The sequence below is a fragment of the Buteo buteo genome, chromosome 6 (assembly GCF_964188355.1).
Source record: "Buteo buteo chromosome 6, bButBut1.hap1.1, whole genome shotgun sequence".
Classification (NCBI taxonomy): Eukaryota; Metazoa; Chordata; class Aves; order Accipitriformes; family Accipitridae; genus Buteo; species Buteo buteo.
Window position 1 is genome coordinate 48155691 of NC_134176.1, and position 135088 is coordinate 48290778.

The following is a 135088-nucleotide window of genomic DNA, read 5'->3' on the forward strand; positions in this document are numbered from 1 at the left end:
ATCCCCAGTGCTGTTGTGCCTGTAGGTAGGGTGCCAAGGGGCGGTGAAGAGCAGCAAGAGCTTTCAGGGCTGGGCCCTTCCTCGTGGGACAAGGATCCGACCGTTCGCCTTTTCAGAAAGAGGCTTGCCGAGACTGAGCCCCGTGAGATGTTCCGTCTCTGGGAAAGCACAGATCCCCAGTGCTGTTGTGCCTGTAGGTAGGGTGCCAAGGGACGGTGAAGAGCAGCAAGAGCTTTCAGGGCTGGGCCCTTCCTCGTGGGACAAGTATCCGACCGTTCGCCTTTTCAGAAAGAGGCTTGCCGAGACTGAGCCCCGTGAGATGTTCCGTCTCTGGGAAAGCACAGATCCCCAGTGCTGTTGTGCCTGTAGGTAGGGTGCCAAGGGGCGGTGAAGAGCAGCAAGAGCTTTCAGGGCTGGGCCCTTCCTCGTGGGAGAAGGATCCGACCGTTCACCTTTTCAGAAAGAGGCTTGCCGAGACTCAGCCCCGTGAGATGTTCTGTCTCTGGGAAAGCACAGATCCCCAGTGCTGTTGTGCCTGTAGGTAGGGTGCCAAGGGACGGTGAAGAGCAGCAAGAGCTTTCAGGGCTGGGCCCTTCCTCTGGGGAGATGGATCGCACCATTCGTCTTTTCAGAAAGAGGCTTGCCGAGACTGAGCGCCGTGAGATATTTCGTCTCTGGGAAAGCACAGATCCCCAGTGCTGTTGTGCCTGTAGGTAGGGTGCCAAGGGACGGTGAAGAGCAGCAAGAGCTTTCAGGGCTGGGCCCTTCCTCGTGGGTAAAGGATCCGACCGTTCGCCTTTCAGAAAGAGGCTTGCCGAGACTGAGCCCCGTGAGATGTTCTGTCTCTGGGAAAGCACAGATCCCCAGTGCTGTTGTGCCTGTAGGTAGGGTGCCAAGGGACGGTGAAGAGCAGCAAGAGCTTTCAGGGCTGGGCCCTTCCTCGTGGGACAAGGATCCGACCGTTCGCCTTTTCAGAAAGAGGCTTGCCGAGACTGAGCCCCGTGAGATGTTCCGTCTCTGGGAAAGCACAGATCCCCAGTGCTGTTGTGCCTGTAGGTAGGGTGCCAAGGGACGGTGAAGAGCAGCAAGAGCTTTCAGGGCTGGGCCCTTCCTCGTGGGACAAGGATCCGACCGTTCGCCTTTTCAGAAAGAGGCTTGCCGAGACTGAGCCCCGTGAGATGTTCCGTCTCTGGGAAAGCACAGATCCCCAGTGCTGTTGTGCCTGTAGGTAGGGTGCCAAGGGACGGTGAAGAGCAGCAAGAGCTTTCAGGGCTGGGCCCTTCCTCGTGTGTAAAGGATCCGACCGTTCGCCTTTCAGAAAGAGGCTTGCCGAGACTGAGCCCCGTGAGATGTTCTGTCTCTGGGAAAGCACAGATCCCCAGTGCTGTTGTGCCTGTAGGTAGGGTGCCAAGGGACGGTGAAGAGCAGCAAGAGCTTTCAGGGCTGGGCCCTTCGTCGTGGGAGAAGGATCCGACCGTTCGCCTTTTCCAAAAAAAAGAGGCTCTGCCGAGGCGTAGCGCCACGAGATGTTCCGTCTCTGCGAAAGCACGGATGCCCAGTGCTGTTGTGCCTGTAGGTAGGGCCACAAGGGACGGTGAAGAGCAGCAAGAGCTTTCAGGGCTGGGCCCTTCCTCGTGGGACAAGGATCCGACCGTTCGCCTTTTCAGAAAGAGGCTTGCCGAGACTGAGCCCCATGAGATGTTCCGTCTCTGGGAAAGCACAGATCCCCAGTGCTGTTGTGCCTGTAGGTAGGGTGCCAAGGGACGGTGAAGAGCAGCAAGAGCTTTCAGGGCTGGGCCCTTCCTCGTGGGAGAAGGGTCCGACCGTTCGCCTTTTCAGAAAGAGGCTTGCCGACACTGAGCCCCGTGAGATATTCCGTCTCTGGGAAAGCACAGATCCCCAGTGCTGTTGTGCCTGTAGGTAGGGCCACAAGGGGCGGTGAAGAGCAGCAAGAGCTTTCAGGGCTGGGCCCTTCCTCGTGGGACAAGGATCCGACCGTTCGCCTTTTCAGAAAGAGGCTTGCCGAGACTGAGCCCCGTGAGATGTTCCGTCTCTGGGAAAGCACAGATCCCCAGTGCTGTTGTGCCTGTAGGTAGGGTGCCAAGGGACGGTGAAGAGCAGCAAGAGCTTTCAGGGCTTGGCCCTTCCTCGTGGGAGAAGGATCCGACCGTTCGCCTTTTCAGAAAGAGGCTTGCCGAGACTGAGCCCCCGTGAGATGTTCCGTCTCTGGGAAAGCACAGATCCCCAGTGCTGTTGTGCCTGTAGGTAGGGTGCCAAGGGACGGTGAAGAGCAGCAAGAGCTTTCAGGGCTGGGCCCTTCCTCGTGGGACAAGTATCCGACCGTTCGCCTTTTCAGAAAGAGGCTTGCCAAGACTGAGCCCCGTGAGATGTTCCGTCTCTGGGAAAGCACAGATCCCCAGTGCTGTTGTGCCTGTAGGTAGGGTGCCAAGGGACGGTGAAGAGCAGCAAGAGCTTTCAGGGCTGGGCCCTTCCTCGGGGGAGATGGATCGCACCATTCGTCTTTTCAGAAAGAGGCTTGCCGAGACTGAGCGCCGTGAGATATTTCGTCTCTGGGAAAGCACAGATCCCCAGTGCTGTTGTGCCTGTAGGTAGGGTGCCAAGGGACGGTGAAGAGCAGCAAGAGCTTTCAGGGCTGGGCCCTTCCTCGTGGGTAAAGGATCCGACCGTTCGCCTTTCAGAAAGAGGCTTGCCGAGACTGAGCCCCGTGAGATGTTCTGTCTCTGGGAAAGCACAGATCCCCAGTGCTGTTGTGCCTGTAGGTAGGGTGCCAAGGGACGGTGAAGAGCAGCAAGAGCTTTCAGGGCTGGGCCCTTCGTCGTGGGAGAAGGATCCGACCGTTCGCGTTTTCCAAAAAAAAGAGGCTCTGCCGAGGCGTAGCGCCACGAGATGTTCCGTCTCTGCGAAAGCACGGATGCCCAGTGCTGTTGTGCCTGTAGGTAGGGCCACAAGGGACGGTGAAGAGCAGCAATAGCTTTCAGGGCTGGGCCCTTCCTCGTGGGACAAGGATCCGACCGTTCGCCTTTTCAGAAAGAGGCTTGCCGAGACTGAGCCCCGTGAGATGTTCCGTCTCTGGGAAAGCACAGATCCCCAGTGCTGTTGTGCCTGTAGGTAGGGTGCCAAGGGACGGTGAAGAGCAGCAAGAGCTTTCAGGGCTGGGCCCTTCCTCGTGGGACAAGGATCCGACCGTTCGCCTTTTCAGAAAGAGGCTTGCCGAGACTGAGCCCCGTGAGATGTTCCGTCTCTGGGAAAGCACAGATCCCCAGTGCTGTTGTGCCTGTAGGTAGGGTGCCAAGGGACGGTGAAGAGCAGCAAGAGCTTTCAGGGCTGGGCCCTTCCTCGTGGGACAAGGATCCGACCGTTCGCCTTTTCAGAAAGAGGCTTGCCGAGACTGAGCCCCGTGAGATGTTCCGTCTCTGGGAAAGCACAGATCCCCAGTGCTGTTGTGCCTGTAGGTAGGGTGCCAAGGGACGGTGAAGAGCAGCAAGAGCTTTCAGGGCTGGGCCCTTCCTCGTGGGAGAAGGATCGCACCATTCGTCTTTTCAGAAAGAGGCTTGCCGAGACTGAGCGCCGTGAGATATTTCGTCTCTGGGAAAGCACAGATCCCCAGTGCTGTTGTGCCTGTAGGTAGGGTGCCAAGGGACGGTGAAGAGCAGCAAGAGCTTTCAGGGCTGGGCCCTTCCTCGTGGGAGAAGGATCCGACCGTTCGCCTTTCAGAAAGAGGCTTGCCGAGACTGAGCCTCGTGAGATGTTCTGTCTCTGGGAAAGCACAGATCCCCAGTGCTGTTGTGCCTGTAGGTAGGGTGCCAAGGGACGGTGAAGAGCAGCAAGAGCTTTCAGGGCTGGGCCCTTCCTCGTGGGACAAGGATCCGACCGTTCGCCTTTCAGAAAGAGGCTTGCCGAGACTGAGCCCCGTGAGATGTTCTGTCTCTGGGAAAGCACAGATCCCCAGTGCTGTTGTGCCTGTAGGTAGGGTGCCAAGGGACGGTGAAGAGCAGCAAGAGCTTTCAGGGCTGGGCCCTTCCTCGTGGGAGAAGGATCCGACCGTTCGCCTTTTTCAAAAAAAAGAGGCTCTGCCGAGGCGTAGCGCCACGAGATGTTCCGTCTCTGCGAAAGCACGGATGCCCAGTGCTGTTGTGCCTGTAGGTAGGGCCACAAGGGACGGTGAAGAGCAGCAAGAGCTTTCAGGGCTGGGCCCTTCCTCGTGGGACAAGGATCCGACCGTTCGCCTTTTCAGAAAGAGGCTTGCCGAGACTGAGCCCCATGAGATGTTCCGTCTCTGGGAAAGCACAGATCCCCAGTGCTGTTGTGCCTGTAGGTAGGGTGCCAAGGGACGGTGAAGAGCAGCAAGAGCTTTCAGGGCTGGGCCCTTCGTCGTGGGAGAAGGATCCGACCGTTCGCCTTTTCAGAAAGAGGCTTGCCGAGACTGAGCCCCCGTGAGATGTTCCGTCTCTGGGAAAGCACAGATCCCCACTGCTGTTGTGCCTGTAGGTAGGGTGCCAAGGGGCGGTGAAGAGCAGCAAGAGCTTTCAGGGCTGGGCCCTTCCTCGTGGGACAAGTATCCGACCGTTCGCCTTTTCAGAAAGAGGCTTGCCAAGACTGAGCCCCGTGAGATGTTCCGTCTCTGGGAAAGCACAGATCCCCAGTGCTGTTGTGCCTGTAGGTAGGGTGCCAAGGGACGGTGAAGAGCAGCAAGAGCTTTCAGGGCTGGGCCCTTCCTCGGGGGAGATGGATCGCACCATTCGTCTTTTCAGAAAGAGGCTTGCCGAGACTGAGCGCCGTGAGATATTTCGTCTCTGGGAAAGCACAGATCCCCAGTGCTGTTGTGCCTGTAGGTAGGGTGCCAAGGGACGGTGAAGAGCAGCAAGAGCTTTCAGGGCTGGGCCCTTCCTCGGGGGAGATGGATCGCACCATTCGTCTTTTCAGAAAGAGGCTTGCCGAGACTGAGCGCCGTGAGATATTTCGTCTCTGGGAAAGCACAGATCCCCAGTGCTGTTGTGCCTGTAGGTAGGGTGCCAAGGGACGGTGAAGAGCAGCAAGAGCTTTCAGGGCTGGGCCCTTCCTCGTGGGTAAAGGATCCGACCGTTCGCCTTTCAGAAAGAGGCTTGCCGAGACTGAGCCCCGTGAGATGTTCTGTCTCTGGGAAAGCACAGATCCCCAGTGCTGTTGTGCCTGTAGGTAGGGTGCCAAGGGACGGTGAAGAGCAGCAAGAGCTTTCAGGGCTGGGCCCTTCCTCGTGGGACAAGGATCCGACCGTTCGCCTTTTCAGAAAGAGGCTTGCCGAGACTGAGCCCCGTGAGATGTTCCGTCTCTGGGAAAGCACAGATCCCCAGTGCTGTTGTGCCTGTAGGTAGGGTGCCAAGGGGCGGTGAAGAGCAGCAAGAGCTTTCAGGGCTGGGCCCTTCCTCGTGGGTAAAGGATCCGACCGTTCGCCTTTCAGAAAGAGGCTTGCCGAGACTGAGCCCCGTGAGATGTTCCGTCTCTGGGAAAGCACAGATCCCCAGTGCTGTTGTGCCTGTAGGTAGGGTGCCAAGGGACGGTGAAGAGCAGCAAGAGCTTTCAGGGCTGGGCCCTTCGTCGTGGGAGAAGGATCCGACCGTTCGCCTTTTCCAAAAAAAAGAGGCTCTGCCGAGGCGTAGCGCCACGAGATGTTCCGTCTCTGCGAAAGCACGGATGCCCAGTGCTGTTGTGCCTGTAGGTAGGGCCACAAGGGACGGTGAAGAGCAGCAAGAGCTTTCAGGGCTGGGCCCTTCCTCGTGGGACAAGGATCCGACCGTTCGCCTTTTCAGAAAGAGGCTTGCCGAGACTGAGCCCCATGAGATGTTCCGTCTCTGGGAAAGCACAGATCCCCAGTGCTGTTGTGCCTGTAGGTAGGGTGCCAAGGGACGGTGAAGAGCAGCAAGAGCTTTCAGGGCTGGGCCCTTCGTCGTGGGAGAAGGATCCGACCATTCGCCTTTTCAGAAAGAGGCTTGCCGAGACTGAGCCCCCGTGAGATGTTCCGTCTCTGGGAAAGCACAGATCCCCACTGCTGTTGTGCCTGTAGGTAGGGTGCCAAGGGGCGGTGAAGAGCAGCAAGAGCTTTCAGGGCTGGGCCCTTCCTCGTGGGACAAGTATCCGACCGTTCGCCTTTTCAGAAAGAGGCTTGCCAAGACTGAGCCCCGTGAGATGTTCCGTCTCTGGGAAAGCACAGATCCCCAGTGCTGTTGTGCCTGTAGGTAGGGTGCCAAGGGACGGTGAAGAGCAGCAAGAGCTTTCAGGGCTGGGCCCTTCCTCGGGGGAGATGGATCGCACCATTCGTCTTTTCAGAAAGAGGCTTGCCGAGACTGAGCGCCGTGAGATATTTCGTCTCTGGGAAAGCACAGATCCCCAGTGCTGTTGTGCCTGTAGGTAGGGCCACAAGGGACGGTGAAGAGCAGCAAGAGCTTTCAGGGCTGGGCCCTTCCTCGTGGGTAAAGGATCCGACCGTTCGCCTTTTCAGAAAGAGGCTTGCCGAGACTGAGCCCCGTGAGATGTTCTGTCTCTGGGAAAGCACAGATCCCCAGTGCTGTTGTGCCTGTAGGTAGGGTGCCAAGGGACGGTGAAGAGCAGCAAGAGCTTTCAGGGCTGGGCCCTTCCTCGTGGGTAAAGGATCCGACCGTTCGCCTTTTCCAAAAAAAAGAGGCTCTGCCGAGGCGTAGCGCCACGAGATGTTCCGTCTCTGCGAAAGCACGGATGCCCAGTGCTGTTGTGCCTGTAGGTAGGGCCACAAGGGACGGTGAAGAGCAGCAAGAGCTTTCAGGGCTGGGCCCTTCCTCGTGGGACAAGGATCCGACCGTTCGCCTTTTCAGAAAGAGGCTTGCCGAGACTGAGCCCCATGAGATGTTCCGTCTCTGGGAAAGCACAGATCCCCAGTGCTGTTGTGCCTGTAGGTAGGGTGCCAAGGGACGGTGAAGAGCAGCAAGAGCTTTCAGGGCTGGGCCCTTCGTCGTGGGAGAAGGATCCGACCGTTCGCCTTTTCAGAAAGAGGCTTGCCGAGACTGAGCCCCCGTGAGATGTTCCGTCTCTGGGAAAGCACAGATCCCCACTGCTGTTGTGCCTGTAGGTAGGGTGCCAAGGGGCGGTGAAGAGCAGCAAGAGCTTTCAGGGCTGGGCCCTTCCTCGTGGGACAAGTATCCGACCGTTCGCCTTTTCAGAAAGAGGCTTGCCAAGACTGAGCCCCGTGAGATGTTCCGTCTCTGGGAAAGCACAGATCCCCAGTGCTGTTGTGCCTGTAGGTAGGGTGCCAAGGGACGGTGAAGAGCAGCAAGAGCTTTCAGGGCTGGGCCCTTCCTCGGGGGAGATGGATCGCACCATTCGTCTTTTCAGAAAGAGGCTTGCCGAGACTGAGCGCCGTGAGATATTTCGTCTCTGGGAAAGCACAGATCCCCAGTGCTGTTGTGCCTGTAGGTAGGGTGCCAAGGGACGGTGAAGAGCAGCAAGAGCTTTCAGGGCTGGGCCCTTCCTCGGGGGAGATGGATCGCACCATTCGTCTTTTCAGAAAGAGGCTTGCCGAGACTGAGCGCCGTGAGATATTTCGTCTCTGGGAAAGCACAGATCCCCAGTGCTGTTGTGCCTGTAGGTAGGGTGCCAAGGGACGGTGAAGAGCAGCAAGAGCTTTCAGGGCTGGGCCCTTCCTCGTGGGTAAAGGATCCGACCGTTCGCCTTTCAGAAAGAGGCTTGCCGAGACTGAGCCCCGTGAGATGTTCTGTCTCTGGGAAAGCACAGATCCCCAGTGCTGTTGTGCCTGTAGGTAGGGTGCCAAGGGACGGTGAAGAGCAGCAAGAGCTTTCAGGGCTGGGCCCTTCCTCGTGGGACAAGGATCCGACCGTTCGCCTTTTCAGAAAGAGGCTTGCCGAGACTGAGCCCCGTGAGATGTTCCGTCTCTGGGAAAGCACAGATCCCCAGTGCTGTTGTGCCTGTAGGTAGGGTGCCAAGGGGCGGTGAAGAGCAGCAAGAGCTTTCAGGGCTGGGCCCTTCCTCGTGGGTAAAGGATCCGACCGTTCGCCTTTCAGAAAGAGGCTTGCCGAGACTGAGCCCCGTGAGATGTTCTGTCTCTGGGAAAGCACAGATCCCCAGTGCTGTTGTGCCTGTAGGTAGGGTGCCAAGGGACGGTGAAGAGCAGCAAGAGCTTTCAGGGCTGGGCCCTTCGTCGTGGGAGAAGGATCCGACCGTTCGCCTTTTCCAAAAAAAAGAGGCTCTGCCGAGGCGTAGCGCCACGAGATGTTCCGTCTCTGCGAAAGCACGGATGCCCAGTGCTGTTGTGCCTGTAGGTAGGGCCACAAGGGACGGTGAAGAGCAGCAAGAGCTTTCAGGGCTGGGCCCTTCCTCGTGGGACAAGGATCCGACCGTTCGCCTTTTCAGAAAGAGGCTTGCCGAGACTGAGCCCCATGAGATGTTCCGTCTCTGGGAAAGCACAGATCCCCAGTGCTGTTGTGCCTGTAGGTAGGGTGCCAAGGGACGGTGAAGAGCAGCAAGAGCTTTCAGGGCTGGGCCCTTCCTCGTGGGACAAGGATCCGACCGTTCGCCTTTTCAGAAAGAGGCTTGCCGAGACTGAGCCCCCGTGAGATGTTCCGTCTCTGGGAAAGCACAGATCCCCACTGCTGTTGTGCCTGTAGGTAGGGTGCCAAGGGGCGGTGAAGAGCAGCAAGAGCTTTCAGGGCTGGGCCCTTCCTCGTGGGACAAGTATCCGACCGTTCGCCTTTTCAGAAAGAGGCTTGCCAAGACTGAGCCCCGTGAGATGTTCCGTCTCTGGGAAAGCACAGATCCCCAGTGCTGTTGTGCCTGTAGGTAGGGTGCCAAGGGACGGTGAAGAGCAGCAAGAGCTTTCAGGGCTGGGCCCTTCCTCGGGGGAGATGGATCGCACCATTCGTCTTTTCAGAAAGAGGCTTGCCGAGACTGAGCGCCGTGAGATATTTCGTCTCTGGGAAAGCACAGATCCCCAGTGCTGTTGTGCCTGTAGGTAGGGCCACAAGGGACGGTGAAGAGCAGCAAGAGCTTTCAGGGCTGGGCCCTTCCTCGTGGGTAAAGGATCCGACCGTTCGCCTTTTCAGAAAGAGGCTTGCCGAGACTGAGCCCCGTGAGATGTTCTGTCTCTGGGAAAGCACAGATCCCCAGTGCTGTTGTGCCTGTAGGTAGGGTGCCAAGGGACGGTGAAGAGCAGCAAGAGCTTTCAGGGCTGGGCCCTTCCTCGTGGGAGAAGGATCCGACCGTTCGCGTTTTCCAAAAAAAAGAGGCTCTGCCGAGGCGTAGCGCCACGAGATGTTCCGTCTCTGCGAAAGCACGGATGCCCAGTGCTGTTGTGCCTGTAGGTAGGGCCACAAGGGACGGTGAAGAGCAGCAAGAGCTTTCAGGGCTGGGCCCTTCCTCGTGGGACAAGGATCCGACCGTTCGCCTTTTCAGAAAGAGGCTTGCCGAGACTGAGCCCCGTGAGATGTTCCGTCTCTGGGAAAGCACAGATCCCCAGTGCTGTTGTGCCTGTAGGTAGGGTGCCAAGGGACGGTGAAGAGCAGCAAGAGCTTTCAGGGCTGGGCCCTTCCTCGTGTGTAAAGGATCCGACCGTTCGCCTTTCAGAAAGAGGCTTGCCGAGACTGAGCCCCGTGAGATGTTCTGTCTCTGGGAAAGCACAGATCCCCAGTGCTGTTGTGCCTGTAGGTAGGGTGCCAAGGGACGGTGAAGAGCAGCAAGAGCTTTCAGGGCTGGGCCCTTCGTCGTGGGAGAAGGATCCGACCGTTCGCCTTTTCCAAAAAAAAGAGGCTCTGCCGAGGCGTAGCGCCACGAGATGTTCCGTCTCTGCGAAAGCACGGATGCCCAGTGCTGTTGTGCCTGTAGGTAGGGCCACAAGGGACGGTGAAGAGCAGCAAGAGCTTTCAGGGCTGGGCCCTTCCTCGTGGGACAAGGATCCGACCGTTCGCCTTTTCAGAAAGAGGCTTGCCGAGACTGAGCCCCATGAGATGTTCCGTCTCTGGGAAAGCACAGATCCCCAGTGCTGTTGTGCCTGTAGGTAGGGTGCCAAGGGACGGTGAAGAGCAGCAAGAGCTTTCAGGGCTGGGCCCTTCCTCGTGGGAGAAGGGTCCGACCGTTCGCCTTTTCAGAAAGAGGCTTGCCGACACTGAGCCCCGTGAGATATTCCGTCTCTGGGAAAGCACAGATCCCCAGTGCTGTTGTGCCTGTAGGTAGGGCCACAAGGGGCGGTGAAGAGCAGCAAGAGCTTTCAGGGCTGGGCCCTTCCTCGTGGGACAAGGATCCGACCGTTCGCCTTTTCAGAAAGAGGCTTGCCGAGACTGAGCCCCGTGAGATGTTCCGTCTCTGGGAAAGCACAGATCCCCAGTGCTGTTGTGCCTGTAGGTAGGGTGCCAAGGGACGGTGAAGAGCAGCAAGAGCTTTCAGGGCTTGGCCCTTCCTCGTGGGAGAAGGATCCGACCGTTCGCCTTTTCAGAAAGAGGCTTGCCGAGACTGAGCCCCCGTGAGATGTTCCGTCTCTGGGAAAGCACAGATCCCCAGTGCTGTTGTGCCTGTAGGTAGGGTGCCAAGGGACGGTGAAGAGCAGCAAGAGCTTTCAGGGCTGGGCCCTTCCTCGTGGGACAAGTATCCGACCGTTCGCCTTTTCAGAAAGAGGCTTGCCAAGACTGAGCCCCGTGAGATGTTCCGTCTCTGGGAAAGCACAGATCCCCAGTGCTGTTGTGCCTGTAGGTAGGGTGCCAAGGGACGGTGAAGAGCAGCAAGAGCTTTCAGGGCTGGGCCCTTCCTCGGGGGAGATGGATCGCACCATTCGTCTTTTCAGAAAGAGGCTTGCCGAGACTGAGCGCCGTGAGATATTTCGTCTCTGGGAAAGCACAGATCCCCAGTGCTGTTGTGCCTGTAGGTAGGGTGCCAAGGGACGGTGAAGAGCAGCAAGAGCTTTCAGGGCTGGGCCCTTCCTCGTGGGTAAAGGATCCGACCGTTCGCCTTTCAGAAAGAGGCTTGCCGAGACTGAGCCCCGTGAGATGTTCTGTCTCTGGGAAAGCACAGATCCCCAGTGCTGTTGTGCCTGTAGGTAGGGTGCCAAGGGACGGTGAAGAGCAGCAAGAGCTTTCAGGGCTGGGCCCTTCGTCGTGGGAGAAGGATCCGACCGTTCGCGTTTTCCAAAAAAAAGAGGCTCTGCCGAGGCGTAGCGCCACGAGATGTTCCGTCTCTGCGAAAGCACGGATGCCCAGTGCTGTTGTGCCTGTAGGTAGGGCCACAAGGGACGGTGAAGAGCAGCAATAGCTTTCAGGGCTGGGCCCTTCCTCGTGGGACAAGGATCCGACCGTTCGCCTTTTCAGAAAGAGGCTTGCCGAGACTGAGCCCCGTGAGATGTTCCGTCTCTGGGAAAGCACAGATCCCCAGTGCTGTTGTGCCTGTAGGTAGGGTGCCAAGGGACGGTGAAGAGCAGCAAGAGCTTTCAGGGCTGGGCCCTTCCTCGTGGGACAAGGATCCGACCGTTCGCCTTTTCAGAAAGAGGCTTGCCGAGACTGAGCCCCGTGAGATGTTCCGTCTCTGGGAAAGCACAGATCCCCAGTGCTGTTGTGCCTGTAGGTAGGGTGCCAAGGGACGGTGAAGAGCAGCAAGAGCTTTCAGGGCTGGGCCCTTCCTCGTGGGACAAGGATCCGACCGTTCGCCTTTTCAGAAAGAGGCTTGCCGAGACTGAGCCCCGTGAGATGTTCCGTCTCTGGGAAAGCACAGATCCCCAGTGCTGTTGTGCCTGTAGGTAGGGTGCCAAGGGACGGTGAAGAGCAGCAAGAGCTTTCAGGGCTGGGCCCTTCCTCGTGGGAGAAGGATCGCACCATTCGTCTTTTCAGAAAGAGGCTTGCCGAGACTGAGCGCCGTGAGATATTTCGTCTCTGGGAAAGCACAGATCCCCAGTGCTGTTGTGCCTGTAGGTAGGGTGCCAAGGGGCGGTGAAGAGCAGCAAGAGCTTTCAGGGCTGGGCCCTTCCTCGTGGGACAAGTATCCGACCGTTCGCCTTTTCAGAAAGAGGCTTGCCAAGACTGAGCCCCGTGAGATGTTCCGTCTCTGGGAAAGCACAGATCCCCAGTGCTGTTGTGCCTGTAGGTAGGGTGCCAAGGGACGGTGAAGAGCAGCAAGAGCTTTCAGGGCTGGGCCCTTCCTCGGGGGAGATGGATCGCACCATTCGTCTTTTCAGAAAGAGGCTTGCCGAGACTGAGCGCCGTGAGATATTTCGTCTCTGGGAAAGCACAGATCCCCAGTGCTGTTGTGCCTGTAGGTAGGGTGCCAAGGGACGGTGAAGAGCAGCAAGAGCTTTCAGGGCTGGGCCCTTCCTCGGGGGAGATGGATCGCACCATTCGTCTTTTCAGAAAGAGGCTTGCCGAGACTGAGCGCCGTGAGATATTTCGTCTCTGGGAAAGCACAGATCCCCAGTGCTGTTGTGCCTGTAGGTAGGGTGCCAAGGGACGGTGAAGAGCAGCAAGAGCTTTCAGGGCTGGGCCCTTCCTCGTGGGTAAAGGATCCGACCGTTCGCCTTTCAGAAAGAGGCTTGCCGAGACTGAGCCCCGTGAGATGTTCTGTCTCTGGGAAAGCACAGATCCCCAGTGCTGTTGTGCCTGTAGGTAGGGTGCCAAGGGACGGTGAAGAGCAGCAAGAGCTTTCAGGGCTGGGCCCTTCCTCGTGGGACAAGGATCCGACCGTTCGCCTTTTCAGAAAGAGGCTTGCCGAGACTGAGCCCCGTGAGATGTTCCGTCTCTGGGAAAGCACAGATCCCCAGTGCTGTTGTGCCTGTAGGTAGGGTGCCAAGGGGCGGTGAAGAGCAGCAAGAGCTTTCAGGGCTGGGCCCTTCCTCGTGGGTAAAGGATCCGACCGTTCGCCTTTCAGAAAGAGGCTTGCCGAGACTGAGCCCCGTGAGATGTTCCGTCTCTGGGAAAGCACAGATCCCCAGTGCTGTTGTGCCTGTAGGTAGGGTGCCAAGGGACGGTGAAGAGCAGCAAGAGCTTTCAGGGCTGGGCCCTTCGTCGTGGGAGAAGGATCCGACCGTTCGCCTTTTCCAAAAAAAAGAGGCTCTGCCGAGGCGTAGCGCCACGAGATGTTCCGTCTCTGCGAAAGCACGGATGCCCAGTGCTGTTGTGCCTGTAGGTAGGGCCACAAGGGACGGTGAAGAGCAGCAAGAGCTTTCAGGGCTGGGCCCTTCCTCGTGGGACAAGGATCCGACCGTTCGCCTTTTCAGAAAGAGGCTTGCCGAGACTGAGCCCCATGAGATGTTCCGTCTCTGGGAAAGCACAGATCCCCAGTGCTGTTGTGCCTGTAGGTAGGGTGCCAAGGGACGGTGAAGAGCAGCAAGAGCTTTCAGGGCTGGGCCCTTCGTCGTGGGAGAAGGATCCGACCATTCGCCTTTTCAGAAAGAGGCTTGCCGAGACTGAGCCCCCGTGAGATGTTCCGTCTCTGGGAAAGCACAGATCCCCACTGCTGTTGTGCCTGTAGGTAGGGTGCCAAGGGGCGGTGAAGAGCAGCAAGAGCTTTCAGGGCTGGGCCCTTCCTCGTGGGACAAGTATCCGACCGTTCGCCTTTTCAGAAAGAGGCTTGCCAAGACTGAGCCCCGTGAGATGTTCCGTCTCTGGGAAAGCACAGATCCCCAGTGCTGTTGTGCCTGTAGGTAGGGTGCCAAGGGACGGTGAAGAGCAGCAAGAGCTTTCAGGGCTGGGCCCTTCCTCGGGGGAGATGGATCGCACCATTCGTCTTTTCAGAAAGAGGCTTGCCGAGACTGAGCGCCGTGAGATATTTCGTCTCTGGGAAAGCACAGATCCCCAGTGCTGTTGTGCCTGTAGGTAGGGCCACAAGGGACGGTGAAGAGCAGCAAGAGCTTTCAGGGCTGGGCCCTTCCTCGTGGGTAAAGGATCCGACCGTTCGCCTTTTCAGAAAGAGGCTTGCCGAGACTGAGCCCCGTGAGATGTTCTGTCTCTGGGAAAGCACAGATCCCCAGTGCTGTTGTGCCTGTAGGTAGGGTGCCAAGGGACGGTGAAGAGCAGCAAGAGCTTTCAGGGCTGGGCCCTTCCTCGTGGGTAAAGGATCCGACCGTTCGCCTTTTCCAAAAAAAAGAGGCTCTGCCGAGGCGTAGCGCCACGAGATGTTCCGTCTCTGCGAAAGCACGGATGCCCAGTGCTGTTGTGCCTGTAGGTAGGGCCACAAGGGACGGTGAAGAGCAGCAAGAGCTTTCAGGGCTGGGCCCTTCCTCGTGGGACAAGGATCCGACCGTTCGCCTTTTCAGAAAGAGGCTTGCCGAGACTGAGCCCCATGAGATGTTCCGTCTCTGGGAAAGCACAGATCCCCAGTGCTGTTGTGCCTGTAGGTAGGGTGCCAAGGGACGGTGAAGAGCAGCAAGAGCTTTCAGGGCTGGGCCCTTCGTCGTGGGAGAAGGATCCGACCGTTCGCCTTTTCAGAAAGAGGCTTGCCGAGACTGAGCCCCCGTGAGATGTTCCGTCTCTGGGAAAGCACAGATCCCCACTGCTGTTGTGCCTGTAGGTAGGGTGCCAAGGGGCGGTGAAGAGCAGCAAGAGCTTTCAGGGCTGGGCCCTTCCTCGTGGGACAAGTATCCGACCGTTCGCCTTTTCAGAAAGAGGCTTGCCAAGACTGAGCCCCGTGAGATGTTCCGTCTCTGGGAAAGCACAGATCCCCAGTGCTGTTGTGCCTGTAGGTAGGGTGCCAAGGGACGGTGAAGAGCAGCAAGAGCTTTCAGGGCTGGGCCCTTCCTCGGGGGAGATGGATCGCACCATTCGTCTTTTCAGAAAGAGGCTTGCCGAGACTGAGCGCCGTGAGATATTTCGTCTCTGGGAAAGCACAGATCCCCAGTGCTGTTGTGCCTGTAGGTAGGGTGCCAAGGGACGGTGAAGAGCAGCAAGAGCTTTCAGGGCTGGGCCCTTCCTCGGGGGAGATGGATCGCACCATTCGTCTTTTCAGAAAGAGGCTTGCCGAGACTGAGCGCCGTGAGATATTTCGTCTCTGGGAAAGCACAGATCCCCAGTGCTGTTGTGCCTGTAGGTAGGGTGCCAAGGGACGGTGAAGAGCAGCAAGAGCTTTCAGGGCTGGGCCCTTCCTCGTGGGTAAAGGATCCGACCGTTCGCCTTTTCAGAAAGAGGCTTGCCGAGACTGAGCCCCGTGAGATGTTCTGTCTCTGGGAAAGCACAGATCCCCAGTGCTGTTGTGCCTGTAGGTAGGGTGCCAAGGGACGGTGAAGAGCAGCAAGAGCTTTCAGGGCTGGGCCCTTCCTCGTGGGAGAAGGATCCGACCGTTCGCGTTTTCCAAAAAAAAGAGGCTCTGCCGAGGCGTAGCGCCACGAGATGTTCCGTCTCTGCGAAAGCACGGATGCCCAGTGCTGTTGTGCCTGTAGGTAGGGCCACAAGGGACGGTGAAGAGCAGCAAGAGCTTTCAGGGCTGGGCCCTTCCTCGTGGGACAAGGATCCGACCGTTCGCCTTTTCAGAAAGAGGCTTGCCGAGACTGAGCCCCGTGAGATGTTCCGTCTCTGGGAAAGCACAGATCCCCAGTGCTGTTGTGCCTGTAGGTAGGGTGCCAAGGGACGGTGAAGAGCAGCAAGAGCTTTCAGGGCTGGGCCCTTCCTCGTGTGTAAAGGATCCGACCGTTCGCCTTTCAGAAAGAGGCTTGCCGAGACTGAGCCCCGTGAGATGTTCTGTCTCTGGGAAAGCACAGATCCCCAGTGCTGTTGTGCCTGTAGGTAGGGTGCCAAGGGACGGTGAAGAGCAGCAAGAGCTTTCAGGGCTGGGCCCTTCGTCGTGGGAGAAGGATCCGACCGTTCGCCTTTTCCAAAAAAAAGAGGCTCTGCCGAGGCGTAGCGCCACGAGATGTTCCGTCTCTGCGAAAGCACGGATGCCCAGTGCTGTTGTGCCTGTAGGTAGGGCCACAAGGGACGGTGAAGAGCAGCAAGAGCTTTCAGGGCTGGGCCCTTCCTCGTGGGACAAGGATCCGACCGTTCGCCTTTTCAGAAAGAGGCTTGCCGAGACTGAGCCCCATGAGATGTTCCGTCTCTGGGAAAGCACAGATCCCCAGTGCTGTTGTGCCTGTAGGTAGGGTGCCAAGGGACGGTGAAGAGCAGCAAGAGCTTTCAGGGCTGGGCCCTTCCTCGTGGGAGAAGGGTCCGACCGTTCGCCTTTTCAGAAAGAGGCTTGCCGACACTGAGCCCCGTGAGATATTCCGTCTCTGGGAAAGCACAGATCCCCAGTGCTGTTGTGCCTGTAGGTAGGGCCACAAGGGGCGGTGAAGAGCAGCAAGAGCTTTCAGGGCTGGGCCCTTCCTCGTGGGACAAGGATCCGACCGTTCGCCTTTTCAGAAAGAGGCTTGCCGAGACTGAGCCCCGTGAGATGTTCCGTCTCTGGGAAAGCACAGATCCCCAGTGCTGTTGTGCCTGTAGGTAGGGTGCCAAGGGACGGTGAAGAGCAGCAAGAGCTTTCAGGGCTTGGCCCTTCCTCGTGGGAGAAGGATCCGACCGTTCGCCTTTTCAGAAAGAGGCTTGCCGAGACTGAGCCCCCGTGAGATGTTCCGTCTCTGGGAAAGCACAGATCCCCAGTGCTGTTGTGCCTGTAGGTAGGGTGCCAAGGGACGGTGAAGAGCAGCAAGAGCTTTCAGGGCTGGGCCCTTCCTCGTGGGACAAGTATCCGACCGTTCGCCTTTTCAGAAAGAGGCTTGCCAAGACTGAGCCCCGTGAGATGTTCCGTCTCTGGGAAAGCACAGATCCCCAGTGCTGTTGTGCCTGTAGGTAGGGTGCCAAGGGACGGTGAAGAGCAGCAAGAGCTTTCAGGGCTGGGCCCTTCCTCGGGGGAGATGGATCGCACCATTCGTCTTTTCAGAAAGAGGCTTGCCGAGACTGAGCGCCGTGAGATATTTCGTCTCTGGGAAAGCACAGATCCCCAGTGCTGTTGTGCCTGTAGGTAGGGTGCCAAGGGACGGTGAAGAGCAGCAAGAGCTTTCAGGGCTGGGCCCTTCCTCGTGGGTAAAGGATCCGACCGTTCGCCTTTCAGAAAGAGGCTTGCCGAGACTGAGCCCCGTGAGATGTTCTGTCTCTGGGAAAGCACAGATCCCCAGTGCTGTTGTGCCTGTAGGTAGGGTGCCAAGGGACGGTGAAGAGCAGCAAGAGCTTTCAGGGCTGGGCCCTTCGTCGTGGGAGAAGGATCCGACCGTTCGCGTTTTCCAAAAAAAAGAGGCTCTGCCGAGGCGTAGCGCCACGAGATGTTCCGTCTCTGCGAAAGCACGGATGCCCAGTGCTGTTGTGCCTGTAGGTAGGGCCACAAGGGACGGTGAAGAGCAGCAATAGCTTTCAGGGCTGGGCCCTTCCTCGTGGGACAAGGATCCGACCGTTCGCCTTTTCAGAAAGAGGCTTGCCGAGACTGAGCCCCGTGAGATGTTCCGTCTCTGGGAAAGCACAGATCCCCAGTGCTGTTGTGCCTGTAGGTAGGGTGCCAAGGGACGGTGAAGAGCAGCAAGAGCTTTCAGGGCTGGGCCCTTCCTCGTGGGACAAGGATCCGACCGTTCGCCTTTTCAGAAAGAGGCTTGCCGAGACTGAGCCCCGTGAGATGTTCCGTCTCTGGGAAAGCACAGATCCCCAGTGCTGTTGTGCCTGTAGGTAGGGTGCCAAGGGACGGTGAAGAGCAGCAAGAGCTTTCAGGGCTGGGCCCTTCCTCGTGGGACAAGGATCCGACCGTTCGCCTTTTCAGAAAGAGGCTTGCCGAGACTGAGCCCCGTGAGATGTTCCGTCTCTGGGAAAGCACAGATCCCCAGTGCTGTTGTGCCTGTAGGTAGGGTGCCAAGGGACGGTGAAGAGCAGCAAGAGCTTTCAGGGCTGGGCCCTTCCTCGTGGGAGAAGGATCGCACCATTCGTCTTTTCAGAAAGAGGCTTGCCGAGACTGAGCGCCGTGAGATATTTCGTCTCTGGGAAAGCACAGATCCCCAGTGCTGTTGTGCCTGTAGGTAGGGTGCCAAGGGGCGGTGAAGAGCAGCAAGAGCTTTCAGGGCTGGGCCCTTCCTCGTGGGACAAGTATCCGACCGTTCGCCTTTTCAGAAAGAGGCTTGCCAAGACTGAGCCCCGTGAGATGTTCCGTCTCTGGGAAAGCACAGATCCCCAGTGCTGTTGTGCCTGTAGGTAGGGTGCCAAGGGACGGTGAAGAGCAGCAAGAGCTTTCAGGGCTGGGCCCTTCCTCGGGGGAGATGGATCGCACCATTCGTCTTTTCAGAAAGAGGCTTGCCGAGACTGAGCGCCGTGAGATATTTCGTCTCTGGGAAAGCACAGATCCCCAGTGCTGTTGTGCCTGTAGGTAGGGTGCCAAGGGACGGTGAAGAGCAGCAAGAGCTTTCAGGGCTGGGCCCTTCCTCGGGGGAGATGGATCGCACCATTCGTCTTTTCAGAAAGAGGCTTGCCGAGACTGAGCGCCGTGAGATATTTCGTCTCTGGGAAAGCACAGATCCCCAGTGCTGTTGTGCCTGTAGGTAGGGTGCCAAGGGACGGTGAAGAGCAGCAAGAGCTTTCAGGGCTGGGCCCTTCCTCGTGGGTAAAGGATCCGACCGTTCGCCTTTCAGAAAGAGGCTTGCCGAGACTGAGCCCCGTGAGATGTTCTGTCTCTGGGAAAGCACAGATCCCCAGTGCTGTTGTGCCTGTAGGTAGGGTGCCAAGGGACGGTGAAGAGCAGCAAGAGCTTTCAGGGCTGGGCCCTTCCTCGTGGGACAAGGATCCGACCGTTCGCCTTTTCAGAAAGAGGCTTGCCGAGACTGAGCCCCGTGAGATGTTCCGTCTCTGGGAAAGCACAGATCCCCAGTGCTGTTGTGCCTGTAGGTAGGGTGCCAAGGGACGGTGAAGAGCAGCAAGAGCTTTCAGGGCTGGGCCCTTCCTCGTGGGTAAAGGATCCGACCGTTCGCCTTTCAGAAAGAGGCTTGCCGAGACTGAGCCCCGTGAGATGTTCCGTCTCTGGGAAAGCACAGATCCCCAGTGCTGTTGTGCCTGTAGGTAGGGTGCCAAGGGACGGTGAAGAGCAGCAAGAGCTTTCAGGGCTGGGCCCTTCGTCGTGGGAGAAGGATCCGACCGTTCGCCTTTTCCAAAAAAAAGAGGCTCTGCCGAGGCGTAGCGCCACGAGATGTTCCGTCTCTGCGAAAGCACGGATGCCCAGTGCTGTTGTGCCTGTAGGTAGGGCCACAAGGGACGGTGAAGAGCAGCAAGAGCTTTCAGGGCTGGGCCCTTCCTCGTGGGACAAGGATCCGACCGTTCGCCTTTTCAGAAAGAGGCTTGCCGAGACTGAGCCCCATGAGATGTTCCGTCTCTGGGAAAGCACAGATCCCCAGTGCTGTTGTGCCTGTAGGTAGGGCCACAAGGGACGGTGAAGAGCAGCAAGAGCTTTCAGGGCTGGGCCCTTCCTCGTGGGTAAAGGATCCGACCGTTCGCCTTTTCAGAAAGAGGCTTGCCGAGACTGAGCCCCGTGAGATGTTCTGTCTCTGGGAAAGCACAGATCCCCAGTGCTGTTGTGCCTGTAGGTAGGGTGCCAAGGGACGGTGAAGAGCAGCAAGAGCTTTCAGGGCTGGGCCCTTCCTCGTGGGTAAAGGATCCGACCGTTCGCCTTTTCCAAAAAAAAGAGGCTCTGCCGAGGCGTAGCGCCACGAGATGTTCCGTCTCTGCGAAAGCACGGATGCCCAGTGCTGTTGTGCCTGTAGGTAGGGCCACAAGGGACGGTGAAGAGCAGCAAGAGCTTTCAGGGCTGGGCCCTTCCTCGTGGGACAAGGATCCGACCGTTCGCCTTTTCAGAAAGAGGCTTGCCGAGACTGAGCCCCATGAGATGTTCCGTCTCTGGGAAAGCACAGATCCCCAGTGCTGTTGTGCCTGTAGGTAGGGTGCCAAGGGACGGTGAAGAGCAGCAAGAGCTTTCAGGGCTGGGCCCTTCGTCGTGGGAGAAGGATCCGACCGTTCGCCTTTTCAGAAAGAGGCTTGCCGAGACTGAGCCCCCGTGAGATGTTCCGTCTCTGGGAAAGCACAGATCCCCACTGCTGTTGTGCCTGTAGGTAGGGTGCCAAGGGGCGGTGAAGAGCAGCAAGAGCTTTCAGGGCTGGGCCCTTCCTCGTGGGACAAGTATCCGACCGTTCGCCTTTTCAGAAAGAGGCTTGCCAAGACTGAGCCCCGTGAGATGTTCCGTCTCTGGGAAAGCACAGATCCCCAGTGCTGTTGTGCCTGTAGGTAGGGTGCCAAGGGACGGTGAAGAGCAGCAAGAGCTTTCAGGGCTGGGCCCTTCCTCGGGGGAGATGGATCGCACCATTCGTCTTTTCAGAAAGAGGCTTGCCGAGACTGAGCGCCGTGAGATATTTCGTCTCTGGGAAAGCACAGATCCCCAGTGCTGTTGTGCCTGTAGGTAGGGTGCCAAGGGACGGTGAAGAGCAGCAAGAGCTTTCAGGGCTGGGCCCTTCCTCGGGGGAGATGGATCGCACCATTCGTCTTTTCAGAAAGAGGCTTGCCGAGACTGAGCGCCGTGAGATATTTCGTCTCTGGGAAAGCACAGATCCCCAGTGCTGTTGTGCCTGTAGGTAGGGTGCCAAGGGACGGTGAAGAGCAGCAAGAGCTTTCAGGGCTGGGCCCTTCCTCGTGGGTAAAGGATCCGACCGTTCGCCTTTCAGAAAGAGGCTTGCCGAGACTGAGCCCCGTGAGATGTTCTGTCTCTGGGAAAGCACAGATCCCCAGTGCTGTTGTGCCTGTAGGTAGGGTGCCAAGGGACGGTGAAGAGCAGCAAGAGCTTTCAGGGCTGGGCCCTTCCTCGTGGGACAAGGATCCGACCGTTCGCCTTTTCAGAAAGAGGCTTGCCGAGACTGAGCCCCGTGAGATGTTCCGTCTCTGGGAAAGCACAGATCCCCAGTGCTGTTGTGCCTGTAGGTAGGGTGCCAAGGGGCGGTGAAGAGCAGCAAGAGCTTTCAGGGCTGGGCCCTTCCTCGTGGGTAAAGGATCCGACCGTTCGCCTTTCAGAAAGAGGCTTGCCGAGACTGAGCCCCGTGAGATGTTCTGTCTCTGGGAAAGCACAGATCCCCAGTGCTGTTGTGCCTGTAGGTAGGGTGCCAAGGGACGGTGAAGAGCAGCAAGAGCTTTCAGGGCTGGGCCCTTCGTCGTGGGAGAAGGATCCGACCGTTCGCCTTTTCCAAAAAAAAGAGGCTCTGCCGAGGCGTAGCGCCACGAGATGTTCCGTCTCTGCGAAAGCACGGATGCCCAGTGCTGTTGTGCCTGTAGGTAGGGCCACAAGGGACGGTGAAGAGCAGCAAGAGCTTTCAGGGCTGGGCCCTTCCTCGTGGGACAAGGATCCGACCGTTCGCCTTTTCAGAAAGAGGCTTGCCGAGACTGAGCCCCATGAGATGTTCCGTCTCTGGGAAAGCACAGATCCCCAGTGCTGTTGTGCCTGTAGGTAGGGTGCCAAGGGACGGTGAAGAGCAGCAAGAGCTTTCAGGGCTGGGCCCTTCGTCGTGGGAGAAGGATCCGACCGTTCGCCTTTTCAGAAAGAGGCTTGCCGAGACTGAGCCCCCGTGAGATGTTCCGTCTCTGGGAAAGCACAGATCCCCACTGCTGTTGTGCCTGTAGGTAGGGTGCCAAGGGGCGGTGAAGAGCAGCAAGAGCTTTCAGGGCTGGGCCCTTCCTCGTGGGACAAGTATCCGACCGTTCGCCTTTTCAGAAAGAGGCTTGCCAAGACTGAGCCCCGTGAGATGTTCCGTCTCTGGGAAAGCACAGATCCCCAGTGCTGTTGTGCCTGTAGGTAGGGTGCCAAGGGACGGTGAAGAGCAGCAAGAGCTTTCAGGGCTGGGCCCTTCCTCGGGGGAGATGGATCGCACCATTCGTCTTTTCAGAAAGAGGCTTGCCGAGACTGAGCGCCGTGAGATATTTCGTCTCTGGGAAAGCACAGATCCCCAGTGCTGTTGTGCCTGTAGGTAGGGCCACAAGGGACGGTGAAGAGCAGCAAGAGCTTTCAGGGCTGGGCCCTTCCTCGTGGGTAAAGGATCCGACCGTTCGCCTTTTCAGAAAGAGGCTTGCCGAGACTGAGCCCCGTGAGATGTTCTGTCTCTGGGAAAGCACAGATCCCCAGTGCTGTTGTGCCTGTAGGTAGGGTGCCAAGGGACGGTGAAGAGCAGCAAGAGCTTTCAGGGCTGGGCCCTTCCTCGTGGGAGAAGGATCCGACCGTTCGCGTTTTCCAAAAAAAAGAGGCTCTGCCGAGGCGTAGCGCCACGAGATGTTCCGTCTCTGCGAAAGCACGGATGCCCAGTGCTGTTGTGCCTGTAGGTAGGGCCACAAGGGACGGTGAAGAGCAGCAAGAGCTTTCAGGGCTGGGCCCTTCCTCGTGGGACAAGGATCCGACCGTTCGCCTTTTCAGAAAGAGGCTTGCCGAGACTGAGCCCCGTGAGATGTTCCGTCTCTGGGAAAGCACAGATCCCCAGTGCTGTTGTGCCTGTAGGTAGGGTGCCAAGGGACGGTGAAGAGCAGCAAGAGCTTTCAGGGCTGGGCCCTTCCTCGTGTGTAAAGGATCCGACCGTTCGCCTTTCAGAAAGAGGCTTGCCGAGACTGAGCCCCGTGAGATGTTCTGTCTCTGGGAAAGCACAGATCCCCAGTGCTGTTGTGCCTGTAGGTAGGGTGCCAAGGGACGGTGAAGAGCAGCAAGAGCTTTCAGGGCTGGGCCCTTCGTCGTGGGAGAAGGATCCGACCGTTCGCCTTTTCCAAAAAAAAGAGGCTCTGCCGAGGCGTAGCGCCACGAGATGTTCCGTCTCTGCGAAAGCACGGATGCCCAGTGCTGTTGTGCCTGTAGGTAGGGCCACAAGGGACGGTGAAGAGCAGCAAGAGCTTTCAGGGCTGGGCCCTTCCTCGTGGGACAAGGATCCGACCGTTCGCCTTTTCAGAAAGAGGCTTGCCGAGACTGAGCCCCATGAGATGTTCCGTCTCTGGGAAAGCACAGATCCCCAGTGCTGTTGTGCCTGTAGGTAGGGTGCCAAGGGACGGTGAAGAGCAGCAAGAGCTTTCAGGGCTGGGCCCTTCCTCGTGGGAGAAGGGTCCGACCGTTCGCCTTTTCAGAAAGAGGCTTGCCGACACTGAGCCCCGTGAGATATTCCGTCTCTGGGAAAGCACAGATCCCCAGTGCTGTTGTGCCTGTAGGTAGGGCCACAAGGGGCGGTGAAGAGCAGCAAGAGCTTTCAGGGCTGGGCCCTTCCTCGTGGGACAAGGATCCGACCGTTCGCCTTTTCAGAAAGAGGCTTGCCGAGACTGAGCCCCGTGAGATGTTCCGTCTCTGGGAAAGCACAGATCCCCAGTGCTGTTGTGCCTGTAGGTAGGGTGCCAAGGGACGGTGAAGAGCAGCAAGAGCTTTCAGGGCTTGGCCCTTCCTCGTGGGAGAAGGATCCGACCGTTCGCCTTTTCAGAAAGAGGCTTGCCGAGACTGAGCCCCCGTGAGATGTTCCGTCTCTGGGAAAGCACAGATCCCCAGTGCTGTTGTGCCTGTAGGTAGGGTGCCAAGGGACGGTGAAGAGCAGCAAGAGCTTTCAGGGCTGGGCCCTTCCTCGTGGGACAAGTATCCGACCGTTCGCCTTTTCAGAAAGAGGCTTGCCAAGACTGAGCCCCGTGAGATGTTCCGTCTCTGGGAAAGCACAGATCCCCAGTGCTGTTGTGCCTGTAGGTAGGGTGCCAAGGGACGGTGAAGAGCAGCAAGAGCTTTCAGGGCTGGGCCCTTCCTCGGGGGAGATGGATCGCACCATTCGTCTTTTCAGAAAGAGGCTTGCCGAGACTGAGCGCCGTGAGATATTTCGTCTCTGGGAAAGCACAGATCCCCAGTGCTGTTGTGCCTGTAGGTAGGGTGCCAAGGGACGGTGAAGAGCAGCAAGAGCTTTCAGGGCTGGGCCCTTCCTCGTGGGTAAAGGATCCGACCGTTCGCCTTTCAGAAAGAGGCTTGCCGAGACTGAGCCCCGTGAGATGTTCTGTCTCTGGGAAAGCACAGATCCCCAGTGCTGTTGTGCCTGTAGGTAGGGTGCCAAGGGACGGTGAAGAGCAGCAAGAGCTTTCAGGGCTGGGCCCTTCGTCGTGGGAGAAGGATCCGACCGTTCGCGTTTTCCAAAAAAAAGAGGCTCTGCCGAGGCGTAGCGCCACGAGATGTTCCGTCTCTGCGAAAGCACGGATGCCCAGTGCTGTTGTGCCTGTAGTTAGGGCCACAAGGGACGGTGAAGAGCAGCAATAGCTTTCAGGGCTGGGCCCTTCCTCGTGGGACAAGGATCCGACCGTTCGCCTTTTCAGAAAGAGGCTTGCCGAGACTGAGCCCCGTGAGATGTTCCGTCTCTGGGAAAGCACAGATCCCCAGTGCTGTTGTGCCTGTAGGTAGGGTGCCAAGGGACGGTGAAGAGCAGCAAGAGCTTTCAGGGCTGGGCCCTTCCTCGTGGGACAAGGATCCGACCGTTCGCCTTTTCAGAAAGAGGCTTGCCGAGACTGAGCCCCGTGAGATGTTCCGTCTCTGGGAAAGCACAGATCCCCAGTGCTGTTGTGCCTGTAGGTAGGGTGCCAAGGGACGGTGAAGAGCAGCAAGAGCTTTCAGGGCTGGGCCCTTCCTCGTGGGACAAGGATCCGACCGTTCGCCTTTTCAGAAAGAGGCTTGCCGAGACTGAGCCCCGTGAGATGTTCCGTCTCTGGGAAAGCACAGATCCCCAGTGCTGTTGTGCCTGTAGGTAGGGTGCCAAGGGACGGTGAAGAGCAGCAAGAGCTTTCAGGGCTGGGCCCTTCCTCGTGGGAGAAGGATCGCACCATTCGTCTTTTCAGAAAGAGGCTTGCCGAGACTGAGCGCCGTGAGATATTTCGTCTCTGGGAAAGCACAGATCCCCAGTGCTGTTGTGCCTGTAGGTAGGGTGCCAAGGGACGGTGAAGAGCAGCAAGAGCTTTCAGGGCTGGGCCCTTCCTCGTGGGAGAAGGATCCGACCGTTCGCCTTTCAGAAAGAGGCTTGCCGAGACTGAGCCTCGTGAGATGTTCTGTCTCTGGGAAAGCACAGATCCCCAGTGCTGTTGTGCCTGTAGGTAGGGTGCCAAGGGACGGTGAAGAGCAGCAAGAGCTTTCAGGGCTGGGCCCTTCCTCGTGGGACAAGGATCCGACCGTTCGCCTTTCAGAAAGAGGCTTGCCGAGACTGAGCCCCGTGAGATGTTCTGTCTCTGGGAAAGCACAGATCCCCAGTGCTGTTGTGCCTGTAGGTAGGGTGCCAAGGGACGGTGAAGAGCAGCAAGAGCTTTCAGGGCTGGGCCCTTCCTCGTGGGAGAAGGATCCGACCGTTCGCCTTTTTCAAAAAAAAGAGGCTCTGCCGAGGCGTAGCGCCACGAGATGTTCCGTCTCTGCGAAAGCACGGATGCCCAGTGCTGTTGTGCCTGTAGGTAGGGCCACAAGGGACGGTGAAGAGCAGCAAGAGCTTTCAGGGCTGGGCCCTTCCTCGTGGGACAAGGATCCGACCGTTCGCCTTTTCAGAAAGAGGCTTGCCGAGACTGAGCCCCATGAGATGTTCCGTCTCTGGGAAAGCACAGATCCCCAGTGCTGTTGTGCCTGTAGGTAGGGTGCCAAGGGACGGTGAAGAGCAGCAAGAGCTTTCAGGGCTGGGCCCTTCGTCGTGGGAGAAGGATCCGACCGTTCGCCTTTTCAGAAAGAGGCTTGCCGAGACTGAGCCCCCGTGAGATGTTCCGTCTCTGGGAAAGCACAGATCCCCACTGCTGTTGTGCCTGTAGGTAGGGTGCCAAGGGGCGGTGAAGAGCAGCAAGAGCTTTCAGGGCTGGGCCCTTCCTCGTGGGACAAGTATCCGACCGTTCGCCTTTTCAGAAAGAGGCTTGCCAAGACTGAGCCCCGTGAGATGTTCCGTCTCTGGGAAAGCACAGATCCCCAGTGCTGTTGTGCCTGTAGGTAGGGTGCCAAGGGACGGTGAAGAGCAGCAAGAGCTTTCAGGGCTGGGCCCTTCCTCGGGGGAGATGGATCGCACCATTCGTCTTTTCAGAAAGAGGCTTGCCGAGACTGAGCGCCGTGAGATATTTCGTCTCTGGGAAAGCACAGATCCCCAGTGCTGTTGTGCCTGTAGGTAGGGTGCCAAGGGACGGTGAAGAGCAGCAAGAGCTTTCAGGGCTGGGCCCTTCCTCGGGGGAGATGGATCGCACCATTCGTCTTTTCAGAAAGAGGCTTGCCGAGACTGAGCGCCGTGAGATATTTCGTCTCTGGGAAAGCACAGATCCCCAGTGCTGTTGTGCCTGTAGGTAGGGTGCCAAGGGACGGTGAAGAGCAGCAAGAGCTTTCAGGGCTGGGCCCTTCCTCGTGGGTAAAGGATCCGACCGTTCGCCTTTCAGAAAGAGGCTTGCCGAGACTGAGCCCCGTGAGATGTTCTGTCTCTGGGAAAGCACAGATCCCCAGTGCTGTTGTGCCTGTAGGTAGGGTGCCAAGGGACGGTGAAGAGCAGCAAGAGCTTTCAGGGCTGGGCCCTTCCTCGTGGGACAAGGATCCGACCGTTCGCCTTTTCAGAAAGAGGCTTGCCGAGACTGAGCCCCGTGAGATGTTCCGTCTCTGGGAAAGCACAGATCCCCAGTGCTGTTGTGCCTGTAGGTAGGGTGCCAAGGGGCGGTGAAGAGCAGCAAGAGCTTTCAGGGCTGGGCCCTTCCTCGTGGGTAAAGGATCCGACCGTTCGCCTTTCAGAAAGAGGCTTGCCGAGACTGAGCCCCGTGAGATGTTCCGTCTCTGGGAAAGCACAGATCCCCAGTGCTGTTGTGCCTGTAGGTAGGGTGCCAAGGGACGGTGAAGAGCAGCAAGAGCTTTCAGGGCTGGGCCCTTCGTCGTGGGAGAAGGATCCGACCGTTCGCCTTTTCCAAAAAAAAGAGGCTCTGCCGAGGCGTAGCGCCACGAGATGTTCCGTCTCTGCGAAAGCACGGATGCCCAGTGCTGTTGTGCCTGTAGGTAGGGCCACAAGGGACGGTGAAGAGCAGCAAGAGCTTTCAGGGCTGGGCCCTTCCTCGTGGGACAAGGATCCGACCGTTCGCCTTTTCAGAAAGAGGCTTGCCGAGACTGAGCCCCATGAGATGTTCCGTCTCTGGGAAAGCACAGATCCCCAGTGCTGTTGTGCCTGTAGGTAGGGTGCCAAGGGACGGTGAAGAGCAGCAAGAGCTTTCAGGGCTGGGCCCTTCGTCGTGGGAGAAGGATCCGACCATTCGCCTTTTCAGAAAGAGGCTTGCCGAGACTGAGCCCCCGTGAGATGTTCCGTCTCTGGGAAAGCACAGATCCCCACTGCTGTTGTGCCTGTAGGTAGGGTGCCAAGGGGCGGTGAAGAGCAGCAAGAGCTTTCAGGGCTGGGCCCTTCCTCGTGGGACAAGTATCCGACCGTTCGCCTTTTCAGAAAGAGGCTTGCCAAGACTGAGCCCCGTGAGATGTTCCGTCTCTGGGAAAGCACAGATCCCCAGTGCTGTTGTGCCTGTAGGTAGGGTGCCAAGGGACGGTGAAGAGCAGCAAGAGCTTTCAGGGCTGGGCCCTTCCTCGGGGGAGATGGATCGCACCATTCGTCTTTTCAGAAAGAGGCTTGCCGAGACTGAGCCCCGTGAGATATTTCGTCTCTGGGAAAGCACAGATCCCCAGTGCTGTTGTGCCTGTAGGTAGGGCCACAAGGGACGGTGAAGAGCAGCAAGAGCTTTCAGGGCTGGGCCCTTCCTCGTGGGTAAAGGATCCGACCGTTCGCCTTTTCAGAAAGAGGCTTGCCGAGACTGAGCCCCGTGAGATGTTCTGTCTCTGGGAAAGCACAGATCCCCAGTGCTGTTGTGCCTGTAGGTAGGGTGCCAAGGGACGGTGAAGAGCAGCAAGAGCTTTCAGGGCTGGGCCCTTCCTCGTGGGTAAAGGATCCGACCGTTCGCCTTTTCCAAAAAAAAGAGGCTCTGCCGAGGCGTAGCGCCACGAGATGTTCCGTCTCTGCGAAAGCACGGATGCCCAGTGCTGTTGTGCCTGTAGGTAGGGCCACAAGGGACGGTGAAGAGCAGCAAGAGCTTTCAGGGCTGGGCCCTTCCTCGTGGGACAAGGATCCGACCGTTCGCCTTTTCAGAAAGAGGCTTGCCGAGACTGAGCCCCATGAGATGTTCCGTCTCTGGGAAAGCACAGATCCCCAGTGCTGTTGTGCCTGTAGGTAGGGTGCCAAGGGACGGTGAAGAGCAGCAAGAGCTTTCAGGGCTGGGCCCTTCGTCGTGGGAGAAGGATCCGACCGTTCGCCTTTTCAGAAAGAGGCTTGCCGAGACTGAGCCCCCGTGAGATGTTCCGTCTCTGGGAAAGCACAGATCCCCACTGCTGTTGTGCCTGTAGGTAGGGTGCCAAGGGGCGGTGAAGAGCAGCAAGAGCTTTCAGGGCTGGGCCCTTCCTCGTGGGACAAGTATCCGACCGTTCGCCTTTTCAGAAAGAGGCTTGCCAAGACTGAGCCCCGTGAGATGTTCCGTCTCTGGGAAAGCACAGATCCCCAGTGCTGTTGTGCCTGTAGGTAGGGTGCCAAGGGACGGTGAAGAGCAGCAAGAGCTTTCAGGGCTGGGCCCTTCCTCGGGGGAGATGGATCGCACCATTCGTCTTTTCAGAAAGAGGCTTGCCGAGACTGAGCGCCGTGAGATATTTCGTCTCTGGGAAAGCACAGATCCCCAGTGCTGTTGTGCCTGTAGGTAGGGTGCCAAGGGACGGTGAAGAGCAGCAAGAGCTTTCAGGGCTGGGCCCTTCCTCGGGGGAGATGGATCGCACCATTCGTCTTTTCAGAAAGAGGCTTGCCGAGACTGAGCGCCGTGAGATATTTCGTCTCTGGGAAAGCACAGATCCCCAGTGCTGTTGTGCCTGTAGGTAGGGTGCCAAGGGACGGTGAAGAGCAGCAAGAGCTTTCAGGGCTGGGCCCTTCCTCGTGGGTAAAGGATCCGACCGTTCGCCTTTCAGAAAGAGGCTTGCCGAGACTGAGCCCCGTGAGATGTTCTGTCTCTGGGAAAGCACAGATCCCCAGTGCTGTTGTGCCTGTAGGTAGGGTGCCAAGGGACGGTGAAGAGCAGCAAGAGCTTTCAGGGCTGGGCCCTTCCTCGTGGGACAAGGATCCGACCGTTCGCCTTTTCAGAAAGAGGCTTGCCGAGACTGAGCCCCGTGAGATGTTCCGTCTCTGGGAAAGCACAGATCCCCAGTGCTGTTGTGCCTGTAGGTAGGGTGCCAAGGGGCGGTGAAGAGCAGCAAGAGCTTTCAGGGCTGGGCCCTTCCTCGTGGGTAAAGGATCCGACCGTTCGCCTTTCAGAAAGAGGCTTGCCGAGACTGAGCCCCGTGAGATGTTCTGTCTCTGGGAAAGCACAGATCCCCAGTGCTGTTGTGCCTGTAGGTAGGGTGCCAAGGGACGGTGAAGAGCAGCAAGAGCTTTCAGGGCTGGGCCCTTCGTCGTGGGAGAAGGATCCGACCGTTCGCCTTTTCCAAAAAAAAGAGGCTCTGCCGAGGCGTAGCGCCACGAGATGTTCCGTCTCTGCGAAAGCACGGATGCCCAGTGCTGTTGTGCCTGTAGGTAGGGCCACAAGGGACGGTGAAGAGCAGCAAGAGCTTTCAGGGCTGGGCCCTTCCTCGTGGGACAAGGATCCGACCGTTCGCCTTTTCAGAAAGAGGCTTGCCGAGACTGAGCCCCATGAGATGTTCCGTCTCTGGGAAAGCACAGATCCCCAGTGCTGTTGTGCCTGTAGGTAGGGTGCCAAGGGACGGTGAAGAGCAGCAAGAGCTTTCAGGGCTGGGCCCTTCGTCGTGGGAGAAGGATCCGACCGTTCGCCTTTTCAGAAAGAGGCTTGCCGAGACTGAGCCCCCGTGAGATGTTCCGTCTCTGGGAAAGCACAGATCCCCACTGCTGTTGTGCCTGTAGGTAGGGTGCCAAGGGGCGGTGAAGAGCAGCAAGAGCTTTCAGGGCTGGGCCCTTCCTCGTGGGACAAGTATCCGACCGTTCGCCTTTTCAGAAAGAGGCTTGCCAAGACTGAGCCCCGTGAGATGTTCCGTCTCTGGGAAAGCACAGATCCCCAGTGCTGTTGTGCCTGTAGGTAGGGTGCCAAGGGACGGTGAAGAGCAGCAAGAGCTTTCAGGGCTGGGCCCTTCCTCGGGGGAGATGGATCGCACCATTCGTCTTTTCAGAAAGAGGCTTGCCGAGACTGAGCGCCGTGAGATATTTCGTCTCTGGGAAAGCACAGATCCCCAGTGCTGTTGTGCCTGTAGGTAGGGCCACAAGGGACGGTGAAGAGCAGCAAGAGCTTTCAGGGCTGGGCCCTTCCTCGTGGGTAAAGGATCCGACCGTTCGCCTTTTCAGAAAGAGGCTTGCCGAGACTGAGCCCCGTGAGATGTTCTGTCTCTGGGAAAGCACAGATCCCCAGTGCTGTTGTGCCTGTAGGTAGGGTGCCAAGGGACGGTGAAGAGCAGCAAGAGCTTTCAGGGCTGGGCCCTTCCTCGTGGGAGAAGGATCCGACCGTTCGCGTTTTCCAAAAAAAAGAGGCTCTGCCGAGGCGTAGCGCCACGAGATGTTCCGTCTCTGCGAAAGCACGGATGCCCAGTGCTGTTGTGCCTGTAGGTAGGGCCACAAGGGACGGTGAAGAGCAGCAATAGCTTTCAGGGCTGGGCCCTTCCTCGTGGGACAAGGATCCGACCGTTCGCCTTTTCAGAAAGAGGCTTGCCGAGACTGAGCCCCATGAGATGTTCCGTCTCTGGGAAAGCACAGATCCCCAGTGCTGTTGTGCCTGTAGGTAGGGTGCCAAGGGGCGGTGAAGAGCAGCAAGAGCTTTCAGGGCTGGGCCCTTCGTCGTGGGAGAAGGATCCGACCGTTCGCCTTTTCAGAAAGAGGCTTGCCGAGACTGAGCCCCCGTGAGATGTTCCGTCTCTGGGAAAGCACAGATCCCCACTGCTGTTGTGCCTGTAGGTAGGGTGCCAAGGGGCGGTGAAGAGCAGCAAGAGCTTTCAGGGCTGGGCCCTTCCTCGTGGGACAAGTATCCGACCGTTCGCCTTTTCAGAAAGAGGCTTGCCAAGACTGAGCCCCGTGAGATGTTCCGTCTCTGGGAAAGCACAGATCCCCAGTGCTGTTGTGCCTGTAGGTAGGGTGCCAAGGGACGGTGAAGAGCAGCAAGAGCTTTCAGGGCTGGGCCCTTCCTCGGGGGAGATGGATCGCACCATTCGTCTTTTCAGAAAGAGGCTTGCCGAGACTGAGCGCCGTGAGATATTTCGTCTCTGGGAAAGCACAGATCCCCAGTGCTGTTGTGCCTGTAGGTAGGGCCACAAGGGACGGTGAAGAGCAGCAAGAGCTTTCAGGGCTGGGCCCTTCCTCGTGGGTAAAGGATCCGACCGTTCGCCTTTTCAGAAAGAGGCTTGCCGAGACTGAGCCCCGTGAGATGTTCTGTCTCTGGGAAAGCACAGATCCCCAGTGCTGTTGTGCCTGTAGGTAGGGTGCCAAGGGACGGTGAAGAGCAGCAAGAGCTTTCAGGGCTGGGCCCTTCGTCGTGGGAGAAGGATCCGACCGTTCGCGTTTTCCAAAAAAAAGAGGCTCTGCCGAGGCGTAGCGCCACGAGATGTTCCGTCTCTGCGAAAGCACGGATGCCCAGTGCTGTTGTGCCTGTAGGTAGGGCCACAAGGGACGGTGAAGAGCAGCAATAGCTTTCAGGGCTGGGCCCTTCCTCGTGGGACAAGGATCCGACCGTTCGCCTTTTCAGAAAGAGGCTTGCCGAGACTGAGCCCCATGAGATGTTCCGTCTCTGGGAAAGCACAGATCCCCAGTGCTGTTGTGCCTGTAGGTAGGGTGCCAAGGGGCGGTGAAGAGCAGCAAGAGCTTTCAGGGCTGGGCCCTTCGTCGTGGGAGAAGGATCCGACCGTTCGCCTTTTCAGAAAGAGGCTTGCCGAGACTGAGCGCCGTGAGATGTTCCGTCTCTGGGAAAGCACAGATCCCCAGTGCTGTTGTGCCTGTAGGTAGGGTGCCAAGGGACGGTGAAGAGCAGCAAGAGCTTTCAGGGCTGGGCCCTTCCTCGTGGGACAAGTATCCGACCGTTCGCCTTTTCAGAAAGAGGCTTGCCGAGACTGAGCCCCGTGAGATGTTCCGTCTCTGGGAAAGCACAGATCCCCAGTGCTGTTGTGCCTGTAGGTAGGGTGCCAAGGGGCGGTGAAGAGCAGCAAGAGCTTTCAGGGCTGGGCCCTTCCTCGTGGGAGAAGGATCCGACCGTTCACCTTTTCAGAAAGAGGCTTGCCGAGACTCAGCCCCGTGAGATGTTCTGTCTCTGGGAAAGCACAGATCCCCAGTGCTGTTGTGCCTGTAGGTAGGGTGCCAAGGGACGGTGAAGAGCAGCAAGAGCTTTCAGGGCTTGGCCCTTCGTCGTGGGAGAAGGATCCGACCGTTCGCGTTTTCCAAAAAAAAGAGGCTCTGCCGAGGCGTAGCGCCACGAGATGTTCCGTCTCTGCGAAAGCACGGATGCCCAGTGCTGTTGTGCCTGTAGGTAGGGCCACAAGGGACGGTGAAGAGCAGCAAGAGCTTTCAGGGCTGGGCCCTTCCTCGTGGGACAAGGATCCGACCGTTCGCCTTTTCAGAAAGAGGCTTGCCGAGACTGAGCCCCATGAGATGTTCCGTCTCTGGGAAAGCACAGATCCCCAGTGCTGTTGTGCCTGTAGGTAGGGTGCCAAGGGGCGGTGAAGAGCAGCAAGAGCTTTCAGGGCTGGGCCCTTCCTCGTGGGACAAGGATCCGACCGTTCGCCTTTTCAGAAAGAGGCTTGCCAAGACTGAGCCCCGTGAGATGTTCCGTCTCTGGGAAAGCACAGATCCCCAGTGCTGTTGTGCCTGTAGGTAGGGTGCCAAGGGACGGTGAAGAGCAGCAAGAGCTTTCAGGGCTGGGCCCTTCCTCGGGGGAGATGGATCGCACCATTCGTCTTTTCAGAAAGAGGCTTGCCGAGACTGAGCGCCGTGAGATATTTCGTCTCTGGGAAAGCACAGATCCCCAGTGCTGTTGTGCCTGTAGGTAGGGTGCCAAGGGACGGTGAAGAGCAGCAAGAGCTTTCAGGGCTGGGCCCTTCCTCGTGGGTAAAGGATCCGACCGTTCGCCTTTCAGAAAGAGGCTTGCCGCGACTGAGCCCCGTGAGATGTTCCGTCTCTGGGAAAGCACAGATCCCCAGTGCTGTTGTGCCTGTAGGTAGGGTGCCAAGGGACGGTGAAGAGCAGCAAGAGCTTTCAGGGCTGGGCCCTTCCTCGTGGGACAAGGATCCGACCGTTCGCCTTTTCAGAAAGAGGCTTGCCGAGACTGAGCCCCGTGAGATGTTCCGTCTCTGGGAAAGCACAGATCCCCAGTGCTGTTGTGCCTGTAGGTAGGGTGCCAAGGGACGGTGAAGAGCAGCAAGAGCTTTCAGGGCTGGGCCCTTCCTCGTGGGACAAGTATCCGACCGTTCGCCTTTTCAGAAAGAGGCTTGCCGAGACTGAGCCCCGTGAGATGTTCCGTCTCTGGGAAAGCACAGATCCCCAGTGCTGTTGTGCCTGTAGGTAGGGTGCCAAGGGGCGGTGAAGAGCAGCAAGAGCTTTCAGGGCTGGGCCCTTCCTCGTGGGAGAAGGATCCGACCGTTCGCCTTTCAGAAAGAGGCTTGCCGAGACTGAGCCCCGTGAGATGTTCTGTCTCTGGGAAAGCACAGATCCCCAGTGCTGTTGTGCCTGTAGGTAGGGTGCCAAGGGACGGTGAAGAGCAGCAAGAGCTTTCAGGGCTGGGCCCTTCGTCGTGGGAGAAGGATCCGACCGTTCGCCTTTTCCAAAAAAAGAGGCTCTGCCGAGGCGTAGCGCCACGAGATGTTCCGTCTCTGCGAAAGCACGGATGCCCAGTGCTGTTGTGCCTGTAGGTAGGGCCACAAGGGACGGTGAAGAGCAGCAAGAGCTTTCAGGGCTGGGCCCTTCCTCGTGGGACAAGGATCCGACCGTTCGCCTTTTCAGAAAGAGGCTTGCCGAGACTGAGCCCCATGAGATGTTCCGTCTCTGGGAAAGCACAGATCCCCAGTGCTGTTGTGCCTGTAGGTAGGGTGCCAAGGGACGGTGAAGAGCAGCAAGAGCTTTCAGGGCTGGGCCCTTCCTCGTGGGAGAAGGGTCCGACCGTTCGCCTTTTCAGAAAGAGGCTTGCCGAGACTGAGCGCCGTGAGATATTCCGTCTCTGGGAAAGCACAGATCCCCAGTGCTGTTGTGCCTGTAGGTAGGGTGCCAAGGGGCGGTGAAGAGCAGCAAGAGCTTTCAGGGCTGGGCCCTTCCTCGTGGGACAAGTATCCGACCGTTCGCCTTTTCAGAAAGAGGCTTGCCGAGACTGAGCCCCGTGAGATGTTCCGTCTCTGGGAAAGCACAGATCCCCAGTGCTGTTGTGCCTGTAGGTAGGGTGCCAAGGGACGGTGAAGAGCAGCAAGAGCTTTCAGGGCTGGGCCCTTCCTCGTGGGTAAAGGATCCGACCGTTCGCCTTTCAGAAAGAGGCTTGCCGAGACTGAGCCCCCGTGAGATGTTCCGTCTCTGGGAAAGCACAGATCCCCACTGCTGTTGTGCCTGTAGGTAGGGTGCCAAGGGGCGGTGAAGAGCAGCAAGAGCTTTCAGGGCTGGGCCCTTCCTCGGGGGACAAGGATCCGACCGTTCGCCTTTTCAGAAAGAGGCTTGCCAAGACTGAGCCCCGTGAGATGTTCCGTCTCTGGGAAAGCACAGATCCCCAGTGCTGTTGTGCCTGTAGGTAGGGTGCCAAGGGACGGTGAAGAGCAGCAAGAGCTTTCAGGGCTGGGCCCTTCCTCGGGGGAGATGGATCGCACCATTCGTCTTTTCAGAAAGAGGCTTGCCGAGACTGAGCGCCGTGAGATATTTCGTCTCTGGGAAAGCACAGATCCCCAGTGCTGTTGTGCCTGTAGGTAGGGCCACAAGGGACGGTGAAGAGCAGCAAGAGCTTTCAGGGCTGGGCCCTTCCTCGTGGGTAAAGGATCCGACCGTTCGCCTTTCAGAAAGAGGCTTGCCGAGACTGAGCCCCGTGAGATGTTCTGTCTCTGGGAAAGCACAGATCCCCAGTGCTGTTGTGCCTGTAGGTAGGGTGCCAAGGGACGGTGAAGAGCAGCAAGAGCTTTCAGGGCTGGGCCCTTCCTCGTGGGACAAGGATCCGACCGTTCGCCTTTTCAGAAAGAGGCTTGCCGAGACTGAGCCCCGTGAGATGTTCCGTCTCTGGGAAAGCACAGATCCCCAGTGCTGTTGTGCCTGTAGGTAGGGTGCCAAGGGACGGTGAAGAGCAGCAAGAGCTTTCAGGGCTGGGCCCTTCCTCGTGGGAGAAGGATCCGACCGTTCGCCTTTTCAGAAAGAGGCTTGCCGAGACTGAGCCCCGTGAGATGTTCCGTCTCTGGGAAAGCACAGATCCCCAGTGCTGTTGTGCCTGTAGGTAGGGTGCCAAGGGGCGGTGAAGAGCAGCAAGAGCTTTCAGGGCTGGGCCCTTCCTCGTGGGTAAAGGATCCGACCGTTCGCCTTTCAGAAAGAGGCTTGCCGAGACTGAGCCCCGTGAGATGTTCCGTCTCTGGGAAAGCACAGATCCCCAGTGCTGTTGTGCCTGTAGGTAGGGTGCCAAGGGACGGTGAAGAGCAGCAAGAGCTTTCAGGGCTGGGCCCTTCGTCGTGGGAGAAGGATCCGACCGTTCTCCTTTTCCAAAAAAAAGAGGCTCTGCCGAGGCGTAGCGCCACGAGATGTTCCGTCTCTGCGAAAGCACGGATGCCCAGTGCTGTTGTGCCTGTAGGTAGGGCCACAAGGGACGGTGAAGAGCAGCAAGAGCTTTCAGGGCTGGGCCCTTCCTCGTGGGACAAGGATCCGACCGTTCGCCTTTTCAGAAAGAGGCTTGCCGAGACTGAGCCCCATGAGATGTTCCGTCTCTGGGAAAGCACAGATCCCCAGTGCTGTTGTGCCTGTAGGTAGGGTGCCAAGGGACGGTGAAGAGCAGCAAGAGCTTTCAGGGCTGGGCCCTTCCTCGTGGGAGAAGGGTCCGACCGTTCGCCTTTTCAGAAAGAGGCTTGCCGACACTGAGCCCCGTGAGATATTCCGTCTCTGGGAAAGCACAGATCCCCAGTGCTGTTGTGCCTGTAGGTAGGGTGCCAAGGGGTGGTGAAGAGCAGCAAGAGCTTTCAGGGCTGGGCCCTTCCTCGTGGGACAAGTATCCGACCGTTCGCCTTTTCAGAAAGAGGCTTGCCGAGACTGAGCCCCGTGAGATGTTCCGTCTCTGGGAAAGCACAGATCCCCAGTGCTGTTGTGCCTGTAGGTAGGGTGCCAAGGGACGGTGAAGAGCAGCAAGAGCTTTCAGGGCTTGGCCCTTCCTCGTGGGAGAAGGATCCGACCGTTCGCCTTTTCAGAAAGAGGCTTGCCGAGACTGAGCCCCCGTGAGATGTTCCGTCTCTGGGAAAGCACAGATCCCCAGTGCTGTTGTGCCTGTAGGTAGGGTGCCAAGGGACGGTGAAGAGCAGCAAGAGCTTTCAGGGCTGGGCCCTTCCTCGTGGGACAAGTATCCGACCGTTCGCCTTTTCAGAAAGAGGCTTGCCAAGACTGAGCCCCGTGAGATGTTCCGTCTCTGGGAAAGCACAGATCCCCAGTGCTGTTGTGCCTGTAGGTAGGGTGCCAAGGGACGGTGAAGAGCAGCAAGAGCTTTCAGGGCTGGGCCCTTCCTCGGGGGAGATGGATCGCACCATTCGTCTTTTCAGAAAGAGGCTTGCCGAGACTGAGCGCCGTGAGATATTTCGTCTCTGGGAAAGCACAGATCCCCAGTGCTGTTGTGCCTGTAGGTAGGGTGCCAAGGGACGGTGAAGAGCAGCAAGAGCTTTCAGGGCTGGGCCCTTCCTCGTGGGTAAAGGATCCGACCGTTCGCCTTTTCAGAAAGAGGCTTGCCGAGACTGAGCCCCGTGAGATGTTCTGTCTCTGGGAAAGCACAGATCCCCAGTGCTGTTGTGCCTGTAGGTAGGGTGCCAAGGGACGGTGAAGAGCAGCAAGAGCTTTCAGGGCTGGGCCCTTCCTCGTGGGAGAAGGATCCGACCGTTCGCCTTTTCCAAAAAAAAGAGGCTCTGCCGAGGCGTAGCGCCACGAGATGTTCCGTCTCTGCGAAAGCACGGATGCCCAGTGCTGTTGTGCCTGTAGGTAGGGCCACAAGGGACGGTGAAGAGCAGCAAGAGCTTTCAGGGCTGGGCCCTTCCTCGTGGGACAAGGATCCGACCGTTCGCCTTTTCAGAAAGAGGCTTGCCGAGACTGAGCCCCATGAGATGTTCCGTCTCTGGGAAAGCACAGATCCCCAGTGCTGTTGTGCCTGTAGGTAGGGTGCCAAGGGGCGGTGAAGAGCAGCAAGAGCTTTCAGGGCTGGGCCCTTCCTCGTGGGACAAGGATCCGACCGTTCGCCTTTTCAGAAAGAGGCTTGCCGAGACTGAGCCCCGTGAGATGTTCCGTCTCTGGGAAAGCACAGATCCCCAGTGCTGTTGTGCCTGTAGGTAGGGTGCCAAGGGACGGTGAAGAGCAGCAAGAGCTTTCAGGGCTGGGCCCTTCCTCGTGGGACAAGGATCCGACCGTTCGCCTTTTCAGAAAGAGGCTTGCCGAGACTGAGCCCCGTGAGATGTTCCGTCTCTGGGAAAGCACAGATCCCCACTGCTGTTGTGCCTGTAGGTAGGGTGCCAAGGGGCGGTGAAGAGCAGCAAGAGCTTTCAGGGCTGGGCCCTTCCTCGTGGGACAAGTATCCGACCGTTCTCCTTTTCAGAAAGAGGCTTGCCGAGACTGAGCCCCGTGAGATGTTCCGTCTCTGGGAAAGCACAGATCCCCAGTGCTGTTGTGCCTGTAGGTAGGGTGCCAAGGGACGGTGAAGAGCAGCAAGAGCTTTCAGGGCTGGGCCCTTCCTCGTGGGAGAAGGATCCGACTGTTCGCCTTTTCCAAAAAAAAGAGGCTCTGCCGAGGCGTAGCGCCACGAGATGTTCCGTCTCTGCGAAAGCACGGATGCCCAGTGCTGTTGTGCCTGTAGGTAGGGCCACAAGGGACGGTGAAGAGCAGCAAGAGCTTTCAGGGCTGGGCCCTTCCTCGTGGGACAAGTATCCGACCGTTCGCCTTTTCAGAAAGAGGCTTGCCGAGACTGAGCGCCGTGAGATGTTCCGTCTCTGGGAAAGCACAGATCCCCAGTGCTGTTGTGCCTGTAGGTAGGGTGCCAAGGGACGGTGAAGAGCAGCAAGAGCTTTCAGGGCTGGGCCCTTCCTCGGGGGAGATGGATCGCACCGTTCGCCTTTTAAGAAAGAGGCTTGCCGAGACTGAGCGCCGTGAGGTATTCCGTCTCTGGGAAAGCACAGATCCCAAGTGCTGTTGTGCCTGTAGGTAGGGTGCCAAGGGGCGGTGAAGAGCAGCAAGAGCTTTCAGGGCTGGGCCCTTCCTCGTGGGACAAGGATCCGACCGTTCGCCTTTTCAGAAAGAGGCTTGCCGAGACTGAGCCCCGTGAGATGTTCCGTCTCTGGGAAAGCACAGATCCCCAGTGCTGTTGTGCCTGTAGGTAGGGTGCCAAGGGGCGGTGAAGAGCAGCAAGAGCTTTCAGGGCTGGGCCCTTCCTCGTGGGTAAAGGATCCGACCATTCGCCTTTCAGAAAGAGGCTTGCCGAGACTGAGCCCCGTGAGATGTTCCGTCTCTGGGAAAGCACAGATCCCCAGTGCTGTTGTGCCTGTAGGTAGGGCCACAAGGGACGGTGAAGAGCAGCAAGAGTTTTCAGAGCTGGGCCCTTCCTCGGGGAGATGGATCGCACCGTTCGTCTTTTCAGAAAGAGGCTTGCCGAGACTGAGCCCCGTGAGATATTCCGTCTCTGGGAAAGCACAGATCCCCAGTGCTGTTGTGCCTGTAGGTAGGGTGCCAAGGGACGGTGAAGAGCAGCAAGAGCTTTCAGGGCTGGGCCCTTCCTCAGGTGAGATGGATCGCACCATTCGTCTTTTCAGAAAGAGGCTTGCCGAGACTGAGCCCCGTGAGATGTTCCGTCTCTGGGAAAGCACAGATCCCCAGTGCTGTTGTGCCTGTAGGTAGGGTGCCAAGGGACGGTGAAGAGCAGCAAGAGCTTTCAGGGCTGGGCCCTTCCTCGTGGGTAAAGGATCCGACCGTTCGCCTTTCAGAAAGAGGCTTGCCGAGACTGAGCCCCGTGAGATGTTCTGTCTCTGGGAAAGCACAGATCCCCAGTGCTGTTGTGCCTGTAGGTAGGGTGCCAAGGGACGGTGAAGAGCAGCAAGAGCTTTCAGGGCTGGGCCCTTCGTCGTGGGAGAAGGATCCGACCGTTCGCCTTTTCCAAAAAAAAGAGGCTCTGCCGAGGCGTAGCGCCACGAGATGTTCCGTCTCTGCGAAAGCACGGATGCCCAGTGCTGTTGTGCCTGTAGGTAGGGCCACAAGGGACGGTGAAGAGCAGCAAGAGCTTTCAGGGCTGGGCCCTTCCTCGTGGGACAAGGATCCGACCGTTCGCCTTTTCAGAAAGAGGCTTGCCGAGACTGAGCCCCATGAGATGTTCCGTCTCTGGGAAAGCACAGATCCCCAGTGCTGTTGTGCCTGTAGGTAGGGTGCCAAGGGGCGGTGAAGAGCAGCAAGAGCTTTCAGGGCTGGGCCCTTCCTCGTGGGACAAGGATCCGACCGTTCGCCTTTTCAGAAAGAGGCTTGCCGAGACTGAGCCCCGTGAGATGTTCCGTCTCTGGGAAAGCACAGATGCCCAGTGCTGTTGTGCCTGTAGGTAGGGTGCCAAGGGGCGGTGAAGAGCAGCAAGAGCTTTCAGGGCTGGGCCCTTCCTCGTGGGAGAAGGATCCGACCGTTCGCCTTTTCAGAAAGAGGCTTGCCGAGACTGAGCCCCGTGAGATGTTCCGTCTCTGGGAAAGCACAGATCCCCACTGCTGTTGTGCCTGTAGGTAGGGTGCCAAGGGGCGGTGAAGAGCAGCAAGAGCTTTCAGGGCTGGGCCCTTCCTCGTGGGACAAGTATCCGACCGTTCGCCTTTTCAGAAAGAGGATTGCCAAGACTGAGCCCCGTGAGATGTTCCGTCTCTGTGAAAGCATAGATCCCCAGTGCTGTTGTGCGTGTAGGTAGGGTGCCAAGGGACGGTGAAGAGCAGCAAGAGCTTTCAGGGCTGGGCCCTTCCTCGGGGGAGATGGATCGCACCATTCGTCTTTTCAGAAAGAGGCTTGCCGAGACTGAGCGCCGTGAGATATTTCGTCTCTGGGAAAGCACAGATCCCCAGTGCTGTTGTGCCTGTAGGTAGGGTGCCAAGGGACGGTGAAGAGCAGCAAGAGCTTTCAGGGCTGGGCCCTTCCTCGTGGGACAAGTATCCGACCGTTCGCCTTTTCACAAAGAGGCTTGCCGAGACTGAGCCCCGTGAGATGTTCCGTCTCTGGGAAAGCACAGATCCCCAGTGCTGTTGTGCCTGTAGGTAGGGTGCCAAGGGACGGTGAAGAGCAGCAAGAGCTTTCAGGGCTGGGCCCTTCCTCGTGGGAGAAGGATCCGACCGTTCGCCTTTTCCAAAAAAAAGAGGCTCTGCCGAGGCGTAGCGCCACGAGATGTTCCGTCTCTGGGAAAGCACGGATGCCCAGTGCTGTTGTGCCTGTAGGTAGGGCCACAAGGGACGGTGAAGAGCAGCAAGAGCTTTCAGGGCTGGGCCCTTCCTCGTGGGACAAGTATCCGACCGTTCGCCTTTTCAGAAAGAGGCTTGCCGAGACTGAGCGCCGTGAGGTATTCCGTCTCTGGGAAAGCACAGATCCCCAGTGCTGTTGTGCCTGTAGGTAGGGTGCCAAGGGGCGGTGAAGAGCAGCAAGAGCTTTCAGGGCTGGGCCCTTCCTCGTGGGACAAGGATCCGACCGTTCGCCTTTTCAGAAAGAGGCTTGCCGAGACTGAGCCCCGTGAGATGTTCCGTCTCTGGGAAAGCACAGATCCCCAGTGCTGTTGTGCCTGTAGGTAGGGTGCCAAGGGGCGGTGAAGAGCAGCAAGAGCTTTCAGGGCTGGGCCCTTCCTCGTGGGTAAAGGATCCGACCATTCGCCTTTCAGAAAGAGGCTTGCCGAGACTGAGCCCCGTGAGATGTTCCGTCTCTGGGAAAGCACAGATCCCCAGTGCTGTTGTGCCTGTAGGTAGGGTGCCAAGGGACAGTGAAGAGCAGCAAGAGCTTTCAGGGCTGGGCCCTTCCTCGTGGGAGAAGGATCCAACCGTTCGCCTTTTCCAAAAAAAAGAGGCTCTGCCGAGGCGTAGCGCCACGACATGTTCCGTCTCTGCGAAAGCACGGATGCCCAGTGCTGTTGTGCCTGTAGGTAGGGCCACAAGGGACGGTGAAGAGCAGCAAGAGCTTTCAGGGCTGGGCCCTTCCTCGGGGGAGATGGATCGCACCGTTCGCCTTTTCAGAAAGAGGCTTGCCGAGACTGAGCCCCGTGAGATGTTCCGTCTCTGGGAAAGCACAGATCCCCAGTGCTGTTGTGCCTGTAGGTAGGGTGCCAAGGGACGGTGAAGAGCAGCAAGAGCTTTCAGGGCTGGGCCCTTCCTCGTGGGACAAGTATCCGACCGTTCGCCTTTCAGAAAGAGTCTTGGCGAGACTGAGCCCCGTGAGATGTTCCGTCTCTGGGAAAGCACAGATCCCCAGTGCTGTTGTGCCTGTAGGTAGGGTGCCAAGGGACGGTGAAGAGCAGCAAGAGCTTTCAGGGCTGGGCCCTTCCTCGTGGGTAAAGGATCCGACCGTTCGCCTTTCAGAAAGAGGCTTGCCGAGACTGAGCCCCGTGAGATGTTCTGTCTCTGGGAAAGCACAGATCCCCAGTGCTGTTGTGCCTGTAGGTAGGGTGCCAAGGGACGGTGAAGAGCAGCAAGAGCTTTCAGGGCTGGGCCCTTCCTCGGGGGAGAAGGATCCGACCGTTCGCCTTTTCAGAAAGAGGCTTGCCGAGACTGAGCCCCGTGAGATGTTCCGTCTCTGGGAAAGCACAGATGCCCAGTGCTGTTGTGCCTGTAGGTAGGGTGCCAAGGGGCGGTGAAGAGCAGCAAGAGCTTTCAGGGCTGGGCCCTTCCTCGTGGGAGAAGGATCCGACCGTTCGCCTTTTCAGAAAGAGGCTTGCCGAGACTGAGCCCCGTGAGATGTTCCGTCTCTGGGAAAGCACAGATCCCCACTGCTGTTGTGCCTGTAGGTAGGGTGCCAAGGGGCGGTGAAGAGCAGCAAGAGCTTTCAGGGCTGGGCCCTTCCTCGTGGGACAAGTATCCGACCGTTCGCCTTTTCAGAAAGAGGCTTGCCAAGACTGAGCCCCGTGAGATGTTCCGTCTCTGGGAAAGCATAGATCCCCAGTGCTGTTGTGCGTGTAGGTAGGGTGCCAAGGGACGGTGAAGAGCAGCAAGAGCTTTCAGGGCTGGGCCCTTCCTCGGGGGAGATGGATCGCACCATTCGTCTTTTCAGAAAGAGGCTTGCCGAGACTGAGCGCCGTGAGATATTTCGTCTCTGGGAAAGCACAGATCCCCAGTGCTGTTGTGCCTGTAGGTAGGGTGCCAAGGGACGGTGAAGAGCAGCAAGAGCTTTCAGGGCTGGGCCCTTCCTCGTGGGACAAGTATCCGACCGTTCGCCTTTTCACAAAGAGGCTTGCCGAGACTGAGCCCCGTGAGATGTTCCGTCTCTGGGAAAGCACAGATCCCCAGTGCTGTTGTGCCTGTAGGTAGGGTGCCAAGGGACGGTGAAGAGCAGCAAGAGCTTTCAGGGCTGGGCCCTTCCTCGTGGGAGAAGGATCCGACCGTTCGCCTTTTCCAAAAAAAAGAGGCTCTGCCGAGGCGTAGCGCCACGAGATGTTCCGTCTCTGGGAAAGCACGGATGCCCAGTGCTGTTGTGCCTGTAGGTAGGGCCACAAGGGACGGTGAAGAGCAGCAAGAGCTTTCAGGGCTGGGCCCTTCCTCGTGGGACAAGTATCCGACCGTTCGCCTTTTCAGAAAGAGGCTTGCCGAGACTGAGCGCCGTGAGGTATTCCGTCTCTGGGAAAGCACAGATCCCCAGTGCTGTTGTGCCTGTAGGTAGGGTGCCAAGGGGCGGTGAAGAGCAGCAAGAGCTTTCAGGGCTGGGCCCTTCCTCGTGGGACAAGGATCCGACCGTTCGCCTTTTCAGAAAGAGGCTTGCCGAGACTGAGCCCCGTGAGATGTTCCGTCTCTGGGAAAGCACAGATCCCCAGTGCTGTTGTGCCTGTAGGTAGGGTGCCAAGGGGCGGTGAAGAGCAGCAAGAGCTTTCAGGGCTGGGCCCTTCCTCGTGGGTAAAGGATCCGACCATTCGCCTTTCAGAAAGAGGCTTGCCGAGACTGAGCCCCGTGAGATGTTCCGTCTCTGGGAAAGCACAGATCCCCAGTGCTGTTGTGCCTGTAGGTAGGGTGCCAAGGGACAGTGAAGAGCAGCAAGAGCTTTCAGGGCTGGGCCCTTCCTCGTGGGAGAAGGATCCAACCGTTCGCCTTTTCCAAAAAAAAGAGGCTCTGCCGAGGCGTAGCGCCACGACATGTTCCGTCTCTGCGAAAGCACGGATGCCCAGTGCTGTTGTGCCTGTAGGTAGGGCCACAAGGGACGGTGAAGAGCAGCAAGAGCTTTCAGGGCTGGGCCCTTCCTCGGGGGAGATGGATCGCACCGTTCGCCTTTTCAGAAAGAGGCTTGCCGAGACTGAGCCCCGTGAGATGTTCCGTCTCTGGGAAAGCACAGATCCCCAGTGCTGTTGTGCCTGTAGGTAGGGTGCCAAGGGACGGTGAAGAGCAGCAAGAGCTTTCAGGGCTGGGCCCTTCCTCGTGGGACAAGTATCCGACCGTTCGCCTTTCAGAAAGAGTCTTGGCGAGACTGAGCCCCGTGAGATGTTCCGTCTCTGGGAAAGCACAGATCCCCAGTGCTGTTGTGCCTGTAGGTAGGGTGCCAAGGGGCGGTGAAGAGCAGCAAGAGCTTTCAGGGCTGGGCCCTTCCTCGTGGGACAAGGATCCGACCGTTCGCCTTTTCAGAAAGAGGCTTGCTGAGACTGAGCCCCGTGAGATGTTCCGTCTCTGGGAAAGCACAGATCCCCAGTGCTGTTGTGCCTGTAGGTAGGGTGCCAAGGGACGGTGAAGAGCAGCAAGAGCTTTCAGGGCTGGGCCCTTCCTCGGGGGAGAAGGATCCGACCGTTCGCCTTTTCAGAAAGAGGCTTGCCGAGACTGAGCCCCGTGAGATGTTCCGTCTCTGGGAAAGCACAGATCCCCAGTGCTGTTGTGCCTGTAGGTAGGGTGCCAAGGGGCGGTGAAGAGCAGCAAGAGCTTTCAGGGCTGGGCCCTTCCTCGTGGGAGAAGGATCCGACCGTTCGCCTTTTCAGAAAGAGGCTTGCCGAGACTGAGCCCCGTGAGATGTTCCGTCTCTGGGAAAGCACAGATCCCCAGTGCTGTTGTGCCTGTAGGTAGGGTGCCAAGGGACAGTGAAGAGCAGCAAGAGATTTCAGGGCTGGGCCCTTCCTCGTAGGAGAAGGATCCGACCGTTCGCCTTTTCCAAAAAAAAGAGGCTCTGCCGAGGCGTAGCGCCACGAGATGTTCCGTCTCTGCGAAAGCACGGATGCCCAGTGCTGTTGTGCCTGTAGGTAGGGCCACAAGGGACGGTGAAGAGCAGCAAGAGCTTTCAGGGCTGGGCCATTCCTCGGGGGAGATGGATCGCACCGTTCGCCTTTTCAGAAAGAGGCTTCGCACCGTTCGCCTTTTCAGAAAGAGGCTTGCCGAGACTGAGCGCCGTGAGATGTTCCGTCTCTGGGAAAGCACAGATCCCCAGTGCTGTTGTGCCTGTAGGTAGGGTTCCAAGGGAAGGTGAAGAGCAGCAAGAGCTTTCAGGGCTGGGCCCTTCCTCGTGGGAGAAGTATCCGACCGTTCGCCTTTTCAGAAAGAGGCTTGCCGAGACTGAGCCCCGTGAGATGTTCCGTCTCTGGGAAAGCACAGATCCCCAGTGCTGTTGTGCCTGTAGGTAGGGTGCCAAGGGACGGTGAAGAGCAGCAAGAGCTTTCAGGGCTGGGCCCTTCCTCGTGGGACAAGTATCCGACCGTTCGCCTTTTCAGAAAGAGGCTTGCCGAGACTGAGCCCCGTGAGATATTCCGTCTCTGGGAAAGCACAGATCCCCAGTGCTGTTGTGCCTGTAGGTAGGGTGCCAAGGGGCGGTGAAGAGCAGCAAGAGCTTTCAGGGCTGGGCCCTTCCTCGTGGGAGAAGGATCCGACCGTTCGCCTTTTCAGAAAGAGGCTTGCCGAGACTGAGCCCCGTGAGATGTTCCGTCTCTGGGAAAGCACAGATCCCCAGTGCTGTTGTGCCTGTAGGTAGGGTGCCAAGGGGCGGTGAAGAGCAGCAAGAGCTTTCAGGGCTGGGCCCTTCCTCGTGGGACAAGTATCCGACCGTTCGTCTTTTCCAAAAAAAAGAGGCTCTGCCGAGGCGTAGCGCCACGAGATGTTCCGTCTCTGCGAAAGCACGGATGCCCAGTGCTGTTGTGCCTGTAGGTAGGGCCACAAGGGACGGTGAAGAGCAGCAAGAGCTTTCAGGGCTGGGCCCTTCCTCGGGGGAGATGGATCGCACCGTTCGCCTTTTCAGAAAGAGGCTTGCCGAGACTGAGCGCCGTGAGATGTTCCTTCTCTGGGAAAGCACAGATCCCCAGTGCTGTTGTGCCTGTAGGTAGGGTGCCAAGGGACGGTGAAGAGCAGCAAGAGCTTTCAGGGCTGGGCCCTTCGTCGTGGGACAAGGATCCGACCGTTCGCCTTTTCAGAAAGAGGCTTGCCGAGACTGAGCCCCGTGAGATGTTCCGTCTCTGGGAAAGCACAGATCCCCAGTGCTGTTGTGCCTGTAGGTAGGGTGCCAAGGGGCGGTGAAGAGCAGCAAGAGCTTTCAGGGCTGGGCCCTTCGTCGTGGGACAAGGATCCGACCGTTCGCCTTTTCAGAAAGAGGCTTGCCGAGACTGAGCCCCGTGAGATGTTCCGTCTCTGGGAAAGCACAGATCCCCAGTGCTGTTGTGCCTGTAGGTAGGGTGCCAAGGGACGGTGAAGAGCAGCAAGAGCTTTCAGGGCTGGGCCCTTCGTCGTGGGAGAAGGATCCGACCGTTCACCTTTTCAGAAAGAGGCTTGCCGAGACTGAGCCCCGTGAGATGTTCCGTCTCTGGGAAAGCACAGATCCCCAGTGCTGTTGTGCCTGTAGGTAGGGTGCCAAGGGGCGGTGAAGAGCAGCAAGAGCTTTCAGGGCTGGGCCCTTCGTCGTGGGAGAAGGATCCGACCGTTCACCTTTTCAGAAAGAGGCTTGCCGAGACTGAGCGCCGTGAGATGTTCCGTCTCTGGGAAAGCACAGATCCCCAGTGCTGTTGTGCCTGTAGGTAGGGTGCCAAGGGACAGTGAAGAGCAGCAAGAGCTTTCAGGGCTGGGCCCTTCCTCGTGGGAGAAGGATCCGACCGTTCGCCTTTTCCAAAAAAAAGAGGCTCTGCCGAGGCGTAGCGCCACGAGATGTTCCGTCTCTGCGAAAGCACGGATGCCCAGTGCTGTTGTGCCTGTAGGTAGGGCCACAAGGGACGGTGAAGAGCAGCAAGAGCTTTCAGGGCTGGGCCCTTCCTCGGGGGACAAGTATCCGACCGTTCGCCTTTTCAGAAAGAGGCTTGCCGAGACTGAGCCCCGTGAGATGTTCCGTCTCTGGGAAAGCACAGATCCCCAGTGCTGTTGTGCCTGTAGGTAGGGTGCCAAGGGGCGGTGAAGAGCAGCAAGAGCTTTCAGGGCTGGGCCCTTCCTCGTGGGACAAGGATCCGACCGTTCGCCTTTTCAGAAAGAGGCTTGCTGAGACTGAGCCCCGTGAGATGTTCCGTCTGTGGGAAAGCACAGATCCCCAGTGCTGTTGTGCCTGTAGGTAGGGTGCCAAGGGACGGTGAAGAGCAGCAAGAGCTTTCAGGGCTGGGCCCTTCCTCGGGGGAGAAGGATCCGACCGTTCGCCTTTTCAGAAAGAGGCTTGCCGAGACTGAGCCCCGTGAGATGTTCCGTCTCTGGGAAAGCACAGATCCCCAGTGCTGTTGTGCCTGTAGGTAGGGTGCCAAGGGACGGTGAAGAGCAGCAAGAGCTTTCAGGGCTGGGCCCTTCCTCGTGGGACAAGTATCCGACCGTTCGCCTTTTCAGAAAGAGGCTTGCCGAGACTGAGCCCCGTGAGATGTTCCGTCTCTGGGAAAGCACAGATCCCCAGTGCTGTTGTGCCTGTAGGTAGGGTGCCAAGGGGCGGTGAAGAGCAGCAAGAGCTTTCAGGGCTGGGCCCTTCCTCGTGGGACAAGTATCCGACCGTTCGCCTTTTCAGAAAGAAACTTGCCGAGACTGAGCCCCGTGAGATGTTCCGTCTCTGGGAAAGCACAGATCCCCAGTGCTGTTGTGCCTGTAGGTAGGGTGCCAAGGGACGGTGAAGAGCAGCAAGAGCTTTCAGGGCTGGGCCCTTCCTCGTGGGACAAGGATCCGACCGTTCGCCTTTTCAGAAAGAGGCTTGCCGAGACTGAGCCCCGTGAGATGTTCCGTCTCTGGGAAAGCACAGATCCCCAGTGCTGTTGTGCCTGTAGGTAGGGTGCCAAGGGGCGGTGAAGAGCAGCAAGAGCTTTCAGGGCTGGGCCCTTCCTCGTGGGACAAGTATCCGACCGTTCGTCTTTTCCAAAAAAAAGAGGCTCTGCCGAGGCGTAGCGCCACGAGATGTTCCGTCTCTGCGAAAGCACGGATGCCCAGTGCTGTTGTGCCTGTAGGTAGGGCCACAAGGGACGGTGAAGAGCAGCAAGAGCTTTCAGGGCTGGGCCCTTCCTCGTGGGACAAGGATCCGACCGTTCGCCTTTTCAGAAAGAGGCTTGCCGAGACTGAGCCCCGTGAGATGTTCCGTCTCTGGGAAAGCACAGATCCCCAGTGCTGTTGTGCCTGTAGGTAGGGTGCCAAGGGGCGGTGAAGAGCAGCAAGAGCTTTCAGGGCTGGGCCCTTCGTCGTGGGACAAGGATCCGACCGTTCGCCTTTTCAGAAAGAGGCTTGCCGAGACTGAGCCCCGTGAGATGTTCCGTCTCTGGGAAAGCACAGATCCCCAGTGCTGTTGTGCCTGTAGGTAGGGTGCCAAGGGACGGTGAAGAGCAGCAAGAGCTTTCAGGGCTGGGCCCTTCGTCGTGGGAGAAGGATCCGACCGTTCACCTTTTCAGAAAGAGGCTTGCCGAGACTGAGCCCCGTGAGATGTTCCGTCTCTGGGAAAGCACAGATCCCCAGTGCTGTTGTGCCTGTAGGTAGGGTGCCAAGGGACAGTGAAGAGCAGCAAGAGCTTTCAGGGCTGGGCCCTTCCTCGTGGGAGAAGGATCCGACCGTTCGCCTTTTCCAAAAAAAAGAGGCTCTGCCGAGGCGTAGCGCCACGAGATGTTCCGTCTCTGCGAAAGCACGGATGCCCAGTGCTGTTGTGCCTGTAGGTAGGGCCACAAGGGACGGTGAAGAGCAGCAAGAGCTTTCAGGGCTGGGCCCTTCCTCGTGGGACAAGTATCCGACCGTTCGCCTTTTCAGAAAGAGGCTTGCCGAGACTGAGCCCCGTGAGATGTTCCGTCTCTGGGAAAGCACAGATCCCCAGTGCTGTTGTGCCTGTAGGTAGGGTGCCAAGGGGCGGTGAAGAGCAGCAAGAGCTTTCAGGGCTGGGCCCTTCCTCGTGGGACAAGGATCCGACCGTTCGCCTTTTCAGAAAGAGGCTTGCTGAGACTGAGCCCCGTGAGATGTTCCGTCTCTGGGAAAGCACAGATCCCCAGTGCTGTTGTGCCTGTAGGTAGGGTGCCAAGGGACGGTGAAGAGCAGCAAGAGCTTTCAGGGCTGGGCCCTTCCTCGGGGGAGAAGGATCCGACCGTTCGCCTTTTCAGAAAGAGGCTTGCCGAGACTGAGCCCCGTGAGATGTTCCGTCTCTGGGAAAGCACAGATCCCCAGTGCTGTTGTGCCTGTAGGTAGGGTGCCAAGGGGCGGTGAAGAGCAGCAAGAGCTTTCAGGGCTGGGCCCTTCCTCGTGGGAGAAGGATCCGACCGTTCGCCTTTTCAGAAAGAGGCTTGCCGAGACTGAGCCCCGTGAGATGTTCCGTCTCTGGGAAAGCACAGATCCCCAGTGCTGTTGTGCCTGTAGGTAGGGTGCCAAGGGACAGTGAAGAGCAGCAAGAGCTTTCAGGGCTGGGCCCTTCCTCGTGGGAGAAGGATCCGACCGTTCGCCTTTTCCAAAAAAAGAGGCTCTGCCGAGGCGTAGCGCCACGAGATGTTCCGTCTCTGCGAAAGCACGGATGCCCAGTGCTGTTGTGCCTGTAGGTAGGGCCACAAGGGACGGTGAAGAGCAGCAAGAGCTTTCAGGGCTGGGCCCTTCCTCGGGGGAGATGGATCGCACCGTTCGCCTTTTCAGAAAGAGGCTTGCCGAGACTGAGCGCCGTGAGATGTTCCTTCTCTGGGAAAGCACAGATCCCCAGTGCTGTTGTGCCTGTAGGTAGGGTGCCAAGGGACGGTGAAGAGCAGCAAGAGCTTTCAGGGCTGGGCCCTTCGTCGTGGGACAAGGATCCGACCGTTCGCCTTTTCAGAAAGAGGCTTGCCGAGACTGAGCCCCGTGAGATGTTCCGTCTCTGGGAAAGCACAGATCCCCAGTGCTGTTGTGCCTGTAGGTAGGGTGCCAAGGGGCGGTGAAGAGCAGCAAGAGCTTTCAGGGCTGGGCCCTTCGTCGTGGGACAAGGATCCGACCGTTCGCCTTTTCAGAAAGAGGCTTGCCGAGACTGAGCCCCGTGAGATGTTCCGTCTCTGGGAAAGCACAGATCCCCAGTGCTGTTGTGCCTGTAGGTAGGGTGCCAAGGGACAGTGAAGAGCAGCAAGAGCTTTCAGGGCTGGGCCCTTCGTCGTGGGAGAAGGATCCGACCGTTCACCTTTTCAGAAAGAGGCTTGCCGAGACTGAGCGCCGTGAGATGTTCCGTCTCTGGGAAAGCACAGATCCCCAGTGCTGTTGTGCCTGTAGGTAGGGTGCCAAGGGACAGTGAAGAGCAGCAAGAGCTTTCAGGGCTGGGCCCTTCCTCGTGGGAGAAGGATCCGACCGTTCGCCTTTTCCAAAAAAAAGAGGCTCTGCCGAGGCGTAGCGCCACGAGATGTTCCGTCTCTGCGAAAGCACGGATGCCCAGTGCTGTTGTGCCTGTAGGTAGGGCCACAAGGGACGGTGAAGAGCAGCAAGAGCTTTCAGGGCTGGGCCCTTCCTCGTGGGACAAGTATCCGACCGTTCGCCTTTTCAGAAAGAGGCTTGCCGAGACTGAGCGCCGTGAGATGTTCCGTCTCTGGGAAAGCACAGATCCCCAGTGCTGTTGTGCCTGTAGGTAGGGTGCCAAGGGGCGGTGAAGAGCAGCAAGAGCTTTCAGGGCTGGGCCCTTCCTCGTGGGACAAGGATCCGACCGTTCGCCTTTTCAGAAAGAGGCTTGCTGAGACTGAGCCCCGTGAGATGTTCCGTCTCTGGGAAAGCACAGATCCCCAGTGCTGTTGTGCCTGTAGGTAGGGTGCCAAGGGACGGTGAAGAGCAGCAAGAGCTTTCAGGGCTGGGCCCTTCCTCGGGGGAGAAGGATCCGACCGTTCGCCTTTTCAGAAAGAGGCTTGCCGAGACTGAGCCCCGTGAGATGTTCCGTCTCTGGGAAAGCACAGATCCCCAGTGCTGTTGTGCCTGTAGGTAGGGTGCCAAGGGGCGGTGAAGAGCAGCAAGAGCTTTCAGGGCTGGGCCCTTCCTCGTGGGAGAAGGATCCGACCGTTCGCCTTTTCAGAAAGAGGCTTGCCGAGACTGAGCCCCGTGAGATGTTCCGTCTCTGGGAAAGCACAGATCCCCAGTGCTGTTGTGCCTGTAGGTAGGGTGCCAAGGGACAGTGAAGAGCAGCAAGAGCTTTCAGGGCTGGGCCCTTCCTCGTGGGAGAAGGATCCGACCGTTCGCCTTTTCCAAAAAAAAGAGGCTCTGCCGAGGCGTAGCGCCACGAGATGTTCCGTCTCTGCGAAAGCACGGATGCCCAGTGCTGTTGTGCCTGTAGGTAGGGCCACAAGGGACGGTGAAGAGCAGCAAGAGCTTTCAGGGCTGGGCCATTCCTCGGGGGAGATGGATCGCACCGTTCGCCTTTTCAGAAAGAGGCTTCGCACCGTTCGCCTTTTCAGAAAGAGGCTTGCCGAGACTGAGCGCCGTGAGATGTTCCGTCTCTGGGAAAGCACAGATCCCCAGTGCTGTTGTGCCTGTAGGTAGGGTGCCAAGGGACGGTGAAGAGCAGCAAGAGCTTTCAGGGCTGGGCCCTTCCTCGTGGGACAAGTATCCGACCGTTCGCCTTTTCAGAAAGAGGCTTGCCGAGACTGAGCCCCGTGAGATGTTCCGTCTCTGGGAAAGCACAGATCCCCAGTGCTGTTGTGCCTGTAGGTAGGGTGCCAAGGGGCGGTGAAGAGCAGCAAGAGCTTTCAGGGCTGGGCCCTTCCTCGTGGGACAAGGATCCGACCGTTCGCCTTTTCAGAAAGAGGCTTGCCGAGACTGAGCCCCGTGAGATGTTCCGTCTCTGGGAAAGCACAGATCCCCAGTGCTGTTGTGCCTGTAGGTAGGGTGCCAAGGGACGGTGAAGAGCAGCAAGAGCTTTCAGGGCTGGGCCCTTCCTCGTGGGACAAGGATCCGACCGTTCGCCTTTTCAGAAAGAGGCTTGCCGAGACTGAGCCCCGTGAGATGTTCCGTCTCTGGGAAAGCACAGATCCCCAGTGCTGTTGTGCCTGTAGGTAGGGTGCCAAGGGGCGGTGAAGAGCAGCAAGAGCTTTCAGGGCTGGGCCCTTCCTCGTGGGAGAAGGATCCGACCGTTCGCCTTTTCAGAAAGAGGCTTGCCGAGACTGAGCCCCGTGAGATGTTCCGTCTCTGGGAAAGCACAGATCCCCAGTGCTGTTGTGCCTGTAGGTAGGGTGCCAAGGGACAGTGAAGAGCAGCAAGAGCTTTCAGGGCTGGGCCCTTCCTCGTGGGAGAAGGATCCGACCGTTCGCCTTTTCCAAAAAAAAGAGGCTCTGCCGAGGCGTAGCGCCACGAGATGTTCCGTCTCTGCGAAAGCACGGATGCCCAGTGCTGTTGTGCCTGTAGGTAGGGCCACAAGGGACGGTGAAGAGCAGCAAGAGCTTTCAGGGCTGGGCCATTCCTCGGGGGAGATGGATCGCACCGTTCGCCTTTTCAGAAAGAGGCTTCGCACCGTTCGCCTTTTCAGAAAGAGGCTTGCCGAGACTGAGCGCCGTGAGATGTTCCGTCTCTGGGAAAGCACAGATCCCCAGTGCTGTTGTGCCTGTAGGTAGGGTTCCAAGGGAAGGTGAAGAGCAGCAAGAGCTTTCAGGGCTGGGCCCTTCCTCGTGGGAGAAGTATCCGACCGTTCGCCTTTTCAGAAAGAGGCTTGCCAAGACTGAGCCCCGTGAGATGTTCCGTCTCTGGGAAAGCACAGATCCCCAGTGCTGTTGTGCCTGTAGGTAGGGTGCCAAGGGACGGTGAAGAGCAGCAAGAGCTTTCAGGGCTGGGCCCTTCCTCGTGGGACAAGTATCCGACCGTTCGCCTTTTCAGAAAGAGGCTTGCCGAGACTGAGCCCCGTGAGATGTTCCGTCTCTGGGAAAGCACAGATCCCCAGTGCTGTTGTGCCTGTAGGTAGGGTGCCAAGGGGCGGTGAAGAGCAGCAAGAGCTTTCAGGGCTGGGCCCTTCCTCGTGGGACAAGTATCCGACCGTTCGCCTTTTCAGAAAGAGGCTTGCCGAGACTGAGCCCCGTGAGATGTTCCGTCTCTGGGAAAGCACAGATCCCCAGTGCTGTTGTGCCTGTAGGTAGGGTGCCAAGGGACGGTGAAGAGCAGCAAGAGCTTTCAGGGCTGGGCCCTTCGTCGTGGGAGAAGGATCCGACCGTTCACCTTTTCAGAAAGAGGCTTGCCGAGACTGAGCCCCGTGAGATGTTCCGTCTCTGGGAAAGCACAGATCCCCAGTGCTGTTGTGCCTGTAGGTAGGGTGCCAAGGGACAGTGAAGAGCAGCAAGAGCTTTCAGGGCTGGGCCCTTCGTCGTGGGAGAAGGATCCGACCGTTCACCTTTTCAGAAAGAGGCTTGCCGAGACTGAGCGCCGTGAGATGTTCCGTCTCTGGGAAAGCACAGATCCCCAGTGCTGTTGTGCCTGTAGGTAGGGTGCCAAGGGACAGTGAAGAGCAGCAAGAGCTTTCAGGGCTGGGCCCTTCCTCGTGGGAGAAGGATCCGACCGTTCGCCTTTTCCAAAAAAAAGAGGCTCTGCCGAGGCGTAGCGCCACGAGATGTTCCGTCTCTGCGAAAGCACGGATGCCCAGTGCTGTTGTGCCTGTAGGTAGTGCCACAAGGGACGGTGAAGAGCAGCAAGAGCTTTCAGGGCTGGGCCCTTCCTCGTGGGACAAGTATCCGACCGTTCGCCTTTTCAGAAAGAGGCTTGCCGAGACTGAGCCCCGTGAGATGTTCCGTCTCTGGGAAAGCACAGATCCCCAGTGCTGTTGTGCCTGTAGGTAGGGTGCCAAGGGGCGGTGAAGAGCAGCAAGAGCTTTCAGGGCTGGGCCCTTCCTCGTGGGAGAAGGTTCCGACCGTTCGCCTTTTCAGAAAGAGGCTTGCCGAGACTGAGCCCCGTGAGATGTTCCGTCTCTGGGAAAACACAGATCCCCAGTGCTGTTGTGCCTGTAGGTAGGGTGCCAAGGGGCGGTGAAGAGCAGCAAGAGCTTTCAGGGCTGGGCCCTTCGTCGTGGGAGAAGGATCCGACCTTTCGCCTTTTCAGAAAGAGGCTTGCCGAGACTGAGCCCCGTGAGATGTTCCGTCTCTGGGAAAGCACAGATCCCCAGTGCTGTTGTGCCTGTAGGTAGAGTGCCAAGGGGCGGTGAAGAGCAGCAAGAGCTTTCAGGGCTGGGCCCTTCCTCGTGGGAGAAGGATCCGACCGTTCGCCTTTTCAGAAAGAGGCTTGCCGAGACTGAGCCCCGTGAGATGTTCCGTCTCTGGGAAAGCACAGATCCCCAGTGCTGTTGTGCCTGTAGGTAGGGTGCCAAGGGGCGGTGAAGAGCAGCAAGAGCTTTCAGGGCTGGGCCCTTCCTCGTGGGACAAGGATCCGACCGTTCGCCTTTTCAGAAAGAGGCTTGCCAAGACTGAGCGCCGTGAGATGTTCCGTTTCTGGGAAAGCACAGATGCCCAGTGCTGTTGTGCCTGTAGGTAGGGTGCCAAGGGACGGTGAAGAGCAGCAAGAGCTTTCAGGGCTGGGCCCTTCCTCGGGGGAGATGGATCGCACCGTTCGTCTTTTCAGAAAGAGGCTTGCCGAGACTGAGCGCCGTGAGATATTTCGTCTCTGGGAAAGGACAGATCCCCAGTGCTGTTGTGCCTGTACTTAGAGTGCCAAGGGGCGGTGAAGAGCAGCAAGAGCTTTCAGGGCTGGGCCCTTCCTCGGGGGAGATGGATCGCACCGTTCGTCTTTTCAGAAAGAGGCTTGCCGAGACTGAGCCCCGTGAGATGTTCCGTCTCTGGGAAAGCACAGATCCCCAGTGCTGTTGTGCCTGTAGGTAGGGTGCCAAGGGACAGTGAAGAGCAGCAAGAGCTTTCAGGGCTGGGCCCTTCCTCGTGGGAAACGATCCGACCGTTCGCCTTTTCCAAAAAAAAGAGACTCTGCCGAGGCGTAGCGCCACGAGAGATGTTCCGTCTCTGCGAAAGCACGGATGCCCAGTGCTGTTGTGCCTGTAGGTAGGGCCACAAGGGGTGGTGAAGAGCAGCAAGAGCTTTCAGGGGTGGGCCCTTCCTCGTGGGAAAAGGATCCGACCGTTCGCCTTTTCAGAAAGAGGCTTGCCGAGACTGAGCGCCGTGAGATGTTCCGTCTCTGGGAAAGCACAGATCCCCAGTGCTGTTGTGCCTGTAGGTAGGGTGCCAAGGGGCGGTGAAGAGCAGCAAGAGCTTTCAGGGCTGGGCCCTTCCTCGTGGGACAAGTATCCGACCGTTCGCCTTTTCAGAAAGAGGCTTGCCAAGACTGAGCCCCGTGAGATGTTCCGTCTCTGGGAAAGCACAGATCCCCAGTGCTGTTGTGCCTGTAGGTAGGGTGCCAAGGGACGGTGAAGAGCAGCAAGAGCTTTCAGGGCTGGGCCCTTCCTCGGGGGAGATGGATCGCACCGTTCGCCTTTTCAGAAAGAGGCTTGCCGAGACTGAGCGCCGTGAGATATTTCGTCTCTGGGAAAGGACAGATCCCCAGTGCTGTTGTGCCTGTACTTAGAGTGCCAAGGGGCGGTGAAGAGCAGCAAGAGCTTTCAGGGCTGGGCCCTTCCTCGGGGGAGATGGATCGCACCGTTCGTCTTTTCAGAAAGAGGCTTGCCGAGACTGAGCCCCGTGAGATGTTCCGTCTCTGGGAAAGCACAGATCCCCAGTGCTGTTGTGCCTGTAGGTAGGGTGCCAAGGGACAGTGAAGAGCAGCAAGAGCTTTCAGGGCTGGGCCCTTCCTCGTGGGAGAACGATCCGACCGTTCGCCTTTTCCAAAAAAAAGAGACTCTGCCGAGGCGTAGCGCCACGAGAGATGTTCCGTCTCTGCGAAAGCACGGATGCCCAGTGCTGTTGTGCCTGTAGGTAGGGCCACAAGGGACGGTGAAGAGCAGCAAGAGCTTTCAGGGCTGGGCCCTTCCTCGTGGGACAAGTATCCGACCGTTCGCCTTTTCAGAAAGAGGCTTGCCGAGACTGAGCCCCGTGAGATGTTCCGTCTCTGGGAAAGCACAGATCCCCAGTGCTGTTGTGCCTGTAGGTAGGGTGCCAAGGGACGGTGAAGAGCAGCAAGAGCTTTCAGGGCTGGGCCCTTCCTCGTGGGAGAAGGATCCGACCGTTCGCCTTTTCCAAAAAAAAGAGGCTCTGCCGAGGCGTAGCGCCACGAGATGTTCCGTCTCTGCGAAAGCACGGATGCCCAGTGCTGTTGTGCCTGTAGGTAGGGCAACAAGGGACGGTGAAGAGCAGCAAGAGCTTTCAGGGGTGGGCCCTTCCTCGTGGGTCAAGGATCCGACCGTTCGCCTTTTCAGAAAGAGGCTTGCCGAGACTGAGCGCCGTGAGATGTTCCGTCTCTGGGAAAGCACAGATCCCCAGTGCTGTTGTGCCTGTAGGTAGGGTGCCAAGGGACGGTGAAGAGCAGCAAGAGCTTTCAGGGCTGGGCCCTTCGTCGTGGGACAAGGATCCGACCGTTCGCCTTTTCAGAAAGAGGCTTGCCGAGACTGAGCCCCGTGAGATGTTCCGTCTCTGGGAAAGCACAGATCCCCAGTGCTGTTGTGCCTGTAGGTAGGGTGCCAAGGGACGGTGAAGAGCAGCAAGAGCTTTCAGGGCTGGGCCCTTCCTCGTGGGACAAGTATCTGACCGTTCGCCTTTTCAGAATGAGGCTTGACGAGACTGAGCCCCGTGAGATGTTCCGTCTCTGGGAAAGCACAGATCCCCAGTGCTGTTGTGCCTGTAGGTAGGGTGCCAAGGGGCGGTGAAGAGCAGCAAGAGCTTTCAGGGCTGGGCCCTTCCTCGTGGGACAAGGATCCGACCGTTCGCCTTTTCAGAAAGAGGCTTGCCGAGACTGAGCCCCGTGAGATGTTCCGTCTCTGGGAAAGCACAGATCCCCAGTGCTGTTGTGCCTGTAGGTAGGGTGCCAAGGGACGGTGAAGAGCAGCAAGAGCTTTCAGGGCTGGGCCCTTCCTTGGGGGAGAAGGATCCGACCGTTCGCCTTTTCAGAAAGAGGCTTGCCGAGACTGAGCCCCGTGAGATGTTCCGTCTCTGGGAAAGCACAGATCCCCAGTGCTGTTGTGCCTGTAGGTAGGGTGCCAAGGGGCGGTGAAGAGCAGTAAGAGCTTTCAGGGCTGGGCCCTTCGTCGTGGGAGAAGGATCCGACCGTTCACCTTTTCAGAAAGAGGCTTGCCGAGACTGAGCCCCGTGAGATGTTCCGTCTCTGGGAAAGCACAGATCCCCAGTGCTGTTGTGCCTGTAGGTAGGGTGCCAAGGGACAGTGAAGAGCAGCAAGAGCTTTCAGGGCTGGGCCCTTCCTCGTGGGAGAAGGATCCGACCGTTCGCCTTTTCCAAAAAAAAGAGGCTCTGCCGAGGCGTAGTGCCACGAGATGTTCCGTCTCTGCGAAAGCACGGATGCCCAGTGCTGTTGTGCCTGTAGGTAGGGCCACAAGGGACGGTGAAGAGCAGCAAGAGCTTTCAGGGCTGGGCCCTTCCTCGGGGGACAAGTATCCGACCGTTCGCCTTTTCAGAAAGAGGCTTGCCGAGACTGAGCCCCGTGAGATGTTCCGTCTCTGGGAAAGCACAGATCCCCAGTGCTGTTGTGCCTGTAGGTAGGGTGCCAAGGGACGGTGAAGAGCAGCAAGAGCTTTCAGGGCTGGGCCCTTCGTCGTGGGACAAGGATCCGACCGTTCGCCTTTTCAGAAAGAGGCTTGCCGAGACTGAGCCCCGTGAGATGTTCCGTCTCTGGGAAAGCACAGATCCCCAGTGCTGTTGTGCCTGTAGGTAGGGTGCCAAGGGACGGTGAAGAGCAGCAAGAGCTTTCAGGGCTGGGCCCTTCCTCGTGGGACAAGTATCTGACCGTTCGCCTTTTCAGAATGAGGCTTGACGAGACTGAGCCCCGTGAGATGTTCCGTCTCTGGGAAAGCACAGATCCCCAGTGCTGTTGTGCCTGTAGGTAGGGTGCCAAGGGGCGGTGAAGAGCAGCAAGAGCTTTCAGGGCTGGGCCCTTCCTCGTGGGACAAGGATCCGACCGTTCGCCTTTTCAGAAAGAGGCTTGCCGAGACTGAGCCCCGTGAGATGTTCCGTCTCTGGGAAAGCACAGATCCCCAGTGCTGTTGTGCCTGTAGGTAGGGTGCCAAGGGACGGTGAAGAGCAGCAAGAGCTTTCAGGGCTGGGCCCTTCCTTGGGGGAGAAGGATCCGACCGTTCGCCTTTTCAGAAAGAGGCTTGCCGAGACTGAGCCCCGTGAGATGTTCCGTCTCTGGGAAAGCACAGATCCCCAGTGCTGTTGTGCCTGTAGGTAGGGTGCCAAGGGGCGGTGAAGAGCAGTAAGAGCTTTCAGGGCTGGGCCCTTCGTCGTGGGAGAAGGATCCGACCGTTCACCTTTTCAGAAAGAGGCTTGCCGAGACTGAGCCCCGTGAGATGTTCCGTCTCTGGGAAAGCACAGATCCCCAGTGCTGTTGTGCCTGTAGGTAGGGTGCCAAGGGACAGTGAAGAGCAGCAAGAGCTTTCAGGGCTGGGCCCTTCCTCGTGGGAGAAGGATCCGACCGTTCGCCTTTTCCAAAAAAAAGAGGCTCTGCCGAGGCGTAGTGCCACGAGATGTTCCGTCTCTGCGAAAGCACGGATGCCCAGTGCTGTTGTGCCTGTAGGTAGGGCCACAAGGGACGGTGAAGAGCAGCAAGAGCTTTCAGGGCTGGGCCCTTCCTCGGGGGACAAGTATCCGACCGTTCGCCTTTTCAGAAAGAGGCTTGCCGAGACTGAGCCCCGTGAGATGTTCCGTCTCTGGGAAAGCACAGATCCCCAGTGCTGTTGTGCCTGTAGGTAGGGTGCCAAGGGACGGTGAAGAGCAGCAAGAGCTTTCAGGGCTGGGCCCTTCCTCGTGGGAGAAGGATCCGACCGTTCGCCTTTTCAGAAAGAGGCTTGCCGAGACTGAGCCCCGTGAGATGTTCCGTCTCTGGGAAAGCACAGATCCCCAGTGCTGTTGTGCCTGTAGGTAGGGTGCCAAGGGGCGGTGAAGAGCAGCAAGAGCTTTCAGGGCTGGGCCCTTCCTCGTGGGAGAAGGATCCGACCGTTCGTCTTTTCAGAAAGAGGCTTGCCGAGACTGAGCCCCGTGAGATGTTCCGTCTCTGGGAAAGCACAGATCCCCACTGCTGTTGTGCCTGTAGGTAGGGTGCCAAGGGGCGGTGAAGAGCAGCAAGAGCTTTCAGGGCTGGGCCCTTCCTCGTGGGACAAGTATCCGACCGTTCTCCTTTTCAGAAAGAGGCTTGCCGAGACTGAGCCCCGTGAGATGTTCCGTCTCTGGGAAAGCACAGATCCCCAGTGCTGTTGTGCCTGTAGGTAGGGTGCCAAGGGGCGGTGAAGAGCAGCAAGAGCTTTCAGGGCTGGGCCCTTCCTCGTGGGAGAAGGATCCGACCGTTCGCCTTTTCAGAAAGAGGCTTGCCGAGACTGAGCCCCGTGAGATGTTCCGTCTCTGGGAAAGCACAGATCCCCAGTGCTGTTGTGCCTGTAGGTAGGGTGCCAAGGGGCGGTGAAGAGCAGCAAGAGCTTTCAGGGCTGGGCCCTTCCTCGTGGGACAAGTATCCGACCGTTCGCCTTTTCACAAAGAGGCTTGCCGAGACTGAGCCCCGTGAGATGTTCCGTCTCTGGGAAAGCACAGATCCCCAGTGCTGTTGTGCCTGTAGGTAGGGTGCCAAGGGACGGTGAAGAGCAGCAAGAGCTTTCAGGGCTGGGCCCTTCCTCGTGGGAGAAGGATCCGACCGTTCGCCTTTTCCAAAAAAAAGAGGCTCTGCCGAGGCGTAGCGCCACGAGATGTTCCGTCTCTGGGAAAGCACGGATGCCCAGTGCTGTTGTGCCTGTAGGTAGGGCCACAAGGGACGGTGAAGAGCAGCAAGAGCTTTCAGGGCTGGGCCCTTCCTCGTGGGACAAGGATCCGACCGTTCGCCTTTTCAGAAAGAGGCTTGCAGAGACTGAGGCCCGTGAGATGTTCCGTCTCTGGGAAAGCACAGATCCCCAGTGCTGTTGTGCCTGTAGGTAGGGTGCCAAGGGACGGTGAAGAGCAGCAAGAGCTTTCAGGGCTGGGCCCTTCGTCGTGGGACAAGTATCCGACCATTCGCCTTTTCAGAAAGAGGCTTGCCGAGACTGAGCCCCGTGAGATGTTCCGTCTCTGGGAAAGCACAGATCCCCAGTGCTGTTGTGCCTGTAGGTAGGGTGCCAAGGGACGGTGAAGAGCAGCAAGAGCTTTCAGGGCTGGGCCCTTCCTCGTGGGACAAGTATCCGACCGTTCGCCTTTTCAGAATGAGGCTTGCCGAGACTGAGCCCCGTGAGATGTTCCGTCTCTGGGAAAGCACAGATCCCCAGTGCTGTTGTGCCTGTAGGTAGGGTGCCAAGGGGCGGTGAAGAGCAGCAAGAGCTTTCAGGGCTGGGCCCTTCCTCGTGGGACAAGTATCCGACCGTTCGCCTTTTCAGAAAGAGGCTTGCCGAGACTGAGCCCCGTGAGATGTTCCGTCTCTGGGAAAGCACAGATCCCCAGTGCTGTTGTGCCTGTAGGTAGGGTGCCAAGGGACGGTGAAGAGCAGCAAGAGCTTTCAGGGCTGGGCCCTTCCTCGTGGGACAAGGATCCGACCGTTCGCCTTTTCAGAAAGAGGCTTGCCGAGACTGAGCCCCGTGAGATGTTCCGTCTCTGGGAAAGCACAGATCCCCAGTGCTGTTGTGCCTGTAGGTAGGGTGCCAAGGGGCGGTGAAGAGCAGCAAGAGCTTTCAGGGCTGGGCCCTTCCTCGGGGGAGAAGGATCCGACCGTTCACCTTTTCAGAAAGAGGCTTGCCGAGACTGAGCCCCGTGAGATGTTCCGTCTCTGGGAAAGCACAGATCCCCAGTGCTGTTGTGCCTGTAGGTAGGGTGCCAAGGGACGGTGAAGAGCAGCAAGAGCTTTCAGGGCTGGGCCCTTCCTCGTGGGAGAAGGATCCGACCGTTCGCCTTTTCAGAAAGAGGCTTGCCGAGACTGAGCGCCGTGAGATGTTCCGTCTCTGGGAAAGCACAGATCCCCAGTGCTGTTGTGCCTGTAGGTAGGGTGCCAAGGGGCGGTGAAGAGCAGCAAGAGCTTTCAGGGCTGGGCCCTTCCTCGTGGGACAAGGATCCGACCGTTCGCCTTTTCAGAAAGAGGCTTGCCAAGACTGAGCCCCGTGAGATGTTCCGTCTCTGGGAAAGCACAGATCCCCAGTGCTGTTGTGCCTGTAGGTAGGGTGCCAAGGGACGGTGAAGAGCAGCAAGAGCTTTCAGGGCTGGGCCCTTCCTCGGGGGAGATGGATCGCACCGTTCGTCTTTTCAGAAAGAGGCTTGCCGAGACTGAGCGCCGTGAGATATTTCGTCTCTGGGAAAGCACAGATCCCCAGTGCTGTTGTGCCTGTACTTAGAGTGCCAAGGGGTGGTGAAGAGCAGCAAGAGCTTTCAGGGCTGGGCCCTTCCTCGGGGGAGATGGATCGCACCGTTCGTCTTTTCAGAAAGAGGCTTGCCGAGACTGAGCCCCGTGAGATGTTCCGTCTCTGGGAAAGCACAGATCCCCAGTGCTGTTGTGCCTGTAGGTAGGGTGCCAAGGGACGGTGAAGAGCAGCAAGAGCTTTCAGGGCTGGGCCCTTCCTCGTGGGAGAAGGATCCGACCGTTCGCCTTTTCCAAAAAAAAGAGGCTCTGCCGAGGCGTAGCGCCACGAGATGTTCCGTCTCTGCGAAAGCACGGATGCCCAGTGCTGTTGTGCCTGTAGGTAGGGCCACAAGGGACGGTGAAGAGCAGCAAGAGCTTTCAGGGCTGGGCCCTTCCTCGTGGGAGAAGGATCCGACCGTTCGCCTTTTCAGAAAGAGGCTTGCCAAGACTGAGCCCCGTGAGATGTTCCGTCTCTGGGAAAGCACAGATCCCCAGTGCTGTTGTGCCTGTAGGTAGGGTGCCAAGGGACGGTGAAGAGCAGCAAGAGCTTTCAGGGCTGGGCCCTTCCTCGGGGGAGATGGATCGCACCGTTCGTCTTTTCAGAAAGAGGCTTGCCGAGACTGAGCCCCGTGAGATGTTCCGTCTCTGGGAAAGCACAGATCCCCAGTGCTGTTGTGCCTGTACGTAGGGTGCCAAGGGGCGGTGAAGAGCAGCAAGAGCTTTCAGGGCCTGGCCCTTCCTCGTGGGAGAAGGATCCGACCGTTCACCTTTTCAGAAAGAGGCTTGCCGAGACTGAGGCCCTTGAGATGTTCCGTCTCTGGGAAAGCACAGATCCCCACTGCTGTTGTGCCTGTAGGTAGGGCCACAAGGGACGGTGAAGAGCAGCAAGAGCTTTCAGGGCTGGGCCCTTCCTCGGGGGAGATGGATCCGACCGTTCGTCTTTTCAGAAAGAGGCTTGCCGAGACTGAGCCCCGTGAGATATTCCGTCTCTGGGAAAGCACAGATCCCCAGTGCTGTTGTGCCTGTAGGTAGGGTGCCAAGGGACGGTGAAGAGCAGCAAGAGCTTTCAGGGCTGGGCCCTTCCTCGTGGGAGAAGGATCCGACCGTTCGCCTTTTCCAAAAAAAAGAGGCTCTGCTGAGGCGTAACGCCACGAGATGTTCCGTCTCTGCGAAAGCACGGATGCCCAGTGCTGTTGTGCCTGTAGGTAGGGCCACAAGGGACGGTGAAGAGCAGCAAGAGCTTTCAGGGCTGGGCCCTTCCTCGGGGGACAAGTATCCGACCGTTCGCCTTTTCAGAAAGAGGCTTGCCGAGACTGAGCCCCGTGAGATGTTCCGTCTCTGGGAAAGCACAGATCCCCAGTGCTGTTGTGCCTGTAGGTAGGGTGCCAAGGGACGGTGAAGAGCAGCAAGAGCTTTCAGGGCTGGGCCCTTCCTCGTGGGACAAGGATCCGACCGTTCGCCTTTTCAGAAAGAGGCTTGCCGAGACTGAGCGCCGTGAGATGTTCCGTCTCTGCGAAAGCACAGATCCCCAGTGCTGTTGTGCCTGTAGGTAGGGTGCCAAGGGGCGGTGAAGAGCAGCAAGAGCTTTCAGGGCTGGGCCCTTCCTCGTGGGAGATGGATCGCACCGTTCGTCTTTTCAGAAAGAGGCTTGCCGAGACTGAGCGCCGTGAGATATTTCGTCTCTGGGAAAGCACAGATCCCCAGTGCTGTTGTGCCTGTACTTAGAGTGCCAAGGGGCGGTGAAGAGCAGCAAGAGCTTTCAGGGCTGGGCCCTTCCTCGGGGAGATGGATCGCACCGTTCGTCTTTTCAGAAAGAGGCTTGCCGAGACTGAGCCCCGTGAGATATTCCGTCTCTGGGAAAGCACAGATCCCCAGTGCTGTTGTGCCTGTAGGTAAGGTGCCAAGGGACGGTGAAGAGCAGCAAGAGCTTTCAGGGCTGGGCCCTTCCTCGTGGGACAAGGATCCGACCGTTCGCCTTTTCCAAAAAAAAGAGGCTCTGCCGAGGCGTAGCGCCACGAGATGTTCCGTCTCTGCGAAAGCACGGATGCCCAGTGCTGTTGTGCCTGTAGGTAGGGCCACAAGGGACGGTGAAGAGCAGCAAGAGCTTTCAGGGCTGGGCCCTTCCTCGTGGGACAAGGATCCGACCGTTCGCCTTTTCAGAAAGAGGCTTGCCAAGACTGAGCCCCGTGAGATGTTCCGTCTCTGGGAAAGCACAGATCCCCAGTGCTGTTGTGCCTGTAGGTAGGGTGCCAAGGGACGGTGAAGAGCAGCAAGAGCTTTCAGGGCTGGGCCCTTCCTCGGGGGAGATGGATCGCACCGTTCGTCTTTTCAGAAAGAGGCTTGCCGAGACTGAGCGCCGTGAGATATTCCGTCTCTGGGAAAGCACAGATCCCCAGTGCTGTTGTGCCTGTAGGTAGGGTGCCAAGGGACGGTGAAGAGCAGCAAGAGCTTTCAGGGCTGGGCCCTTCCTCGGGGGAGATGGATCGCACCGTTCGCCTTTTCAGAAAGAGGCTTGCCGAGACTGAGCGCCGTGAGATATTCCGTCTCTGGGAAAGCACAGATCCCCAGTGCTGTTGTGCCTGTAGGTAGGGTGCCAAGGGGCGGTGAAGAGCAGCAAGAGCTTTCAGGGCTGGGCCCTTCCTCGTGGGAGAAGGATCCGACCGTTCGCCTTTTCAGAAAGAGGCTTGCTAAGACTGAGCGCCGTGAGATATTCCGTTTCTGGGAAAGCACAGATCCCCAGTGCTGTTGTGCCTGTAGGTAGGGTGCCAAGGGGCGGTGAAGAGCAGCAAGAGCTTTCAGGGCTGGGCCCTTCCTCGGGGGAGATGGATCGCACCGTTCGTCTTTTCAGAAAGAGGCTTGCCGAGACTGAGCCCCGTGAGATGTTCCGTCTCTGGGAAAGCACAGATCCCCAGTGCTGTTGTGCCTGTAGGTAGGGTGCCAAGGGGCGGTGAAGAGCAGCAAGAGCTTTCAGGGCTGGGCCCTTCCTCGTGGGACAAGGATCCGACCGTTCGCCTTTTCAGAAAGAGGCTTGCCGAGACTGAGCCCCGTGAGATGTTCCGTCTCTGGGAAAGCACAGATCCCCAGTGCTGTTGTGCCTGTAGGTAGGGTGCCAAGGGACGGTGAAGAGCAGCAAGAGCTTTCAGGGCTGGGCCCTTCCTCGGGGGAGATGGATCGCACCGTTCGTCTTTTCAGAAAGAGGCTTGCCGAGACTGAGCGCCGTGAGATATTTCGTCTCTGGGAAAGCACAGATCCCCAGTGCTGTTGTGCCTGTACTTAGAGTGCCAAGGGGTGGTGAAGAGCAGCAAGAGCTTTCAGGGCTGGGCCCTTCCTCGGGGGAGATGGATCGCACCGTTCGTCTTTTCAGAAAGAGGCTTGCCGAGACTGAGCCCCGTGAGATGTTCCGTCTCTGGGAAAGCACAGATCCCCAGTGCTGTTGTGCCTGTAGGTAGGGTGCCAAGGGACGGTGAAGAGCAGCAAGAGCTTTCAGGGCTGGGCCCTTCCTCGTGGGAGAAGGATCCGACCGTTCGCCTTTTCCAAAAAAAAGAGGCTCTGCCGAGGCGTAGCGCCACGAGATGTTCCGTCTCTGCGAAAGCACGGATGCCCAGTGCTGTTGTGCCTGTAGGTAGGGCCACAAGGGACGGTGAAGAGCAGCAAGAGCTTTCAGGGCTGGGCCCTTCCTCGTGGGAGAAGGATCCGACCGTTCGCCTTTTCAGAAAGAGGCTTGCCAAGACTGAGCCCCGTGAGATGTTCCGTCTCTGGGAAAGCACAGATCCCCAGTGCTGTTGTGCCTGTAGGTAGGGTGCCAAGGGACGGTGAAGAGCAGCAAGAGCTTTCAGGGCTGGGCCCTTCCTCGGGGGAGATGGATCGCACCGTTCGTCTTTTCAGAAAGAGGCTTGCCGAGACTGAGCCCCGTGAGATGTTCCGTCTCTGGGAAAGCACAGATCCCCAGTGCTGTTGTGCCTGTACGTAGGGTGCCAAGGGGCGGTGAAGAGCAGCAAGAGCTTTCAGGGCCTGGCCCTTCCTCGTGGGAGAAGGATCCGACCGTTCACCTTTTCAGAAAGAGGCTTGCCGAGACTGAGCCCCGTGAGATGTTCCGTCTCTGGGAAAGCACAGATCCCCACTGCTGTTGTGCCTGTAGGTAGGGCCACAAGGGACGGTGAAGAGCAGCAAGAGCTTTCAGGGCTGGGCCCTTCCTCGGGGGAGATGGATCCGACCGTTCGTCTTTTCAGAAAGAGGCTTGCCGAGACTGAGCCCCGTGAGATATTCCGTCTCTGGGAAAGCACAGATCCCCAGTGCTGTTGTGCCTGTAGGTAGGGTGCCAAGGGACGGTGAAGAGCAGCAAGAGCTTTCAGGGCTGGGCCCTTCCTCGTGGGACAAGTATCCGACCGTTCGCCTTTTCAGAAAGAGGCTTGCCGAGACTGAGGCCCGTGAGATGTTCCGTCTCTGGGAAAGCACAGATCCCCAGTGCTGTTGTGCCTGTAGGTAGGGTGCCAAGGGACGGTGAAGAGCAGCAAGAGCTTTCAGGGCTGGGCCCTTCCTCGGGGGAGATGGATCGCACCGTTCGCCTTTTCAGAAAGAGGCTTGCCGAGACTGAGCGCCGTGAGATATTCCGTCTCTGGGAAAGCACAGATCCCCAGTGCTGTTGTGCCTGTAGGTAGGGTGCCAAGGGGCGGTGAAGAGCAGCAAGAGCTTTCAGGGCTGGGCCCTTCCTCGTGGGACAAGTATCCGACCGTTCGCCTTTTCAGAAAGAGGCTTGCCGAGACTGAGCCCCGTGAGATGTTCCGTCTCTGGGAAAGCACAGATCCCCAGTGCTGTTGTGCCTGTAGGTAGGGTGCCAAGGGACAGTGAAGAGCAGCAAGAGCTTTCAGGGCTGGGCCCTTCCTCGTGGGAGAAGGATCCGACCGTTCGCCTTTTCCAAAAAAAAGAGGCTCTGCTGAGGCGTAACGCCACGAGATGTTCCGTCTCTGCGAAAGCACGGATGCCCAGTGCTGTTGTGCCTGTAGGTAGGGCCACAAGGGACGGTGAAGAGCAGCAAGAGCTTTCAGGGCTGGGCCCTTCCTCGGGGGACAAGTATCCGACCGTTCGCCTTTTCAGAAAGAGGCTTGCCGAGACTGAGCCCCGTGAGATGTTCCGTCTCTGGGAAAGCACAGATCCCCAGTGCTGTTGTGCCTGTAGGTAGGGTGCCAAGGGACGGTGAAGAGCAGCAAGAGCTTTCAGGGCTGGGCCCTTCCTCGTGGGACAAGGATCCGACCGTTCGCCTTTTCAGAAAGAGGCTTGCCGAGACTGAGCGCCGTGAGATGTTCCGTCTCTGGGAAAGCACAGATCCCCAGTGCTGTTGTGCCTGTAGGTAGGGTGCCAAGGGGCGGTGAAGAGCAGCAAGAGCTTTCAGGGCTGGGCCCTTCCTCGTGGGAGAAGGATCCGACCGTTCGCCTTTTCAGAAAGAGGCTTGCTAAGACTGAGCGCCGTGAGATATTCCGTTTCTGGGAAAGCACAGATCCCCAGTGCTGTTGTGCCTGTAGGTAGGGTGCCAAGGGGCGGTGAAGAGCAGCAAGAGCTTTCAGGGCTGGGCCCTTCCTCGGGGGAGATGGATCGCACCGTTCGTCTTTTCAGAAAGAGGCTTGCCGAGACTGAGCCCCGTGAGATATTCCGTCTCTGGGAAAGCACAGATCCCCAGTGCTGTTGTGCCTGTAGGTAGGGTGCCAAGGGGCGGTGAAGAGCAGCAAGAGCTTTCAGGGCTGGGCCCTTCCTCTGGGGAGATGGATCGCACCGTTCGTCTTTTCAGAAAGAGGCTTGCCGAGACTGAGCCCCGTGAGATGTTCCGTCTCTGGGAAAGCACAGATCCCCAGTGCTGTTGTGCCTGTAGGTAGGGTGCCAAGGGACGGTGAAGAGCAGCAAGAGCTTTCAGGGCTGGGCCCTTCCTCGTGGGACAAGTATCCGACCGTTCGCCTTTTCAGAAAGAGGCTTGCCGAGACTGAGCCCCGTGAGATGTTCCGTCTCTGGGAAAGCACAGATCCCCAGTGCTGTTGTGCCTGTAGGTAGGGTGCCAAGGGACGGTGAAGAGCAGCAAGAGCTTTCAGGGCTGGGCCCTTCCTCGTGGGAGAAGGATCCGACCGTTCGCCTTTTCAGAAAGAGGCTTGCCGAGACTGAGCCCCGTGAGATGTTCCGTCTCTGGGAAAGCACAGATCCCCAGTGCTGTTGTGCCTGTAGGTAGGGTGCCAAGGGGCGGTGAAGAGCAGCAAGAGCTTTCAGGGCTGGGCCCTTCCTCGTGGGAGAAGGATCCGACCGTTCGCCTTTTCAGAAAGAGGCTTGCCGAGACTCAGCCCCGTGAGATGTTCCGTCTGTGGGAAAGCACAGATCCCCAGTGCTGTTGTGCCTGTAGGTAGGGTGCCAAGGGACAGTGAAGAGCAGCAAGAGCTTTCAGGGCTGGGCCCTTCCTCGTGGGAGAAGGATCCGACCGTTCGCCTTTTCCAAAAAAAAGAGGCTCTGCCGAGGCGTAGCGCCACGAGATGTTCCGTCTCTGCGAAAGCACGGATGCCCAGTGCTGTTGTGCCTGTAGGTAGGGCCACAAGGGACGGTGAAGAGCAGCAAGAGCTTTCAGGGCTGGGCCCTTCCTCGTGGGACAAGTATCCGACCGTTCGCCTTTTCAGAAAGAGGCTTGCCGAGACTGAGCCCCGTGAGATGTTCCGTCTCTGGGAAAGCACGGATGCCCAGTGCTGTTGTGCCTGTAGGTAGGGTGCCAAGGGGCGGTGAAGAGCAGCAAGAGCTTTCAGGGCTGGGCCCTTCCTCGGGGGAGAAGGATCCGACCGTTCGCCTTTTCAGAAAGAGGCTTGCCGAGACTGAGCCCCGTGAGATGTTCCGTCTCTGGGAAAGCACAGATCCCCAGTGCTGTTGTGCCTGTAGGTAGGGTGCCAAGGGGCGGTGAAGAGCAGCAAGAGCTTTCAGGGCTGGGCCCTTCCTCGTGGGACAAGGATCCGACCGTTCGCCTTTTCAGAAAGAGGCTTGCCGAGACTGAGCCCCGTGAGATGTTCCGTCTCTGGGAAAGCACAGATCCCCAGTGCTGTTGTGCCTGTAGGTAGGGTGCCAAGGGACGGTGAAGAGCAGCAAGAGCTTTCAGGGCTGGGCCCTTCCTCGTGGGACAAGGATCCGACCGTTCGCCTTTTCAGAAAGAGGCTTGCCGAGACTGAGCGCCGTGAGATGTTCCGTCTCTGGGAAAGCACAGATCCCCAGTGCTGTTGTGCCTGTAGGTAGGGTGCCAAGGGGCGGTGAAGAGCAGCAAGAGCTTTCAGGGCTGGGCCCTTCCTCGGGGGAGATGGATCGCACCGTTCGTCTTTTCAGAAAGAGGCTTGCCGAGACTGAGCCCCGTGAGATATTCCGTCTCTGGGAAAGCACAGATCCCCAGTGCTGTTGTGCCTGTAGGTAGGGTGCCAAGGGGCGGTGAAGAGCAGCAAGAGCTTTCAGGGCTGGGCCCTTCCTCGGGGGAGATGGATCGCACCGTTCGTCTTTTCAGAAAGAGGCTTGCCGAGACTGAGCCCCGTGAGATGTTCCGTCTCTGGGAAAGCACAGATCCCCAGTGCTGTTGTGCCTGTAGGTAGGGTGCCAAGGGACGGTGAAGAGCAGCAAGAGCTTTCAGGGCTGGGCCCTTCCTCGTGGGACAAGTATCCGACCGTTCGCCTTTTCAGAAAGAGGCTTGCCGAGACTGAGCCCCGTGAGATGTTCCGTCTCTGGGAAAGCACAGATCCCCAGTGCTGTTGTGCCTGTAGGTAGGGTGCCAAGGGACGGTGAAGAGCAGCAAGAGCTTTCAGGGCTGGGCCCTTCCTCGGGGGACAAGTATCCGACCGTTCGCCTTTTCAGAAAGAGGCTTGCCGAGACTGAGCCCCGTGAGATGTTCCGTCTCTGGGAAAGCACAGATCCCCAGTGCTGTTGTGCCTGTAGGTAGGGTGCCAAGGGGCGGTGAAGAGCAGCAAGAGCTTTCAGGGCTGGGCCCTTCCTCGTGGGAGAAGGATCCGACCGTTCGCCTTTTCAGAAAGAGGCTTGCCGAGACTCAGCCCCGTGAGATGTTCCGTCTGTGGGAAAGCACAGATCCCCAGTGCTGTTGTGCCTGTAGGTAGGGTGCCAAGGGACAGTGAAGAGCAGCAAGAGCTTTCAGGGCTGGGCCCTTCCTCGTGGGAGAAGGATCCGACCGTTCGCCTTTTCCAAAAAAAAGAGGCTCTGCCGAGGCGTAGCGCCACGAGATGTTCCGTCTCTGCGAAAGCACGGATGCCCAGTGCTGTTGTGCCTGTAGGTAGGGCCACAAGGGACGGTGAAGAGCAGCAAGAGCTTTCAGGGCTGGGCCCTTCCTCGTGGGACAAGTATCCGACCGTTCGCCTTTTCAGAAAGAGGCTTGCCGAGACTGAGCCCCGTGAGATGTTCCGTCTCTGGGAAAGCACGGATGCCCAGTGCTGTTGTGCCTGTAGGTAGGGTGCCAAGGGGCGGTGAAGAGCAGCAAGAGCTTTCAGGGCTGGGCCCTTCCTCGGGGGAGATGGATCCGACCGTTCGCCTTTTCAGAAAGAGGCTTGCCGAGACTGAGCCCCGTGAGATGTTCCGTCTCTGGGAAAGCACAGATCCCCAGTGCTGTTGTGCCTGTAGGTAGGGTGCCAAGGGACGGTGAAGAGCAGCAAGAGCTTTCAGGGCTGGGCCCTTCCTCGGGGGAGATGGATCGCACCGTTCGCCTTTTCAGAAAGAGACTTGCCGAGACTGAGCGCCGTGAGATATTCCGTCTCTGGGAAAGCACAGATCCCCAGTGCTGTTGTGCCTGTAGGTAGGGTGCCAAGGGACGGTGAAGAGCAGCAAGAGCTTTCAGGGCTGGGCCCTTCCTCGTGGGAGAAGGATCCGACCGTTCGCCTTTTCAGAAAGAGGTTTGCCGAGACTGAGCGCCGTGAGATATTCCGTCTCTGGGAAAGCACAGATCCCCAGTGCTGTTGTGCCTGTAGGTAGGGTGCGAAGGGGTGGTGAAGAGCAGCAAGAGCTTTCAGGGCTGGGCCCTTCCTCGGGGGAGATGGATCGCACCGTTCGTCTTTTCAGAAAGAGGCTTGCCGAGACTGAGCGCCGTGAGATGTTCCGTCTCTGGGAAAGCACAGATCCCCAGTGCTGTTGTGCCTGTAGGTAGGGTGCCAAGGGACGGTGAAGAGCAGCAAGAGCTTTCAGGGCTGGGCCCTTCCTCGTGGGAGAAGGATCCGACCGTTCGCCTTTTCAGAAAGAGGCTTGCCGAGGCGTAGCCCCGTGAGATGTTCCGTCTCTGGGAAAGCACAGATCCCCAGTGCTGTTGTGCCTGTAGGTAGGGTGCCAAGGGACGGTGAAGAGCAGCAAGAGCTTTCAGGGCTGGGCCCTTCCTCGGGGGACAAGTATCCGACCGTTCGCCTTTTCAGAAAGAGGCTTGCCGAGACTGAGCCCCGTGAGATGTTCCGTCTCTGGGAAAGCACAGATCCCCAGTGCTGTTGTGCCTGTAGGTAGGGTGCCAAGGGGCGGTGAAGAGCAGCAAGAGCTTTCAGGGCTGGGCCCTTCCTCGTGGGAGAAGGATCCGACCGTTCACCTTTTCAGAAAGAGGCTTGCCGAGACTGAGCCCCGTGAGATGTTCCGTCTCTGGGAAAGCACAGATCCCCAGTGCTGTTGTGCCTGTAGGTAGGGTGCCAAGGGACAGTGAAGAGCAGCAAGAGCTTTCAGGGCTGGGCCCTTCCTCGTGGGAGAAGGATCCGACCGTTCGCCTTTTCCAAAAAAAAGAGGCTCTGCCGAGGCGTAACGCCACAAGATGTTCCGTCTCTGCGAAAGCACGGATGCCCAGTGCTGTTGTGCCTGTAGGTAGGGCCACAAGGGACGGTGAAGAGCAGCAAGAGCTTTCAGGGCTGGGCCCTTCCTCGTGGGACAAGTATCCGACCGTTCGCCTTTTCAGAAAGAGGCTTGCCGAGACTGAGCCCCGTGAGATGTTCCGTCTCTGGGAAAGCACAGATCCCCAGTGCTGTTGTGCCTGTAGGTAGGGTGCCAAGGGGCGGTGAAGAGCAGCAAGAGCTTTCAGGGCTGGGCCCTTCCTCGGGGGAGAAGGATCCGACTGTTCGCCTTTTCAGAAAGAGGCTTGCCGAGACTGAGCCCCGTGAGATGTTCCGTCTCTGGGAAAGCACAGATCCCCAGTGCTGTTGTGCCTGTAGGTAGGGTGCCAAGGGGCGGTGAAGAGCAGCAAGAGCTTTCAGGGCTGGGCCCTTCCTCGGGGGAGATAGATCGCACCGTTCGCCTTTTCAGAAAGAGGCTTGCCGAGACTGAGCGCCGTGAGATATTCCGTCTCTGGGAAAGCACAGATCCCCAGTGCTGTTGTGCCTGTAGGTAGGGTGCCAAGGGGCGGTGAAGAGCAGCAAGAGCTTTCAGGGCTGGGCCCTTCCTCGTGGGAGAAGGATCCGACCGTTCGCCTTTTCAGAAAGAGGCTTGCCGAGACTGAGCCCCGTGTTATGTTCCGTCTCTGGGAAAGCACAGATCCCCAGTGCTGTTGTGCCTGTAGGTAGGGTGCCAAGGGGCGGTGAAGAGCAGCAAGAGCTTTCAGGGCTGGGCCCTTCCTCGTGGGAGAAGGATCCGACCGTTCGCCTTTTCAGAAAGAGGCTTGCCGAGACTGAGCGCCGTGAGATATTCCGTCTCTGGGAAAGCACAGATCCCCAGTGCTGTTGTGCCTGTAGGTAGGGTGCCAAGGGGCGGTGAAGAGCAGCAAGAGCTTTCAGGGCTGGGCCCTTCCTCGGGGGAGATGGATCGCACCGTTCGTCTTTTCAGAAAGAGGCTTGCCGAGACTGAGCCCCGTGAGATGTTCCGTCTCTGGGAAAGCACAGATCCCCAGTGCTGTTGTGCCTGTAGGTAGGGCCACAAGGGACGGTGAAGAGCAGCAAGAGCTTTCAGGGCTGGGCCCTTCCTCGTGGGAGAAGGATCCGACCGTTCTTCTTTTCAGAAAGAGGCTTGCCGAGACTGAGCCCCGTGAGATGTTCCGTCTCTGGGAAAGCACAGATCCCCAGTGCTGTTGTGCCTGTAGGTAGGGTGCCAAGGGGCGGTGAAGAGCAGCAAGAGCTTTCAGGGCTGGGCCCTTCCTCGTGGGAGAAGGATCCGACCGTTCGCCTTTTCAGAAAGAGGCTTGCCGAGACTGAGCCCCGTGAGATGTTCCGTCTCTGGGAAAGCACAGATCCCCAGTGCTGTTGTGCCTGTAGGTAGGGTGCCAAGGGACAGTGAAGAGCAGCAAGAGCTTTCAGGGCTGGGCCCTTCCTCGGGGGAGATGGATCGCACCGTTCGCCTTTTCAGAAAGAGGCTTGCCGAGACTGAGCCCCGTGAGATGTTCCGTCTCTGGGAAAGCACAGATCCCCAGTGCTGTTGTGCCTGTAGGTAGGGTGCCAAGGGACGGTGAAGAGCAGCAAGAGCTTTCAGGGCTGGGCCCTTCCTCGTGGGAGAAGGATCCGACCGTTCGCCTTTTCAGAAAGAGGCTTGCCGAGACTGAGCCCCGTGAGATGTTCCGTCTCTGGGAAAGCACAGATCCCCACTGCTGTTGTGCCTGTAGGTAGGGTGCCAAGGGACGGTGAAGAGCAGCAAGAGCTTTCAGGGCTGGGCCCTTCCTCGGGGGAGATGGATCGCACCGTTCGCCTTTTCAGAAAGAGGCTTGCCGAGACTGAGCGCCGTGAGATATTCCGTCTCTGGGAAAGCACAGATCCCCAGTGCTGTTGTGCCTGTAGGTAGGGTGCCAAGGGGCGGTGAAGAGCAGCAAGAGCTTTCAGGGCTGGGCCCTTCCTCGGGGGAGATGGATCGCACCGTTCGTCTTTTCAGAAAGAGGCTTGCCGAGACTGAGCCCCGTGAGATGTTCCGTCTCTGGGAAAGCACAGATCCCCAGTGCTGTTGTGCCTGTAGGTAGGGTGCCAAGGGGCGGTGAAGAGCAGCAAGAGCTTTCAGGGCTGGGCCCTTCCTCGGGGGAGAAGGATCCGACCGTTCGCCTTTTCAGAAAGAGGCTTGCCGAGACTGAGCCCCGTGAGATGTTCCGTCTCTGGGAAAGCACAGATCCCCAGTGCTGTTGTGCCTGTAGGTAGGGTGCCAAGGGACGGTGAAGAGCAGCAAGAGCTTTCAGGGCTGGGCCCTTCCTCGTGGGACAAGGATCCGACCGTTCGCCTTTTCAGAAAGAGGCTTGCCGAGACTGAGCCCCGTGAGATGTTCCGTCTCTGGGAAAGCACAGATCCCCAGTGCTGTTGTGCCTGTAGGTAAGGTGCCAAGGGGCGGTGAAGAGCAGCAAGAGCTTTCAGGGCTGGGCCCTTCCTCGGGGGAGATGGATCGCACCGTTCGTCTTTTCAGAAAGAGGCTTGCCGAGACTGAGCCCCGTGAGATGTTCCGTCTCTGGGAAAGCACAGATCCCCAGTGCTGTTGTGCCTGTAGGTAGGGCCACAAGGGACGGTGAAGAGCAGCAAGAGCTTTCAGGGCTGGGCCCTTCCTCGTGGGACAAGTATCCGACCGTTCGTCTTTTCAGAAAGAGGCTTGCCGAGACTGAGCGCCGTGAGATATTCCGTCTCTGCGAAAGCACGGATCCCCAGTGCTGTTGTGCCTGTAGGTAGGGTGCCAAGGGACGGTGAAGAGCAGCAAGAGCTTTCAGGGCTGGGCCCTTCCTCGTGGGAGAAGGATCCGACCGTTCGCCTTTTCAGAAAGAGGCTTGCCGAGACTGAGCCCCGTGAGATGTTCCGTCTCTGGGAAAGCACAGATCCCCAGTGCTGTTGTGCCTGTAGGTAGGGTGCCAAGGGACGGTGAAGAGCAGCAAGAGCTTTCAGGGCTGGGCCCTTCCTCGTGGGAGAAGGATCCGACCGTTCGCCTTTTCAGAAAGAGGCTTGCCGAGACTGAGCCCCGTGAGATGTTCCGTCTCTGGGAAAGCACAGATCCCCAGTGCTGTTGTGCCTGTAGGTAGGGTGCCAAGGGACGGTGAAGAGCAGCAAGAGCTTTCAGGGCTGGGCCCTTCCTCGGGGGACAAGTATCCGACCGTTCGCCTTTTCAGAAAGAGGCTTGCCGAGACTGAGCCCCGTGAGATGTTCCGTCTCTGGGAAAGCACAGATCCCCAGTGCTGTTGTGCCTGTAGGTAGGGTGCCAAGGGGCGGTGAAGAGCAGCAAGAGCTTTCAGGGCTGGGCCCTTCCCCGTGGGAGAAGGATCCGACCGTTCACCTTTTCAGAAAGAGGCTTGCCGAGACTCAGCCCCGTGAGATGTTCCGTCTCTGGGAAAGCACAGATCCCCAGTGCTGTTGTGCCTGTAGGTAGGGTGCCAAGGGACAGTGAAGAGCAGCAAGAGCTTTCAGGGCTGGGCCCTTCCTCGTGGGACAAGGATCCGACCGTTCGCCTTTTCCAAAAAAAAGAGGCTCTGCCGAGGCGTAACGCCACGAGATGTTCCGTCTCTGCGAAAGCACGGATGCCCAGTTCTGTTGTGCCTGTAGGTAGGGCCACAAGGGACGGTGAAGAGCAGCAAGAGCTTTCAGGGCTGGGCCCTTCCTCGTGGGACAAGTATCCGACCGTTCGCCTTTTCAGAAAGAGGCTTGCCGAGACTGAGCCCCGTGAGATGTTCCGTCTCTGGGAAAGCACAGATCCCCAGTGCTGTTGTGCCTGTAGGTAGGGTGCCAAGGGGCGGTGAAGAGCAGCAAGAGCTTTCAGGGCTGGGCCCTTCCTCGTGGGAGAAGGATCCGACCGTTCGCCTTTTCAGAAAGAGGCTTGCCGAGACTGAGCCCCGTGAGATGTTCCGTCTCTGGGAAAGCACAGATCCCCAGTGCTGTTGTGCCTGTAGGTAGGGTGCCAAGGGACGGTGAAGAGCAGCAAGAGCTTTCAGGGCTGGGCCCTTCCTCGGGGGAGATGGATCGCACCGTTCGCCTTTTCAGAAAGAGGCTTGCCGAGACTGAGCGCCGTGAGATATTCCGTCTCTGGGAAAGCACAGATCCCCAGTGCTGTTGTGCCTGTAGGTAGGGTGCCAAGGGGCGGTGAAGAGCAGCAAGAGCTTTCAGGGCTGGGCCCTTCCTCGTGGGAGAAGGATCCGACCGTTCGCCTTTTCAGAAAGAGGCTTGCCGAGACTGAGCGCCGTGAGATATTCCGTCTCTGGGAAAGCACAGATCCCCAGTGCTGTTGTGCCTGTAGGTAGGGTGCCAAGGGACGGTGAAGAGCAGCAAGAGCTTTCAGGGCTGGGCCCTTCCTCGGGGGAGATGGATCGCACCGTTCGTCTTTTCAGAAAGAGGCTTGCCGAGACTGAGCGCCGTGAGATATTCCGTCTCTGGGAAAGCACAGATCCCCAGTGCTGTTGTGCCTGTAGGTAGGGTGCCAAGGGGCGGTGAAGAGCAGCAAGAGCTTTCAGGGCTGGGCCCTTCCTCGTGGGAGAAGGATCCGACCGTTCGCCTTTTCAGAAAGAGGCTTGCCGAGACTGAGCCCCGTGAGATGTTCCGTCTCTGGGAAAGCACAGATCCCCAGTGCTGTTGTGCCTGTAGGTAGGGCCACAAGGGACGGTGAAGAGCAGCAAGAGCTTTCAGGGCTGGGCCCTTCCTTGTGGGACAAGGATCCGACCGTTCGCCTTTTCAGAAAGAGGCTTGCCGAGACTGAGGCCCGTGAGATGTTCCGTCTCTGGGAAAGCACAGATCCCCACTGCTGTTGTGCCTGTAGGTAGGGTGCCAAGGGACGGTGAAGAGCAGCAAGAGCTTTCAGGGCTGGGCCCTTCCTCGGGGGAGATGGATCGCACCGTTCGTCTTTTCAAAAAGAGGCTTGCCGAGACTGAGCCCCGTGAGATGTTCCGTCTCTGGGAAAGCACAGATCCCCAGTGCTGTTGTGCCTGTAGGTAAGGTGCCAAGGGGCGGTGAAGAGCAGCAAGAGCTTTCAGGGCTGGGCCCTTCCTCGGGGGAGATGGATCGCACCGTTCGTCTTTTCAGAAAGAGGCTTGCCGAGACTGAGCCCCGTGAGATGTTCCGTCTCTGGGAAAGCACAGATCCCCAGTGCTGTTGTGCCTGTAGGTAGGGTGCCAAGGGGCGGTGAAGAGCAGCAAGAGCTTTCAGGGCTGGGCCCTTCCTCGTGGGAGAAGGATCCGACCGTTCTTCTTTTCAGAAAGAGGCTTGCCGAGACTGAGCCCCGTGAGATGTTCCGTCTCTGGGAAAGCACAGATCCCCAGTGCTGTTGTGCCTGTAGGTAGGGTGCCAAGGGGCGGTGAAGAGCAGCAAGAGCTTTCAGGGCTGGGCCCTTCCTCGTGGGACAAGTATCCGACCGTTCGCCTTTTCAGAAAGAGGCTTGCCGAGACTGAGGCCCGTGAGATGTTCCGTCTCTGGGAAAGCACAGATCCCCAGTGCTGTTGTGCCTGTAGGTAGGGCCACAAGGGACGGTGAAGAGCAGCAAGAGCTTTCAGGGCTGGGCCCTTCCTCGGGGGAGATGGATCGCACCGTTCGTCTTTTCAGAAAGAGGCTTGCCGAGACTGAGCGCCATGAGATATTCCATCTCTGGGAAAGCACAGATCCCCAGTGCTGTTGTGCCTGTAGGTAGGGTGCCAAGGGACGGTGAAGAGCAGCAAGAGCTTTCAGGGCTGGGCCCTTCCTCGTGGGACAAGGATCCGACCGTTCGCCTTTTCCAAAAAAAAGAGGCTCTGCCGAGGCGTAGCGCCACGAGATGTTCCGTCTCTGCGAAAGCACGGATGCCCAGTGCTGTTGTGCCTGTAGGTAGGGCCACAAGGGACGGTGAAGAGCAGCAAGAGCTTTCAGGGCTGGGCCCTTCCTCGTGGGAGAAGGGTCAGACCGTTCGCCTTTTCAGAAAGAGGCTTGCCGAGACTGAGCCCCGTGAGATGTTCCGTCTCTGGGAAAGCACAGATCCCCAGTGCTGTTGTGCCTGTAGGTAGGGTGCCAAGGGGCGGTGAAGAGCAGCAAGAGCTTTCAGGGCTGGGCCCTTCCTCGTGGGACAAGTATCCGACCGTTCGCCTTTTCAGAAAGAGGCTTGCCGAGACTGAGCCCCGTGAGATGTTCCGTCTCTGGGAAAGCACAGATCCCCAGTGCTGTTGTGCCTGTAGGTAGGGTGCCAAGGGACGGTGAAGAGCAGCAAGAGCTTTCAGGGCTGGGCCCTTCCTCGGGGGAGATGGATCGCACCGTTCGCCTTTTCAGAAAGAGGCTTGCCGAGACTGAGCGCCGTGAGATATTCCGTCTCTGGGAAAGCACAGATCCCCAGTGCTGTTGTGCCTGTAGGTAGGGTGCCAAGGGGCGGTGAAGAGCAGCAAGAGCTTTCAGGGCTGGGCCCTTCCTCGTGGGAGAAGGATCCGACCGTTCGCCTTTTCAGAAAGAGGCTTGCCGAGACTGAGCGCCGTGAGATATTCCGTCTCTGGGAAAGCACAGATCCCCAGTGCTGTTGTGCCTGTAGGTAGGGTGCCAAGGGGCGGTGAAGAGCAGCAAGAGCTTTCAGGGCTGGGCCCTTCCTCGGGGGAGATGGATCGCACCGTTCGTCTTTTCAGAAAGAGGCTTGCCGAGACTGAGCGCCGTGAGATGTTCCGTCTCTGGGAAAGCACAGATCCCCAGTGCTGTTGTGCCTGTAGGTAGGGTGCCAAGGGACGGTGAAGAGCAGCAAGAGCTTTCAGGGCTGGGCCCTTCCTCGTGGGACAAGTATCCGACCGTTCGTCTTTTCAGAAAGAGGCTTGCCGAGATTAAGCGCCGTGAGATATTCCGTCTCTGCGAAAGCACAGATCCCCAGTGCTGTTGTGCCTGTAGGTAGGGTGCCAAGGGACGGTGAAGAGCAGCAAGAGCTTTCAGGGCTGGGCCCTTCCTCGTGGGAGAAGGATCCGACCGTTCGCCTTTTCAGAAAGAGGCTTGCCGAGACTGAGCCCCGTGAGATGTTCCGTCTCTGGGAAAGCACAGATCCCCAGTGCTGTTGTGCCTGTAGGTAGGGTGCCAAGGGGCGGTGAAGAGCAGCAAGAGGTTTCAGGGCTGGGCCCTTCCTCGTGGGAGAAGGATCCGACCGTTCACCTTTTCAGAAAGAGGCTTGCCGAGACTGAGCCCCGTGAGATGTTCCGTCTCTGGGAAAGCACAGATCCCCAGTGCTGTTGTGCCTGTAGGTAGGGTGCCAAGGGACGGTGAAGAGCAGCAAGAGCTTTCAGGGCTGGGCCCTTCCTCGGGGGAGATGGATCGCACCGTTCGCCTTTTCAGAAAGAGGCTTGCCGAGACTGAGCGCCGTGAGATATTCCGTCTCTGGGAAAGCACAGATCCCCAGTGCTGTTGTGCCTGTAGGTAGGGTGCCAAGGGGCGGTGAAGAGCAGCAAGAGCTTTCAGGGCTGGGCCCTTCCTCGTGGGAGAAGGATCCGACCGTTCGCCTTTTCAGAAAGAGGCTTGCCGAGACTGAGCGCCGTGAGATATTCCGTCTCTGGGAAAGCACAGATCCCCAGTGCTGTTGTGCCTGTAGGTAGGGTGCCAAGGGGCGGTGAAGAGCAGCAAGAGCTTTCAGGGCTGGGCCCTTCCTCTGGGGAGATGGATCGCACCGTTCGTCTTTTCAGAAAGAGGCTTGCCGAGACTGAGCCCCGTGAGATGTTCCGTCTCTGGGAAAGCACAGATCCCCAGTGCTGTTGTGCCTGTAGGTAGGGTGCCAAGGGACGGTGAAGAGCAGCAAGAGCTTTCAGGGCTGGGCCCTTCCTCGTGGGACAAGTATCCGACAGTTCGCCTTTTCAGAAAGAGGCTTGCCGAGACTGAGCCCCGTGAGATGTTCCGTCTCTGGGAAAGCACAGATCCCCAGTGCTGTTGTGCCTGTAGGTAGGGTGCCAAGGGACGGTGAAGAGCAGCAAGAGCTTTCAGGGCTGGGCCCTTCCTCGTGGGACAAGTATCCGACCGTTCGCCTTTTCAGAAAGAGGCTTGCCGAGATTAAGCGCCGTGAGATATTCCGTCTCTGCGAAAGCACAGATCCCCAGTGCTGTTGTGCCTGTAGGTAGGGTGCCAAGGGACGGTGAAGAGCAGCAAGAGCTTTCAGGGCTGGGCCCTTCCTCGTGGGAGAAGGATCCGACCGTTCGCCTTTTCAGAAAGAGGCTTGCCGAGACTGAGCCCCGTGAGATGTTCCGTCTCTGGGAAAGCACAGATCCCCAGTGCTGTTGTGCCTGTAGGTAGGGTGCCAAGGGGCGGTGAAGAGCAGCAAGAGGTTTCAGGGCTGGGCCCTTCCTCGTGGGAGAAGGATCCGACCGTTCACCTTTTCAGAAAGAGGCTTGCCGAGACTGAGCCCCGTGAGATGTTCCGTCTCTGGGAAAGCACAGATCCCCAGTGCTGTTGTGCCTGTAGGTAGGGTGCCAAGGGACAGTGAAGAGCAGCAAGAGCTTTCAGGGCTGGGCCCTTCCTCGTGGGACAAGGATCCGACCGTTCGCCTTTTCCAAAAAAAAGAGGCTCTGCCGAGGCGTAACGCCACGAGATGTTCCGTCTCTGCGAAAGCACGGATGCCCAGTGCTGTTGTGCCTGTAGGTAGGGCCACAAGGGACGGTGAAGAGCAGCAAGAGCTTTCAGGGCTGGGCCCTTCCTCGTGGGACAAGTATCCGACCGTTCGCCTTTTCAGAAAGAGGCTTGCCGAGACTGAGCCCCGTGAGATGTTCCGTCTCTGGGAAAGCACAGATCCCCAGTGCTGTTGTGCCTGTAGGTAGGGTGCCAAGGGGCGGTGAAGAGCAGCAAGAGCTTTCAGGGCTGGGCCCTTCCTCGGGGGAGAAGGATCTGACCGTTCGCCTTTTCAGAAAGAGTCTTGCCGAGACTGAGCCCCGTGAGATGTTCCGTCTCTGGGAAAGCACAGATCCCCAGTGCTGTTGTGCCTGTAGGTAGGGTGCCAAGGGACGGTGAAGAGCAGCAAGAGCTTTCAGGGCTGGGCCCTTCCTCGGGGGAGATGGATCGCACCGTTCGCCTTTTCAGAAAGAGGCTTGCCGAGACTGAGCCCCGTGAGATGTTCCGTCTCTGGGAAAGCACAGATCCCCAGTGCTGTTGTGCCTGTAGGTAGGGTGCCAAGGGGCGGTGAAGAGCAGCAAGAGCTTTCAGGGCTGGGCCCTTCCTCGTGGGAGAAGGATCCGACCGTTCGCCTTTTCAGAAAGAGGCTTGCCGAGACTGAGCGCCGTGAGATATTCCGTCTCTGGGAAAGCACAGATCCCCAGTGCTGTTGTGCCTGTAGGTAGGGTGCCAAGGGACGGTGAAGAGCAGCAAGAGCTTTCAGGGCTGGGCCCTTCCTCGGGGGAGATGGATCGCACCGTTCGTCTTTTCAGAAAGAGGCTTGCCGAGACTGAGCGCCGTGAGATATTCCGTCTCTGGGAAAGCACAGATCCCCAGTGCTGTTGTGCCTGTAGGTAGGGTGCCAAGGGGCGGTGAAGAGCAGCAAGAGCTTTCAGGGCTGGGCCCTTCCTCGTGGGAGAAGGATCCGACCGTTCGCCTTTTCAGAAAGAGGCTTGCCGAGACTGAGCCCCGTGAGATGTTCCGTCTCTGGGAAAGCACAGATCCCCAGTGCTGTTGTGCCTGTAGGTAGGGCCACAAGGGACGGTGAAGAGCAGCAAGAGCTTTCAGGGCTGGGCCCTTCGTCGTGGGAGAAGGATCCGACCGTTCGCCTTTTCCAAAAAAAAGAGGCTCTGCCGAGGCGTAGCGCCACGAGATGTTCCGTCTCTGCGAAAGCACGGATGCCCAGTGCTGTTGTGCCTGTAGGTAGGGCCACAAGGGACGGTGAAGAGCAGCAAGAGCTTTCAGGGCTGGGCCCTTCCTCGTGGGACAAGGATCCGACCGTTCGCCTTTTCAGAAAGAGGCTTGCCGAGACTGAGCCCCGTGAGATGTTCCGTCTCTGGGAAAGCACAGATCCCCAGTGCTGTTGTGCCTGTAGGTAGGGTGCCAAGGGGCGGTGAAGAGCAGCAAGAGCTTTCAGGGCTGGGCCCTTCCTCGTGGGAGAAGGATCCGACCGTTCGCCTTTTCAGAAAGAGGCTTGCCGAGACTGAGCCCCGTGAGATGTTCCGTCTCTGGGAAAGCACAGATCCCCAGTGCTGTTGTGCCTGTAGGTAGGGTGCCAAGGGACGGTGAAGAGCAGCAAGAGCTTTCAGGGCTGGGCCCTTCCTCGGGGGACAAGTATCCGACCGTTCGCCTTTTCAGAAAGAGGCTTGCCGAGACTGAGACCCGTGAGATGTTCCGTCTCTGGGAAAGCACAGATCCCCAGTGCTGTTGTGCCTGTAGGTAGGGTGCCAAGGGGCGGTGAAGAGCAGTAAGAGCTTTCAGGGCTGGGCCCTTCCTCGTGGGAGAAGGATCCGACCGTTCGCCTTTTCAGAAAGAGGCTTGCCGAGACTGAGCCCCGTGAGATGTTCCGTCTCTGGGAAAGCACAGATCCCCAGTGCTGTTGTGCCTGTAGGTAGGGTGCCAAGGGACGGTGAAGAGCAGCAAGAGCTTTCAGGGCTGGGCCCTTCCTCGTGGGACAAGTATCCGACCGTTCGCCTTTTCAGAAAGAGGCTTGCCGAGACTGAGCCCCGTGAGATGTTCCGTCTCTGGGAAAGCACAGATCCCCAGTGCTGTTGTGCCTGTAGGTAGGGTGCCAAGGGGCGGTGAAGAGCAGCAAGAGCTTTCAGGGCTGGTCCCTTCGTCGTGGGAGAAGGATCCGACCGTTCGCCTTTTCCAAAAAAAAGAGGCTCTGCCGAGGCGTAGCGCCACGAGATGTTCCGTCTCTGCGAAAGCACGGATGCCCAGTGCTGTTGTGCCTGTAGGTAGGGTGCCAAGGGACGGTGAAGAGCAGCAAGAGCTTTCAGGGCTGGGCCCTTCCTCGTGGGAGAAGGATCCGACCGTTCGCCTTTTCAGAAAGAGGCTTGCCGAGACTGAGCCCCGTGAGATGTTCCGTCTCTGGGAAAGCACAGATCCCCAGTGCTGTTGTGCCTGTAGGTAGGGTGCCAAGGGGCGGTGAAGAGCAGCAAGAGCTTTCAGGGCTGGGCCCTTCGTCGTGGGAGAAGGATCCGACCGTTCACCTTTTCAGAAAGAGGCTTGCCGAGACTGAGCCCCGTGAGATGTTCCGTCTCTGGGAAAGCACAGATCCCCACTGCTGTTGTGCCTGTAGGTAGGACCCAAGGGACGGTGAAGAGCAGCAAGAGCTTTCAGGGCTGCGCCCTTCCTCGGGGGAGATGGATCGCACCGTTCGTCTTTTCAGAAAGAGGCTTGCCGAGACTGAGCGCCGTGAGATATTCCGTCTCTGGGAAAGCACAGATCCCCAGTGCTGTTGTGCCTGTAGGTAGGGTGCCAAGGGGCGGTGAAGAGCAGCAAGAGCTTTCAGGGCTGGGCCCTTCCTCGTGGGAGAAGGATCCGACCGTTCGCCTTTTCAGAAAGAGGCTTGCCGAGACTGAGCCCCGTGAGATGTTCCGTCTCTGGGAAAGCACAGATCCCCAGTGCTGTTGTGCCTGTAGGTAGGGTGCCAAGGGACGGTGAAGAGCAGCAAGAGCTTTCAGGGCTGGGCCCTTCCTCGGGGGACAAGGATCCGACCGTTCGCCTTTTCACAAAGAGGCTTGCCGAGACTGAGCCCCGTGAGATGTTCCGTCTCTGGGAAAGCACAGATCCCCAGTGCTGTTGTGCCTGTAGGTAGGGCCACAAGGGACGGTGAAGAGCAGCAAGAGCTTTCAGGGCTGGGCCCTTCCTCGTGGGACAAGTATCCGACCGTTCGCCTTTTCACAAAGAGGCTTGCCGAGACTGAGCCCCGTGAGATGTTCCGTCTCTGGGAAAGCACAGATCCCCAGTGCTGTTGTGCCTGTAGGTAGGGTGCCAAGGGACGGTGAAGAGCAGCAAGAGCTTTCAGGGCTGGGCCCTTCCTCGTGGGACAAGTATCCGACCGTTCGCCTTTTCAGAAAGAGGCTTGCCGAGACTGAGCCCCGTGAGATGTTCCGTCTCTGGGAAAGCACAGATCCCCAGTGCTGTTGTGCCTGTAGGTAGGGTGCCAAGGGGCGGTGAAGAGCAGCAAGAGCTTTCAGGGCTGGGCCCTTCCTCGGGGGAGAAGGATCCGACCGTTCGCCTTTTCCAAAAAAAAGAGGCTCTGCCGAGGCGTAGCGCCACGAGATGTTCCGTCTCTGCGAAAGCACGGATGCCCAGTGCTGTTGTGCCTGTAGGTAGGGCCACAAGGGACGGTGAAGAGCAGCAAGAGCTTTCAGGGCTGGGCCCTTCCTCGTGGGACAAGTATCCGACTGTTCGCCTTTTCAGAAAGAGGCTTGCCGAGACTGAGCCCCGTGAGATGTTCCGTCTCTGGGAAAGCACAGATCCCCAGTGCTGTTGTGCCTGTAGGTAGGGTGCCAAGGGACGGTGAAGAGCAGCAAGAGCTTTCAGGGCTGGGCCCTTCCTCGTGGGAGAAGGATCCGACCGTTCGCCTTTTCAGAAAGAGGCTTGCCGAGACTGAGCCCCGTGAGATGTTCCGTCTCTGGGAAAGCACAGATCCCCAGTGCTGTTGTGCCTGTAGGTAGGGTGCCAAGGGACAGTGAAGAGCAGCAAGAGCTTTCAGGGCTGGGCCCTTCGTCGTGGGACAACTATCTGACCGTTCACCTTTTCAGAAAGAGGCTTGCCGAGACTGAGCCCCGTGAGATGTTCCGTCTCTGGGAAAGCACAGATCCCCAGTGCTGTTGTGCCTGTAGGTAGGGTGCCAAGGGGCGGTGAAGAGCAGCAAGAGCTTTCAGGGCTGGGCCCTTCCTCGTGGGAGAAGGATCCGACCGTTCGCCTTTTCAGAAAGAGGCTTGCCGAGACTGAGCCCCGTGAGATGTTCCGTCTCTGGGAAAGCACAGATCCCCAGTGCTGTTGTGCCTGTAGGTAGGGCCACAAGGGACGGTGAAGAGCAGCAAGAGCTTTCAGGGCTGGGCCCTTCGTCGTGGGAGAAGGATCCGACCGTTCGCCTTTTCCAAAAAAAAGAGGCTCTGCCGAGGCGTAGCGCCACGAGATGTTCCGTCTCTGCGAAAGCACGGATGCCCAGTGCTGTTGTGCCTGTAGGTAGGGCCACAAGGGACGGTGAAGAGCAGCAAGAGCTTTCAGGGCTGGGCCCTTCCTCGTGGGAGAACGATCCGACCGTTCGCCTTTTCAGAAAGAGGCTTGCCGAGACTGAGCCCCGTGAGATGTTCCGTCTCTGGGAAAGCACAGATCCCCAGTGCTGTTGTGCCTGTAGGTAGGGTGCCAAGGGGCGGTGAAGAGCAGCAAGAGCTTTCAGGGCTGGGCCCTTCCTCGTGGGAGAAGGATCCGACCGTTCGCCTTTTCAGAAAGAGGCTTGCCGAGACTGAGCCCCGTGAGATGTTCCGTCTCTGGGAAAGCACAGATCCCCAGTGCTGTTGTGCCTGTAGGTAGGGTGCCAAGGGACGGTGAAGAGCAGCAAGAGCTTTCAGGGCTGGGCCCTTCCTCGTGGGAGAAGGATACGACCGTTCGCCTTTTCAGAAAGAGGCTTGCCGAGACTGAGCCCCGTGAGATGTTCCGTCTCTGGGAAAGCACAGATCCCCAGTGCTGTTGTGCCTGTAGGTAGGGTGCCAAGGGACGGTGAAGAGCAGCAAGAGCTTTCAGGGCTGGGCCCTTCCTCGGGGGACAAGTATCCGACCGTTCGCCTTTTCAGAAAGAGGCTTGCCGAGACTGAGACCCGTGAGATGTTCCGTCTCTGGGAAAGCACAGATCCCCAGTGCTGTTGTGCCTGTAGGTAGGGTGCCAAGGGGCGGTGAAGAGCAGTAAGAGCTTTCAGGGCTGGGCCCTTCCTCGTGGGACAAGGATCCGACCGTTCGCCTTTTCAGAAAGAGGCTTGCCGAGACTGAGCCCCGTGAGATGTTCCGTCTCTGGGAAAGCACAGATCCCCAGTGCTGTTGTGCCTGTAGGTAGGGTGCCAAGGGACGGTGAAGAGCAGCAAGAGCTTTCAGGGCTGGGCCCTTCCTCGTGGGACAAGTATCCGACCGTTCGCCTTTTCAGAAAGAGGCTTGCCGAGACTGAGCCCCGTGAGATGTTCCGTCTCTGGGAAAGCACAGATCCCCAGTGCTGTTGTGCCTGTAGGTAGGGTGCCAAGGGGCGGTGAAGAGCAGCAAGAGCTTTCAGGGCTGGTCCCTTCGTCGTGGGAGAAGGATCCGACCGTTCGCCTTTTCCAAAAAAAAGAGGCTCTGCCGAGGCGTAGCGCCACGAGATGTTCCGTGTCTGCGAAAGCACGGATGCCCAGTGCTGTTGTGCCTGTAGGTAGGGTGCCAAGGGACGGTGAAGAGCAGCAAGAGCTTTCAGGGCTGGGCCCTTCCTCGTGGGAGAAGGATCCGACCGTTCGCCTTTTCAGAAAGAGGCTTGCCGAGACTGAGCCCCGTGAGATGTTCCGTCTCTGGGAAAGCACAGATCCCCAGTGCTGTTGTGCCTGTAGGTAGGGTGCCAAGGGGCGGTGAAGAGCAGCAAGAGCTTTCAGGGCTGGGCCCTTCGTCGTGGGAGAAGGATCCGACCGTTCACCTTTTCAGAAAGAGGCTTGCCGAGACTGAGCCCCGTGAGATGTTCCGTCTCTGGGAAAGCACAGATCCCCACTGCTGTTGTGCCTGTAGGTAGGACCCAAGGGACGGTGAAGAGCAGCAAGAGCTTTCAGGGCTGCGCCCTTCCTCGGGGGAGATGGATCGCACCGTTCGTCTTTTCAGAAAGAGGCTTGCCGAGACTGAGCGCCGTGAGATATTCCGTCTGTGGGAAAGCACAGATCCCCAGTGCTGTTGTGCCTGTAGGCAGGGTGCCAAGGGGCGGTGAAGAGCAGCAAGAGCTTTCAGGGCTGGGCCCTTCCTCGTGGGAGAAGGATCCGACCGTTCGCCTTTTCAGAAAGAGGCTTGCCGAGACTGAGCCCCGTGAGATGTTCCGTCTCTGGGAAAGCACAGATCCCCAGTGCTGTTGTGCCTGTAGGTAGGGTGCCAAGGGACGGTGAAGAGCAGCAAGAGCTTTCAGGGCTGGGCCCTTCCTCGTGGGACAAGTATCCGACCGTTCGCCTTTTCAGAAAGAGGCTTGCCGAGACTGAGCCCCGTGAGATGTTCCGTCTCTGGGAAAGCACAGATCCCCAGTGCTGTTGTGCCTGTAGGTAGGGCCACAAGGGACGGTGAAGAGCAGCAAGAGCTTTCAGGGCTGGGCCCTTCCTCGTGGGACAAGTATCCGACCGTTCGCCTTTTCACAAAGAGGCTTGCCGAGACTGAGCCCCGTGAGATGTTCCGTCTCTGGGAAAGCACAGATCCCCAGTGCTGTTGTGCCTGTAGGTAGGGTGCCAAGGGACGGTGAAGAGCAGCAAGAGCTTTCAGGGCTGGGCCCTTCCTCGTGGGACAAGTATCCGACCGTTCGCCTTTTCAGAAAGAGGCTTGCCGAGACTGAGCCCCGTGAGATGTTCCGTCTCTGGGAAAGCACAGATCCCCAGTGCTGTTGTGCCTGTAGGTAGGGTGCCAAGGGGCGGTGAAGAGCAGCAAGAGCTTTCAGGGCTGGGCCCTTCCTCGTGGGAGAAGGATCCGACCGTTCGCCTTTTCCAAAAAAAAGAGGCTCTGCCGAGGCGTAGCGCCACGAGATGTTCCGTCTCTGCGAAAGCACGGATGCCCAGTGCTGTTGTGCCTGTAGGTAGGGCCACAAGGGACGGTGAAGAGCAGCAAGAGCTTTCAGGGCTGGGCCCTTCCTCGTGGGACAAGTATCCGACTGTTCGCCTTTTCAGAAAGAGGCTTGCCGAGACTGAGCCCCGTGAGATGTTCCGTCTCTGGGAAAGCACAGATCCCCAGTGCTGTTGTGCCTGTAGGTAGGGTGCCAAGGGACGGTGAAGAGCAGCAAGAGCTTTCAGGGCTGGGCCCTTCCTCGGGGGAGATGGATCGTACCGTTCGCCTTTTCAGAAAGAGGCTTGCCGAGACTGAGCCCCGTGAGATGTTCCGTCTCTGGGAAAGCACAGATCCCCAGTGCTGTTGTGCCTGTAGGTAGGGTGCCAAGGGACAGTGAAGAGCAGCAAGAGCTTTCAGGGCTGGGCCCTTCGTCGTGGGACAAGTATCCGACCGTTCACCTTTTCAGAAAGAGGCTTGCCGAGACTGAGCCCCGTGAGATGTTCCGTCTCTGGGAAAGCACAGATCCCCACTGCTGTTGTGCCTGTAGGTAGGACCCAAGGGACGGTGAAGAGCAGCAAGAGCTTTCAGGGCTGGGCCCTTCCTCGGGGGAGAAGGATCCGACCGTTCGCCTTTTCAGAAAGAGGCTTGCCGAGACTGAGCCCCGTGAGATGTTCCGTCTCTGGGAAAGCACAGATCCCCAGTGCTGTTGTGCCTGTAGGTAGGGTGCCAAGGGGCGGTGAAGAGCAGCAAGAGCTTTCAGGGCTGGGCCCTTCCTCGTGGGACAAGTATCCGACCGTTCGCCTTTTCAGAAAGAGGCTTGCCGAGACTGAGCCCCGTGAGATGTTCCGTCTCTGGGAAAGCACAGATCCCCAGTGCTGTTGTGCCTGTAGGTAGGGTGCCAAGGGGCGGTGAAGAGCAGCAAGAGCTTTCAGGGCTGGGCCCTTCCTCGTGGGACAAGTATCCGACCGTTCGCCTTTTCACAAAGAGGCTTGCCGAGACTGAGCCCCGTGAGATGTTCCGTCTCTGGGAAAGCACAGATCCCCAGTGCTGTTGTGCCTGTAGGTAGGGTGCCAAGGGACGGTGAGGAGCAGCAAGAGCTTTCAGGGCTGGGCCCTTCCTCGTGGGACAAGTATCCGACCGTTCGCCTTTTCAGAAAGAGGCTTGCCGAGACTGAGCCCCGTGAGATGTTCCGTCTCTGGGAAAGCACAGATCCCCAGTGCTGTTGTGCCTGTAGGTAGGGTGCCCAGGGACAGTGAAGAGCAGCAAGAGCTTTCAGGGCTGGGCCCTTCCTCGTGGGACAAGGATCCGACCGTTCGCCTTTTCCAAAAAAAAGAGGCTCTGCCGAGGCGTAGCGCCACGAGATGTTCCGTCTCTGCGAAAGCACGGATGCCCAGTGCTGTTGTGCCTGTAGGTAGGGTGCCAAGGGACGGTGAAGAGCAGCAAGAGCTTTCAGGGCTGGGCCCTTCCTCGTGGGACAAGTATCCGACCGTTCGCCTTTTCAGAAAGAGGCTTGCCGAGACTGAGCCCCGTGAGATGTTCCGTCTCTGGGAAAGCACAGATCCCCAGTGCTGTTGTGCCTGTAGGTAGTGTGCCAAGGGGCGGTGAAGAGCAGCAAGAGCTTTCAGGGCTGGGCCCTTCCTCGGGGGAGATGGATCGCACCGTTCGTCTTTTCAAAAAGAGGCTTGCCGAGACTGAGCCCCGTGAGATGTTCCGTCTCTGGGAAAGCACAGATCCCCAGTGCTGTTGTGCCTGTAGGTAGGGTGCCAAGGGACGGTGAAGAGCAGCAAGAGCTTTCAGGGCTGGGCCCTTCCTCGGGGGACAAGGATCCGACAGTTCGCCTTTTCACAAAGAGGCTTGCCGAGACTGAGCCCCGTGAGATGTTCCGTCTCTGGGAAAGCACAGATCCCCAGTGCTGTTGTGCCTGTAGGTAGGGCCACAAGGGACGGTGAAGAGCAGCAAGAGCTTTCAGGGCTGGGCCCTTCCTCGTGGGACAAGGATCCGACCGTTCGCCTTTTCACAAAGAGGCTTGCCGAGACTGAGCCCCGTGAGATGTTCCGTCTCTGGGAAAGCACAGATCCCCAGTGCTGTTGTGCCTGTAGGTAGGGTGCCAAGGGACGGTGAAGAGCAGCAAGAGCTTTCAGGGCTGGGCCCTTCCTCGTGGGACAAGTGTCCGACCGTTCGCCTTTTCAGAAAGAGGCTTGCCGAGACTGAGCCCCGTGAGATGTTCCGTCTCTGGGAAAGCACAGATCCCCAGTGCTGTTGTGCCTGTAGGTAGGGTGCCAAGGGGCGGTGAAGAGCAGCAAGAGCTTTCAGGGCTGGGCCCTTCCTCGTGGGAGAAGGATCCGACCGTTCGCCTTTTCCAAAAAAAAGAGGCTCTGCCGAGGCGTAGCGCCACGAGATGTTCCGTCTCTGCGAAAGCACGGATGCCCAGTGCTGTTGTGCCTGTAGGTAGGGCCACAAGGGACGGTGAAGAGCAGCAAGAGCTTTCAGGGCTGGGCCCTTCCTCGTGGGACAAGTATCCGACTGTTCGCCTTTTCAGAAAGAGGCTTGCCGAGACTGAGCCCCGTGAGATGTTCCGTCTCTGGGAAAGCACAGATCCCCAGTGCTGTTGTGCCTGTAGGTAGGGTGCTAAGGGACGGTGAAGAGCAGCAAGAGCTTTCAGGGCTGGGCCCTTCCTCGTGGGAGAAGGATCCGACCGTTCGCCTTTTCAGAAAGAGGCTTGCCGAGACTGAGCCCCGTGAGATGTTCCGTCTCTGGGAAAGCACAGATCCCCAGTGCTGTTGTGCCTGTAGGTAGGGTGCCAAGGGACAGTGAAGAGCAGCAAGAGCTTTCAGGGCTGGGCCCTTCGTCGTGGGACAAGTATCCGACCGTTCACCTTTTCAGAAAGAGGCTTGCCGAGACTGAGCCCCGTGAGATGTTCCGTCTCTGGGAAAGCACAGATCCCCACTGCTGTTGTGCCTGTAGGTAGGACCCAAGGGACGGTGAAGAGCAGCAAGAGCTTTCAGGGCTGGGCCCTTCCTCGGGGGAGAAGGATCCGACCGTTCGCCTTTTCAGAAAGAGGCTTGCCGAGACTGAGCCCCGTGAGATGTTCCGTCTCTGGGAAAGCACAGATCCCCAGTGCTGTTGTGCCTGTAGGTAGGGTGCCAAGGGGCGGTGAAGAGCAGCAAGAGCTTTCAGGGCTGGGCCCTTCCTCGTGGGACAAGTATCCGACCGTTCGCCTTTTCAGAAAGAGGCTTGCCGAGACTGAGCGCCGTGAGATATTCCGTCTCTGGGAAAGCACAGATCCCCAGTGCTGTTGTGCCTGTAGGTAGGGTGCCAAGGGGCGGTGAAGAGCAGCAAGAGCTTTCAGGGCTGGGCCCTTCCTCGTGGGACAAGTATCCGACCGTTCGCCTTTTCACAAAGAGGCTTGCCGAGACTGAGCCCCGTGAGATGTTCCGTCTCTGGGAAAGCACAGATCCCCAGTGCTGTTGTGCCTGTAGGTAGGGTGCCAAGGGACGGTGAGGAGCAGCAAGAGCTTTCAGGGCTGGGCCCTTCCTCGTGGGACAAGTATCCGACCGTTCGCCTTTTCAGAAAGAGGCTTGCCGAGACTGAGCCCCGTGAGATGTTCCGTCTCTGGGAAAGCACAGATCCCCAGTGCTGTTGTGCCTGTAGGTAGGGTGCCAAGGGACAGTGAAGAGCAGCAAGAGCTTTCAGGGCTGGGCCCTTCCTCGTGGGACAAGGATCCGACCGTTCGCCTTTTCCAAAAAAAAGAGGCTCTGCCGAGGCGTAGCGCCACGAGATGTTCCGTCTCTGCGAAAGCACGGATGCCCAGTGCTGTTGTGCCTGTAGGTAGGGAAACAAGGGACGGTGAAGAGCAGCAAGAGCTTTCAGGGCTGGGCCCTTCCTCGTGGGAGAAGGATCCGACCGTTCGCCTTTTCAGAAAGAGGCTTGCCGAGACTGAGCCCCGTGAGATGTTCCGTCTCTGGGAAAGCACAGATCCCCAGTGCTGTTGTGCCTGTAGGTAGGGTGCCAAGGGGCGGTGAAGAGCAGCAAGAGCTTTCAGGGCTGGGCCCTTCCTCGGGGGAGATGGATCGCACCGTTCGTCTTTTCAAAAAGAGGCTTGCCGAGACTGAGCCCCGTGAGATGTTCCGTCTCTGGGAAAGCACAGATCCCCAGTGCTGTTGTGCCTGTAGGTAGGGTGCCAAGGGACGGTGAAGAGCAGCAAGAGCTTTCAGGGCTGGGCCCTTCCTCGTGGGACAAGGATCCGACCGTTCGCCTTTTCAGAAAGAGGCTTGCCGAGACTGAGCCCTGTGAGATGTTCAGTCTCTGGGAAAGCACAGATCCCCACTGCTGTTGTGCCTGTAGGTAGGGTGCCAAGGGACGGTGAAGAGCAGCAAGAGCTTTCAGGGCTGGGCCCTTCGTCGTGGGAGAAGGATCCGACCGTTCGTCTTTTCAGAAAGAGGCTTGCCGAGACTGAGCGCCGTGAGATATTCCATCTCTGCGAAAGCACAGATCCCCAGTGCTGTTGTGCCTGTAGGTAGGGTGCCAAGGGACGGTGAAGAGCAGCAAGAGCTTTCAGGGCTGGGCCCTTCCTCGTGGGAGAAGGATACGACCGTTCGCCTTTTCAGAAAGAGGCTTGCCGAGACTGAGCCCCGTGAGATGTTCCGTCTCTGGGAAAGCACAGATCCCCAGTGCTGTTGTGCCTGTAGGTAGGGCCACAAGGAACGGTGAAGAGCAGCAAGAGCTTTCAGGGCTGGGCCCTTCCTCGTGGGAGAAGGATACGACCGTTCGCCTTTTCAGAAAGAGGCTTGCCGAGACTGAGCCCCGTGAGATGTTCCGTCTCTGGGAAAGCACAGATGCCCAGTGCTGTTGTGCCTGTAGGTAGGGTGCCAAGGGACGGTGAAGAGCAGCAAGAGCTTTCAGGGCTGGGCCCTTCCTCAGGGGACAAGTATCCTACCGTTCGCCTTTTCAGAAAGAGGCTTGCCGAGACTGAGCCCCGTGAGATGTTCCGTCTCTGGGAAAGCACAGATCCCCAGTGCTGTTGTGCCTGTAGGTAGGGTGCTAAGGGGCGGTGAAGAGCAGCAAGAGCTTTCAGGGCTGGGCCCTTCGTCGTGGGAGAAGGATGCGACCGTTCACCTTTTCAGAAAGAGGCTTGCCGAGACTGAGCCCCGTGAGATGTTCCGTCTCTGGGAAAGCACAGATCCCCAGTGCTGTTGTGCCTGTAGGTAGGGTGCCAAGGGACAGTGAAGAGCAGCAAGAGCTTTCAGGGCTGGGCCCTTCGTCGTGGGAGAAGGATCCGACCGTTCGCCTTTTCCAAAAAAAAGAGGCTCTGCCGAGGCGTAGCGCCACGAGATGTTCCGTCTCTGCGAAAGCACGGATGCCCAGTGCTGTTGTGCCTGTAGGTAGGGCCACAAGGGACGGTGAAGAGCAGCAAGAGCTTTCAGGGCTGGGCCCTTCCTCGTGGGACAAGTATCCGACCGTTCGCCTTTTCAGAAAGAGGCTTGCCGAGACTGAGCCCCGTGAGATGTTCCGTCTCTGGGAAAGCACAGATCCCCAGTGCTGTTGTGCCTGTAGGTAGGGTGCCAAGGGACGGTGAAGAGCAGCAAGAGCTTTCAGGGCTGGGCCCTTCCTCGTGGGACAAGTATCCGACCGTTCGCCTTTTCACAAAGAGGCTTGCCGAGACTGAGCCCCGTGAGATGTTCCGTCTCTGGGAAAGCACAGATCCCCAGTGCTGTTGTGCCTGTAGGTAGGGTGCCAAGGGACGGTGAGGAGCAGCAAGAGCTTTCAGGGCTGGGCCCTTCCTCGTGGGACAAGTATCCGACCGTTCGCCTTTTCAGAAAGAGGCTTGCCGAGACTGAGCCCTGTGAGATGTTCCGTCTCTGGGAAAGCACAGATCCCCAGTGCTGTTGTGCCTGTAGGTAGGGTGCCAAGGGACAGTGAAGAGCAGCAAGAGCTTTCAGGGCTGGGCCCTTCCTCGTGGGAGAAGGATCCGACCGTTCGCCTTTTCCAAAAAAAAGAGGCTCTGCCGAGGCGTAGCGCCACGAGATGTTCCGTCTCTGCGAAAGCACGGATGCCCAGTGCTGTTGTGCCTGTAGGTAGGGAAACAAGGGACGGTGAAGAGCAGCAAGAGCTTTCAGGGCTGGGCCCTTCCTCGGGGGAGAAGGATACGACCGTTCGCCTTTTCAGAAAGAGGCTTGCCGAGACTGAGCCCCGTGAGATGTTCCGTCTCTGGGAAAGCACAGATGCCCAGTGCTGTTGTGCCTGTAGGTAGGGTGCCAAGGGACGGTGAAGAGCAGCAAGAGCTTTCAGGGCTGGGCCCTTCCTCGGGGGACAAGTATCCGACCGTTCGCCTTTTCAGAAAGAGGCTTGCCGAGACTGAGCCCCGTGAGATGTTCCGTCTCTGGGAAAGCACAGATCCCCAGTGCTGTTGTGCCTGTAGGTAGGGTGCTAAGGGGCGGTGAAGAGCAGCAAGAGCTTTCAGGGCTGGGCCCTTCCTCGTGGGAGAAGGATCCGACCGTTCACCTTTTCAGAAAGAGGCTTGCCGAGACTGAGCCCCGTGAGATGTTCCGTCTCTGGGAAAGCACAGATCCCCAGTGCTGTTGTGCCTGTAGGTAGGGTGCCAAGGGACGGTGAAGAGCAGCAAGAGCTTTCAGGGCTGGGCCCTTCCTCGTGGGACAAGGATCCGACCGTTCGCCTTTTCAGAAAGAGGCTTGCCGAGACTGAGCCCCGTGAGATGTTCCGTCTCTGGGAAAGCACAGATCCCCAGTGCTGTTGTGCCTGTAGGTAGGGCCACAAGGGACGGTGAAGAGCCGCAAGAGCTTTCAGGGCTGGGCCCTTCCTCGTGGGAGAAGGATACGACCGTTCGCCTTTTCAGAAAGAGGCTTGCCGAGACTGAGCCCCGTGAGATGTTCCGTCTCTGGGAAAGCACAGATCCCCAGTGCTGTTGTGCCTGTAGGTAGGGTGCCAAGGGACGGTGAAGAGCAGCAAGAGCTTTCAGGGCTGGGCCCTTCCTTGGGGGACAAGTATCCGACCGTTCGCCTTTTCAGAAAGAGGCTTGCCGAGACTGAGCCCCGTGAGATGTTCAGTCTCTGGGAAAGCACAGATCCCCAGTGCTGTTTTGCCTGTAGGTAGGGTGCCAAGGGACGGTGAAGAGCAGCAAGAGCTTTCAGGGCTGGGCCCTTCGTCGTGGGAGAAGGATCCGACCGTTCGTCTTTTCAGAAAGAGGCTTGCCGAGACTGAGCGCCGTGAGATATTCCGTCTCTGCGAAAGCACAGATCCCCAGTGCTGTTGTGCCTGTAGGTAGGGTGCCAAGGGACGGTGAAGAGCAGCAAGAGCTTTCAGGGCTGGGCCCTTCCTCGTGGGAGAAGGATACGACCGTTCGCCTTTTCAGAAAGAGGCTTGCCGAGACTGAGCCCCGTGAGATGTTCCGTCTCTGGGAAAGCACAGATCCCCAGTGCTGTTGTGCCTGTAGGTAGGGCCACAAGGGACGGTGAAGAGCAGCAAGAGCTTTCAGGGCTGGGCCCTTCCTCGTGGGAGAAGGATACGACCGTTCGCCTTTTCAGAAACAGGCTTGCCTAGACTGAGCCCCGTGAGATGTTCCGTCTCTGGGAAAGCACAGATGCCCAGTGCTGTTGTGCCTGTAGGTAGGGTGCCAAGGGACGGTGAAGAGCAGCAAGAGCTTTCAGGGCTGGGCCCTTCCTCGGGGGACAAGTATCCGACCGTTCGCCTTTTCAGAAAGAGGCTTGCCGAGACTGAGCCCCGTGAGATGTTCCGTCTCTGGGAAAGCACAGATCCCCAGTGCTGTTGTGCCTGTAGGTAGGGTGCTAAGGGGCGGTGAAGAGCAGCAAGAGCTTTCAGGGCTGGGCCCTTCGTCGTGGGAGAAGGATCCGACCGTTCACCTTTTCAGAAAGAGGCTTGCCGAGACTGAGCCCCGTGAGATGTTCCGTCTCTGGGAAAGCACAGATCCCCAGTGCTGTTGTGCCTGTAGGTAGGGTGCCAAGGGACAGTGAAGAGCAGCAAGAGCTTTCAGGGCTGGGCCCTTCCTCGTGGGACAAGGATCCGACCGTTCGCCTTTTCCAAAAAAAAGAGGCTCTGCCGAGGCGTAGCGCCACGAGATGTTCCGTCTCTGCGAAAGCACGGATGCCCAGTGCTGTTGTGCCTGTAGGTAGGGAAACAAGGGACGGTGAAGAGCAGCAAGAGCTTTCAGGGCTGGGCCCTTCCTCATGGGAGATGGATCGCACCGTTCGCCTTTTCAGAAAGAGGCTTGCCGAGACTGAGCCCCGTGAGATGTTCCGTCTCTGGGAAAGCACAGATCCCCAGTGCTGTTGTGCCTGTAGGTAGGGTGCCAAGGGACGGTGAAGAGCAGCAAGAGCTTTCAGGGCTGGGCCCTTCCTCGTGGGACAAGGATCCGACCGTTCGCCTTTTCAGAAAGAGGCTTGCCGAGACTGAGCGCTGTGAGATATTCCGTCTCTGCGAAAGCACAGATCCCCAGTGCTGTTGTGCCTGTAGGTAGGGTGCCAAGGGACGGTGAAGAGCAGCAAGAGCTTTCAGGGCTGGGCCCTTCCTCGTGGGAGAAGGGTCAGACCGTTCGCCTTTTCAGAAAGAGGCTTGCCGAGACTGAGCCCCGTGAGATGTTCCGTCTCTGGGAAAGCACAGATGCCCAGTGCTGTTGTGCCTGTAGGTAGGGTGCCAAGGGACGGTGAAGAGCAGCAAGAGCTTTCAGGGCTGGGCCCTTCCTCGTGGGACAAGTATCCGACCGTTCGCCTTTTCAGAAAGAGGCTTGCCGAGACTGAGCCCCGTGAGATGTTCCGTCTCTGGGAAAGCACAGATCCCCAGTGCTGTTGTGCTTGTAGGTAGGGTGCCAAGGGGCGGTGAAGAGCAGCAAGAGCTTTCAGGGCTGGGCCCTTCCTCGTGGGACAAGGATCCGACCGTTCGCCTTTTCCAAAAAAAAGAGGCTCTGCCGAGGCGTAGCGCCACGAGATGTTCCGTCTCTGCGAAAGCACGGATGCCCAGTGCTGTTGTGCCTGTAGGTAGGGCCACAAGGGACGGTGAAGAGCAGCAAGAGCTTTCAGGGCTGGGCCCTTCCTCGTGGGAGAAGGATACGACCGTTCGCCTTTTCAGAAAGAGGCTTGCCGAGACTGAGCCCCGTGAGATGTTCCGTCTCTGGGAAAGCACAGATGCCCAGTGCTGTTGTGCCTGTAGGTAGGGTGCCAAGGGGCGGTGAAGAGCAGCAAGAGCTTTCAGGGCTGGGCCCTTCCTCGGGGGACAAGTATCCGACCGTTCGCCTTTTCAGAAAGAGGCTTGCCGAGACTGAGCCCCGTGAGATGTTCCGTCTCTGGGAAAGCACAGATCCCCAGTGCTGTTGTGCCTGTAGGTAGGGTGCTAAGGGGCGGTGAAGAGCAGCAAGAGCTTTCAGGGCTGGGCCCTTCGTCGTGGGAGAAGGATCCGACCGTTCACCTTTTCAGAAAGAGGCTTGCCGAGACTGAGCCCCGTGAGATGTTCCGTCTCTGGGAAAGCACAGATCCCCAGTGCTGTTGTGCCTGTAGGTAGGGTGCCAAGGGACAGTGAAGAGCAGCAAGAGCTTTCAGGGCTGGGCCCTTCCTCGTGGGAGAAGGATCCGACCGTTCGCCTTTTCCAAAAAAAAGAGGCTCTGCCGAGGCGTAGCGCCACGAGATGTTCCGTCTCTGCGAAAGCACGGATGCCCAGTGCTGTTGTGCCTGTAGGTAGGGAAACAAGGGACAGTGAAGAGCAGCAAGAGCTTTCAGGGCTGGGCCCTTCCTCGTGGGAGATGGATCGCACCGTTCGCCTTTTCAGAAAGAGGCTTGCCGAGACTGAGCCCCGTGAGATGTTCCGTCTCTGGGAAAGCACAGATCCCCAGTGCTGTTGTGCCTGTAGGTAGGGTGCCAAGGGACGGTGAAGAGCAGCAAGAGCTTTCAGGGCTGGGCCCTTCCTCGTGGGACAAGGATCCGACCGTTCGCCTTTTCAGAAAGAGGCTTGCCGAGACTGAGCGCCGTGAGATATTCCGTCTCTGCGAAAGCACAGATCCCCAGTGCTGTTGTGCCTGTAGGTAGGGTGCCAAGGGACGGTGAAGAGCAGCAAGAGCTTTCAGGGCTGGGCCCTTCCTCGTGGGAGAAGGATACGACCGTTCGCCTTTTCAGAAAGAGGCTTGCCGAGACTGAGCCCCGTGAGATGTTCCGTCTCTGGGAAAGCACAGATCCCCAGTGCTGTTGTGCCTGTAGGTAGGGCCACAAGGGACGGTGAAGAGCCGCAAGAGCTTTCAGGGCTGGGCCCTTCCTCGTGGGAGAAGGATACGACCGTTCGCCTTTTCAGAAAGAGGCTCTGCCGAGGCGTAGCGCCACGAGATGTTCCGTCTCTGCGAAAGCACGGATGCCCAGTGCTGTTGTGCCTGTAGGTAGGGCCACAAGGGACGGTGAAGAGCAGCAAGAGCTTTCAGGGCTGGGCCCTTCCTCGTGGGACAAGTATCCGACCGTTCGCCTTTTCAGAAAGAGGCTTGCCGAGACTGAGCCCCGTGAGATGTTCCGTCTCTGGGAAAGCACAGATCCCCACTGCTGTTGTGCCTGTAGGTAGGGTGCCAAGGGACGGTGAAGAGCAGCAAGAGCTTTCAGGGCTGGGCCCTTCCTCGTGGGACAAGTATCCGACCGTTCGCCTTTTCAGAAAGAGGCTTGCCGAGACTGAGCCCCGTGAGATGTTCCGTCTCTGGGAAAGCACAGATCCCCAGTGCTGTTGTGCCTGTAGGTAGGGTGCTAAGGGGCGGTGAAGAGCAGCAAGAGCTTTCAGGGCTGGGCCCTTCGTCGTGGGAGAAGGATCCGACCGTTCGCCTTTTCAGAAAGAGGCTTGCCGAGACTGAGCCCCGTGAGATGTTCCGTCTCTGGGAAAGCACAGATCCCCACTGCTGTTGTGGCTGTAGGTAGGGTGCCAAGGGGCGGTGAAGAGCAGCAAGAGCTTTCAGGGCTGGGCCCTTCCTCGTGGGACAAGGATCCGACCGTTCGCCTTTTCCAAAAAAAAGAGGCTCTGCCGAGGCGTAGCGCCACGAGATGTTCCGTCTCTGCGAAAGCACGGATGCCCAGTGCTGTTGTGCCTGTAGGTAGGGAAACAAGGGACGGTGAAGAGCAGCAAGAGCTTTCAGGGCTGGGCCCTTCCTCGTGGGAGATGGATCGCACCGTTCGCCTTTTCAGAAAGAGGCTTGCCGAGACTGAGCCCCGTGAGATGTTCCGTCTCTGGGAAAGCACAGATCCCCAGTGCTGTTGTGCCTGTAGGTAGGGTGCCAAGGGACGGTGAAGAGCAGCAAGAGCTTTCAGGGCTGGGCCCTTCCTCGTGGGACAAGGATCCGACCGTTCGCCTTTTCAGAAAGAGGCTCTGCCGAGGCGTAGCGCCATGAGATGTTCCGTCTCTGCGAAAGCACGGATGCCCAGTGCTGTTGTGCCTGTAGGTAGGGCCACAAGGGACGGTGAAGAGCAGCAAGAGCTTTCAGGGCTGGGCCCTTCCTCGTGGGAGAAGGATCCGACCGTTCGCCTTTTCAGAAAGAGGCTTGCCGAGACTGAGCCCCGTGAGATGTTCCGTCTCTGGGAAAGCACAGATCCCCAGTGCTGTTGTGCCTGTAGGTAGGGTGCCAAGGGGCGGTGAAGAGCAGCAAGAGCTTTCAGGGCTGGGCCCTTCCTCGTGGGAGAAGGATCCGACCGTTCGCCTTTTCAGAAAGAGGCTTGCCGAGACTGAGCCCCGTGAGATGTTCCGTCTCTGGGAAAGCACAGATCCCCAGTGCTGTTGTGCCTGTAGGTAGGGTGCCAAGGGACAGTGAAGAGCAGCAAGAGCTTTCAGGGCTGGGCCCTTCCTCGTGGGACAAGTATCCGACCGTTCGCCTTTTCAGAAAGAGGCTTGCCGAGACTGAGCCCCGTGAGATGTTCCGTCTCTGGGAAAGCACAGATCCCCAGTGCTGTTGTGCCTGTAGGTAGGGTGCCAAGGGACGGTGAAGAGCAGCAAGAGCTTTCAGGGCTGGGCCCTTCCTCGTGGGACAAGTATCCGACCGTTCGCCTTTTCAGAAAGAGGCTTGCCGAGACTGAGCCCCGTGAGATGTTCAGTCTCTGGGAAAGCACAGATCCCCAGTGCTGTTGTGCCTGTAGGTAGGGTGCCAAGGGGCGGTGAAGAGCAGCAAGAGCTTTCAGGGCTGGGCGCTTCCTCGGGGGACAAGGATCCGACCGTTCGCCTTTTCAGAAAGAGGCTTGCCGAGACTGAGCCCCGTGAGATGTTCCGTCTCTGGGAAAGCACAGATCCCCAGTGCTGTTGTGCCTGTAGGTAGGGTGCCAAGGGACAGTGAAGAGCAGCAAGAGCTTTCAGGGCTGGGCCCTTCCTCGTGGGACAAGTATCCGACCGTTCGCCTTTTCAGAAAGAGGCTTGCCGAGACTGAGCCCCGTGAGATGTTCCGTCTCTGGGAAAGCACAGATCCCCAGTGCTGTTGTGCCTGTAGGTAGGGTGCCAAGGGACGGTGAAGAGCAGCAAGAGCTTTCAGGGCTGGGCCCTTCCTCATGGGAGAAGGATACGACCGTTCGCCTTTTCAGAAAGAGGCTTGCCGAGACTGAGCCCCGTGAGATGTTCCGTCTCTGGGAAAGCACAGATCCCCAGTGCTGTTGTGCCTGTAGGTAGGGTGCCAAGGGACGGTGAAGAGCAGCAAGAGCTTTCAGGGCTGGGCCCTTCCTCGTGGGAGAAGGATCCGACCGTTCGCCTTTTCAGAAAGAGGCTTGCCGAGACTGAGCCCCGTGAGATGTTCCGTCTCTGGGAAAGCACAGATCCCCAGTGCTGTTGTGCCTGTAGGTAGGGTGCCAAGGGGCGGTGAAGAGCAGCAAGAGCTTTCAGGGCTGGGCCCTTCGTCGTGGGAGAAGGATCCGACAGTTCACCTTTTCAGAAAGAGGCTTGCCGAGACTGAGCCCCGTGAGATGTTCCGTCTCTGGGAAAGCACAGATCCCCAGTGCTGTTGTGCCTGTAGGTAGGGTGCCAAGGGACGGTGAAGAGCAGCAAGAGCTTTCAGGGCTGGGCCCTTCCTCGTGGGACAAGGATCCGACCGTTCGCCTTTTCCAAAAAAAAGAGGCTCTGCCGAGGCGTAGCGCCACGAGATGTTCCGTCTCTGCGAAAGCACGGATGCCCAGTGCTGTTGTGCCTGTAGGTAGGGCCACAAGGGACGGTGAAGAGCAGCAAGAGCTTTCAGGGCTGGGCCCTTCCTCGGGGGAGATGGATCGCACCGTTCGCCTTTTCAGAAAGAGGCTTGCCGAGACTGAGCGCCGTGAGATATTCCGTCTCTGGGAAAGCACAGATCCCCAGTGCTGTTGTGCCTGTAGGTAGGGTGCCAAGGGGCGGTGAAGAGCAGCAAGAGCTTTCAGGGCTGGGCCCTTCCTCGTGGGAGAAGGATCCGACCGTTCGCCTTTTCAGAAAGAGGCTTGCCGAGACTGAGCGCCGTGAGATATTCCGTCTCTGGGAAAGCACAGATCCCCAGTGCTGTTGTGCCTGTAGGTAGGGTGCCAAGGGATGGTGAAGAGCAGCAAGAGCTTTCAGGGCTGGGCCCTTCCTCATGGGACAAGTATCCGACCGTTCGCCTTTTCAGAAAGAGGCTTGCCGAGACTGAGCCCCGTGAGATGTTCCGTCTCTGGGAAAGCACAGATCCCCAGTGCTGTTGTGCCTGTAGGTAGGGTGCCAAGGGACGGTGAAGAGCAGCAAGAGCTTTCAGGGCTGGGCCCTTCCTCGTGGGACAAGTATCCGACCGTTCGCCTTTTCAGAAAGAGGCTTGCCGAGACTGAGCCCCGTGAGATGTTCCGTCTCTGGGAAAGCACAGATCCCCAGTGCTGTTGTGCCTGTAGGTAGGGTGCCAAGGGGCGGTGAAGAGCAGCAAGAGCTTTCAGGGCTGGGCCCTTCCTCGTGGGAGAAGGATCCGACCGTTCGCCTTTTCAGAAAGAGGCTTGCCGAGACTGAGCCCCGTGAGATGTTCCGTCTCTGGGAAAGCACAGATCCCCAGTGCTGTTGTGCCTGTAGGTAGGGTGCCAAGGGACAGTGAAGAGCAGCAAGAGCTTTCAGGGCTGGGCCCTTCCTCGTGGGACAAGTATCCGACCGTTCGCCTTTTCAGAAAGAGGCTTGCCGAGACTGAGCCCCGTGAGATGTTCCGTCTCTGGGAAAGCACAGATCCCCAGTGCTGTTGTGCCTGTAGGTAGGGTGCCAAGGGACGGTGAAGAGCAGCAAGAGCTTTCAGGGCTGGGCCCTTCCTCGTGGGACAAGTATCCGACCGTTCGCCTTTTCAGAAAGAGGCTTGCCGAGACTGAGCCCCGTGAGATGTTCCGTCTCTGGGAAAGCACAGATCCCCAGTGCTGTTGTGCCTGTAGGTAGGGTGCCAAGGGGCGGTGACGAGCAGCAAGAGCTTTCAGGGCTGGGCCCTTCCTCGTGGGAGAAGGATCCGACCGTTCGCCTTTTCAGAAAGAGGCTTGCCGAGACTGAGCCCCGTGAGATGTTCCGTCTCTGGGAAAGCACAGATCCCCAGTGCTGTTGTGCCTGTAGGTAGGGTGCCAAGGTACAGTGAAGAGCAGCAAGAGCTTTCAGGGCTGGGCCCTTCCTCGTGGGACAAGTATCCGACCGTTCGCCTTTTCAGAAAGAGGCTTGCCGAGACTGAGCCCCGTGAGATGTTCCGTCTCTGGGAAAGCACAGATCCCCAGTGCTGTTGTGCCTGTAGGTTTGGTGCCAAGGGGCGGTGAAGAGCAGCAAGAGCTTTCAGGGCTGGGCCCTTCCTCATGGGAGAAGGATACGACCGTTCGCCTTTTCAGAAAGAGGCTTGCCGAGACTGAGCCCCGTGAGATGTTCCATCTCTGCGAAAGCACAGATCCCCAGTGCTGTTGTGCCTGTAGGTAGGGTGCCAAGGGATGGTGAAGAGCAGCAAGAGCTTTCAGGGCTGGGCCCTTCCTCATGGGACAAGTATCCGACCGTTCGCCTTTTCAGAAAGAGGCTTGCCGAGACTGAGCCCCGTGAGATGTTCCGTCTCTGGGAAAGCACAGATCCCCAGTGCTGTTGTGCCTGTAGGTAGGGTGCCAAGGGACGGTGAAGAGCAGCAAGAGCTTTCAGGGCTGGGCCCTTCCTCGTGGGACAAGTATCCGACCGTTCGCCTTTTCAGAAAGAGGCTTGCCGAGACTGAGCCCCGTGAGATGTTCCGTCTCTGGGAAAGCACAGATCCCCAGTGCTGTTGTGCCTGTAGGTAGGGTGCCAAGGGGCGGTGAAGAGCAGCAAGAGCTTTCAGGGCTGGGCCCTTCCTCGTGGGAGAAGGATCCGACCGTTCGCCTTTTCAGAAAGAGGCTTGCCGAGACTGAGCCCCGTGAGATGTTCCGTCTCTGGGAAAGCACAGATCCCCAGTGCTGTTGTGCCTGTAGGTAGGGTGCCAAGGGACAGTGAAGAGCAGCAAGAGCTTTCAGGGCTGGGCCCTTCCTCGTGGGACAAGTATCCGACCGTTCGCCTTTTCAGAAAGAGGCTTGCCGAGACTGAGCCCCGTGAGATGTTCCGTCTCTGGGAAAGCACAGATCCCCAGTGCTGTTGTGCCTGTAGGTAGGGTGCCAAGGGACGGTGAAGAGCAGCAAGAGCTTTCAGGGCTGGGCCCTTCCTCGTGGGACAAGTATCCGACCGTTCGCCTTTTCAGAAAGAGGCTTGCCGAGACTGAGCCCCGTGAGATGTTCCGTCTCTGGGAAAGCACAGATCCCCAGTGCTGTTGTGCCTGTAGGTAGGGTGCCAAGGGGCGGTGACGAGCAGCAAGAGCTTTCAGGGCTGGGCCCTTCCTCGTGGGAGAAGGATCCGACCGTTCGCCTTTTCAGAAAGAGGCTTGCCGAGACTGAGCCCCGTGAGATGTTCCGTCTCTGGGAAAGCACAGATCCCCAGTGCTGTTGTGCCTGTAGGTAGGGTGCCAAGGTACAGTGAAGAGCAGCAAGAGCTTTCAGGGCTGGGCCCTTCCTCGTGGGACAAGTATCCGACCGTTCGCCTTTTCAGAAAGAGGCTTGCCGAGACTGAGCCCCGTGAGATGTTCCGTCTCTGGGAAAGCACAGATCCCCAGTGCTGTTGTGCCTGTAGGTTTGGTGCCAAGGGGCGGTGAAGAGCAGCAAGAGCTTTCAGGGCTGGGCCCTTCCTCATGGGAGAAGGATACGACCGTTCGCCTTTTCAGAAAGAGGCTTGCCGAGACTGAGCCCCGTGAGATGTTCCATCTCTGCGAAAGCACAGATCCCCAGTGCTGTTGTGCCTGTAGGTAGGGTGCCAAGGGACGGTGAAGAGCAGCAAGAGCTTTCAGGGCTGGGCCCTTCCTCGTGGGAGAAGGATACGACCGTTCGCCTTTTCAGAAAGAGGCTTGCCGAGACTGAGCCCTGTGAGATGTTCCGTCTCTGGGAAAGCACAGATCCCCAGTGCTGTTGTGCCTGTAGGTAGGGTGCCAAGGGACGGTGAAGAGCAGCAAGAGCTTTCAGGGCTGGGCCCTTCCTCGGGGGACAAGTATCCGACCGTTCGCCTTTTCAGAAAGAGGCTTGCCGAGACTGAGCCCCGTGAGATGTTCCGTCTCTGGGAAAGCACAGATCCCCAGTGCTGTTGTGCCTGTAGGTAGGGTGCCAAGGGACGGTGAAGAGCAGCAAGAGCTTTCAGGGCTGGGCCCTTCCTCGGGGGACAAGTATCCGACTGTTCGCCTTTTCAGAAAGAGGCTTGCCGAGACTGAGCCCCGTGAGATGTTCCGTCTCTGGGAAAGCACAGATCCCCAGTGCTGTTGTGCCTGTAGGTAGGGTGCCAAGGGACGGTGAAGAGCAGCAAGAGCTTTCAGGGCTGGGCCCTTCCTCGTGGGAGAAGGATCCGACCGTTCGCCTTTTCAGAAAGAGGCTTGCCGAGACTGAGCCCCGTGAGATGTTCCGTCTCTGGGAAAGCACAGATCCCCAGTGCTGTTGTGCCTGTAGGTAGGGTGCCAAGGGGCGGTGAAGAGCAGCAAGAGCTTTCAGGGCTGGGCCCTTCGTCGTGGGAGAAGGATCCGACAGTTCACCTTTTCAGAAAGAGGCTTGCCGAGACTGAGCCCCGTGAGATGTTCCGTCTCTGGGAAAGCACAGATGCCCAGTGCTGTTGTGCCTGTAGGTAGGGTGCCAAGGGACAGTGAAGAGCAGCAAGAGCTTTCAGGGCTGGGCCCTTCCTCTTGGGACAAGGATCCGACCGTTCGCCTTTTCCAAAAAAAAGAGGCTCTGCCGAGGCGTAGCGCCACGAGATGTTCCGTCTCTGCGAAAGCATGGATGCCCAGTGCTGTTGTGCCTGTAGGTAGGGCCACAAGGGACGGTGAAGAGCAGCAAGAGCTTTCAGGGCTGGGCCCTTCCTCGGGGGAGATGGATCGCACCGTTCGCCTTTTCAGAAAGAGGCTTGCCGAGACTGAGCGCCGTGAGATATTCCGTCTCTGGGAAAGCACAGATCCCCAGTGCTGTTGTGCCTGTAGGTAGGGTGCCAAGGGGCGGTGAAGAGCAGCAAGAGCTTTCAGGGCTGGGCCCTTCCTCGTGGGAGAAGGATCCGACCGTTCGCCTTTTCAGAAAGAGGCTTGCCGAGACTGAGCGCCGTGAGATATTCCGTCTCTGGGAAAGCACAGATCCCCAGTGCTGTTGTGCCTGTAGGTAGGGTGCCAAGGGATGGTGAAGAGCAGCAAGAGCTTTCAGGGCTGGGCCCTTCCTCATGGGACAAGTATCCGACCGTTCGCCTTTTCAGAAAGAGGCTTGCCGAGACTGAGCCCCGTGAGATGTTCCGTCTCTGGGAAAGCACAGATCCCCAGTGCTGTTGTGCCTGTAGGTAGGGTGCCAAGGGACGGTGAAGAGCAGCAAGAGCTTTCAGGGCTGGGCCCTTCCTCGTGGGACAAGTATCCGACCGTTCGCCTTTTCAGAAAGAGGCTTGCCGAGACTGAGCCCCGTGAGATGTTCCGTCTCTGGGAAAGCACAGATCCCCAGTGCTGTTGTGCCTGTAGGTAGGGTGCCAAGGGGCGGTGAAGAGCAGCAAGAGCTTTCAGGGCTGGGCCCTTCCTCGGGGGACAAGTATCCGACCGTTCGCCTTTTCAGAAAGAGGCTTGCCGAGACTGAGCCCCGTGAGATGTTCCGTCTCTGGGAAAGCACAGATCCCCAGTGCTGTTGTGCCTGTAGGTAGGGTGCCAAGGGGCGGTGACGAGCAGCAAGAGCTTTCAGGGCTGGGCCCTTCCTCGTGGGAGAAGGATCCGACCGTTCGCCTTTTCAGAAAGAGGCTTGCCGAGACTGAGCCCCGTGAGATGTTCCGTCTCTGCGAAAGCACGGATGCCCATTGCTGTTGTGCCTGTAGGTAGGGCCACAAGGGACGGTGAAGAGCAGCAAGAGCTTTCAGGGCTGGGCCCTTCCTCGGGGGACAAGTATCCGACCGTTCGCCTTTTCAGAAAGAGGCTTGCCGAGACTGAGCCCCGTGAGATGTTCCGTCTCTGGGAAAGCACAGATCCCCAGTGCTGTTGTGCCTGTAGGTAGGGTGCCAAGGGGCGGTGACGAGCAGCAAGAGCTTTCAGGGCTGGGCCCTTCCTCGTGGGAGAAGGATCCGACCGTTCGCCTTTTCAGAAAGAGGCTTGCCGAGACTGAGCCCCGTGAGATGTTCCGTCTCTGGGAAAGCACAGATCCCCAGTGCTGTTGTGCCTGTAGGTAGGGTGCCAAGGTACAGTGAAGAGCAGCAAGAGCTTTCAGGGCTGGGCCCTTCCTCGTGGGACAAGTATCCGACCGTTCGCCTTTTCAGAAAGAGGCTTGCCGAGACTGAGCCCCGTGAGATGTTCCGTCTCTGGGAAAGCACAGATCCCCAGTGCTGTTGTGCCTGTAGGTTTGGTGCCAAGGGGCGGTGAAGAGCAGCAAGAGCTTTCAGGGCTGGGCCCTTCCTCATGGGAGAAGGATACGACCGTTCGCCTTTTCAGAAAGAGGCTTGCCGAGACTGAGCCCCGTGAGATGTTCCATCTCTGCGAAAGCACAGATCCCCAGTGCTGTTGTGCCTGTAGGTAGGGTGCCAAGGGACGGTGAAGAGCAGCAAGAGCTTTCAGGGCTGGGCCCTTCCTCGTGGGAGAAGGATACGACCGTTCGCCTTTTCAGAAAGAGGCTTGCCGAGACTGAGCCCTGTGAGATGTTCCGTCTCTGGGAAAGCACAGATCCCCAGTGCTGTTGTGCCTGTAGGTAGGGTGCCAAGGGACGGTGAAGAGCAGCAAGAGCTTTCAGGGCTGGGCCCTTCCTCGGGGGACAAGTATCCGACCGTTCGCCTTTTCAGAAAGAGGCTTGCCGAGACTGAGCCCCGTGAGATGTTCCGTCTCTGGGAAAGCACAGATCCCCAGTGCTGTTGTGCCTGTAGGTAGGGTGCCAAGGGACGGTGAAGAGCAGCAAGAGCTTTCAGGGCTGGGCCCTTCCTCGGGGGACAAGTATCCGACTGTTCGCCTTTTCAGAAAGAGGCTTGCCGAGACTGAGGCCCGTGAGATGTTCCGTCTCTGGGAAAGCACAGATCCCCAGTGCTGTTGTGCCTGTAGGTAGGGTGCCAAGGGGCGGTGAAGAGCAGCAAGAGCTTTCAGGGCTGGGCCCTTCCTCGTGGGAGAAGGATCCGACCGTTCGCCTTTTCAGAAAGAGGCTTGCCGAGACTGAGCCCCGTGAGATGTTCCGTCTCTGGGAAAGCACAGATCCCCAGTGCTGTTGTGCCTGTAGGTAGGGTGCCAAGGGGCGGTGAAGAGCAGCAAGAGCTTTCAGGGCTGGGCCCTTCCTCGTTGGACAAGTATCCGACCGTTCGCCTTTTCAGAAAGAGGCTTGCCGAGACTGAGCCCCGTGAGATGTTCCGTCTCTGGGAAAGCACAGATCCCCAGTGCTGTTGTGCCTGTAGGTAGGGTGCCAAGGGACAGTGAAGAGCAGCAAGAGCTTTCAGGGCTGGGCCCTTCCTCGTGGGACAAGGATCCGACCGTTCGCCTTTTCCAAAAAAAAGAGGCTCTGCCGAGGCGTAGCGCCACGAGATGTTCCGTCTCTGCGAAAGCACGGATGCCCAGTGCTGTTGTGCCTGTAGGTAGGGTGCCAAGGGGCGGTGAAGAGCAGCAAGAGCTTTCAGGGCTGGGCCCTTCCTCGGGGGACAAGTATCCGACCGTTCGCCTTTTCAGAAAGAGGCTTGCCGAGACTGAGCCCCGTGAGATGTTCCGTCTCTGGGAAAGCACAGATCCCCAGTGCTGTTGTGCCTGTAGGTAGGGTGCCAAGGGGCGGTGAAGAGCAGCAAGAGCTTTCAGGGCTGGGCCCTTCCTCGTGGGAGAAGGATCCGACCGTTCGCCTTTTCAGAAAGAGGCTTGCCGAGACTGAGCCCCGTGAGATGTTCCGTCTCTGGGAAAGCACAGATCCCCAGTGCTGTTGTGCCTGTAGGTAGGGTGCCAAGGGACGGTGAAGAGCAGCAAGAGCTTTCAGGGCTGGGCCCTTCCTCGTGGGACAAGTATCCGACCGTTCGCCTTTTCAGAAAGAGGCTTGCCGAGACTGAGCCCCGTGAGATGTTCCGTCTCTGGGAAAGCACAGATCCCCAGTGCTGTTGTGCCTGTAGGTAGGGTGCCAAGGGGCGGTGAAGAGCAGCAAGAGCTTTCAGGGCTGGGCCCTTCCTCGTGGGAGAAGGATCCGACCGTTCGCCTTTTCAGAAAGAGGCTTGCCGAGACTGAGCCCCGTGAGATGTTCCGTCTCTGGGAAAGCACAGATCCCCAGTGCTGTTGTGCCTGTAGGTAGGGTGCCAAGGGACGGTGAAGAGCAGCAAGAGCTTTCAGGGCTGGGCCCTTCCTCGTGGGACAAGTATCCGACCGTTCGCCTTTTCAGAAAGAGGCTTGCCGAGACTGAGCCCCGTGAGATGTTCCGTCTCTGGGAAAGCACAGATCCCCAGTGCTGTTTTGCCTGTAGGTAGGGTGCCAAGGGACGCTGAAGAGCAGCAAGAGCTTTCAGGGCTGGGCCCTTCGTCGTGGGAGAAGGATCCGACCGTTCGCCTTTTCCAAAAAAAAGAGGCTCTGCCGAGGCGTAGCGCCACGAGATGTTCCGTCTCTGCGAAAGCACGGATGCCCATTGCTGTTGTGCCTGTAGGTAGGGCCACAAGGGACGGTGAAGAGCAGCAAGAGCTTTCAGGGCTGGGCCCTTCCTCGGGGGACAAGTATCCGACCGTTCGCCTTTTCAGAAAGAGGCTTGCCGAGACTGAGCCCCGTGAGATGTTCCGTCTCTGGGAAAGCACAGATCCCCAGTGCTGTTGTGCCTGTAGGTAGGGTGCCAAGGGGCGGTGACGAGCAGCAAGAGCTTTCAGGGCTGGGCCCTTCCTCGTGGGAGAAGGATCCGACCGTTCGCCTTTTCAGAAAGAGGCTTGCCGAGACTGAGCCCCGTGAGATGTTCCGTCTCTGCGAAAGCACGGATGCCCATTGCTGTTGTGCCTGTAGGTAGGGCCACAAGGGACGGTGAAGAGCAGCAAGAGCTTTCAGGGCTGGGCCCTTCCTCGGGGGACAAGTATCCGACCGTTCGCCTTTTCAGAAAGAGGCTTGCCGAGACTGAGCCCCGTGAGATGTTCCGTCTCTGGGAAAGCACAGATCCCCAGTGCTGTTGTGCCTGTAGGTAGGGTGCCAAGGGGCGGTGACGAGCAGCAAGAGCTTTCAGGGCTGGGCCCTTCCTCGTGGGAGAAGGATCCGACCGTTCGCCTTTTCAGAAAGAGGCTTGCCGAGACTGAGCCCCGTGAGATGTTCCGTCTCTGGGAAAGCACAGATCCCCAGTGCTGTTGTGCCTGTAGGTAGGGTGCCAAGGTACAGTGAAGAGCAGCAAGAGCTTTCAGGGCTGGGCCCTTCCTCGTGGGACAAGTATCCGACCGTTCGCCTTTTCAGAAAGAGGCTTGCCGAGACTGAGCCCCGTGAGATGTTCCGTCTCTGGGAAAGCACAGATCCCCAGTGCTGTTGTGCCTGTAGGTTTGGTGCCAAGGGGCGGTGAAGAGCAGCAAGAGCTTTCAGGGCTGGGCCCTTCCTCATGGGAGAAGGATACGACCGTTCGCCTTTTCAGAAAGAGGCTTGCCGAGACTGAGCCCCTTTAGATGTTCCATCTCTGCGAAAGCACAGATCCCCAGTGCTGTTGTGCCTGTAGGTAGGGTGCCAAGGGACGGTGAAGAGCAGCAAGAGCTTTCAGGGCTGGGCCCTTCCTCGTGGGAGAAGGATACGACCGTTCGCCTTTTCAGAAAGAGGCTTGCCGAGACTGAGCCCTGTGAGATGTTCCGTCTCTGGGAAAGCACAGATCCCCAGTGCTGTTGTGCCTGTAGGTAGGGTGCCAAGGGACGGTGAAGAGCAGCAAGAGCTTTCAGGGCTGGGCCCTTCCTCGGGGGACAAGTATCCGACCGTTCGCCTTTTCAGAAAGAGGCTTGCCGAGACTGAGCCCCGTGAGATGTTCCGTCTCTGGGAAAGCACAGATCCCCAGTGCTGTTGTGCCTGTAGGTAGGGTGCCAAGGGACGGTGAAGAGCAGCAAGAGCTTTCAGGGCTGGGCCCTTCCTCGTTGGACAAGTATCCGACCGTTCGCCTTTTCAGAAAGAGGCTTGCCGAGACTGAGCCCCGTGAGATGTTCCGTCTCTGGGAAAGCACAGATCCCCAGTGCTGTTGTGCCTGTAGGTAGGGTGCCAAGGGACAGTGAAGAGCAGCAAGAGCTTTCAGGGCTGGGCCCTTCCTCGTGGGACAAGGATCCGACCGTTCGCCTTTTCCAAAAAAAAGAGGCTCTGCCGAGGCGTAGCGCCACGAGATGTTCCGTCTCTGCGAAAGCACGGATGCCCAGTGCTGTTGTGCCTGTAGGTAGGGTGCCAAGGGGCGGTGAAGAGCAGCAAGAGCTTTCAGGGCTGGGCCCTTCCTCGGGGGACAAGTATCCGACCGTTCGCCTTTTCAGAAAGAGGCTTGCCGAGACTGAGCCCCGTGAGATGTTCCGTCTCTGGGAAAGCACAGATCCCCAGTGCTGTTGTGCCTGTAGGTAGGGTGCCAAGGGGCGGTGAAGAGCAGCAAGAGCTTTCAGGGCTGGGCCCTTCCTCGTGGGAGAAGGATCCGACCGTTCGCCTTTTCAGAAAGAGGCTTGCCGAGACTGAGCCCCGTGAGATGTTCCGTCTCTGGGAAAGCACAGATCCCCAGTGCTGTTGTGCCTGTAGGTAGGGTGCCAAGGGACGGTGAAGAGCAGCAAGAGCTTTCAGGGCTGGGCCCTTCCTCGTGGGACAAGTATCCGACCGTTCGCCTTTTCAGAAAGAGGCTTGCCGAGACTGAGCCCCGTGAGATGTTCCGTCTCTGGGAAAGCACAGATCCCCAGTGCTGTTGTGCCTGTAGGTAGGGTGCCAAGGGGCGGTGAAGAGCAGCAAGAGCTTTCAGGGCTGGGCCCTTCCTCGTGGGAGAAGGATCCGACCGTTCGCCTTTTCAGAAAGAGGCTTGCCGAGACTGAGCCCCGTGAGATGTTCCGTCTCTGGGAAAGCACAGATCCCCAGTGCTGTTGTGCCTGTAGGTAGGGTGCCAAGGGACAGTGAAGAGCAGCAAGAGCTTTCAGGGCTGGGCCCTTCCTCGTGGGACAAGTATCCGACCGTTCGCCTTTTCAGAAAGAGGCTTGCCGAGACTGAGCCCCGTGAGATGTTCCGTCTCTGGGAAAGCACAGATCCCCAGTGCTGTTGTGCCTGTAGGTAGGGTGCCAAGGGACGGTGAAGAGCAGCAAGAGCTTTCAGGGCTGGGCCCTTCCTCGTGGGACAAGTATCCGACCGTTCGCCTTTTCAGAAAGAGGCTTGCCGAGACTGAGCCCCGTGAGATGTTCCGTCTCTGGGAAAGCACAGATCCCCAGTGCTGTTGTGCCTGTAGGTAGGGTGCCAAGGGGCGGTGACGAGCAGCAAGAGCTTTCAGGGCTGGGCCCTTCCTCGTGGGAGAAGGATCCGACCGTTCGCCTTTTCAGAAAGAGGCTTGCCGAGACTGAGCCCCGTGAGATGTTCCGTCTCTGGGAAAGCACAGATCCCCAGTGCTGTTGTGCCTGTAGGTAGGGTGCCAAGGTACAGTGAAGAGCAGCAAGAGCTTTCAGGGCTGGGCCCTTCCTCGTGGGACAAGTATCCGACCGTTCGCCTTTTCAGAAAGAGGCTTGCCGAGACTGAGCCCCGTGAGATGTTCCGTCTCTGGGAAAGCACAGATCCCCAGTGCTGTTGTGCCTGTAGGTTTGGTGCCAAGGGGCGGTGAAGAGCAGCAAGAGCTTTCAGGGCTGGGCCCTTCCTCATGGGAGAAGGATACGACCGTTCGCCTTTTCAGAAAGAGGCTTGCCGAGACTGAGCCCCGTGAGATGTTCCATCTCTGCGAAAGCACAGATCCCCAGTGCTGTTGTGCCTGTAGGTAGGGTGCCAAGGGACGGTGAAGAGCAGCAAGAGCTTTCAGGGCTGGGCCCTTCCTCGTGGGAGAAGGATACGACCGTTCGCCTTTTCAGAAAGAGGCTTGCCGAGACTGAGCCCTGTGAGATGTTCCGTCTCTGGGAAAGCACAGATCCCCAGTGCTGTTGTGCCTGTAGGTAGGGTGCCAAGGGACGGTGAAGAGCAGCAAGAGCTTTCAGGGCTGGGCCCTTCCTCGGGGGACAAGTATCCGACCGTTCGCCTTTTCAGAAAGAGGCTTGCCGAGACTGAGCCCCGTGAGATGTTCCGTCTCTGGGAAAGCACAGATCCCCAGTGCTGTTGTGCCTGTAGGTAGGGTGCCAAGGGACGGTGAAGAGCAGCAAGAGCTTTCAGGGCTGGGCCCTTCCTCGGGGGACAAGTATCCGACTGTTCGCCTTTTCAGAAAGAGGCTTGCCGAGACTGAGGCCCGTGAGATGTTCCGTCTCTGGGAAAGCACAGATCCCCAGTGCTGTTGTGCCTGTAGGTAGGGTGCCAAGGGGCGGTGAAGAGCAGCAAGAGCTTTCAGGGCTGGGCCCTTCCTCGTGGGAGAAGGATCCGACCGTTCGCCTTTTCAGAAAGAGGCTTGCCGAGACTGAGCCCCGTGAGATGTTCCGTCTCTGGGAAAGCACAGATCCCCAGTGCTGTTGTGCCTGTAGGTAGGGTGCCAAGGGGCGGTGAAGAGCAGCAAGAGCTTTCAGGGCTGGGCCCTTCCTCGTTGGACAAGTATCCGACCGTTCGCCTTTTCAGAAAGAGGCTTGCCGAGACTGAGCCCCGTGAGATGTTCCGTCTCTGGGAAAGCACAGATCCCCAGTGCTGTTGTGCCTGTAGGTAGGGTGCCAAGGGACAGTGAAGAGCAGCAAGAGCTTTCAGGGCTGGGCCCTTCCTCGTGGGACAAGGATCCGACCGTTCGCCTTTTCCAAAAAAAAGAGGCTCTGCCGAGGCGTAGCGCCACGAGATGTTCCGTCTCTGCGAAAGCACGGATGCCCAGTGCTGTTGTGCCTGTAGGTAGGGTGCCAAGGGGCGGTGAAGAGCAGCAAGAGCTTTCAGGGCTGGGCCCTTCCTCGGGGGACAAGTATCCGACCGTTCGCCTTTTCAGAAAGAGGCTTGCCGAGACTGAGCCCCGTGAGATGTTCCGTCTCTGGGAAAGCACAGATCCCCAGTGCTGTTGTGCCTGTAGGTAGGGTGCCAAGGGGCGGTGAAGAGCAGCAAGAGCTTTCAGGGCTGGGCCCTTCCTCGTGGGAGAAGGATCCGACCGTTCGCCTTTTCAGAAAGAGGCTTGCCGAGACTGAGCCCCGTGAGATGTTCCGTCTCTGGGAAAGCACAGATCCCCAGTGCTGTTGTGCCTGTAGGTAGGGTGCCAAGGGACGGTGAAGAGCAGCAAGAGCTTTCAGGGCTGGGCCCTTCCTCGTGGGAGAAGGATCCGACCGTTCGCCTTTTCAGAAAGAGGCTTGCCGAGACTGAGCGCCGTGAGATGTTCCGTCTCTGGGAAAGCACAGATCCCCAGTGCTGTTGTACCTGTAGGTAGGGTGCCAAGGGACGGTGAAGAGCAGCAAGAGCTTTCAGGGCTGGGCCCTTCCTCGTGGGAGAAGGATCCGACCGTTCGCCTTTTCAGAAAGAGGCTTGCCGAGACTGAGCCCCGTGAGATGTTCCGTCTCTGGGAAAGCACAGATCCCCAGTGCTGTTTTGCCTGTAGGTAGGGTGCCAAGGGACGCTGAAGAGCAGCAAGAGCTTTCAGGGCTGGGCCCTTCGTCGTGGGAGAAGGATCCGACCGTTCGCCTTTTCCAAAAAAAAGAGGCTCTGCCGAGGCGTAGCGCCATGAGATGTTCCGTCTCTGCGAAAGCACGGATGCCCATTGCTGTTGTGCCTGTAGGTAGGGCCACAAGGGACGGTGAAGAGCAGCAAGAGCTTTCAGGGCTGGGCCCTTCCTCGGGGGAGAAGGATCCGACCGTTCGCCTTTTCAGAAAGAGGCTTGCCGAGACTGAGCGCCGTGAGATATTCCGTCTCTGGGAAAGCACAGATGCCCAGTGCTGTTGTGCCTGTAGGTAGGGTGCCAAGGGGCGGTGAAGAGCAGCAAGAGCTTTCAGGGCTGGGCCCTTCGTCGTGGGAGAAGGATCCGACCGTTCACCTTTTCAGAAAGAGGCTTGCCGAGACTGAGCCCCGTGAGATGTTCCGTCTCTGGGAAAGCACAGATCCCCAGTGCTGTTGTGCCTGTAGGTAGGGTGCCAAGGGGCGGTGAAGAGCAGCAAGAGCTTTCAGGGCTGGGCCCTTCCTCGGGGGACAAGTATCCGACCGTTCACCTTTTCAGAAAGAGGCTTGCCGAGACTGAGCCCCGTGAGATGTTCCGTCTCTGGGAAAGCACAGATCCCCAGTGCTGTTGTGCCTGTAGGTAGGGTGCCAAGGGACGGTGAAGAGCAGCAAGAGCTTTCAGGGCTGGGCCCTTCCTCGTGGGACAAATATCGGACCGTTCGCCTTTTCAGAAAGAGGCTTGCCGAGACTGAGGCCCGTGAGATGTTCCGTCTCTGGGAAAGCACAGATCCCCAGTGCTGTTGTGCCTGTAGGTAGGGTGCCAAGGGACGGTGAAGAGCAGCAAGAGCTTTCAGGGCTGGGCCCTTCCTCGGGGGACAAGTATCCGACCGTTCGCCTTTTCAGAAAGAGGCTTGCCGAGACTGAGCCCCGTGAGATGTTCCGTCTCTGGGAAAGCACAGATCCCCAGTGCTGTTGTGCCTGTAGGTAGGGTGCCAAGGGACGGTGAAGAGCAGCAAGAGCTTTCAGGGCTGGGCCCTTCGTCGTGGGAGATGGATCCGACCGTTCACCTTTTCAGAAAGAGGCTTGCCGAGACTGAGCCCCGTGAGATGTTCCGTCTCTGGGAAAGCACAGATCCCCAGTGCTGTTGTGCCTGTAGGTAGGGTGCCAAGGGACGGTGAAGAGCAGCAAGAGCTTTCAGGGCTGGGCCCTTCCTCGTGGGACAAGGATCCGACCGTTCGCCTTTTCCAAAAAAAAGAGGCTCTGCCGAGGCGTAGCGCCACGAGATGTTCCGTCTCTGCGAAAGCACGGATGCCCAGTGCTGTTGTGCCTGTAGGTAGGGCCACAAGGGACGGTGAAGAGCAGCAAGAGCTTTCAGGGCTGGGCCCTTCCTCGTGGGAGAAGGATCCGACCGTTCGCCTTTTCAGAAAGAGGCTTGCCGAGACTGAGCGCCGTGAGATGTTCCGTCTCTGGGAAAGCACAGATCCCCAGTGCTGTTGTGCCTGTAGGTAGGGTGCCAAGGGGCGGTGAAGAGCAGCAAGAGCTTTCAGGGCTGGGCCCTTCCTCGTGGGAGAAGGATCCGACCGTTCGCCTTTTCAGAAAGAGGCTTGCCGAAACTGAGCCCCGTGAGATATTCCGTCTCTGGGAAAGCACAGATCCCCAGTGCTGTTGTGCCTGTAGGTAGGGTGCCAAGGGACAGTGAAGAGCAGCAAGAGCTTTCAGGGCTGGGCCCTTCCTCGTGGGACAAGGATCCGACCGTTCGCCTTTTCCAAAAAAAAGAGGCTCTGCCGAGGCGTAGCGCCACGAGATGTTCCGTCTCTGCGAAAGCACGGATGCCCAGTGCTGTTGTGCCTGTAGGTAGGGTGCCAAGGGGCGGTGAAGAGCAGCAAGAGCTTTCAGGGCTGGGCCCTTCCTCGGGGGACAAGTATCCGACCGTTCGCCTTTTCAGAAAGAGGCTTGCCGAGACTGAGCCCCGTGAGATGTTCCGTCTCTGGGAAAGCACAGATCCCCAGTGCTGTTGTGCCTGTAGGTAGGGTGCCAAGGGACGGTGAAGAGCAGCAAGAGCTTTCAGAGCTGGGCCCTTCCTCGTGGGAGAAGGATCCGACCGTTCGCCTTTTCAGAAAGAGGCTTGCCGAGACTGAGCGCCGTGAGATGTTCCGTCTCTGGGAAAGCACAGATCCCCAGTGCTGTTGTACCTGTAGGTAGGGTGCCAAGGGACGGTGAAGAGCAGCAAGAGCTTTCAGGGCTGGGCCCTTCCTCGTGGGAGAAGGATCCGACCGTTCGCCTTTTCAGAAAGAGGCTTGCCGAGACTGAGCCCCGTGAGATGTTCCGTCTCTGGGAAAGCACAGATCCCCAGTGCTGTTTTGCCTGTAGGTAGGGTGCCAAGGGACGCTGAAGAGCAGCAAGAGCTTTCAGGGCTGGGCCCTTCGTCGTGGGAGAAGGATCCGACCGTTCGCCTTTTCCAAAAAAAAGAGGCTCTGCCGAGGCGTAGCGCCACGAGATGTTCCGTCTCTGCGAAAGCACGGATGCCCATTGCTGTTGTGCCTGTAGGTAGGGCCACAAGGGACGGTGAAGAGCAGCAAGAGCTTTCAGGGCTGGGCCCTTCCTCGGGGGAGAAGGATCCGACCGTTCGCCTTTTCAGAAAGAGGCTTGCCGAGACTGAGCGCCGTGAGATATTCCGTCTCTGGGAAAGCACAGATGCCCAGTGCTGTTGTGCCTGTAGGTAGGGTGCCAAGGGGCGGTGAAGAGCAGCAAGAGCTTTCAGGGCTGGGCCCTTCCTCGGGGGACAAGTATCCGACCGTTCACCTTTTCAGAAAGAGGCTTGCCGAGACTGAGCCCCGTGAGATGTTCCGTCTCTGGGAAAGCACAGATCCCCAGTGCTGTTGTGCCTGTAGGTAGGGTGCCAAGGGACGGTGACGAGCAGCAAGAGCTTTCAGGGCTGGGCCCTTCCTCGTGGGACAAATATCGGACCGTTCGCCTTTTCAGAAAGAGGCTTGCCGAGACTGAGGCCCGTGAGATGTTCCGTCTCTGGGAAAGCACAGATCCCCAGTGCTGTTGTGCCTGTAGGTAGGGTGCCAAGGGACGGTGAAGAGCAGCAAGAGCTTTCAGGGCTGGGCCCTTCCTCGGGGGACAAGTATCCGACCGTTCGCCTTTTCAGAAAGAGGCTTGCCGAGACTGAGCCCCGTGAGATGTTCCGTCTCTGGGAAAGCACAGATCCCCAGTGCTGTTGTGCCTGTAGGTAGGGTGCCAAGGGACGGTGAAGAGCAGCAAGAGCTTTCAGGGCTGGGCCCTTCGTCGTGGGAGAAGGATCCGACCGTTCACCTTTTCAGAAAGAGGCTTGCCGAGACTGAGCCCCGTGAGATGTTCCGTCTCTGGGAAAGCACAGATCCCCAGTGCTGTTGTGCCTGTAGGTAGGGTGCCAAGGGACGGTGAAGAGCAGCAAGAGCTTTCAGGGCTGGGCCCTTCCTCGTGGGACAAGGATCCGACCGTTCGCCTTTTCCAAAAAAAAGAGGCTCTGCCGAGGCGTAGCGCCACGAGATGTTCCGTCTCTGGGAAAGCACAGATCCCCAGTGCTGTTGTGCCTGTAGGTAGGGTGCCAAGGGACTTTGAAGAGCAGCAAGAGCTTTCAGGGCTGGGCCCTTCCTCGTGGGAGAAGGATCCGACCGTTCGCCTTTTCAGAAAGAGGCTTGCCGAGACTGAGCCCCGTGAGATGTTCCGTCTCTGGGAAAGCACAGATCCCCAGTGCTGTTGTGCCTGTAGGTAGGGTGCCAAGGGGCAGTGAAGAGCAGCAAGAGCTTTCAGGGCTGGGCCCTTCCTCGTGGGAGAAGGATCCGACCGTTCGCCTTTTCAGAAAGAGGCTTGCCGAGACTGAGCCCCGTGAGATATTCCGTCCCTGGGAAAACACAGATCCCCAGTGCTGTTGTGCCTGTAGGTAGGGTGCCAAGGGACAGTGAAGAGCAGCAAGAGCTTTCAGGGCTGGGCCCTTCCTCGTGGGAGAAGGATCTGGCCGTTCGCCTTTTCAGAAAGAGGCTTGCCGAGACTGAGCCCCGTGAGATGTTCCGTCTCTGGGAAAGCACAGATCCCCAGTGCTGTTGTGCCTGTAGGTAGGGTGCCAAGGGACGGTGAAGAGCAGCAAGAGCTTTCAGGGCTGGGCCCTTCCTCGTGGGACAAATATCCGACCGTTCGCCTTTTCAGAAAGAGGCTCTGCCGAGGCGGAGCGCCACGATATGTTCTGTCTCTGCGAAAGCACGGATGCCCAGTGCTGTTGTGCCTGTAGGTAGGGTGCCAAGGGACGGTGAAGAGCAGCAAGAGCTTTCAGGGCTGGGCCCTTCCTCGGGGGAGATGGATCGCACCGTTCGCCTTTTCAGAAAGAGGCTTGCCGAGACTGAGCGCCGTGAGATATTCCGTCTCTGGGAAAGCACAGATCCCCAGTGCTGTTGTGCCTGTAGGTAGGGTGCCAAGGGACAGTGAAGAGCAGCAAGAGCTTTCAGGGCTGGGCCCTTCCTCGTGGGAGAAGGATCCGACCGTTCGCCTTTTCCAAAAAAAAGAGGCTCTGCCGAGGCGTAGCGCCACAAGATGTTCCGTCTCTGCGAAAGCACGGATGCCCAGTGCTGTTGTGCCTGTAGGTAGGGCCACAAGGGACGGTGAAGAGCAGCAAGAGCTTTCAGGGCTGGGCCCTTCCTCGTGGGACAAGTATCCGACCGTTCGCCTTTTCAGAAAGAGGCTTGCCGAGACTGAGCCCCGTGAGATGTTCCGTCTCTGGGAAAGCACAGATCCCCACTGCTGTTGTGCCTGTAGGTAGGGTGCCAAGGGACGGTGAAGAGCAGCAAGAGCTTTCAGGGCTGGGCCCTTCCTCGTGGGAGAAGGATCCGACCGTTCGCCTTTTCAGAAAGAGGCTTGCCGAGACTGAGCCCCGTGAGATGTTCCGTCTCTGGGAAAGCACAGATCCCCAGTGCTGTTGTGCCTGTAGGTAGGGTGCCAAGGGACGGTGAAGAGCAGCAAGAGCTTTCAGGGCTGGGCCCTTCCTCGTGGGAGAAGGATCCGACCGTTCGCCTTTTCAGAAAGAGGCTTGCCGAGACTGAGCCCTGTGAGATGTTCCGTCTCTGGGAAAGCACAGATCCCCAGTGCTGTTGTGCCTGTAGGTAGGGTTCCAAGGGACGGTGAAGAGCAGCAAGAGCTTTCAGGGCTGGGCCCTTCCTCGGGGGACAAGTATCCGACCGTTCGCCTTTTCAGAAAGAGGCTTGCCGAGACTGAGCCCCGTGAGATGTTCCGTCTCTGGGAAAGCACAGATCCCCAGTGCTGTTGTGCCTGTAGGTAGGGTGCCAAGGGACGGTGAAGAGCAGCAAGAGCTTTCAGGGCTGGGCCCTTCCTCGTGGGACAAGGATCCGACCGTTCGCCTTTTCCAAAAAAAAGAGGCTCTGCCGAGGCGTAGCGCCACGAGATGTTCCGTCTCTGCGAAAGCACGGATGCCCAGTGCTGTTGTGCCTGTAGGTAGGGCCACAAGGGACGGTGAAGAGCAGCAAGAGCTTTCAGGGCTGGGCCCTTCCTCGTGGGAGAAGGATCCGACCGTTCGCCTTTTCAGAAAGAGGCTTGCCGAGACTGAGCCCCGTGAGATGTTCCGTCTCTGGGAAAGCACAGATCCCCAGTGCTGTTGTGCCTGTAGGTAGGGTGCCAAGGGGCGGTGAAGAGCAGCAAGAGCTTTCAGGGCTGGGCCCTTCCTCGTGGGAGAAGGATCCGACCGTTCGCCTTTTCCCAAAAAAAGAGGCTCTGCCGAGGCGTAGCGCCACGAGATGTTCCGTCTCTGCGAAAGCACGGATGCCCAGTGCTGTTGTGCCTGTAGGTAGGGCCACAAGGGACGGTGAAGAGCAGCAAGAGCTTTCAGGGCTGGGCCCTTCCTCGGGGGACAAGGATCCGACCGTTCGCCTTTTCAGAAAGAGGCTTGCCGAGACTGAGCCCCGTGAGATGTTCCGTCTCTGGGAAAGCACAGATCCCCAGTGCTGTTGTGCCTGTAGGTAGGGTGCCAAGGGGCGGTGAAGAGCAGCAAGAGCTTTCAGGGCTGGGCCCTTCCTCGTGGGAGAAGGATCCGACCGTTCGCCTTTTCAGAAAGAGGCTTGCCGAGACTGAGCCCCGTGAGATGTTCCGTCTCTGGGAAAGCACAGATCCCCAGTGCTGTTGTGCCTGTAGGTAGGGTGCCAAGGGGCGGTGAAGAGCAGCAAGAGCTTTCAGGGCTGGGCCCTTCCTCGTTGGACAAGTATCCGACCGTTCGCCTTTTCAGAAAGAGGCTTGCCGAGACTGAGCCCCGTGAGATGTTCCGTCTCTGGGAAAGCACAGATCCCCAGTGCTGTTGTGCCTGTAGGTTTGGTGCCAAGGGGCGGTGAAGAGCAGCAAGAGCTTTCAGGGCTGGGCCCTTCCTCATGGGAGAAGGATACGACCGTTCGCCTTTTCAGAAAGAGGCTTGCCGAGACTGAGCCCCGTGAGATGTTCCATCTCTGGGAAAGCACAGATCCCCAGTGCTGTTGTGCCTGTAGGTAGGGTGCCAAGGGACGGTGAAGAGCAGCAAGAGCTTTCAGGGCTGGGCCCTTCCTCGTGGGAGAAGGATCCGACCGTTCGCCTTTTCAGAAAGAGGCTTGCCGAGACTGAGCCCTGTGAGATGTTCCGTCTCTGGGAAAGCACAGATCCCCAGTGCTGTTGTGCCTGTAGGTAGGGTTCCAAGGGACGGTGAAGAGCAGCAAGAGCTTTCAGGGCTGGGCCCTTCCTCGTGGGAGAAGGATCCGACCGTTCGCCTTTTCAGAAAGAGGCTTGCCGAGACTGAGCCCCGTGACATGTTCCGTCTCTGGGAAAGCACAGATCCCCAGTGCTGTTGTGCCTGTAGGTAGGGTGCCAAGGGACGGTGAAGAGCAGCAAGAGCTTTCAGGGCTGGGCCCTTCCTCGTGGGACAAGGATCCGACCGTTCGCCTTTTCCAAAAAAAAGAGGCTCTGCCGAGGCGTAGCGCCACGAGATGTTCCGTCTCTGCGAAAGCACGGATGCCCAGTGCTGTTGTGCCTGTAGGTAGGGCCACAAGGGACGGTGAAGAGCAGCAAGAGCTTTCAGGGCTGGGCCCTTCCTCGTGGGAGAAGGATCCGACCGTTCGCCTTTTCAGAAAGAGGCTTGCCGAGACTGAGCCCCGTGAGATGTTCCGTCTCTGGGAAAGCACAGATCCCCAGTGCTGTTGTGCCTGTAGGTAGGGTGCCAAGGGGCGGTGAAGAGCAGCAAGAGCTTTCAGGGCTGGGCCCTTCCTCGTGGGAGAAGGATCCGACCGTTCGCCTTTTCCCAAAAAAAGAGGCTCTGCCGAGGCGTAGCGCCACGAGATGTTCCGTCTCTGGGAAAGCACGGATGCCCAGTGCTGTTGTGCCTGTAGGTAGGGCCACAAGGGACGGTGAAGAGCAGCAAGAGCTTTCAGGGCTGGGCCCTTCCTCGGGGGACAAGTATCCGACTGTTCGCCTTTTCAGAAAGAGGCTTGCCGAGACTGAGGCCCGTGAGATGTTCCGTCTCTGGGAAAGCACAGATCCCCAGTGCTGTTGTGCCTGTAGGTAGGGTGCCAAGGGGCGGTGAAGAGCAGCAAGAGCTTTCAGGGCTGGGCCCTTCCTCGTGGGAGAAGGATCCGACCGTTCGCCTTTTCAGAAAGAGGCTTGCCGAGACTGAGCCCCGTGAGATGTTCCGTCTCTGGGAAAGCACAGATCCCCAGTGCTGTTGTGCCTGTAGGTAGGGTGCCAAGGGGCGGTGAAGAGCAGCAAGAGCTTTCAGGGCTGGGCCCTTCCTCGTGGGAGAAGGATCCGACCGTTCGCCTTTTCAGAAAGAGGCTTGCCGAGACTGAGCCCCGTGAGATGTTCCGTCTCTGGGAAAGCACAGATCCCCAGTGCTGTTGTGCCTGTAGGTAGGGTGCCAAGGGGCGGTGAAGAGCAGCAAGAGCTTTCAGGGCTGGGCCCTTCCTCGTTGGACAAGTATCCGACCGTTCGCCTTTTCAGAAAGAGGCTTGCCGAGACTGAGCCCCGTGAGATGTTCCGTCTCTGGGAAAGCACAGATCCCCAGTGCTGTTGTGCCTGTAGGTAGGGTGCCAAGGGACAGTGAAGAGCAGCAAGAGCTTTCAGGGCTGGGCCCTTCCTCGTGGGACAAGGATCCGACCGTTCGCCTTTTCCAAAAAAAAGAGGCTCTGCCGAGGCGTAGCGCCACGAGATGTTCCGTCTCTGCGAAAGCACGGATGCCCAGTGCTGTTGTGCCTGTAGGTAGGGCCACAAGGGACGGTGAAGAGCAGCAAGAGCTTTCAGGGCTGGGCCCTTCCTCGGGGGAGATGGATCGCAACGTTCGCCTTTTCAGAAAGAGGCTTGCCGAGACTGAGCCCAGTGAGATGTTCCGTCTCTGGGAAAGCACAGATCCCCAGTGCTGTTGTGCCTGTAGGTAGGGTGCCAAGGGGCGGTGAAGAGCAGCAAGAGCTTTCAGGGCTGGGCCCTTCCTCGTGGGAGCAGGATCCGACCGTTCGCCTTTTCAGAAAGAGGCTTGCCGAGACTGAGCCCCGTGAGATGTTCCGTCTCTGGGAAAGCACAGATCCCCAGTGCTGTTGTGCCTGTAGGTAGGGTGCCAAGGGGCGGTGAAGAGCAGCAAGAGCTTTCAGGGCTGGGCCCTTCCTCGTGGGAGAAGGATCCGACCGTTCGCCTTTTCAGAAAGAGGCTTGCCGAGACTGAGCGCCGTGAGATGTTCCGTCTCTGGGAAATCACAGATCCCCAGTGCTGTTGTACCTGTAGGTAGGGTGCCAAGGGACGGTGAAGAGCAGCAAGAGCTTTCAGGGCTGGGCCCTTCCTCGTGGGAGAAGGATCCGACCGTTCGCCTTTTCAGAAAGAGGCTTGCCGAGACTGAGCCCCGTGAGATGTTCCGTCTCTGGGAAAGCACAGATCCCCAGTGCTGTTGTGCCTGTAGGTAGGGTGCCAAGGGACGGTGAAGAGCAGCAAGAGCTTTCAGGGCTGGGCCCTTCCTCGTGGGACAAGGATCCGACCGTTCGCCTTTTCCAAAAAAAAGAGGCTCTGCCGAGGCGTAGCGCCACGAGATGTTCCGTCTCTGCGAAAGCACGGATGCCCAGTGCTGTTGTGCCTGTAGGTAGGGCCACAAGGGACGGTGAAGAGCAGCAAGAGCTTTCAGGGCTGGGCCCTTCCTCGGGGGAGAAGGATCCGACTGTTCGCCTTTTCAGAAAGAGGCTTGCCGAGACTGAGGCCCGTGAGATGTTCCGTCTCTGGGAAAGCACAGATCCCCAGTGCTGTTGTGCCTGTAGGTAGGGTGCCAAGGGGCGGTGAAGAGCAGCAAGAGCTTTCAGGGCTGGGCCCTTCCTCGTGGGAGAAGGATCCGACCGTTCGCCTTTTCAGAAAGAGGCTTGCCGAGACTGAGCCCCGTGAGATGTTCCGTCTCTGGGAAAGCACAGATCCCCAGTGCTGTTGTGCCTGTAGGTAGGGTGCCAAGGGGCGGTGAAGAGCAGCAAGAGCTTTCAGGGCTGGGCCCTTCCTCGTTGGACAAGGATCCGACCGTTCGCCTTTTCAGAAAGAGGCTTGCCGAGACTGAGCCCCGTGAGATGTTCCGTCTCTGGGAAAGCACAGATCCCCAGTGCTGTTGTGCCTGTAGGTAGGGTGCCAAGGGACAGTGAAGAGCAGCAAGAGCTTTCAGGGCTGGGCCCTTCCTCGTGGGACAAGGATCCGACCGTTCGCCTTTTCCAAAAAAAAGAGGCTCTGCCGAGGCGTAGCGCCACGAGATGTTCCGTCTCTGCGAAAGCACGGATGCCCAGTGCTGTTGTGCCTGTAGGTAGGGCCACAAGGGACGGTGAAGAGCAGCAAGAGCTTTCAGGGCTGGGCCCTTCCTCGGGGGAGATGGATCGCAACGTTCGCCTTTTCAGAAAGAGGCTTGCCGAGACTGAGCCCCGTGAGATGTTCCGTCTCTGGGAAAGCACAGATCCCCAGTGCTGTTGTGCCTGTAGGTAGGGTGCCAAGGGACGGTGAAGAGCAGCAAGAGCTTTCAGGGCTGGGCCCTTCATCGTGGGACAAGGATCCGACCGTTCGCCTTTTCCAAAAAAAAGAGGCTCTGCCGAGGCGTAGCGCCACGAGATGTTCCGTCTCTGCGAAAGCACGGATGCCCAGTGCTGTTGTGCCTGTAGGTAGGGCCACAAGGGACGGTGAAGAGCAGCAAGAGCTTTCAGGGCTGGGCCCTTCCTCGTGGGAGAAGGATCCGACCGTTCGCCTTTTCAGAAAGAGGCTTGCCGAGACTGAGCCCCGTGAGATGTTCCGTCTCTGGGAAAGCACAGATCCCCAGTGCTGTTGTGCCTGTAGGTAGGGTGCCAAGGGGCGGTGAAGAGCAGCAAGAGCTTTCAGGGCTGGGCCCTTCCTCGTGGGAGAAGGATCCGACCGTTCGCCTTTCAGAAAGAGGCTCTGCCGAGGCGGAGCGCCACGATATGTTCTGTCTCTGCGAAAGCACGGATGCCCAGTGCTGTTGTGCCTGTAGGTAGGGCCACAAGGGACGGTGAAGAGCAGCAAGAGCTTTCAGGGCTGGGCCCTTCCTCGGGGGAGATGGATCACACCGTTCGCCTTTTCAGAAAGAGGCTTGCCGAGACTGAGCGCTGTGAGATATTCCGTCTCTGGGAAAGCACAGATCCCCAGTGCTGTTGTGCCTGTAGGTAGGGTGCCAAGGGACAGTGAAGAGCAGGAAGAGCTTTCAGGGCTGGGCCCTTCGTCGTGGGAGAAGGATCCGACCGTTCGCCTTTTCCAAAAAAAAGAGGCTCTGCCGAGGCGTAGCGCCACAAGATGTTCCGTCTCTGCGAAAGCACGGATGCCCAGTGCTGTTGTGCCTGTAGGTAGGGCCACAAGGGACGGTGAAGAGCAGCAAGAGCTTTCAGGGCTGGGCCCTTCCTCGTGGGAGAAGGATCCGACCGTTCGCCTTTTCAGAAAGAGGCTTGCCGAGACTGAGCCCCGTGAGATGTTCCGTCTCTGGGAAAGCACAGATCCCCAGTGCTGTTGTGCCTGTAGGTAGGGTGCCAAGGGACAGTGAAGAGCAGCAAGAGCTTTCAGGGCTGGGCCCTTCCTCGTGGGAGAAGGATCCGACCGTTCGCCTTTTCAGAAAGAGGCTTGCCGAGACTGAGCCCCGTGAGATATTCCGTCCCTGGGAAAACACAGATCCCCAGTGCTGTTGTGCCTACAGGTAGGGTGCCAAGGGACAGTGAAGAGCAGCAAGAGCTTTCAGGGCTGGGCCCTTCCTCGTGGGAGAAGGATCTGGCCGTTCGCCTTTTCAGAAAGAGGCTTGCCGAGACTGAGCCCCGTGAGATGTTCCGTCTCTGGGAAAGCACAGATCCCCAGTGCTGTTGTGCCTGTAGGTAGGGCCACAAGGGACGGTGAAGAGCAGCAAGAGCTTTCAGGGCTGGGCCCTTCCTCGTGGGAGAAGGATCCGACCGTTCGCCTTTTCAGAAAGAGGCTCTGCCGAGGCGGAGCGCCACGATATGTTCTGTCTCTGCGAAAGCACGGATGCCCAGTGCTGTTGTGCCTGTAGGTAGGGCCACAAGGGACGGTGAAGAGCAGCAAGAGCTTTCAGGGCTGGGCCCTTCCTCGGGGGAGATGGATCACACCGTTCGCCTTTTCAGAAAGAGGCTTGCCGAGACTGAGCGCTGTGAGATATTCCGTCTCTGGGAAAGCACAGATCCCCAGTGCTGTTGTGCCTGTAGGTAGGGTGCCAAGGGACAGTGAAGAGCAGGAAGAGCTTTCAGGGCTGGGCCCTTCGTCGTGGGAGAAGGATCCGACCGTTCGCCTTTTCCAAAAAAAAGAGGCTCTGCCGAGGCGTAGCGCCACAAGATGTTCCGTCTCTGCGAAAGCACGGATGCCCAGTGCTGTTGTGCCTGTAGGTAGGGTGCCAAGGGACGGTGAAGAGCAGCAAGAGCTTTCAGGGCTGGGCCCTTCCTCGTGGGACAAGTATCCGACCGTTCGCCTTTTCAGAAAGAGGCTTGCCGAGACTGAGCCCCGTGAGATGTTCCGTCTCTGGGAAAGCACAGATCCCCACTGCTGTTGTGCCTGTAGGTAGGGTGCCAAGGGACGGTGAAGAGCAGCAAGAGCTTTCAGGGCTGGGCCCTTCCTCGTGGGAGAAGGATCCGACCGTTCGCCTTTTCAGAAAGAGGCTTGCCGAGACTGAGCCCCGTGAGATGTTCCGTCTCTGGGAAAGCACAGATCCCCAGTGCTGTTGTGCCTGTAGGTAGGGTGCCAAGGGACGGTGAAGAGCAGCAAGAGCTTTCAGGGCTGGGCCCTTCCTCGTGGGACAAGGATCCGACCGTTCGCCTTTTCCAAAAAAAAGAGGCTCTGCCGAGGCGTAGCGCCACGAGATGTTCCGTCTCTGCGAAAGCACGGATGCCCAGTGCTGTTGTGCCTGTAGGTAGGGCCACAAGGGACGGTGAAGAGCAGCAAGAGCTTTCAGGGCTGGGCCCTTCCTCGGGGGAGATGGATCGCAACGTTCGCCTTTTCAGAAAGAGGCTTGCCGAGACTGAGCCCCGTGAGATGTTCCGTCTCTGGGAAAGCACAGATCCCCAGTGCTGTTGTGCCTGTAGGTAGGGTGCCAAGGGACGGTGAAGAGCAGCAAGAGCTTTCAGGGCTGGGCCCTTCCTCGTGGGACAAGGATCCGACCGTTCGCCTTTTCCAAAAAAAAGAGGCTCTGCCGAGGCGTAGCGCCACGAGATGTTCCGTCTCTGCGAAAGCACGGATGCCCAGTGCTGTTGTGCCTGTAGGTAGGGCCACAAGGGACGGTGAAGAGCAGCAAGAGCTTTCAGGGCTGGGCCCTTCCTCGTGGGAGAAGGATCCGACCGTTCGCCTTTTCAGAAAGAGGCTTGCCGAGACTGAGCCCCGTGAGATGTTCCGTCTCTGGGAAAGCACAGATCCCCAGTGCTGTTGTGCCTGTAGGTAGGGTGCCAAGGGGCGGTGAAGAGCAGCAAGAGCTTTCAGGGCTGGGCCCTTCCTCGTGGGAGAAGGATCCGACCGTTCGCCTTTCAGAAAGAGGCTCTGCCGAGGCGGAGCGCCACGATATGTTCTGTCTCTGCGAAAGCACGGATGCCCAGTGCTGTTGTGCCTGTAGGTAGGGCCACAAGGGACGGTGAAGAGCAGCAAGAGCTTTCAGGGCTGGGCCCTTCCTCGGGGGAGATGGATCACACCGTTCGCCTTTTCAGAAAGAGGCTTGCCGAGACTGAGCGCTGTGAGATATTCCGTCTCTGGGAAAGCACAGATCCCCAGTGCTGTTGTGCCTGTAGGTAGGGTGCCAAGGGACAGTGAAGAGCAGGAAGAGCTTTCAGGGCTGGGCCCTTCGTCGTGGGAGAAGGATCCGACCGTTCGCCTTTTCCAAAAAAAAGAGGCTCTGCCGAGGCGTAGCGCCACAAGATGTTCCGTCTCTGCGAAAGCACGGATGCCCAGTGCTGTTGTGCCTGTAGGTAGGGCCACAAGGGACGGTGAAGAGCAGCAAGAGCTTTCAGGGCTGGGCCCTTCCTCGTGGGAGAAGGATCCGACCGTTCGCCTTTTCAGAAAGAGGCTTGCCGAGACTGAGCCCCGTGAGATGTTCCGTCTCTGGGAAAGCACAGATCCCCAGTGCTGTTGTGCCTGTAGGTAGGGTGCCAAGGGGCGGTGAAGAGCAGCAAGAGCTTTCAGGGCTGGGCCCTTCCTCGTGGGAGAAGGATCCGACCGTTCGCCTTTTCAGAAAGAGGCTTGCCGAGACTGAGCCCCGTGAGATATTCCGTCCCTGGGAAAACACAGATCCCCAGTGCTGTTGTGCCTACAGGTAGGGTGCCAAGGGACAGTGAAGAGCAGCAAGAGCTTTCAGGGCTGGGCCCTTCCTCGTGGGAGAAGGATCTGGCCGTTCGCCTTTTCAGAAAGAGGCTTGCCGAGACTGAGCCCCGTGAGATGTTCCGTCTCTGGGAAAGCACAGATCCCCAGTGCTGTTGTGCCTGTAGGTAGGGCCACAAGGGACGGTGAAGAGCAGCAAGAGCTTTCAGGGCTGGGCCCTTCCTCGTGGGAGAAGGATCCGACCGTTCGCCTTTTCAGAAAGAGGCTCTGCCGAGGCGGAGCGCCACGATATGTTCTGTCTCTGCGAAAGCACGGATGCCCAGTGCTGTTGTGCCTGTAGGTAGGGCCACAAGGGACGGTGAAGAGCAGCAAGAGCTTTCAGGGCTGGGCCCTTCCTCGGGGGAGATGGATCACACCGTTCGCCTTTTCAGAAAGAGGCTTGCCGAGACTGAGCGCTGTGAGATATTCCGTCTCTGGGAAAGCACAGATCCCCAGTGCTGTTGTGCCTGTAGGTAGGGTGCCAAGGGACAGTGAAGAGCAGGAAGAGCTTTCAGGGCTGGGCCCTTCGTCGTGGGAGAAGGATCCGACCGTTCGCCTTTTCCAAAAAAAAGAGGCTCTGCCGAGGCGTAGCGCCACAAGATGTTCCGTCTCTGCGAAAGCACGGATGCCCAGTGCTGTTGTGCCTGTAGGTAGGGTGCCAAGGGACGGTGAAGAGCAGCAAGAGCTTTCAGGGCTGGGCCCTTCCTCGTGGGACAAGTATCCGACCGTTCGCCTTTTCAGAAAGAGGCTTGCCGAGACTGAGCCCCGTGAGATGTTCCGTCTCTGGGAAAGCACAGATCCCCACTGCTGTTGTGCCTGTAGGTAGGGTGCCAAGGGACGGTGAAGAGCAGCAAGAGCTTTCAGGGCTGGGCCCTTCCTCGTGGGAGAAGGATCCGACCGTTCGCCTTTTCAGAAAGAGGCTTGCCGAGACTGAGCCCCGTGAGATGTTCCGTCTCTGGGAAAGCACAGATCCCCAGTGCTGTTGTGCCTGTAGGTAGGGTGCCAAGGGACGGTGAAGAGCAGCAAGAGCTTTCAGGGCTGGGCCCTTCCTCGTGGGACAAGGATCCGACCGTTCGCCTTTTCCAAAAAAAAGAGGCTCTGCCGAGGCGTAGCGCCACGAGATGTTCCGTCTCTGCGAAAGCACGGATGCCCAGTGCTGTTGTGCCTGTAGGTAGGGCCACAAGGGACGGTGAAGAGCAGCAAGAGCTTTCAGGGCTGGGCCCTTCCTCGGGGGAGATGGATCGCAACGTTCGCCTTTTCAGAAAGAGGCTTGCCGAGACTGAGCCCCGTGAGATGTTCCGTCTCTGGGAAAGCACAGATCCCCAGTGCTGTTGTGCCTGTAGGTAGGGTGCCAAGGGACGGTGAAGAGCAGCAAGAGCTTTCAGGGCTGGGCCCTTCCTCGTGGGACAAGGATCCGACCGTTCGCCTTTTCCAAAAAAAAGAGGCTCTGCCGAGGCGTAGCGCCACGAGATGTTCCGTCTCTGCGAAAGCACGGATGCCCAGTGCTGTTGTGCCTGTAGGTAGGGCCACAAGGGACGGTGAAGAGCAGCAAGAGCTTTCAGGGCTGGGCCCTTCCTCGTGGGAGAAGGATCCGACCGTTCGCCTTTTCAGAAAGAGGCTTGCCGAGACTGAGCCCCGTGAGATGTTCCGTCTCTGGGAAAGCACAGATCCCCAGTGCTGTTGTGCCTGTAGGTAGGGTGCCAAGGGGCGGTGAAGAGCAGCAAGAGCTTTCAGGGCTGGGCCCTTCCTCGTGGGAGAAGGATCCGACCGTTCGCCTTTCAGAAAGAGGCTCTGCCGAGGCGGAGCGCCACGATATGTTCTGTCTCTGCGAAAGCACGGATGCCCAGTGCTGTTGTGCCTGTAGGTAGGGCCACAAGGGACGGTGAAGAGCAGCAAGAGCTTTCAGGGCTGGGCCCTTCCTCGGGGGAGATGGATCACACCGTTCGCCTTTTCAGAAAGAGGCTTGCCGAGACTGAGCGCTGTGAGATATTCCGTCTCTGGGAAAGCACAGATCCCCAGTGCTGTTGTGCCTGTAGGTAGGGTGCCAAGGGACAGTGAAGAGCAGCAAGAGCTTTCAGGGCTGGGCCCTTCGTCGTGGGAGAAGGATCCGACCGTTCGCCTTTTCCAAAAAAAAGAGGCTCTGCCGAGGCGTAGCGCCACAAGATGTTCCGTCTCTGCGAAAGCACGGATGCCCAGTGCTGTTGTGCCTGTAGGTAGGGCCACAAGGGACGGTGAAGAGCAGCAAGAGCTTTCAGGGCTGGGCCCTTCCTCGTGGGAGAAGGATCCGACCGTTCGCCTTTTCAGAAAGAGGCTTGCCGAGACTGAGCCCCGTGAGATGTTCCGTCTCTGGGAAAGCACAGATCCCCAGTGCTGTTGTGCCTGTAGGTAGGGTGCCAAGGGGCGGTGAAGAGCAGCAAGAGCTTTCAGGGCTGGGCCCTTCCTCGTGGGAGAAGGATCCGACCGTTCGCCTTTTCAGAAAGAGGCTTGCCGAGACTGAGCCCCGTGAGATATTCCGTCCCTGGGAAAACACAGATCCCCAGTGCTGTTGTGCCTACAGGTAGGGTGCCAAGGGACAGTGAAGAGCAGCAAGAGCTTTCAGGGCTGGGCCCTTCCTCGTGGGAGAAGGATCTGGCCGTTCGCCTTTTCAGAAAGAGGCTTGCCGAGACTGAGCGCTGTGAGATATTCCGTCTCTGGGAAAGCACAGATCCCCAGTGCTGTTGTGCCTGTAGGTAGGGCCACAAGGGACGGTGAAGAGCAGCAAGAGCTTTCAGGGCTGGGCCCTTCCTCGTGGGAGAAGGATCCGACCGTTCGCCTTTTCAGAAAGAGGCTCTGCCGAGGCGGAGCGCCACGATATGTTCTGTCTCTGCGAAAGCACGGATGCCCAGTGCTGTTGTGCCTGTAGGTAGGGCCACAAGGGACGGTGAAGAGCAGCAAGAGCTTTCAGGGCTGGGCCCTTCCTCGGGGGAGATGGATCACACCGTTCGCCTTTTCAGAAAGAGGCTTGCCGAGACTGAGCGCTGTGAGATATTCCGTCTCTGGGAAAGCACAGATCCCCAGTGCTGTTGTGCCTGTAGGTAGGGTGCCAAGGGACAGTGAAGAGCAGGAAGAGCTTTCAGGGCTGGGCCCTTCGTCGTGGGAGAAGGATCCGACCGTTCGCCTTTTCCAAAAAAAAGAGGCTCTGCCGAGGCGTAGCGCCACAAGATGTTCCGTCTCTGCGAAAGCACGGATGCCCAGTGCTGTTGTGCCTGTAGGTAGGGTGCCAAGGGACGGTGAAGAGCAGCAAGAGCTTTCAGGGCTGGGCCCTTCCTCGTGGGACAAGTATCCGACCGTTCGCCTTTTCAGAAAGAGGCTTGCCGAGACTGAGCCCCGTGAGATGTTCCGTCTCTGGGAAAGCACAGATCCCCACTGCTGTTGTGCCTGTAGGTAGGGTGCCAAGGGACGGTGAAGAGCAGCAAGAGCTTTCAGGGCTGGGCCCTTCCTCGTGGGAGAAGGATCCGACCGTTCGCCTTTTCAGAAAGAGGCTTGCCGAGACTGAGCCCCGTGAGATGTTCCGTCTCTGGGAAAGCACAGATCCCCAGTGCTGTTGTGCCTGTAGGTAGGGTGCCAAGGGACGGTGAAGAGCAGCAAGAGCTTTCAGGGCTGGGCCCTTCCTCGTGGGACAAGGATCCGACCGTTCGCCTTTTCCAAAAAAAAGAGGCTCTGCCGAGGCGTAGCGCCACGAGATGTTCCGTCTCTGCGAAAGCACGGATGCCCAGTGCTGTTGTGCCTGTAGGTAGGGCCACAAGGGACGGTGAAGAGCAGCAAGAGCTTTCAGGGCTGGGCCCTTCCTCGGGGGAGATGGATCGCAACGTTCGCCTTTTCAGAAAGAGGCTTGCCGAGACTGAGCCCCGTGAGATGTTCCGTCTCTGGGAAAGCACAGATCCCCAGTGCTGTTGTGCCTGTAGGTAGGGTGCCAAGGGACGGTGAAGAGCAGCAAGAGCTTTCAGGGCTGGGCCCTTCCTCGTGGGACAAGGATCCGACCGTTCGCCTTTTCCAAAAAAAAGAGGCTCTGCCGAGGCGTAGCGCCACGAGATGTTCCGTCTCTACGAAAGCACGGATGCCCAGTGCTGTTGTGCCTGTAGGTAGGGCCACAAGGGACGGTGAAGAGCAGCAAGAGCTTTCAGGGCTGGGCCCTTCCTCGTGGGAGAAGGATCCGACCGTTCGCCTTTTCAGAAAGAGGCTTGCCGAGACTGAGCCCCGTGAGATGTTCCGTCTCTGGGAAAGCACAGATCCCCAGTGCTGTTGTGCCTGTAGGTAGGGTGCCAAGGGGCGGTGAAGAGCAGCAAGAGCTTTCAGGGCTGGGCCCTTCCTCGTGGGAGAAGGATCCGACCGTTCGCCTTTCAGAAAGAGGCTCTGCCGAGGCGGAGCGCCACGATATGTTCTGTCTCTGCGAAAGCACGGATGCCCAGTGCTGTTGTGCCTGTAGGTAGGGCCACAAGGGACGGTGAAGAGCAGCAAGAGCTTTCAGGGCTGGGCCCTTCCTCGGGGGAGATGGATCACACCGTTCGCCTTTTCAGAAAGAGGCTTGCCGAGACTGAGCGCTGTGAGATATTCCGTCTCTGGGAAAGCACAGATCCCCAGTGCTGTTGTGCCTGTAGGTAGGGTGCCAAGGGACAGTGAAGAGCAGGAAGAGCTTTCAGGGCTGGGCCCTTCGTCGTGGGAGAAGGATCCGACCGTTCGCCTTTTCCAAAAAAAAGAGGCTCTGCCGAGGCGTAGCGCCACAAGATGTTCCGTCTCTGCGAAAGCACGGATGCCCAGTGCTGTTGTGCCTGTAGGTAGGGCCACAAGGGACGGTGAAGAGCAGCAAGAGCTTTCAGGGCTGGGCCCTTCCTCGTGGGACAAGGATCCGACCGTTCGCCTTTTCAGAAAGAGGCTTGCCGAGACTGAGCCCCGTGAGATGTTCCGTCTCTGGGAAAGCACAGATCCCCAGTGCTGTTGTGCCTGTAGGTAGGGTGCCAAGGGGCGGTGAAGAGCAGCAAGAGCTTTCAGGGCTGGGCCCTTCCTCGTGGGAGAAGGATCCGACCGTTCGCCTTTTCAGAAAGAGGCTTGCCGAGACTGAGCCCCGTGAGATATTCCGTCCCTGGGAAAACACAGATCCCCAGTGCTGTTGTGCCTACAGGTAGGGTGCCAAGGGACAGTGAAGAGCAGCAAGAGCTTTCAGGGCTGGGCCCTTCCTCGTGGGAGAAGGATCTGGCCGTTCGCCTTTTCAGAAAGAGGCTTGCCGAGACTGAGCCCCGTGAGATGTTCCGTCTCTGGGAAAGCACAGATCCCCAGTGCTGTTGTGCCTGTAGGTAGGGCCACAAGGGACGGTGAAGAGCAGCAAGAGCTTTCAGGGCTGGGCCCTTCCTCGTGGGAGAAGGATCCGACCGTTCGCCTTTTCAGAAAGAGGCTCTGCCGAGGCGGAGCGCCACGATATGTTCTGTCTCTGCGAAAGCACGGATGCCCAGTGCTGTTGTGCCTGTAGGTAGGGCCACAAGGGACGGTGAAGAGCAGCAAGAGCTTTCAGGGCTGGGCCCTTCCTCGGGGGAGATGGATCACACCGTTCGCCTTTTCAGAAAGAGGCTTGCCGAGACTGAGCGCTGTGAGATATTCCGTCTCTGGGAAAGCACAGATCCCCAGTGCTGTTGTGCCTGTAGGTAGGGTGCCAAGGGACAGTGAAGAGCAGGAAGAGCTTTCAGGGCTGGGCCCTTCGTCGTGGGAGAAGGATCCGACCGTTCGCCTTTTCCAAAAAAAAGAGGCTCTGCCGAGGCGTAGCGCCACAAGATGTTCCGTCTCTGCGAAAGCACGGATGCCCAGTGCTGTTGTGCCTGTAGGTAGGGTGCCAAGGGACGGTGAAGAGCAGCAAGAGCTTTCAGGGCTGGGCCCTTCCTCGTGGGACAAGTATCCGACCGTTCGCCTTTTCAGAAAGAGGCTTGCCGAGACTGAGCCCCGTGAGATGTTCCGTCTCTGGGAAAGCACAGATCCCCACTGCTGTTGTGCCTGTAGGTAGGGTGCCAAGGGACGGTGAAGAGCAGCAAGAGCTTTCAGGGCTGGGCCCTTCCTCGTGGGAGAAGGATCCGACCGTTCGCCTTTTCAGAAAGAGGCTTGCCGAGACTGAGCCCCGTGAGATGTTCCGTCTCTGGGAAAGCACAGATCCCCAGTGCTGTTGTGCCTGTAGGTAGGGTGCCAAGGGACGGTGAAGAGCAGCAAGAGCTTTCAGGGCTGGGCACTTCCTCGGGGTCAAGTATCCGACCGTTCGCCTTTTTAAAATAAAAGAGGCTCTGCCGAGGCGTAGCGCCACGAGATGTTCCGTCTCTGCGAAAGCACGGATGCCCAGTGCTGTTGTGCCTGTAGGTAGGGCCACAAGGGACGGTGAAGAGCAGCAAGAGCTTTCAGGGCTGGGCCCTTCCTCGGGGGAGATGGATCGCACCGTTCGCCTTTTCAGAAAGAGGCTTGCCGAGACTGAGGCCCGTGAGATGTTCCGTCTCTGGGAAAGCACAGATCCCCAGTGCTGTTGTGCCTGTAGGTAGGGTGCCAAGGGGCGGTGAAGAGCAGCAAGAGCTTTCAGGGCTGGGCCCTTCCTCGGGGGACAAGGATCCGACCGTTCGCCTTTTCACAAAGAGGCTTGCCGAGACTGAGCCCCGTGAGATGTTCCGTCTCTGGGAAAGCACAGATCCCCAGTGCTGTTGTGCCTGTAGGTAGGGTGCCAAGGGGCGGTGAAGAGCAGCAAGAGCTTTCAGGGCTGGGCCCTTCCTCGTGGGACAAATATCCGACCGTTCGCCTTTTCAGAAAGAGGCTTGCCGAGACTGAGGCCCGTGAGATGTTCCGTCTCTGGGAAAGCACAGATCCCCAGTGCTGTTGTGCCTGTAGGTAGGGTGCCAAGGGACGGTGAAGAGCAGCAAGAGCTTTCAGGGCTGGGCCCTTCCTCGTGGGAGAAGGATCCGACCGTTCGCCTTTTCCCAAAAAAAGAGGCTCTGCCGAGGCGTAGCGCCACGAGATGTTCCGTCTCTGCGAAAGCACGGATGCCCAGTGCTGTTGTGCCTGTAGGTAGGGCCACAAGGGACGGTGAAGAGCAGCAAGAGCTTTCAGGGCTGGGCCCTTCCTCGGGGGACAAGTATCCGACTGTTCGCCTTTTCAGAAAGAGGCTTGCCGAGACTGAGGCCCGTGAGATGTTCCGTCTCTGGGAAAGCACAGATCCCCAGTGCTGTTGTGCCTGTAGGTAGGGTGCCAAGGGGCGGTGAAGAGCAGCAAGAGCTTTCAGGGCTGGGCCCTTCCTCGTGGGACAAGTATCCGACCGTTCGCCTTTTCAGAAAGAGGCTTGCCGAGACTGAGCCCCGTGAGATGTTCCGTCTCTGGGAAAGCACAGATCCCCAGTGCTGTTGTGCCTGTAGGTAGGGTGCCAAGGGGCGGTGAAGAGCAGCAAGAGCTTTCAGGGCTGGGCCCTTCCTCGTGGGAGAAGGATCCGACCGTTCGCCTTTTCAGAAAGAGGCTTGCCGAGACTGAGCCCCGTGAGATGTTCCGTCTCTGGGAAAGCACAGATCCCCAGTGCTGTTGTACCTGTAGGTAGGGTGCCAAGGGACGGTGAAGAGCAGCAAGAGCTTTCAGGGCTGGGCCCTTCCTCGTGGGAGAAGGATCCGACCGTTCGCCTTTTCAGAAAGAGGCTTGCCGAGACTGAGCCCCGTGAGATGTTCCGTCTCTGGGAAAGCACAGATCCCCAGTGCTGTTGTGCCTGTAGGTAGGGTGCCAAGGGACGCTGAAGAGCAGCAAGAGCTTTCAGGGCTGGGCCCTTCCTCGTGGGACAAGGATCCGACCGTTCGCCTTTTCCAAAAAAAAGAGGCTCTGCCGAGGCGTAGCGCCACGAGATGTTCCGTCTCTGCGAAAGCACGGATGCCCATTGCTGTTGTGCCTGTAGGTAGGGCCACAAGGGACGGTGAAGAGCAGCAAGAGCTTTCAGGGCTGGGCCCTTCCTCGGGGGAGAAGGATCCGACCGTTCGCCTTTTCACAAAGAGGCTTGCCGAGACTGAGCCCCGTGAGATATTCCGTCTCTGGGAAAGCACAGATGCCCAGTGCTGTTGTGCCTGTAGGTAGGGTGCCAAGGGGCGGTGAAGAGCAGCAAGAGCTTTCAGGGCTGGGCCCTTCCTCGTGGGAGAAGGATCCGACCGTTCGCCTTTTCAGAAAGAGGCTTGCCGAGACTGAGCGCCGTGAGATATTCCGTCTCTGGGAAAGCACAGATCCCCACTGCTGTTGTGCCTGTAGGTAGGGTGCCAAGGGACGGTGAAGAGCAGCAAGAGCTTTCAGGGCTGGGCCCTTCCTCGTGGGACAAATATCCGACCGTTCGCCTTTTCAGAAAGAGGCTTGCCGAGACTGAGGCCCGTGAGATGTTCCGTCTCTGGGAAAGCACAGATCCCCAGTGCTGTTGTGCCTGTAGGTAGGGTGCCAAGGGACGGTGAAGAGCAGCAAGAGCTTTCAGGGCTGGGCCCTTCCTCGTGGGAGAAGGATCCGACCGTTCGCCT